At 37.6% G+C, this 144,179-nt stretch overlaps 11 protein-coding genes, 1 long non-coding RNA gene and 1 pseudogene across 13 annotated transcripts; 4 read left to right on the top strand and 9 right to left on the bottom strand.

Moving 5' to 3' along the window:
- LOC116137132 overlaps nucleotides 1-28,232 on the top strand; it is a 28,234-nt pseudogene extending 2 nt beyond the window's left edge.
- Nucleotides 28,233-28,375: 143 nt separating this feature from the next.
- Nucleotides 28,376-32,380, bottom strand: LOC116137131 (probable disease resistance protein At1g61310). Its single transcript, XM_031422819.1, is given in 10 exon segments — nucleotides 28,376-28,522; nucleotides 28,612-28,670; nucleotides 28,673-28,682; nucleotides 28,776-28,910; nucleotides 28,997-29,233; nucleotides 29,423-29,517; nucleotides 29,724-30,447; nucleotides 31,064-31,676; nucleotides 31,800-31,879; nucleotides 32,079-32,380. Coding segments are annotated over 7 exon segments (1,365 nt in total). The 5' UTR covers nucleotides 30,406-30,447; nucleotides 31,064-31,676; nucleotides 31,800-31,879; nucleotides 32,079-32,380.
- Nucleotides 32,381-33,350: 970 nt separating this feature from the next.
- Nucleotides 33,351-34,001, bottom strand: LOC116137130. Its single transcript, XR_004129112.1, has 3 exons — nucleotides 33,855-34,001; nucleotides 33,642-33,717; nucleotides 33,351-33,514 (listed from the first exon to the last, which is right to left on the bottom strand). It is a non-coding gene; the product is annotated as an uncharacterized LOC116137130 (long non-coding RNA).
- Nucleotides 34,002-34,623: 622 nt separating this feature from the next.
- LOC116137129 (probable disease resistance protein At4g27220) lies at nucleotides 34,624-41,849 on the bottom strand. The gene is made up of 6 exons (XM_031422818.1): nucleotides 41,522-41,849; nucleotides 40,448-41,396; nucleotides 38,419-40,352; nucleotides 36,989-37,462; nucleotides 35,985-36,803; nucleotides 34,624-34,638 (listed from the first exon to the last, which is right to left on the bottom strand). The coding sequence occupies exons 2-6, from the start codon at nucleotides 41,385-41,387 to the stop codon at nucleotides 34,624-34,626; spliced, it is 4,182 nt and encodes a 1,393-aa protein (XP_031278678.1). The 5' UTR covers nucleotides 41,388-41,396; nucleotides 41,522-41,849.
- A 28,223-nt stretch (nucleotides 41,850-70,072) lies between these two features.
- LOC116137128 (probable disease resistance protein At1g51480) lies at nucleotides 70,073-72,170 on the bottom strand. The gene is made up of 3 exons (XM_031422817.1): nucleotides 71,893-72,170; nucleotides 70,803-71,783; nucleotides 70,073-70,422 (listed from the first exon to the last, which is right to left on the bottom strand). Exons 2-3 carry the CDS (start codon nucleotides 71,740-71,742, stop codon nucleotides 70,073-70,075), a joined length of 1,290 nt encoding a protein of 429 aa, XP_031278677.1. The 5' UTR covers nucleotides 71,743-71,783; nucleotides 71,893-72,170.
- A 15,618-nt stretch (nucleotides 72,171-87,788) lies between these two features.
- On the top strand, nucleotides 87,789-89,467 carry LOC116137113 (universal stress protein Slr1101-like). 2 transcript variants are annotated; one of them, XM_031422804.1, is made up of 5 exons: nucleotides 87,789-88,187; nucleotides 88,284-88,363; nucleotides 89,038-89,156; nucleotides 89,252-89,329; nucleotides 89,425-89,467. In XM_031422804.1, exons 1-5 carry the CDS (start codon nucleotides 87,953-87,955, stop codon nucleotides 89,432-89,434), a joined length of 522 nt encoding a protein of 173 aa, XP_031278664.1. In that variant the 5' UTR covers nucleotides 87,789-87,952; the 3' UTR covers nucleotides 89,435-89,467. The 2 variants fall into 2 exon arrangements, with proteins under 2 accessions (XP_031278664.1, XP_031278663.1); XM_031422803.1 differs by having other exon boundaries at nucleotides 89,252-89,443.
- A 3,901-nt stretch (nucleotides 89,468-93,368) lies between these two features.
- On the bottom strand, nucleotides 93,369-95,102 carry LOC116137127 (transcription factor bHLH63-like). Its single transcript, XM_031422815.1, is given in 6 exon segments — nucleotides 93,369-93,418; nucleotides 93,421-93,469; nucleotides 93,547-93,618; nucleotides 93,713-93,847; nucleotides 93,936-94,172; nucleotides 94,295-95,102. Coding segments are annotated over 6 exon segments (1,041 nt in total). The 5' UTR covers nucleotides 94,793-95,102.
- A 16,105-nt stretch (nucleotides 95,103-111,207) lies between these two features.
- On the top strand, nucleotides 111,208-112,368 carry LOC116137097 (protein RADIALIS-like 4). Its single transcript, XM_031422786.1, has 2 exons — nucleotides 111,208-111,685; nucleotides 112,178-112,368. The coding sequence occupies exons 1-2, from the start codon at nucleotides 111,420-111,422 to the stop codon at nucleotides 112,203-112,205; spliced, it is 294 nt and encodes a 97-aa protein (XP_031278646.1). The 5' UTR covers nucleotides 111,208-111,419; the 3' UTR covers nucleotides 112,206-112,368.
- A 1,020-nt stretch (nucleotides 112,369-113,388) lies between these two features.
- Nucleotides 113,389-115,543, bottom strand: LOC116137126 (epoxide hydrolase 4-like). The gene is made up of 6 exons (XM_031422814.1): nucleotides 114,917-115,543; nucleotides 114,735-114,824; nucleotides 114,090-114,202; nucleotides 113,850-113,862; nucleotides 113,622-113,689; nucleotides 113,389-113,527 (listed from the first exon to the last, which is right to left on the bottom strand). The coding sequence occupies exons 1-6, from the start codon at nucleotides 115,541-115,543 to the stop codon at nucleotides 113,389-113,391; spliced, it is 1,050 nt and encodes a 349-aa protein (XP_031278674.1).
- A 3,619-nt stretch (nucleotides 115,544-119,162) lies between these two features.
- Nucleotides 119,163-121,425, bottom strand: LOC116136886 (epoxide hydrolase 4-like). The gene is made up of 4 exons (XM_031422547.1): nucleotides 120,817-121,425; nucleotides 119,813-119,902; nucleotides 119,494-119,561; nucleotides 119,163-119,346 (listed from the first exon to the last, which is right to left on the bottom strand). Exons 1-4 carry the CDS (start codon nucleotides 121,423-121,425, stop codon nucleotides 119,223-119,225), a joined length of 891 nt encoding a protein of 296 aa, XP_031278407.1. The 3' UTR covers nucleotides 119,163-119,222.
- A 1,548-nt stretch (nucleotides 121,426-122,973) lies between these two features.
- Nucleotides 122,974-126,495, bottom strand: LOC116137178 (epoxide hydrolase 4-like). Its single transcript, XM_031422866.1, has 4 exons — nucleotides 125,783-126,495; nucleotides 125,559-125,648; nucleotides 124,120-124,187; nucleotides 122,974-123,131 (listed from the first exon to the last, which is right to left on the bottom strand). Exons 1-4 carry the CDS (start codon nucleotides 126,389-126,391, stop codon nucleotides 123,008-123,010), a joined length of 891 nt encoding a protein of 296 aa, XP_031278726.1. The 5' UTR covers nucleotides 126,392-126,495; the 3' UTR covers nucleotides 122,974-123,007.
- Nucleotides 126,496-136,868: 10,373 nt separating this feature from the next.
- Nucleotides 136,869-138,932, top strand: LOC116137123. Its single transcript, XM_031422812.1, has 4 exons — nucleotides 136,869-137,403; nucleotides 137,501-137,694; nucleotides 138,314-138,430; nucleotides 138,882-138,932. The coding sequence occupies exons 1-4, from the start codon at nucleotides 136,869-136,871 to the stop codon at nucleotides 138,930-138,932; spliced, it is 897 nt and encodes a 298-aa protein (XP_031278672.1).
- A 553-nt stretch (nucleotides 138,933-139,485) lies between these two features.
- Nucleotides 139,486-141,293, bottom strand: LOC116137181 (epoxide hydrolase 4-like). The gene is made up of 4 exons (XM_031422868.1): nucleotides 140,570-141,293; nucleotides 140,380-140,470; nucleotides 140,232-140,299; nucleotides 139,486-139,971 (listed from the first exon to the last, which is right to left on the bottom strand). The coding sequence occupies exons 1-4, from the start codon at nucleotides 141,193-141,195 to the stop codon at nucleotides 139,809-139,811; spliced, it is 948 nt and encodes a 315-aa protein (XP_031278728.1). The 5' UTR covers nucleotides 141,196-141,293; the 3' UTR covers nucleotides 139,486-139,808.
- Nucleotides 141,294-144,179: the final 2,886 nt, after the last annotated feature.

Below are 144,179 nucleotides of genomic sequence, written 5' to 3'. Positions count from 1 at the left end.
GGAACCGGTGAAGGAAGATGAAGTGTATAGCTAGAGAAAGACATGAAGTTACCGCCTTTAAACCCAAATGTGCCAGTAGCAGAGCTCGAGAAAGAAGGAGAGGCAGAGGCCTTACTAATCGAAGATCAAGGAGCCCAGAGTTGGTAATTCTACTTCTGCAATCACAGGAAGTAGCACTTCTAGTGGCACATCGTCTTCAGCAATTGGCTTAGGCAGTAGCATTATTGGTGCTGTAACTCCACCTATTGCAAGCATAGGAAGTAGTACTTTTGGCTGTACATCTTCTGCAATCCCAAGCACTGGAAGTGGCATCTTTGGATTCAGTGTCAGAGCTCCTTCTTCAACTTCTTCCAACCAGGCTCATGTTTCTAACCCTTTTAGTGTTGGAAGTGCTCAGGCATCTATTAATGCAACTGGTCTTTCAACTTAACTCAGAACATGCCAAATCAATTTGGATCAACTTCGTCATCTACGTCATTTGAGCTGGTAATTCTACCAACTTTGGTAATCCTACCATCATGATTTTTTTGGGGGTGGGAGGGGCGACATCAACTTTTGCAAGCACAGTAAGTAGCACTTCTAGTGGCATATCGTCTGCAGCAATTGGCTCAGGATGTAGCATTTTTGGCAGTATGCCTACGCCATCGGCAAGCACTGGATGCAGCATTTTTGGCAGTACGCAATCGGCAAGCACTGGAAGTAGCATTTTTGGCAGTATGCCTACGCCATCGGCAAGCACTGGATGTAGCATTTTTGGCAGTATGCCATCGGCAAGAACAGGAAGTAGCATTTTTGGTGTTGTAACTCCACCTATTACAAGCACAAGAAGTAGTACTTTTGGCGGCACATCTTCTGCAATCCCAAGCACTGGAAGTGGCATCTTTGGATTCAGTTTCGGAGCTTCTTCTTCAGCTTTTACCCACGAGGTTTCTAACCCTTTTAGTGTTGGAAGTGCTCAGGCATGTGTTAATTCAATTGGTCTTACAACTTCAACTCAGAGCATGCCTAATCAGTTTGGATCAATTTCGTCATCTAAGTCATTTGGGTTGGTTGGGAATCCCGCCTTTTCCTCTGGCAGTTCATTATTTGGCTCCTCAACTTCTGTGGCTAAACCTTTTGGTTCAACTCCTACATTTGGATCATGTCCTTCCTTTACAACTTTCTTCTGGGCAAAAATTTTATAGTTGCACTGCCAGGTATGAGTTGTCACAATTTTGTAAGAGACTTAGTAGCAAAATCTAAGAACATTTATGGTGTATTTTAGTTGATACGGGTTTCAGGTTGTGTAGTTGTACCTCGGATCCTTTTCTGTACTTTGTACTCTGTTATATGTAATTATGTATCATAAAAGAAATGGATATGAATCTTATCCTCTGTCTTCACTTGAGTTTTAACTCTCTTTTCCTTTCCCAATTTTCCTTTCCTTTGTTTCAGATTCTTGTATGGTTTTAATATTTTTTTTTTCCTAGGCAATATATTATATGGTAGGAAGTGATGCTTTTTTTAAAGTTTTTGGTAGAATCTTATTTATAATGTGTTTTGATGAGGTTTTATTATATTAGTAATTTTATCCGATATGAGATCACAACATTTCGGATGCCTCGCTCTTCTGTGCTTTGATGAGTAGCCGTAGGTAGCGCATGTAATTTCTCTATTACTTGTGTCTTTGTGAAGAAGAATTATGGACCCAACGGCAAGAATGCATTTTGATTGGGCCGCCCTGACGGTCCACCTGTGCTGGGTAGCTGACACCATCCATCTTGTTCATGCTGTCTCAAGTATGAAGCCGAACTTGTTTTCTCATTTGTTTGGTCGTGTAGTTTGTTGTTTTTTATGAAAGATTGAATTTTTTTTTTGTGGTTTTTGGTGGCTTATTTCTGTCATTGTGAATAACGAGATTTGTTTATGAGGCCAGTTAGGGGCTCATACAGTGCAGGGGCTTGCTCGGGAGGATGTTGAAGTTTTTCTCTTTTTTAATTTAAATCTTTTGTGATCTTTTATCTTTTGGGAATGGACAACCCAATTATACCAACTTTTTCACACAACCCTGACTTAGTGACTCGCAATTGATTAGCTTGCAAATAAGGTAGAATTCATATTGAGCAAACAGAACTTATTTATGAACTGATCAATTGCGAAGTACCACGTTAAGGTCGTGAGAGAAAATTGCTGAGATTGGGTTAGTGTGATAAATTAGGAAGTATTTAAAGCTGTTGAATATAATTAGTCTGGAACGCATAGTTAGGCAGAATTTGGTGCATCTTAATGATCACTGACGGGTGTTGTATTGCATATGGTGCTTCTGAAAGAAAACGAGCTCTGAGTGGGAACATTCTGCGAAGAAATTGGGAAAGATAAGGTGTTGAAAGGACTCTAGGAAGCTTTCGTTAAATTCTTTGTTCAGGTATCAAATGTGATTTATGTTTTATGCAAATAAAGAGTGAAACATCTGCATGCTGAGTTCATCTCCATATTGTGGCTGTTTAAAACGGTAAAGGCTCTTTGTAAAGTAATGGAATCAAAATTTGTTGTCAGAAAACTGACCACCAACCCTTCATGGATGGGCCCATTTCGGCCCATCTGCAGAACATTCTAATTTCCATCCCCAACCTTTTTTGACTACACGTGTTGAATTTCAGCTTTGCAACCTGCTTTTTTCTCGGCTGGCTGGCTGGCACAACCGCACAAGACTCTTCTTTCATACTACAGGAATGCCTTATATCAAGAGACCATATGATTAAAAAATAAAAACAAGATTCTTTTTTTTCTTTTTGAAATTTCGTAAAATAATTTGCTTTCAAACTGAACAATGGAACCGGTGAAGGAAGATGAACAAGTTTACAGCTGGAGAGAGAGATGATAAGAGCTTGAAAGTATACATTTTATTAGTGATTCAATTGGTTTTTTTGGAAAAAGGTATTTAATTGTTGGAATTTGAATTATTATTTCATAAATACGTTTTACGGGATCACGGGTGTATTTGAGTATTTCACGGCTCAAACAGGTTGTTGAAGGAAAAGAAGTGATCGATAGGATTCACGACGCATAGGAACAAACGGCACAAGAATCAGGGTTGAAATGAGGGAGTTGTGGTACGTCGAAGTTACGAAAAATCTGGAAATTCTTCATCATGAGTATGCCTCGATGTTTATTATAACTTGAGCTGTAGAAGTCGGAATTTGACGATTCTGGTGGCGTTGGAAGTTATTCAAAGAGCTACAATGTGTGTGTGTACTTCAATCGAAGTTTAGTTATTTTGAGGATTGAAGGACGATCGCCCGGCGATCATTTTCTGTACCGCGCGGGTGGTGCGGGTGTGTTAACGTAACTAGACCAGATGGGCTGAATTTTTCAATATATATTCCAGGACACCAGCCCTAGATATATAAAGAGATTCTTGAAGAAGTTGAGAGGGGATTTGAAGAAGGAAAAAGGTCGGCCACTACTTTGGAGATCGAAATTCTTGCGACTTCGTTCACAAATTGAGAGGTGTTCTATTTTCCGTTCTTGAACTCATGTTATTCAAATAATGGTGTTTTCATACTGTCTTTATGAACTAATTCTCTTTCTAGGGCTAAAGAGTAGCCCAATTTATGAATATGTGTTGACTTTATTGTTGTTAATTCTTATTGAGCATTAATTCAAGGTTATTGTGTGTAATGCTTTTGATTCTTAGGATCCGAGAGTTGAATGATATCATGGGTTGGGTTGAGATCGAGAGATGAAACCTAATGTCTAAGGTAATAAAACCCTAGATGAGCGACACATAGAGAAGGTTACCGCGATCTATGAGGCTCCGGGAAATTCCATAGTCTTAATGATCTCTTAGCTCTTAAATCCATTTTAGAGAAACTTAGGTTGTTGCTTAAGGGTTAATTTGCTAATGCTCGAGAGAGAGTTAGTGAAATATTAGGGGATTTGGCTTTTAGAATAGGCTAAATTAGGTTAACTACAAATATCAATACATAGGATTAAATTGGTGGAAATCTATGCCCTAGGTTTAGTCATATTGATTTTTACTTCAAAGCGTTTACAAGTTCTACTTTTATTCAGTACAATTTTAGTTGTTTGTTATTTACTTTTTCATTAAATTCATTCTTAAACTTCAGTTTAATCAAATAGCAAATAATATAATAGTTTGGTACTTGGTAGGTAGTTCCCTGGTGGGATTCGACACTCGTTTACTCGAGTTTTACTACTGCACGATTTCGTCACTTGCGAATAGCCTGTTAAGTTTTTGGCGCCGTTGCCGGGGAACTATTTTATTTTACCAATATCAAACGAAATATTTAGTTGCTAATTTGATTTGTTTATTTCTTTTTACTGATTAATTGTTATTTTTGTTTGTCTTATTTGTGGTTTTCAAATAGAATCTGGAGAGTTTACGTTCTAGAGGTCGTGGTATCTTAATCCACTTGATTTTGAGATCGAGAGAACCGCAAAATAGTTGAGAAGAGAAAGAGGCAAGGAGAATCTGAACAAGCAATGGCTAACAGAGGAGTTGTCAATCTAATATGCAAAATCAAGAGAATGAGAATGAGGATAATTTGGGAGAAAATGCAATGGGTGGAGTAGCAGTGGTTCAGAGAGCATTGAAGGACTATTCTAGTCCTACTATTGATGGTTGTATTCAAGTATCAGGAGACCACCGTTCAAGCGAACAATTCGAGATTAAGCCAGCAATATGGAATGATTCAGCAGTCAACCAATTCGCTGGTTACCAAACGAGATCCCAACCTGCATATCGCAAATTTCCTCGAGTTGTGTGACACATCAAACATAATGGGGTATCCGAGGATGCAATCAGACTAAGGCTTTTCCCATTCTCTTACGGGATAAAGTAAGGCTTGGTTGATTTTTATTGCCACGGGAGATCACGACATGGAATGAGTTGGCCAAGCGTTCCTCACAAGTACTTTCCACTGCCAAGCGGCCAAATTGAGGAGTGAGATTACCAACTTTTAAACAGGATTTAGAGTCATTGTTGAAGCATGGGAAAGGTTTAAGTATCTTCTAGGAGGTGCCCACATCATGGTAACCAATTGGTCACAAGTGCAAACGTTCTACAGGTTGCTACCAAACATTCAAGCATGATTGATGCTGCAAGTGGGGGAGCATTGAACACCAAAACACCAGAAGAGGCATACAATCTGATCGAGGTAATGGCGAACAACAATTATATGAGGACTCCAGAAAGAAATTCAGCAAGGAGATCAGCGGGAGTGACGAAGTCGACAGTTACACTGCATTGGCTGCTCAACTTGAAACATCCAGAAGCAATTAGGTAATGTTTTGAAAATCAATGCAATTGAATCGTCATCTCTAACATGTGACCTTTGTGCTAGAAATCATGCGTCAAGCGATTGCCAAGAGGGAAACCAGTTTGCTCAACATGAACAAGCCAACTACGTCAACAATTTCCAAAGAGGGCAAGGGAATCCGTATTAATACGTATAATCAGCATGGAGGAAACACCAAATTTTTCATGGAGCAATAACAATGAGCAAAAACAAGCACCTGTTTTTCAACCTCAAGAGCACAAATCAAACTTGGAAACCTGATTAACCAAGTTCTGGTCGCCATACAAATGAGCAGAAAACTCCTTCGAGCCAGGCAACTTGCCGTACCCACAACGGTTGAAGAATCAGAACCTCGACAAGCAATTCGGTAAGTCATTGACATGTTGTAGTTTACATTAATATTCCTTTTGTTGATATGTTGAACAGATGCCGAAGTATGTGAAAATTTTGAAGGAGATCCTCAGGCACAAGAGAAAAGCAGGAACACGAGAAAGTCTGCTAACAGAGGAATGCAGCGCGTTGATTCAAAAGAAACTACCACATAACTACGAGATCCAAGGAGTTTACATCCCTGTATTTATGGTAGTTGTTATTTTGATAAAGTGTATGCGATTAGGGGCTAGTATTAACTTAATGCCGTTTTTCATTTACAGGAAACTTGGATTGGGAGAAGTAAAGCCAACCACCGTGTCTCTCCAATTAGTGATAGATCGATCACATATCCTAAGGGGGTAGTCGAAGACGTCCTGATTAGGTAGATAAACTGATATTCCCCGTAGATTTCATAGTGCTAGGATGGAGGAAGATAGGGAAATACCTTTATTTTAGGGAGACCTTTTCTGGCCACGGGTAGAACATGATAGATGTCCACCAAGGAAAATTGATCTAAGGGTAGAGGATGAGCAAGTAGAATTTGATGTTTCAAATCTATGAAGCGTCGTCTGAGTTAGATTTATGCTTTAAGATTGATGTTCTCGACACCGTAGTGGAGCAGAATTTTGAAGAGAACCACCCAATCTTGCCTTTAGAGAAGTTGTTGATGAATTCTAGAGACCAAGAGGATGAGGTTGTTAGTGAAGAGTTAAGTGAGTGTCTAAGATACTTAAGAGCTTTACCACCTTCGTGTTCCGAGAGTAAATTGATCAGAGAAATTGGAGCTGTGGAGTCTCAGTCAACTTACCAATCACGAAGGACCTACACTTGAGTTCAAGCAATACCATCTCATTAAGGTATGCATTTTTAGAAGAGGATAAATTCTTTTCAGTCATTATAATGTTCTTTGAGTGTTGTAGAGGAAGAAAAGTTGCTGCGCATTTTGAGAAGTACAAGAAGGCCTTGGATGGACAATTGCGGATATCAAAGGTATCATTCTTCAATCTGCCAGCCCAAGATCTTAATGGAGGAAAGTTTCAAGCGTACTGTCCAGCCACAGCGAAGATTGAATCCATCGATGCAAGAAGTGGTCAAGAAGGAGGTGTTAAAGCTTTTAGATGCAGGAATAATCTATCCAATTTCAGATAGTGCATGGGTGAGTTCAGTCCAAGTGGTAACGAAGAAGGGGAGAATGACAGTGGTCCGGAATAACAACAATGAGCTGATTCCGACACGAACAGTCACGGATGGAGAGATGCATTGATTCTCGCAAGCTGAATTTCGCGACTCGTAAAGATCATTTTCCATTGCCATTCATCGATCAATGTGAGAGAGGTAGCAGGCCATGAGTTCTACTGCTTCTTAGATGGATATCAGGCTACAACCAAATTGCAATAGCGCCGGAAGATCAAGAGAAGACGACTTTCACGTGCCCATACAGAACATTCACCTATCGAAGAATGCCTTTGGCCTATGAACGCTCCTGCAACTTTTCAACGTTGCATGATCTCGATTTTTCCGATGGTTGAGAAGTCCATTGAAGTTTTCATGGACGATTTTTCTGTTTTTGGAAATTCTTTCGATGATTGTTTAACTAACTTGCAAATGTTTTGCAGAGATGTGTTGACACTAACTTGGTGCTCAATTGGAAAAATGCCATTTCATGGTACGAGATGGGATCATGTTGGGTCATGGATATCAGCGAACGATTGAGGTGGATCGAGCGAAGATTGAAGTTATGAGAAACTACCACCTCCAAATTCAGTGAGGCTGTCAGAAGCTTCCTTGGGCATGCAGGCTTTTATAGGAGATTTGTTAGACCGATCGTCACAGTCTAAAAAATTAAACCTAAATACCGTAGTAGCGGTAAGCAGGATCGAATACATGGAGACAAGCTAACGACTAACGATTTTAAGTAGCGAAAATGAAATTGACAATGGATTAATGAAACTAAATAGACTAAATGCAAATAATGAAATAGTGCAATTAAAACTAATAAAGATTTATAATAAAAATGTGCCGTTACGGTTTTGGTTCGACACGAGACCGACTCACACATTCTTCTCTACCCTCTACGATCCCTAACACTACAAGGTAAGGTAAATAATGAAATGGTTTCCTGACACTCTAGGTATAATATATCATGTCTCACCGATCACTCAAGTTCGATTGGTAAAGACTATCATTTAACGTCGATAAACATACAGGCAATACCACTAGTTGGTCGACCATTAACAAATACAATCTGTCAACACGTAATACCAATCAACCAAATTCACAATAAACGCAACAATAGTAGAAATTAAATAAATCCAACACAACTCCATTACAATCGAGCGAAGTAATGTAAGCAATATTTCATTTAATTATTCCCAACCAACGTTTATCATACAGCAAGTCTATGTAAACATTAAATCGTATGGACAACATATTCATCACAAGTTAGCCCAAATCATATTAAGTATCGAAAATCACTATGAAACGAAAACAAATATAATCCGAGCACAATACTACAAATGTCCTAATATCGGCTCATCCAACTGTCGAGAGCTGATGAGAAGGTCGGGAGTCAATCCCGATCTCGCCTATGCCGTAACAGACAACCGGGAGCTTAGCCGCTCATGGTGGTGATGACGGAGGGCCGAAATGGTGGAAACGGAGCCCATGGCGGAGAGGAGGTAGACACGCGCATATGGTGAGAAAAGGGCGAAAACGACCACGACAGCCGGAAGAACCCGACACAGCGGGTTCGCCGTAAAACGTTAATTTTCCGGCGGTCTCGGAAAACGGTGTGCGGAAATGGAGAACGGTACCGATGGAAAGCTCGGGTGGGGGGAGTGACGACACGGTCCGGGGAGGTGAGAGTCGCCACGGCCAAATGGCCAAAATGGCCGGGAAGACGAAGAGTCGCGGGGGAAGACGAAGCGGCGCGGCGGTGGTGTCGGTGGGGGTTGCGTGGTGGTTGCCCTGGCTTTGACGGGATATGATCTGGGGTCGAGGAAGAGAAGCGGCGCCGGAGGGTCACGGAAATGGAGATGAAGGGTCGCCGGAAAAATGGAAGATGAACAGTCCCCCGCGGCGGATCTGCGTTTTTTTTTTCTTTTAGCACTATTGCAAAATTTCAGTTTGTCCCTCCTAATAAACAGTGACAAAATTAGCCCCTTAAAACATGACATTTTACCCCTAAACAGCATAATGGACCAACCCCTCACCTAATCCCTAAAACCACAACCTAATATCAACTATATATCCCATCATTCCAACATTGATTCATAGAAAAAATTGGAAGCGATTTTCGTGAATAATCATTCTTTAATTGTCTCAATCTCTTCATTTCATCACATGGGGTATTTTTATCCCCCATAGAGTCCTTTCATGACTCTTCACACATCCCCAACTTACTCTTTGCGTCCTGGTAAGTTAAAGGAACTCTTTCCACTTCTCACCACACCCCAACCCCTTCTCACACCCGAATTCATCACAGCGTTTCAAGTGCCGACTTTGACATCCAAGTCCCATCCCCCACCATCCAACTCCCGCCCTACCGTTTTGTCCGATTTGCGGTCTCCACTTCGCTCCTCTACACAACATTAGCCCAGCAACACTCTCACTGGTGTCAATGTCTGCCCCCTCCCCTTATGTAATGCCTTCCTGTCATTTCCACCACCCTCATAGTGCCGATCCTTCTTTTTAAGTCACTTTTTTTTTCGTTATTTTTTTTTTGTTTTTTAACATGCGCTTGTTTTCCCTCCTTAACACACCGTCTCTTTGCGGTCCGGTCAAGGGCTTTCGGTTCCCCCCCCCGCCTCCCCCCAGCGGGTCTCGGCCCAAAGTGACTCGCATCCGTGCCCATGACTCCGCCTCTACGCCCCCCCCCTCGGTCCTCCGACTTTCTTTTTTCTTCGCCTAACGGTCCTTCCTTCTCCCGCTCTGCACCTTCACATTACGTTTGCCGGGCTGTCAGCGGCCTTTCGGCCCCCGCCTCCCGCTAGACGCCGCTTCTAGGGCGCGAGGTGACGCTGCCCTAGGGCTACGAGCCCACACGTCGCACACCCACCCGACCGCTGCCTTGGCTAGTCACCACAATACACCCCCCCCACCCCCATCGACACAAGCACCGCCTTTTCCCCCGCGCTCCTCCCTGCCCCTTTGCTCTGGGCCTTCCAACCACGTAACATGTGGAAGCGAAACCCACTGCCCTCAACCCCCAACGCCTTCCCCCAAGTGTTACCCCCACACTTCTGCCCCACCTCGCCCCCCGCCCCTGGCTCCAGTTTTCCAAACCACCATGGCCACCACCCACCTTTCCCCACCACTCACCACCCCCCCTTTCACATACAACCGTGAGCCTGAATAGCTCCCCCTGGTATATGCACGCCTTCCATGACCAACAACTTTACCGCCCCCAGAACATTTTCGCGTCAACTTTCCCCCTTTGGCACCACCTACACAGACCATAAGACCAGCAACCCCATCAAACCACAATAACAGATTTCCCCCAAAAACACCATAAATCAATGCCACCCCCCCCTTTCCGCACACTCTCACACAACAGCACACATCCTCGACTCAACCTCTCTACACACCCATCTCACCCATTCACCCACAAGTCCCTCCATAACACACTTCCAACTAGTTTACCGCACCATCCAACCCCAACTCACAATCTAAGTTACCTTGTTCGCCCAGACCCCCCCTACCCTATCCTCCCCAACTCAGCATACACGATCTCAAATGGCCTCTGATCAATGCCCTGTACAATCCATCCTCCAAATAGTTGAGACACACGACACTCTCCAATTCTAGCCATGTCAGAGTGGAGAGAAAACTGCGGACCACTGGTGGGGCTGTATCCACAGTTTGTGGAGCCGCCTCGGCGTCGACTGGGACTAGTTACCACCGCGCGTCTCCACCCATGACCACACACCAGACACCACGCAAGCCCACACCACCCACACATACCACAGACATAAAACATATAGTACAAGTGGGTTGCTCCCCAAGCGCTACGTTTCCCGATTTCCGCACAGAACCTCAATGCCGTCCCAACGGGCTACAATGCAGCGGCTTTACCACGACCAAGACCAACATCCCTCAATACCGCTCCATCATTACGCCATCGACATAACGGGTGACCTAGTCTGACGTGGCCATCACCTTAAAAACACTTGTCCCGTTTTTGGGTTATCGGATGTCCAGACAGCCTCGTGAGGGAAAACATCTACCGAAACACTCCAGGGCCCAGCACCGTGACGCGCTGGTACCCCCGGAAAGGGGACCAGTTAGAGTTAAAGATCCACACTTTGATAGGAGAGCACTGACCCTCTAACAGAGTGTTATCGACCTTTGAAAAGCTTAGTTTTATTTTAGAGATGTCGACCGTTGTATTTTAAGCTTCGGGCTTAGATCATCTAACTACGAAGTTGGAGTTTCCCTTGGGTTCACCGGACGTGGTCCTATCAAAATTGAAATTTCCTTGTTGGCCAATACGCTCTAGGCTCAGTTCCCACAGTAAATGGCATGCTTTCCCCAAACTAACCGACTAAGGGACTGCCAATAGGGGTACGAAGCGGTTCGATGGCCCAAAGTGCCTCATAAGAGCCTGACATCCAGTACGAACGTCTAGCGGCAACCCCGTACCAATTCTCTAAGATAGTTCCTAAATTGCCACTATTCGCACGTTTCACATTGGCCACTAGGTTGGGGTGATGAAGGTGTGGCAAACGGATGGGATTGAGTACTTTTCCTAAGCGACGCCAAAAGTGTTCCCACTTACCTATCACCCTCCCCCCCCCCCCTTCACACACCCCATAACCTATCTGGTGTGAAATGTGAGCCACTCAATGAGGATGGCCCTGCGCGGATGACACGAGGGCTAACAGATGTGCGATGAAAAAGTTAACCCGAACCTTATGTCACTTGTCCTAGTGGCAATGGCTGTACCCATTTCGCACCATAATCCACTGCACGCAAGATATATTCCCCCAAGGAAAGATGACCCCGGGAGACAAGGCACCTGCTGAATCACTACCCACACACCAAACTTCACAATCACCATCGGATTCAGGGGCATCACTATCTCGCTTACAATTTCCTCTTTTGAATGCAGTACAGACGGACATAAAAGCAGCATCCCAGAAAGAGCGGGCCCTAGACCCAGCGGCGGACCCTTTAATACAAGCGGTCCTTCTTGCCCTATATGACACCCCAGCTAAGCCTGCACCATGAGCCTCCCCCCTGGTGGGCCCTATTGCCCTTGGTTGCACACCCCTCTGAAAGGTGGGTGCTCCAAACATCAGCTTGCTGGTGCCCCCGCCCTGATCTTGAGTTTGGCCCCCTCCTGGTCCTTGTCCTCTTTTTTTTTTTTGCCCTCCTTGCTCTATGGGCATCAAGGTGTGGCTGGGATACGCCCCCACTTGCTCCTCGGGACGCTTCCTTCACCATGCTAGGCCACTTGTACGAGTCTCGTACACTGTGGTCGGCGCCACTTCTCCTCTTTGTTCTCATTTTGCATTCCACTACGATTCCACGTTGATATAGTGCCACCACACCACCATATCCACGATACAGTCCTAGGTTAGGCTGCATTTTAGTGGCTACAACCTCCCTGCCCGGCACTGGGCTGTCCCGCACACCCATTACCGACCGCAAGATGCTACGCCGGACCATCGAGGTCTTAGCGGGCCACACTAACCGCCACTCGGTCGTCCCGTTGTGGTGTATACTTACCTTGAGCATCGGACGCGGGGTTTAGGACTTGCTAGTGATGATCATCACACCGGGCTATTTTATTCCCCGATTGGCCCCCGGAGCACCCCTGGCATCGTCCGGACGCCTTTGACAATCCTTCACCAGGTATGGCTTCTATAGGACCCCGGTGTCCACGGTCGGGTGCCCACCACCACCTACAACCCAATGTGGTCAAGTTTTCCCCTGGTTAAATGTGGCCCATTCCTACCAGTAGGTCATTCCCCACATGGCCCTTCTTATAGTCCGCACCCTCCCAGGTTGGAGCTCTGCTCACCTCTGGATTTGACCGCCTCCTCCCGCCTATGGGCCCTCTGGCACGCTTCCACTTTGTCCCTTGCGCGAAGGCACGGCAAGAGAGATTCGTTGGCCCCCTTCCCACCACTTTGCATTCGTCAACTGCACTTATTCCATCTTGGCCTATTTTCTACCTGCCCCCCGGCCCATTCCGCTGCTATGCATGGTTTTTCCGCCCCTCGCCCCGATTGTTCTCGGTTTTAGCCCAGACCTTCCGTTCGCACCCGAGCCAGCCCCTTGGCGCGGACCACTGCTCAGACCCACCCTGTCCCACCCCCGCACAAACTTCTCCTGCCGACTTCCAGGGCATTTGATATCCCCGTCCGACCCTCTCCACGTCACAACACACATTGCCCCGTTGCCCCGGGTGCATAGACCCCGCAGGGCCTGCGCCACCCGACAGGCCCCCCGTGCCCCCAAGGACCTGCTACTCTAACGTGTCTTTTCCCTGGTCTTGGCCGGCACACTGGTCCCTGGTTATCTGCCTAGCATCCCAGACAAACAATAGGAAAGCTTGCTGCGAGTTTTTTAGGCTTGGTCCACTCACATGGGAGACGAAATCCGTGAACTGCTATTCAGTGGTCGGGTGAGTGGGTTCATGATCGTCCAACTGAACCCCTTGTGGGCGTAACGGGTTCGGCTATTAGCCCCTCACAATCACTAGCACATTGTCAAACCCACAACCGTTGGGCATTTATAGTCCCCCAACGAATGGGGATACGGACCTCCCCTTGGCTGTCGCATAAGAGGTACACTGCTAACACACAGTCCCGCATCAGCATCCGTGAGACCCTCTTTTTACCCTTTCTTGCTCTTCAAGGGTTATCCCCCACTCTCTTTGGCCTTCGTGCCCCACCGGTTTCGCTTTTCACACAATCCTGCCACCCCGCTGGATGCACACGCAGGGCCTATCCTCCCGCCACATGCCGCCGACCCCCACGCATGCCTACCTTATGTGTTCTCACCTAGACCCTCCCTCTTTTTCGTGCTCCCTACCTAGTTGACCGGCCATGCACTGGATCCGGGTATCGGTTTGTTGGGTCGGAAAACCATCTTTAGGTGATTAGGCCCACGGTAGAACAACTTCGACGGTGGAGCTCCCATGGCCTCGGTTGCCGAGCCGTCTAAGCCCCCCAGGTAGTTAAGGTTTCTGCGTTCCTCACGGGCGACGACCTGTCTTATAGTGGCCGGCCACAACTAAGCTACTACGCACCTCCCCTGACTTCCGACTAACTCCCCCGTGCTATCTCTAAACAAATGGCTACTCTAGAGAGTACAAATTGCCATCCCATCATTAGTGGGGTGAGCTCACCGAATCCTACCGATGCCAACGAACTGCCCCCCCCACCCTCTGAAACTCGCTCGATAAAGACTAAATCAGCCACGCCGACGATCCCGAAACGCCATTACACCCATCCGTCTCACTTCTATTCCCCCCAGCCCATTCCCTCTATCCCGATTACAGTTACTGAAGCATTGGTTGCTCGAAAGGTCTCCCTACCATAATCCGGTGGCATCTTCCTTGCTCGTCTACTCCTGTGAGTAAGCCCCCAGCCTCACGGCAATATAGTTCACTTACTTACCTACCACGTCCTCTAAGTGGACCCCCTAGGCAGTTTGCATGTTTGTTTGTTCCATCACTAGCCCCGGCACGGCCACCGTGTCTGCCAGACGCCTCTGCGCTTATCACTCCAGTTATATTTTAACCCTGTCTACCCGGAAGTATGGTACTAAATCATGCTGCCTAAGTTCGAGTGTTCTCTCATCGTGACATTACTTCTCCCCCAAGCCATATCGCGACGTCAGCTATACCTTCATTCGGGAATGACGGTTTGGAACCCGACTTACCTTTTCGGTAACAATGTACCAGTCGCCGAGCGTGGGTGAGATTTCATTTCTGCTTTTGCCTGCACGTCTTTGCGGACCATTGGGCATCGCGGGTCTCTTGCTTGACTGGCTCCGAGTGGCATGCTTAATCTGCCCTGCTATAACCACATATTAATTTCACACCTCGCCCTTTCCTCGTCGTGGGCATTCGGGGGGACCTGCTACGTTGAGTGGAAAGGGTGCTCCGGTCTGCGTACAAGGCAGGTGCCTCCCGTGGTTCCTTTTCCAACCAACTTTTCTCGTACCGGTCTCTGAAACCTGACCCTCTCCACACGCGCTTAATTATCTCTTCTGGTGAGAGCAACCTTACTCAGATTGACCTCACCTTATCTCTACCTGGGAATGTTTCCATCAGATCCTCTCCGGCCTAATTAGTCCGGAGCTCCGGCGGAGTCAAAATCACGGCTTAGCTGTTCCGGAAAAACACCATCCTTGATGAGCCAAGAAACCCACCTAAGGGTCTACAAGATGACTCTCGCCATAGCACAGTGGCCTTGTTCCCTCCCCTCTGACCTGCTCGGTATCTTGACCCATATGGGTTCCGGCTTACGACTGGTTGGGATGGCCTGTAGCAGTGCGCCAGTACTTTGTCTAAATCTGGAACTAGAATCACCTGCGTACGGCTTTTGGTGCCTGGACTTGCCGTTGGAGCCCTGTGAGCCATACATGATTCTAGTAGACCAACTAGACAACTGGAGTAGGACTGACCCTGGAACGGAGAGGTGCGACAACCTAGGGTTGGACCCCACCTGGGTGGTTGGATTGAACGGCTTGTTGCTCCTACATTGCACTTGCTGCTCTGGCAAGCTTGTTATGTATGGGAGATGCTCACTCGGGACACTTCCTTGGAAGGGTGGTTGTGGCTTCACATAAAACATTAGGGTGGTTCCGCCATCCAGTCGTTATTCTGATCGTGTTCGAGTCGGAGCTCCGGTCTCTGACAGCTGGGCAACGTGCATTGCTCCTCCCTCCCTACGGGTCCGGCAGCGTCCTCACCGGAAATAGCCGTCAAAGAGTGGGTGCATGTGCAAAACACCTCTGATCATTCGCCTTTGCGGGCTTGCTCAGTAGGGGGTTTGCCCTGATCATAGATACCAATGCGTCCAACACGCGGGGGGCCAACCACCTCTCCTTAGACACTAATATTACCACGTGGACTCATTCCGCCCCCCTCTGGGAACTGGGTGCTCTTGCGCTCGGTCCCTAGCGGACCTGCACACGCCACAGACGTCATCCCGCCCACAATCGGCCCCCTGCCTTCAGGTCTGCACCACACTGGCCACCACCACTCATTCTCGCCGTGCTACTGTCTCCACCCTGAACGGGCTCTCCCCCTCAATTCCAGCCCTCTCGGCTAAGTTCGGTCATAAGATCACTCCGCCCTATTGGCAACCCCCTCGGGGATGCCCTGCTGACGGGCCCCCGTCTCCCCGCTCCCTCTTCCTTCCCACATCCCCAACTCTCATCAATTCCTGCTCCCCGTTGAGCCGAATCGTCATGGCAGTCTGTCTGCTGTCGGCGTGTTTCCCCCTTGGGCTCTTCCTTTTTCGGAACCCTTGTGTGCTTTGGGCCCCCGCGGGACATGGCCCCCTGCTACCACAGCCTTGCGCCCTGTTTGCTGCGACTCCTCCGTGCCCCAACCTGGGCCCCCCCTTCCAGCGCCCCGCCTCTCTTCCCCCCTGTTGCCGTCCGGTGGCGCCCTCCCATCTCGCAGGTTGTATGGCTCTCTTTACCCTTCCCTCCACTTTGGAAGCTGGCTGCCTCGTTTCTCTGTGTTGTGGACGTGAGTCTTTTTGCGGTCTGAATCTGCCATACCGCGGCTGCCGTGGATTCGGTGGGGTGGTGTGCGACCGTTGTCCGGGGCCCTCTCCGAGGGTTCCCATGACGTGCACCCTCTCGTTCCCTGTTCTTTCTTCTTTTTCCCCGTGCGTGACACACCCCCTTCTCCCGATGCCCCGGGCGCCTCTCCTTCACGTTTCCCCGACCTTTCTCGTTTCCAGACCCTTTACCCCCCTACCTCCCAAGCCACCCACCGGTAGACAGCCCCGTTTTTCGCCCTGTCAACCGCTACACTCTCCTCCTATGCCACTAACTACCACGGCCACAAACCAAGTCCCTCACGCACCCACAAACACCCACCCTCCAACATATACTATCCCCGTTCCTGTTCCCGCTCCCTGCGCGGCATCGCTTTCCCCCCCCCCGTGTAGCCACCCACACCATCCAGTTTCCTCCCTGCCCCATTACATCACGGCCTGACCTACCGACTCCGGAGCAACCCGAAAGCATCCTCATTCGGAATCCAAGCACAACTCCCCAGGTTTCCGGGACCTATCCCCTCGCGAGTGCCGGCTCTTCCTGTCCCGACACGTGCCGCGTTTTCTGATTTCGTCCCCCCCCCCCCACCACTGCCCTCTTGCCCTGAATATAACCCCGCCACGCCCCGCCCAATTTGGAAATTACGACCCTACCCCCGCACATCCTTCCTCCCCCGCCCACGCGCCCTCCCGGGCCGCCTCTTACCCCTTTCCCCCCACCCTCCTCACCCCCCCGCCCTTCCCCCCCCCCCCCCCAACCCCACCCGGACTCCCTCACACCAAGAATCCCCCTCATCACACCCAACCCGTCCAGAACGGCTCGTGCTCCGGCCCACCAGGTCGCCACCTTTGGTCTGCGTACAACCCGCTACATCCCCGTCCGACACCCTCCCCGGGTCATCGGATTGTTTAACTATGGACCTAGCGTGACTCCCCGGAAGAGCCCGCTACGACCACCCTCCGTCTTTTACGTCGGCCATGAAACGGACCGATCCTGACCTCCTCGAATCCATGCACCTAATGCATCGTGCCCGTACACTACTACAGACTTTCTCTACATTGGTGGTTCCCGGTTTGGTTTCGACCGAGGCCGACACTCACATTTTCTCTACCCCTCTCGACTTAACCCCACGGCCGTCTCCTGCCCGTTTGCCCCTCGGTTAATTTGTCCGTTCGTTCGCAGTTGGGCTACGGGCTTCCGCGTGTATCCCGGTTTCATACCCTACGGTTGGTCGCGCTTCCCCTGTCACCGTCAGTCCTCAATCCCTCCCCGACCCATGTGCCCTGTACCATTACATCACCAATACTCACACGCGCCACAAGCGACGCCTCGTCGCCCCATATCTCTTTCCTTCTTCAACCCCGTTTCTCGCCCGTTCCTTGCCCCTCCTCGCCCCTGGCCCTCTTCTCGCGTTATGCCTCTTACGTCTCGCTCCTCCGCCGCCCCGCGCCGCCTATCCGTCTCCTGGGTTCCCGCGCGCGAAGATTAAACCCGCGGGGGCGCTCACACGCGCTCTCGCTCGCCTGACGACCACGGTCCGCGAGCGTGTCCACTAATTGTGGTCGAAGCACGGGGGGGGTAAAACAAGCAGACAGTGAACTAAATGTTCTTGGTTGGAACACGCGACGAGGTTCCAGAGCGCATTATTTCGAGTTTCCGCCATTAAACAGGTCGCGCGCACCCGTCCCTTTACGCGTCCTGAATCCAGCAAGAACAACCATCACGCTTGGTTTGCACCACAGTCTTTTGGCAGTTTTACCCAGCCACACCGTTCTGCGATCCTTTCTCCCCCAAACGACCATACACTCACAACCCGCCCAACAGTTCGCCTGTCCCATCTCTTAATTTTGTTTCCTTTACATTTCACCACTACCCGTTCTCCTCATTCTCCCCTTCCCTTTCACCCCAATTTCCCTTTAGTTGTCACTTTCGCCCTTCCGTCGCTACTTCTCTCTGCACTTTATTTTGTTCCCCCTTGTTTTTTTTCGTTGCACTGACGTGTATTCTCGTCTATGGTGCGATGTCTACCACTGCCAACGTTTCCGCTGTGCTGTTACTTCCTTGTGCGGTTGCCGCGCCACTGGCACGCTGACGCCTCCCCCCCCAACCGTCTCGACAGCGCATAGCCCCCAGCCTTCCTATCCTCCTGACGCACACCTGTGCACAACACACACTTTCACCCAAAGTAGCAAACCCCTCATATACCACAAAACCTAAACAAGGCACCACCACTACTCCTACAAACATGCCATACTCCACACCATACACACGCACCACCTGTACACCCCCACCCCCCACCTCTTCACCTCTCTCCCCCCCCCATACCCCCCCGCACCTACCCCCGGCTCTACTATCTCTCCCCCTCCCCTCCTTCCCCCTTTTTCCCCCACCTGCTTCCCTTCATAACTCCCCTTCCCCCCCCCCCCTTCCTCTATTTTCCCCTCCACTTTTTCTACCAGATCTCCATCATTTATTCTCCACGCCCACCCTTCTTTATTTTCCACTTATAACAACTCTCTCCCTTGTTTTTTAAGGGTGGTCTTTATTTTGACTTTTGCTACTTTTCTTCGAACCCTAGTATTATTTCTTCTCAGCCCTTCGACATCGACGTTTTTCATCACAGGTACCTTGCCTACCCTCGACTTGTCTTCATACATTCGCCACACATCCAACCTGCTCTATACCCTTCTCCCTATTATTTTTTTTCTTCCTGATTGTTCGTTTTTGCTCGTCGACCAGCCTCGACATAACTTGTCAGGCCCACCATTTGTCGTTGCTATTTTCTTTAGCCAAAAATATTCCTAACCAGCCTTCCACATCCGCTAGATCCTACTCAATACCCCCCCCCTTTCGTCTCCCCCCTCCTATCTCTTGATCACTGGGGGGACACTCTTGTTATCCCTTCACAATCAGAACCCCATCCAGCGAGGACATACCTTCACACTCCCGATCTACGGTGAGAGAGTCTCACTCTTAGTTGTGCCCTGTGACAACACAACCGTTAATGGTAATATTTAACTATTATCCTTCTGCCTCATCAGGTGGGAGGAGTGGGTCCTCTCAGGGGACCCTCGAGTGGAGTTGTACTTACGCACGGATGTAGTTTTACACCATCGAGTCCCACCTATTGTTTTCAATAACATCTCGTGATCATAGGGTATCGGTAAACAAGAGCATGAGGTAATGGAGAAACCAGGACTACAACCCTATGGACAAGACGTGGCTGGCTTCTTTCTGTGTGGGACCAGAACCGCACCGGGCCAAAAGAAACCATTTTCCACCGATCTAACGAGAACTACCTCCACTGGGCGTCTCCACTTTCCGTCCCAGCATTGTGCTCCAAGACGGCCCAGCGAGCCGCGTCTGTTACTAAGAGACGATGCCAGGCACTGCCGACTCTGGCTGCGCACATATCCAATATCGGAAAACAACAACGTGTCACAACTCTATTTGGGCCGGTTGGGGGTCTTTCTGGTTCGCCCTCCGACCGTGCCCCCAGTGTCTTCAATCACGGCGTTTTCTGGGCCTCCCTTTTTTTTACCGCTGCTTTGCCCCACCCATCGTGCTGAGTTGTGCTGCGCCAGGGCGGTGGGATATTCTAGGAGCCCTGCAGCTTACCTACTCTCTCGAAGTCTACTGTTGCTGTGGGGGATGTTTTTAGGGCCCCTTTCCATTCTTCGTTTTTCCCCGTCCAAACTTTGCTCCGCCACCGGGAAAGAGCCCTAGTAGAGGTAGCCCAGTGTCGAGTGCGGTGGAAGCATGCAGCCGTTAGCCGAAACCCACGGCTTTGTGTGTCTCCCGTCGTCACAGGGCCTCTATTCCCGGTTGGATGCCAAGGCTTTCGTGATGGTCTTCTTTTGCCTCGCTATGTCCTGTTCAGCCCGTCTGGCAGTTCCCCATACATGTTTGGTTTCCCCCCTGTCTGTTTTCGACGCCCGGTGCCTAATTCACACCGTTTGAAAAGGTAGCGACCGCACCCGAAGCCGCCCCGAATCCTGTGAACATGAGATGCCAGTGGAGAGTAACGGGGGGGATTGTGGCGACCTCTTCGCATCACCGACGCACACACTTACCCGTCCCGTGCCCGAGAATGTCCTCTGCCTGTGGTTCGTTCGGTCGGAGAAACTCTGTATCTCTAACTAGGTGGTCCGGGACCCGTGATGCACGCGGCGTAGAGCCCAGGGCTTGCGCCCCTTCTGCGTTTGGTTATTCAGGAGGTGTCTTGGTTGGACGGACCCAGTTGCCCTCCTTCTTACCTGTTCGCCCACTGACGCCCTGCTCCACCCGCACATATTCATAGATACTCGCCCAGTCTATAACTAGGCCTGTAGGGTCGGTACTGAGTCGTCCGCCTCTGCTCTTGGGATGACCCCTCACCTTCCCCCGGCGGGCGCCCCTATTCCCCGATTTGCTTTCCAAGGGAATCCCCCTCGCTCCCCCTGACTTGTCCGGCCCTCCCCCTCTCTTGTACAAGAGTGTTTCCCCGCTTCCCCTCCGCCACTGCACTTCACGCCCGTTCCCTCTTCCTCTTCTCTTCCTCTCTCTATTCCCCTTTCATACGCCATCCCTCCTCCTCCCCCCTCTCTTTTTCTTCCCCCCTCCTTCTTCCTCCACCTGTTCCCTCCTTCCCCTTTCCTGCTCTTCGCAACATCCGCCTTCTACCTTCGTTTCACCACAACACTGGAGATGTGGATTTCTGTTTCTCTCAACCACGCCGCATGTGACTCAACCGTCTATCTGGTCTTGTGGCTGGTTTACTTTGCCACCGGTTTATCCGCATCGGTCTGATTCTTTGTCTGATCTTGGTTTGTCCGTTGTGTGGGAGGTGTTGTCTTGTGGGTTTGGTTTCGGTGGTTTAGGAATTTTGTGTTTCTCTTTGTTCCCCGGCCTTTCCTAAGCCCGGTACTACCCCCCCGGCGCTTTCAGAGGCAGCTAATCGGTCCTCTCCCTCTATCCTTCCCCTCCCCCCCCCTAGGCCCCCCACCACTACTAAAACGTTTTGGTTTTAAACCTCCCGCTGCGGAGCACCTTCTCCCCGCTTCTCTCCCCGTCCTTTACACTTTTCTCCTGTACGGTCTGTGTGTCAGAGTTTCTGTGTCAGACACTCCTGCCCTATCGTTGTAGTGCCGTGGGTTTTAGTGCTGGGGAGTATTTTTTCGCCTTTTTTACTCCCCTGGCACGGTTGTGTGGGGGTTACAAGGCCAGGTATTTTAATTTTTTGTCCCCTCCTTCTTTTGTTAGACCTTCTTTGCTCCCAAAGTTGAGGCCCTTCCCGCTTCAATCCCCCTTATCTCTTACCTCCCCCTACACCGCGTTTTCTTTACCACCGCCGCAAACCTTCACTTTTAATTTTTCCCCTCGCTTTTTATTTTTCCCTCCCCTTTCCTCTCCTCCCCCTTCCTTTTCCTTTTTTTGACTCCGGGTCAATGTGTTTGAATTTTATTTTTCCAATCACAGTTATGTGTGACCCGATTGTTTTGACCGCACAAACTTTTCGTTTGTAACTTTTTCCATTGATCCTTTATTGTGTCGTGTGTCGAGAACAAATAGACCACAGAGAGGCAACCCCAGCATGGAGAAAAGATTACTGTTGTACGTACTCTCGTTGACACAGTCGTTGCAAGCCAAGAGAAGGAGACTACTGTCGCGTCGCATTGCTTAATATCGCAGTACTGGTTGTGTACTTCCATGGAAAACGTTTCACAGTTCTTAGTGTGGGTCATAGTCATGCCTTCTAGATTGCGGCTTCGTGTGTCGTAGCTTCACGCAGCAATATTGGACAGCACAGCCGCGGTACGGTCAACAAACACTACGTGCTGTGCACGGGCGACCTCACCACGTCAAAGCTAACACTCGAGTCTGAGATGTAGAGCCAACCACAAGACGAGTACCAAGAGAGCAGAAAGCGTATTTACGAGAGGTGAGGGGTGGAAGGGACACGTCGAGGTTGAAATACATAAGAGGTATGAACAAAAACAACCGAGGCGATTTATAGAAGAACGAGGGCTGGTGTTTACAGAAGCTTTGGAGGGAATAACTGATGTGATTAAGCGCTGGGTTGGGTGAAATTTGCAAAGAGCCTCGGCGCCTGCTGTCTCCTCTGGGTAAAAAGTTTTATGCCAACGCTCCGGTGAGCACTGATGGGAGAACCTTAGTAAGAGGCAAAGAGACAGTTTAATGCCGCTGCAATCAATGAATTTTATGAGCTGCCGCAAGTGGGGTCGATGATGGTGCCTATGCCACATTCAAGCAGCAAGTGGATTTTGATGCAGTAATTACCACTCTGACTGAGGGGAGAGCTACATGGTTATTGCAGCTGGGGAACACATCCGCTTTGAAAGTAGTTCTTGAGATCAATTTCCCGAATGGTGGTTTACTTGTATCCTCCGATTAATGCCATCCAAGCACATGAGTACTGTGAGTAAAGCTAGGGCAATCTAATGTATGCTATCCGCCAAAAATGAGGAGAATGTGGGTGAAATTATCTTTCAAGAGATTTCTCATTCGGCAAAGCGTTCCAAGACGGGCTTTATTTTCCCCACCTGATTACTGCATTGTGTACGAAAGGGAAGTACCATTGAATGCTGAAGAAGTTTTTATCCGCAAGGAGTGAGCCTAACTGAGCAGTTTATGCAAAATTTAACCAGTGGGGGCAGATGAGAGGTACCCAGGACCAAATCATCTTATCGTCAAAGCTTTCCCAAAAAGATCAATTGTTGAAGTTGCATGAAGACATCGAAAAAGTGAAACAGCAACAGAATCGTCAAGAGGCTGGATGTCATGGATGAGTGGGCAAATGCGGGTACACATGAGAGCAGAGATTGCAACTTGCACATGCTGGGATAGTAGCACCAGGGTGTGAATGGACTGATTTGTGTACCCAGCGGATGAGGAGCAGGGTGATGTTCCGATGAGGATTCTGAGGAGAGTATGGAGGAGTAAACTTTGTTAATGTTGTTAGTGCAGTTTATGTCGGTCATTGTTTATTTTTCTGTTTTGATGTACTAACCGTTGTCTACTGTGCTTCTTTTGACATTTGTGAACTATTAGTCTGTTTATTTGTTTTTGTTCCTGCTCTTTTTATCCATTTTTATTTGCATAACCTGATGGCGACAAAGTCTATTTAGCGGTTTCTCTGTGTTGTATAGAAAGAGGTGTATATGACTGGACGGCTTATTTTGTTGAGGATGCGGTAACGTTTTCTTTCTTTTACTCTCGCTTAACATGGGGACAATGTTGATTTTTTTCGTTGGGGGTAGGAATTTAAGAATTTAAATTGGCAGAGCATTTGTTTTTGTCTCTTGGATAAAGTCAATGCATGATAAGAATGTGATTGAATAAACATAAATGAATGGAGGAAATTAATTTTTACCTTTGTATGGATGTGTGTGAATATAATGACATGGAGTGACACCCTAGTGAACTGTGGTGAAAGTGGTTCAGTCACCTATTAGGACGTGTTATGTATGAAGTTTTCATGATTTTATTGTGATTTCAACAAACTCTAGAACTCATTTGATAATCACCAAGGCGAAATCCTAGAATTCACATCACTTAGGAAATGATTTAGGCTGTTTTTGGACCGATTGAGCCTTTCAAGCCAACCTTGTTTTGTCATCGCTAGTTAGCCCGTGAGCCTTCTTAAACACAATTTTGCCTTGTTTCTTTCGTTCTTTGAACTTAATGTTTACCCTATCCTGATTCTGAGCCTAAAACACAATCCTACCCGTTTTATATTAAGAGACTTTATTGTTCTCAGGCTTTTTACGAGTTTTGGTAAGAAAGTGTGGTTGTCACAAACCATGCGTGCGAAGAAATTGATTGGGGGTTGCGAAGTGTTTGTAAAATCAGTGGGATGTGCATGTGTGCATGTTTCAGCCTTCTTTATGTGTTTATTAAAAAAAAAAAAAAAAAAAAAGAACATTCTGACTAGTTTAAGGGTATTTCGGTGGAAACTAGAACCCGCCTTAACAACTCTAGCAGTACTTGGCAACCTCTGGTATAACAACGCCACGTACACCTTAGACGCATCTCCCTGCTCTTATGGTATCAAAAAAAAAAAAAAAAAAAAGATACAAGTTTGAGGGGGTAAATTAGTGGACACCTGGTGGGTGTGAGAAGAAGAGTGGAGTTCGATTTGATTTTAGAGTTGCATGAGGAAAATTGAGTCTCTTACTTTGTTTATATCATTTCCTTGGACCCATACCCTGGCCTAAAGTTACAACCTTTACAAAGACCTATTGATCCCAAGTGATGTGAAATTCTCATTAGTGGGAGTGGTTTGAAAAGTGAGGGTATGGAGTTTGATCCATGATCACAATTAAGTCATAACCCGAATAGAGATCTAAATTTTGTTCATGAATGTGTGCATAAACATCCTCGAGTTTGTAGACTAATGGTTTGTGGGTGTTATGGATGTTCTAAGGTCGATAACGAAAATGAATTGATGGTTGCATTGTCTGGGGTTTTAGGTGATTTTAATAATCTATTTATTTTGTGTATATGCAATTTTGAGACATCTATGAATTGATCCAAGACTTTTTTTAGTGTGTTCTTCTTATGTTTATGTTTTTTATACTTTTACAGTTTAGGATACGTTTAGTGTGGGTTTGGGGTATCATCGCTGGAAAACCTCACGAGAATACAACTCGTCCAACTAGGGCCGCTAGGGGTTTAAAGGCTTGTTGCATACGCTAAATGCAATCGTATCAATCTACGAAAGTGGTTTAGGTAGTTTAGATATAGGTTTTAATTGGTTGTTTTATTTTCAAGCTTAGAGACTTATTTATCGCTTAGTTTGCTAGGGACTAGCAAAAAGCTGGTTGGAGGTTGTGATAAGAGCTTGAAAGTATACATTTTATTAGTGATCAATGGTTTATTTGTGGAAAAAAAGTGTTTAATTGTTGGAATTTGAATTTATATTTCATAAATACGTTTTACGGGATCACGGGTTATTTGAGTATTTTCAGGCTCAAACAGGGTGTTGAAGGGAAAAGGATGTATCAATAGGATTCCCGATGCGTAGGAACAAACGGCCACCAAGAATCAGGGTCGAAATGAGGGAGTTGTGGTACGTCGAAGATGTTACGGAAAATCTGGAAATTCTTCATCATGAGTATGCCTCGATGTTTCTATCATAACTTGAGCTGTAGAAGTCGGAATTTGACGATTCTGGTGGCGTTGGAAAGCTTATTCAAAGAGCTACAATGTTTGTGTTGATTACTTCATCTAATTCTGAAGTTTACAGATTCTTTGGATAGAAGGAACGATCGCCACGGCGATCATTCTTACCGCCGCGGTGATGGGTCGCGGGTTTGTGTTAATTCAGTATCCTAATCCGAATCTGAATGGGCTAAGTTTTCTAATATTTTTCCTAAGCACGACCAGAACCCTAAGGATATAAAAGAGAGTCTTGAAGAAGTTAGAGGGGGATTTGAAGAAGGAAAAAGGTCGGCCACTACTTTGGAGATCGAAATTCTTGCGATTCTCGTTCACAAATTAGAGAAGTGTTCTATTTTCCGTTCTTGAACTCATGTTATTCAATATAATGGTTGTTTTCATTACTGTCTTTATGAACTAATTCTCTTTCTAGGGCTAAAGATGTAGCCCAATTTATGAATATGTGTTGACTTTATTGTTGTTAATTCTTATTGAGCATTAATTCTAAGTTTTATTATTGTGTGTAATGCTTTTGATTCTTAAGGATCCGAGAGTTGAATGATATCATGGGTTGGGTTGAGATCGAGAGATGAAACCTAATTTGTCTAAGGTAATAAAACCATAGATTGAGCGAACGCTAGAGATAGGTTACCGCGATCTGTGAGGCTCCGGGAAATTCCATAGATCTTAATGATCTCTTAGCTCCTAAATCCATTTTAGAGATAACTTGGGTTGTTGCTTAAGGGTTAATTTGCTAATTGCTCGAGAGAGAGTTAGTGGAATATTAGGGGATTTGGCTTTTAGAATAGGCTTAATTAGGTTAACAACAAATATCAATACATAGGATTAAATTGGTGCGAAATCTATGCCCTAGGTTTAGTCATATTGATTTTTACTTCAAAGCGTTTACAAGTTCTACTTTTATTCAGTACTTAATTTTTAGTTGTTAGTTTATTTACTTTTTCATTAAATTCATTCTTAAACTTCAGTTTAATCAAATAGCAATATAATATAATAGTTTGGTACTTGGTAGGTAGTTCCCTTGGGATTCGACACTCGTTTACTCAAGTTTTACTACTTGCACGATTTCGTACACTTGCGAATAGCCTGTCAAGAGACGGGCGAGAGAAGGAGAGGCAGAGACTGAGAGACATATTAATAGCCGTTGATCATGGTCCTAACAGCAAGCATGCTTTTTATTGGGCCCTCATTCATCTCTGCAGGCTTGCTGACACCATCCATCTTGTTCATGCAGTTTCAAGTATGAAACCATAACTTTTTTTCTTATTTGTTTGGTCGTGTAGTTTGTGGATTTTGATGAAAGATTGAATTTTGCTATATGGGTTTTGGTGGGTTTGTTCTTGTAGGTGTGAATAACGAGATTGTTTATGAGGCCAGCCGGGGGCTCATGCAGAAGCTTGCTCCAGAGGCTCTTGAAGTTGCTATGGTCAGTCAGTGATTGATTTGCTTTTCTTTTTTAGTAGTCTTTTGTGAACTTCATCCGTTGTCGTTTGAGAGATGTTAAAAAAGAAAATCTGCTAGAATTTGTTTGATTTCTAAAATTAGTTGGAGTTTCTGTTTATGTTAGTTTAATGAAGTGGATCAACTGATGATATCCTTTATAGGTCAAATGAAAAAAAACATCAAATAGCAGTACTAGGCTTGATCCAAAATTACTTGATTTGAAGCCTGCATCAATGCTAACAATGAGCTGCTGAAAGACTTCTGGGTCCTTGTTCTTAGTTTTGTATATATGTTACAACTCCATATTTGTAAAGTTTGCTTCTTCATTGATATACAGTACAGTTACAGGATTATAATTCCCTCGATCATGCACTTCAATATAAATTTTAAATTAGTATATGATTAGCTGTTAAAGAACTTAGTAACATGAATCGACAAACTTTGTACATAAATTGATGTGTCACAAAATGAATGGAAAGAGTGAAAATAAAAATGTGAATTCAATAAATGAGAGTGAAAGATGTTGTAGTTTATATTGAAACCTTCATATGGTTGCTGTGTAGTATTGTAACTTTGAGAATCAATGCAAGGTGTTATGAGAAGAGTTAGCATTACATTATTGTAAGGTAATTTGCAAGGAAGCTGAAAGGATAAAGCCTGAGGCTGTGGTTATGGGTACCCGAGGCAGAAGCTTAATGCAAAGGTTCTTTCTGTGTGGCAGTGTGTTTTATTTTTACTATTGTAATGCCTTATCTTACAGTGGTAATGCTTCTCTTGTATGTTGTTGGATTTTTGTAGAGTGTATCGCAGGGAAGTGTGAGTGAGTATTGCTTCCACAATTGCAAATCTGCTCCTGTCGTAATTGTTCCTGGAAAAGGTACTACCATCGAAAAACTGAAATTTTCAAAGTTACATTGCTGGGGTTAGTCACACAGAGTTCATTATTGTTTGGATTGGAAGAAGCTGGTGATGAATCACTGATATGACGGAACTTGGAACACGTAAGAAATTGAAGTCATGAACGCTGTGTATTCTGTAATATTTTGATTGGTCATATTGTTAGCAGGACTGCAAATGTCTATTAATTGTAGTATTGGCGTGTCATTGATTCTTTTGGGTTTTGGCCTATTAAATGCCAAAATGAAGTTTTCTTTTACTACCGATTTAGTTTATATGGTCTCTGTTTGATCAATCAAGATCATCCCAGATTAGACATCCTAATTTTCAATTAAGAAAGAGAAAAGGCAATATCATGTTTCACTATCCACAGAAAACAAAGAGAATCAAAGAGATCTTGCCTGTGGATGAGGCCAGGTCCACCTCTTTCACTGTTACTTATGGCTTGAAAATGAAGGAAAGCTGAGGCTATTGTGACTCCAAAAAGAAGAATAAACAGGATTAAACTGAAGATAAGCAGGATTATTCATATCTGACGACATTCCAATCGGTGGAAAATTGGGTGGACAAGCAGGAAACACCTATTAAGTCAGCCAGTAACAATTAGACAGCCATTAAAGTCCAACATCAAAGTCTGCTTAATTTAGATTTTGTGAAATATTTCCTCTACCTCTTTGGCAAATAAGTTGTCACTGTTGAAGTCAAGCCTGGGATTGACAGCAGCTAGTTCATTGATAGGAACTGTTGATTGTGATGATCACAAAGGAGAAGATCCAGTTGATTAACAATATGAAGTACTAACTCCTGAAACTGATAAGCATGTTAAATTATTACCTCTACTTGTCGTTGAAGAGATTGAACATAGTTGATGATTTGGTCAAGCATTAAAGCTTTTCCAGTGATCTTGTTGCACCCCGGTACTAAATCTTGCAAACACTTCATTCTCTCGCTGATTTTTTCCCTTCTAGCCTGAATAATTACAGCATAATCTGATTAAACTTTGTTCATAACATCTACCGATAACAAAGCCAGAAAACACTGAAACTGCAACTCACTCTTTCAGCTAAGCTATGACTATCAGTGGCTTGACCGCGGCGTGCTCGGACATGGATGTAATCAGGTTTTTGAACCTCAGAAACTTTTGAATTCTCTTTAGAAGTATCACCAGATGTTTCTCTGTTGTTATTGCTGTTACTTTTGTTGTTGTTGTTGTTTTGCTCTGTGATCTTTGAATCTCCCTCTTCAGCACAACCTTTCATCCGTTTGTCTTTGGCCTCATCTTCTGCTCCAACCTACCCATACCCAAAACAGAACTTTCATTAATGATCTAATTTATCTTTTAAGATCTTGTCCTTCTCTTTAATTTAACCAAATGTATCACACAAATAAGACACTTGTCTACTCAAAGCAGTAAATGAGTACATAAAAGAACAAACTTTGGCTTGAAAATTAGAACTTTTTAACACAAATTCCATACATACGTCGTTCGGCAGATAATCCCGCTTGATAATTGTTTGATCAACAACATCACCTGCAGGGGGAGTTGGATTGCTGGTCAAAGGGGCAAAAATATATACTGAATATGTTATAAATGTTTCAAAATTACTTTTGAATTTGCTACGCTAACTTTTGATAGTACATTATGTGCTTAGATAATAAATAATTGTTATATTCATTTATCAAATTGATAGATACAGTATATAACAAAGTATAAAGTGAAATCGCGGAACGAAGTTTGGCGCATTTATTTATTTATTTTCCATGTAAAACCATAAAACTTACTTGCTCTATCTGCCTCCGTCTCAAATTTCAGAAGTAACTGATTTGCTAGTTCATCTTGAATCTTTTTAGTGTCTGCTTTATCAGATACCTCATCCAAGAGCTGTTTTTTCTTGGCTTGCTGACCAACTTCTTTGACCAGCGTGGTTTTGCCAATGCCACCCATTCCGAAAACTCCAATAATGCCCACCTTAGTATCTGCTAAAGCGTTCAACACACCATTCAAAGTTGAGAGTCTTGATTCAAATTCCTCGTAATCTTTGTTCTTAAGCCGAATGTCTTCATGAGTGGTAGGAAGGGAAACTTCACTGCATGTTTCTTTTTCCTGCAGGAATTCAGTTACAGCCTCCACCTTTCTCGATGCTTTCCTGCTATTTTTGTAACAGGTGATCAAGTTGAAACATCGGCTGTTTGTTTTCTCTTGAATCAACTTGTCTGCTTCATCAATGATGGAATCCACGTCCCTCTGCCAGTCTTTAACCTGCTGTTTGATATTTTTCATGTTCTTTTCAGCTGCAACAACCTTATCCTTCGCCTCATCTCTCGCATCCTTCAGCTTTCCAATTTCTTTTTCGAGATCGCTAAAGTTGCTTTTGTAGTTGTACAAGTACATAAATGGACGCCCTATAGGAGCAGCTAAGCACTTTCCAACTTCTAAAACAGCATTCCCTGCAGTTTCTTCCATTCTCAACCCCTTTTCCTTTATCCTTCCTCAGAAAAAATAGAGCTGAACCAAAAAAAAAAAAAAATAATAATAATAATAAAACAAAACAGAGAAAACAACGGGACAACCAGGGAACAAAACCACAATAACAGAAAAATAGTGACAAGGAAATTATTCCAGCGAAATTTAGATGCAAAAAGTGGATAGAATCGGATTACAAGTTAAAATATGAAGTGATTTGGATATTAGTGCTTACTAAAAGAGAAGCAGGGGATCCAGATCCAGAAGAAGGGGAAGGAGTGAAAAATCTAGTGATCAACAAGTGAGTAAAAGTGTTTTCAAGCAAATACAAGGAAAGGTCTGGTTTTGGACTTTGTATGGAGAGAATTAGTAGAAGAAAATGAAAAAGGAAAGCGTACTCAGAGATGTCTATAGCAGAGGGTTGAAGTGATACAGGACAGTTCTGAATTTGAATGGTTTAATAAAATTATTTTGAAAGGCTAAAAATGTTTTGTTAGTCAACAAAAAGACAGCAAAGAAAGAAACATGCCAACAAACTTTTTTTTTTCTGCTTTATTCAACAAACTATTAAATTACTAAATCTATAAAAATGCACCAAAAAATACGACAGATCAAATCTTATTAAGTGTACAGCTGGAGAGCGAGATGAAGTTACCACCTTTAAAACCAAAGGTTCCAGTAGCAGACCTCGAGAGAGGAGGAGAGGCAGAGGCCCTACTAACCGAAGATCAAGGAGCCCAGCTTTGGTCATTCTACCACCGTGCTTTTTGGGGGAACATCAACTTTTGCAAGCAAGGGAAGTAGCACTTCTAGTGCACAACGTCAGTAGCAACTGGTGTTGGGTTGGGCTTACCTCATTCTCTCCCATATGGAGATCGGAGGTCAGTAGTCCAACAAATTAGGCCCAAAACAACTCCATCTTATCTTCATCTTCTTCATTGTCCAGCAGCCAAAAACGTGAGAGAGTGAGTGTTCTCCTCCAGTGGCTGTCCTTTCTAGCCAGCCATCATCCAGAGAGTGAGGCAAAAACAAACAGAAACGGAGAAGAAATATGAGTTTTTGAGTCTGTGAACAGTGTATCATCAAATCGTGATCTGGAGTTTGTTTGCCGCCCGATCGTTCTGATTTTTGAATATATTGTTCATGAGACACAACTCTACATTCTGAATGGTGGAGATCGGAATCCAAGCATTGCAAGGCAGTCAATTGTGGGTAAACCCGAAACTGCAGTTTTTATGTCTTTTGGGATTATTCTCTCCATAACTTAACCCCTGCATAATTTCCACAAGTATCAACACAAAATTTTGTTAGGGTTTTGGATACCACCAAATTACGAAGCAACAGGATACTTTCTTTGTCCATAAGGTATAAAATGCATTAACTAAAAACTCAACTTCTTTGTGTTTTGGACAGGAGGACACATTTCTGTTGTTCAAGCACTATTGGAAGAGCTGCCTGGAAATTTCTGACCAACCTGCCATGTGCAGATACCAAAACACTCCATGTTTAAGCAGTCCGAACAAATCTTAAAACAATTTAAATATCACAAAATAATTTAACATATATTTCAAAATAAGTTAAAATATGTTAGCATTACAAAATAATTTAACATATAGTTCAAGTGTTTACGGGAATAAGAAAATCCGGATAAAAGTAATTGACTAAATACTTACAACTTTCTTGTGAATATGTTGTATGGTAGTATTAACGTCACCCTCCCAACACTCCACAAAGTCATACCAAATCCGCTCTCCTTTGTCTAAGTTTGGTGTGCTTAAAACTCCTCCAGAGAATGTGTTCATATTGGGGCATCCAACCACACCTAAGTCTTCCAAAAGTGGGAATTTGAGTGTGTAATTCGCAGAGCAGAAACTTGTGAGACTCTTTAAACACCAAAGTGACAATTACTTCAATTTGTCGAAAACAATTTCATCATTTTCTGTATCTCCCTCATTTGATACTACTTCTGTCATCATTCCACAGTCATTTATTATCATTTTTTCGAGTCGCACTAGACTTTTGACTGTTGAAGATGATACCAACTATTACCAAGTTTATCAATCCATTACACCGCCATACGTTTAGACTTGTTAGACTTTCATAGGTTGCTGAAGATGGCAGTAGATTAATCAAAGTGTGGCAATCATAGACATCTAGCATTTCAAGATTTTGAATAATTGAGTCCGGATGAGAGTCTTGTTTCCAAATGTCCTTCAAATTAAAAAGTCCCCATAGCTCCAATTGTTTTATCTGTGTGAGCATCCCAGCACATTTCTCGTCTTCTCCACATGAAAAAATCTCTTTGTATGGACAAACTCTTAATATCAGTTTTTCAAGATTGTTAAACCCCTCAAGGATTTCAATTGGAAAGTGTGCGGAATCATCCTTGATGATCTCAAGAACTTTCACTTTGGAAAACTGATGTTCTGGAAATTGGTCTTGCCATATAGACGCAATGTTCTCTCCACTTAGTGTGATCAATTCCAAATTGGAGTTAACCTAAAAATCAACCGTATAAATCATATCAAAATTAATATTCTCTTTAACATTTCACATGGTATTTAATAATTTTGTGTATATATATATATTTTAAATCGGAAGCAAGCAGAAAAAAAATCTATCAACGATGTTGCTATCAAAATTAATATTCTCTTTAACATTTCACATGGTATTTAATAATTTTGTGTTGGATTGGGCTTACCTCTTCTCTCCCATATGGAGGTGAGTAGTCCAACAAATTAGGCCCAAAACAACTCCATCTTATCTTCATCTTCTTCATTGTCCAGCAGCCAAAAACGTGAGAGAGTGAGTGTTCTCTTCCAGTGGCTGTCCTTTCTAGCCAGCCATCATCCAGAGAGTGAGTCAAAAACAAAGAGAAACGGAGAAGAAATATGAGATTTGAGTCTGTGAACAGTGCATCATCAAATCGTGATTTGAAACTCGTTTGCCGTCCGATCGTTCTGATTTTTGGATATGTTGTTCATGAGACACAACTCTACATTCTGAACGGTAGAGATTGGAACCAAGCATTGCAAGGCATTCAATTGTGGGTAAACCCGAAACTGCAGTTTTTATGTCTTTTGGGATTATTCTCTCCATAACTTAACCCCTGCATAATTTCCACAAGTATTAACACAAAATTTTGTTAGGATTTTGCATAAGACCACCAAATTACGAAGCAGCAGGATACTTTCTTTGTCCATAAGGTATAAATTGCATTTAACTAAAAACTCAACTTCTTTGTGTTTTGGGCAGACACACTTCTGTTGTTCAAGCACTATTGGAAGAGCTGCCTGGAAATTTCTGACCAACCTGCCATGTACAGATATCAAACCACTTAATGTTTAAGCAGTCCAAACAAATCTTAAAACAATTTAAATATCACCAATACACAAGTGTTAACGGGAATAAGAAAATCCATATAAAAGTAATTGTTCACTGAATACTACCATTTTCCTGTGAAGATGTTGTATAGTAGTGTTAAGGTCACCCTCCCCAATTTTTCAGTCATACATAATATGCTCTCTTTGTCTAATTTGGTGTGCTTAAAACTCCTCCAGAGAATGTGTTCATATTGGGGCATCCAACCACACAAGTCTTCCAAAAGGGGAATTTGAGTGTAACTCCGAAGCAAAAACTTGTGAGACTTTTTAAATTTCCAGTGACAACAACTGCAATTTGTCGAAAACATTTCATCATTTTCTGTATCTCTTCATTTGATACTACTTCTGTCATCATTTCACAGTCAATATTCTCATTCGTTCGAGTCGCACAGACTTTTGGCTGTTGAAGAGATACCAAGTTTATCAATCCATCGCAGGCCACACGTCTAGACTTGTTAGACTTTCATAGGTCGCTGAAGATGGCAGTAGATTAATCAAAGTGGGGCAATAATTGACATCTAGCATTTCAAGATTTTGAATATTGAGTCCGAGAGAGTCTGTTTCCAAATGTCCTTCAAATAAAAAGTCCCCCTACTCCAATGTTTATCTGTGTGAGCATCCCAGCAATTTCTCGTCTTCTCCACATGAAAAAATCTCTTTGTATGGACAAACTCTTAATATCAGTTTTTCAAGATTGTTAAACCCCTCAAGGACTTCAATTGGAAAGTGTGCTGAATCATCCTTAATGATCTCAAGAAATTTCACTTTGGAAACTGATGTTCTGGAAATTGGTCTTGCCCTATAGACGTATGTTCTCTCCACTTAGTGTGATCATTCAATTGGAGTTAACCTAAAAATAACCGTATAAATCATATCAAAATTATATTCTCTTAACATTTCACATGGTATTTAATAATTTTGTATATATATATTTTAAATCGGAAGCAAGCAGAAAAAAATATTTATTTTGACGTAGACAAACTAGGAGTCATGCAAATAGCAATTGTACTATATAACTTTATTATGTCAAACTAATTTATTTATGTCTAGTAAGCATGAGCAAAGGCAATGGCAAGGCAATTAAGGAAATTGCCATAGGTTTCCTCCGAATTAGGATAGACAAAGTTAATAGTAATACAATGAATTTTACTATTATTATCTTCAATAAATTTTTAAACTATAAGATAAATATTACACCAAATAATTTTGGATTATGTAACTCATTATATTATCATGATACGAATAAAAATAACATTTCAACTTATTATTATCTAGAGCTGATAACTTCTTGTAATTCTCTATGTAATCCTGAATATACAATTCTAAGCATTTTTGTCCCACTCAAAGTGGAAAAATTCCACATGCACTCATATATGCCACCATTCGCCTTAAAACGCGCGTGTTCATTCCAAATGACACAGCCATTTAGAAAATTGTTGAGGGCACCTAAGTAATTTAAGAGACAACATCCCTCTTCTCTCTAAATAAAGGCGAAAGCTCACTCAAATCCCCAACCAGCAGCCTATTAAGGTGAAATGAATCTGCTTTTCCTCAAAATCTGTTGGTAGACAAGAGAGAGAGAAGGTAATCTGAGATTAACATGAAGTAATCTCTCTATCATATCTAAATATACTGAGCACCTTCTCCCCTCTTCGCAAACTCTTTCATCCATTTTTTTTTTTTTTTTCAACATTGAACCTCAAATTAAATATCAATTTTTCTATTGAATTGATGGTAGGTCATATCGTTGATGATGCAGCATTCACAGAGTAGAGAATGAATTACCTTTCATTTTTTGGGTTTTCAATTTTTTTTATTTCCAAATTTTTATAATTTCTTTACTTTCGGTTTTTTATTTTAATAAATGGTATTTCAAAATATAAATTTTAATGTAGACAAACTAGGGATCATGCAAATAGCTGTACTTTAATTTATGTCAAAATCTAATTTGTTTAGCATGAAATGGTCAGGACAAATTTTTCGGTAATACAAAGAAATTATTATTATTTACAATATATATTTATTATTTATTATCTTTTACAAGTTTTTAAACTCTAAGTTTTCAATATTTATGAATTTATTTACATTTAAATTTTAAATTTTAATATTAATAAACTTTAATTATATTGTCAACTATTCAAGTTTGAAGGGGAATAAGAAAATCAAAGAAAAAATACTTGTTAAAAGAATGCATACCTCTTCTTTGTACATATGTTGTATAGTTGTATTAAGGTCACCTTCCCAACACCATTCGTCTTTATCCTGCTCATTTTGTTGAACTTTCAGTAAACTTGGTGTGTTTAAGATTCCTCCAGAGAAAGACTTCATCTTGGGACAATGCTGGATAATTAATTCTTTCAAAGATGGGAAGTTCAATGTGTATTTCCTAGGGCAGAAGCATGTGAGACTGCTTAAATAGTTTAGTGACAACTTCTTCAATTTGCTGAAAACAATTTCATCTTCTACTGCCATATCTTTCTCATTCGATACTATTTCTACCATCATTTCGCAATATTCTATTTCCATTTCTCTCAACTGTACCAAATGTTTTGCCACCGATGGCATGACTATGTTTATCCATCCGTCGCAGAAACTTACTTTCAAAACTGTTAAATTTTTGAAAGATGTCGAGGATGGTAGCACATTTATCATTCTGTTACAGAAACTTACTTCTAAAACTTCAAGATTTTGAAGAACAGCGTCCAGTTTGAAGTCATTCCTCCACAAGTATTTCACATCAGAAAGACTCCTCAATTCCAAACTTTTTATTTGTATCAATGTCTCCGTACGTTTCTCATCCTCTCCACATGTGAATATTTCTTTGTACGAACCTTCTCTCAGTACAAGTTTTTCCAGATTATTCAATCTTTGAAGGATGCCAACCGGAATATTTGTAGATCTATCACCTTTGATCTCAACTGTACATCTGTTGAAGAAGTTTTCTGGAACTTGATGTTGCAATGTTACCATGTCGTCCACTCTGCTTAATGTTAATTCCTCCAAATTGGAGTTAATCTACAGATCAATTTGACAAAATCAAGTTGAAGTTGAAACTCTCTCAAACAATTCAACACATAAATATCAAGCAATCTTTATATAAAATAGGAATATAGAGAGATATATTTATTTAACAAGATATGTTTATTTTTTATGTTAGTTTATTTAGAAAAAGTTAAAGAAAGAAAAAAAACGACACTTACCTTTTGGACCAAGAAGAGGGATTGTTGCTCCCAAATATCAAGTTGACCCTTATTGTTTTCATGGAAGCTCATATTTTCTGAGGTGAATATTTTTATTTTGTCACAATTACACACTACCAACTTCTTTAATTGTGGCCATTCAGAAGTATGAACTCCAGGATAGAATGTTGCGAGTTCTGGTAAGTCTTCGAGTTGTAGGAAGGTTACTCGTGGAAAGATAAATGTAGGAGTTGCTTCTGCTCCTTTCTGAATAATCTCCTTTAAAACCCTACAATTGCGTACCTCAAGGTGTTCAAGCCGGTCAAAGCTTTTGACCATAGAAGATGAAAATACAAATTTTAGTTTTTCACATCCAACCACAATCAAGCGTGCCAAGTTTTGATAGCAATGAGATATTGTAGCTAGTTGACTATCCCAGATCATTTCAGAATTAACTGAATACAGTTCTAAGGCCTCCAAATTGGGGACAACAACCTGCACATAAACTATTTTTTGGTAAAATGATACAAAAAACATTCGTAAATCTTAAAAATATATATAGTACTAGGTTTATTTATTATATTTTTTTTTCTTTATTCATTGTCAAAAAGATTTTCAAAAGATTTTTTAAATAAATGAAAAACAGAATTATGGTTTTGTATATTAATGCGCTCTTGTAAGACAAAAATTATTATTTTTTTCTTATTATTATTAAGATAGAAAAAAGATCGTACCTTATATTCTGAAGTGAATATGTGCAGTCTGTGACAATTACGCACCTTCATCTTCTTTAACATTGGCCATTCTAAAGTGTGTTTACCAAGGTAGAAAGTTGTAAGTTCTGGCAAGTCTTCAAGTTTTAGAAAGGCTACTCGGGGAAAGATAAATGTATCAGTTGCTTCTGCTCCCTCTTCTTTGACAATAATCTCCTTTAATTCCTTACAATGCCTTATCTCAAGGTGTTGGAGTTGCTCAAAGCTTTTGATTATCAGAGATGGAAATAAATATTTTAATTTTTGACAGCCATGCACAATCAAGCTTTTCAAATTTTGATAGCCACAAGATATTGTCGGAAGTTGGCTGTCCCAGATCTTTTCAGAATTGATTGCTCTAAGTTCTAAGGCCTCCAAACTAGGGAAAATAACCTGCTCAAAAGTGTTGATTTTTGTTTCAGTATTTTGCCATATGAAGCCGAGAAACAATAGTATATGACATGCCATTAATGTTATAAAGCTCTCTTTTGTGTATCAATCATGGAAATATTTATCACAATATGCCATCTGATAAGACAGCATACTATATAGGCACACAAATTGTATCTCCAAAGTTAGTTTTAAACGTCTAAACATTGACAACAAATATTTAGTAAAGATATTTAACTGAAATTTTAAATCACTATAAGGATTGAGCAAAAGGATAAGAATAATATAAAGAAAATATAGACAAATTACCTTTTTGTTGAAAATTGGTGTGACAGTATCAAGTAGCTCATCCTCGGAATAGATTTCATTGGACTGCAAATTAATTGATGATTCCACCTGTCTGGTTTGCAATGTTGAAGGTGTATTTGGTTTTGAGTAGAAGCTTGCAATTCTTGGAAGATTAATCAAAGTCAAGAAGCGTAATTGAAAGAATTCAATCTTATTAATCACTTCATTCTTTTTTACTCTGTCTTCTCTTTCAACAGCAAAAATCTCATTCATATTCTCACAGTCTTCCACCCTAATTCTTTGAAGATGTGGAAGGCTTCTACTAGCATTGGAGAATGAGAAGATATTTTCCAATTTAGCACAACTTTGAACTTCTATAACCTTTAAGTTGTAGAAAGACTTTGTTGTGGGTTGACCATAACATATCTTTTTCAAGTTAGTCAAATTGAAAAGAATCAGAGACTCCAAGAGGGGGAAGGCAACAAAAGGTATGCACTTTGTTGAGTCAACAATGCACATGATGTTAGGATTATTATGGACATGGAGATATTTCAATTGTGAAAAACCCTCCTTGTCTAATTCATAAACATCATTCTTGATACCCTCCAATTTGTCTAAGCATAAGAATTCAACATTCTTGAAGCACTGAAATTGCTCTGGCCAAATTTTTATGACAGAACTGAATTTCAGTTTCAGCGTTCGTAATGAGGCCTGATCATCATACGAAAAGCTCTCAATATACATCCACTTCCCATCATCACCATCTATGAACCCCGGACCATATCTAGACAACTCATCTCCTATCGATATTTTGTATCTTTCCAACTTTTTGGAAAACAAGTCTTTTGGCAAAATCTTATCATCGGAAATGTTTATTTCTAAAGCTGTCAGTTGAGACAAATGCTTCAACTCCTCAAGTGCTTCAACCTTCCATACTATAGAGCATCCAGTCATATACAATTCTTCTAATCGCAATAAGCATGATATAATATTTGGTGCGATAACTTGTAGATTTCGACAATTACTTAAATCTAACAACCTTAGTTGACTCAAGTTACCTATTTCTCCTGTCAATTTCTTAATCTTACAGTGTCGCAAGCTAAGAATTTTTAGGTTTCTCAACTCTCCAATAATTGTTATATCTGCAAAATTGCCATAATTCAAACATAATGTTTGAAGATTTATTAGAAGACTAAGAGACGACGGCAAGGACAACACCTTCATGTGAAGTAAACTTAGAACTTTGAGGTTACCCATCCCTACAAAAAATTCCTCAGGGATTTTGAAAGAAGAACCCTTCATCCTCATACTGAAAAATTCAAGTTTCGGGCAATCCAAACCTTCAGGCCAAAGCTCACTAATCACACTAGTATCAGCTAGCGAGATTTTTGAGCACTTTTTCAATTCATCTTTATTACTCCATTCCCTCTCCATGTTGTTTCGCTCAGTAAATACATGTTGATCTTTATATGCAATTGTTATGACAACTGCACGAACAACGTCATGCATAGAAAAATGTTCATTGTTTTGCCCATCAAGTAACAAACAGGCGTCCTTCAGTTCACAGACAAGACTTTCTAGTCTATCTCGTGCTTGTTCCAGCGTACAAATAACTCCTTCAAGAATATCCAAGCCCATAATGTATTTGAACACGTCTGAAATGGTAGTATCATTTACCATTAGACTACAAATTAAAAAAGTTCTCTTGAGTTCATCACCTTTTAGATAATTGTAACTCAATGCTATCTTTGAGTATTCCTTTTCCAGTATCCCTGCAAACTTTGTTGGGGAAGGCATCTTCAATTCCCGTAACGCATCCTTCCATTGAGATCGAAGTCTCTTGTTCCTTAACGCTCTTGCTATTGTAGTAATGACGATCGGCAAGCCTCTGCATTCCTTACATACGTCGTTTGGCAGATAATCCCGCTTAATAATTGTTTGATCAACAACATCACCTGCAGGGGGAGTTGGATTGCTGGTCAAAGGGGCAAAAATTGTGACAAATAATAAAATATGTAAGAAAATGTGAAAATTCTGTAACTTTGATTACCCGCCATCTTTTTAAACAGGCTCCAAGCTTCTTCTTCAGTTAAAAAACCCACCTGGAAATTCTTTACAGAATCCATACTCTGTAACACATTAAGGTCTCTTGCTGTCAACAATACTTTACATCCCCCACGATCATTTCCACAAGGAATTGCGAGAGCCTCCAAATTTAATTCTTCCCAGATATTATCTAAAATTACAAGGATTTTCTTATCTGTCTTCAATCTTGCATACAACTTGCTTGCTCTTTCTGCCTCCGTCTCAAATTTCAGACTTAACTGATTTGCTAGTTCATCTTGAATCTTTTTAGTGTCTGGTTTGTCAGATACCTCTACGAAAATCACCTCATCCAAGAGCTGTTTTTTCTTGGCTTGCTGACCAACTTCTTTGACCAGCGTGGTTTTACCAATGCCACCCATTCCGTAAACCCCAATAATGCCCGCCTCAGCATCTTCTACAGCGTTCAACACACCATTCAAAGTTGAGAGTCTGGATTCAAATTCCTCGTAATCTTTGTTCGTAAGCCTAAGCCGAATGTCTTCACGAGTGGTAGGAAGGGAAACTTCACTGAATGTTTCTTTTTCCTGCAGGAATTCAGTTACAGCCTCCACCTTTTTCGATGCTTTCCTGCTATTTTTGTAACAGGTGATCAAGTTGAAACATCGGCTGTTTGTTTTCTCCTGAATCAACTGCTCTGCTTCATCAATGATGGAATCCACTTTCCTCTGCCAGTCTTTAACCTGCTGTTTGATCTTTTCTACGTTGTTTTCAGCCGCAACAACCTTATCCTTCACCTCGTCTCTTGCATCCTTCAGCTTTCCAATTTCTTTTTCGAGATTGTCAAAGTTGCTTTTGTAGTTGTACAAGTACATAAATTGACGCCCTATAGGAGCAGCTAAGCACTTTCCAACTTCTAAAACAGTATTCCCTGCAGCTTCTTCCATTCTCAACCCCTTACAGAAAAAATAGATCTGAACCCAAAAAAAAAAAATAATAAATAAAACAAAACAGAGAAAACAACGGGATAACTAGGGAACAAAACCACAATAACAGAAAAATAGTGACAAGGAAAATATACCAGCGAAATTTAGATGCAAAAAGTGGATAGAATCGGATTACAAGTTAAAATATGAAGTGATATGGATATTACTGCTTACTGAAAGAGAAGCAGGGGATCCAGAAGAAGGGGAAGGAGTGAAAAATCTAGTGATCAACAATCACAGTAAAAGTATGTTCAAGCAAATACAAGGAAAGATCTGGTTTTGGACTTTGTTTGGGGCGACTTAGTAGAAGAAAATGCAAAAGAAAAGCATACTCAGAGATGTCTATAACAGAGGGTTGAAGTGATACAGGAAATTTGTGAATTGTGAATTTGTGATCTCATGTGCTCACTAGTAACATTAACATGTGTGTTAAATGGTTCAAAACCAAAGATAATTTTATTAAAATTATTTTGAAAGACTCAAAATGTTTTGTTAGTCAACAAAAAGACAACAAAGAAAGCGACATTCCAATGAACTTTCTGCATTATTCAGCAGATACCATTAAATCACTAAACCTATAAAAGTACAGTAAAGCAAAGAAATTCACCAAAAAATATCAAATATTAATTGAACTGTTTCTTGCTTTTCTTTGGTAAATATCAAAAGTAAAAGTCTTCTTAAGTAAGCTGAAAAAACAAAATGTTGAAAGCAACAGGGCACTAATCATGAACATTGAGCCAAAAGTAGAAGGTGTAAATTCCACAATGAATAAAGTAAAAATGGACTTTGCCAAACTTTATAATAAAGTAATAATACATTAAAGTGGTAGTCTTTATCTTTCATCATCAATAATTGAAGAGGGCACACTGTTTAAGATTCCCTAACAGATACATCACATCTTCACTGTATGGTAGAAGCAAATTGATGCATGCGACCAAAGTTAATTTAGGGCATGTTTAGCTTATTATTTCTAAGTATATTCATAATTATATTCTCTAAATAATGTTTGGGATATTATTCTAGAAATATTATCCTATTTTTTTAATTATTTTTAAACCCTATAAAGTTATTAATTACATTAAATATCTCCTAAAAAAAGGTTTAAAAATTAGGAAAAACACTCCCAAGACCAATACTTGCCAGATTCCGACAACCACCATCGGTGGTAGCCAGAATCTGTACAACGGCCTACCTGTCGATCAGAAATGATCTGAAGTTCACCGATCTGGCCTTTTTCGGCTAGATCCACCATGGATTTAGCCGTAACGACGGCCAAATCTTGGCCATTATTGACCGAAAACGACGGCCATATTTTTGGCAATCATTTTGGTTTTTTTTTGCCGTCGCGGCCACAGCAGGCCGTGGATCTGGCCTTTTTCGACCAGATCCGTGGTGGATCTAGTCGGAAAATGCCATAACGACGCATTACGACACAGATATGACCGGTCTGTGTCGTAACGCGATTTCTCGGCCAGATTCCGACGGTGGTGGGGGTGTTTTTGTTATTTTATACATTAGGACGTTTAATTAAATTAGCAAACCTAAGGGTTTTTTCATACGTTTTTAAATTTTACCTCGTAATACTCCCTTATCCAACTACTCAATATTATTCCCAAAATCCTATCCAAAATAATAAACCAAACGCACCTTTAATGTTTTAGTTGGTTTCGTCTCTATCCACATTCATTACTTCCATTTCCATCGTTCCATGGAAGGTAAATTAAGCATGGTCCTGATGAAATTAATATTAGAACGTCTTGATATAGAATAATTAATACATTATTATTCTCTTCTCTAGTCAAGATGTCTTGATATTAATTTTATAAAAAATCATACTCATCCATAATAATATTTTATAATTTAGATTTAATTATTTTATAGTTTAGATTTAGTAGTATAAGTCAAACTTTATTATGTGATTACTTTTATATATAAAAAGAAAAAAAAAATTTGGTATCTGTCATTGTAATAATAATTATATATAGTTATATATTAATATATATATATATATATATATATATATATATATATATATATATATAATTATATATATAATATACAATTAAAGCAAAAATTGTGAGTCTTTAAGTTAGCTTAAAAAACAAAATATTGAAAGCAACAGGCACAATCAATGAACATTACAAATTTAGATAATATCATCATTTATCTTTCATTTACATTTACATTTTAATTGAATATTTTATAATTTCAATTATTTATTTTAAATTCAGAATAAACATAATAATAAAAATAAGATTATAATTATTCTTAGCAAGGATGATGAATGATTAAATTTATGCTCATCAATGATATTTAATTTTCTATGTAAATATGTCCTCTTAGAAACTAATTGAAAATAAACAACCAGCCTAGGGAGCAAAATCAGGTCAATTTTGGCCATATCTCACCAATGCTAGCGTTGGATTCTAAATCAGATCTTACCAATATCTGTATTGGTCTTAGGTTAGATCTCACCAATACAATGTCGAAAACCCTCCACATCACTTCGAAAATCTCCTCTTTTCTCTAGACCAAAATTCCAAGATTGTGAGTTTTTCTTTTTTTTTTTAAAGAAAAAAAGAAGTTAATCAATTTAGAGATAATTAAATTTTAAGGGTTTAATGCCATTTTCCTCAGGTTTTATTGAATAAAATTCCCCTTCAAATAATATTTACCCCTACCATCAAATTTATTATTAAATTTTTATCGTCACCCTTGATTTATTAATTTTACTTCCATATGCTTTTGTTATACATGCTATTGCAGTAATGTGTGTTTCTTTATGGTTAACTTAAAGTTGTAGATGTAAAAAGTGGATGGTATTGGCTACAAGTTAAAATGTTTCATTTGTCAAATTTTATTCTGTATATATTTTAGGATATGATTATAAGAATGTTTTTGGTATATTTTCTAAAAATAATTAGAGTATTCTTAAACCCCTAAGTTTGTTAATTTAACTAAACACCCTCTATAATAAAAGTTTAAAAACTGACAAAAACACCCATATCCACCCAACTATTGCCGATAGCTAGCCACCACCGTCGGACGGTGGTCGTAAGACCCTGAGATGGTGCATGACCGGCTAGATCTAGTCGATCGTGCACCAGTCTAACCTTTTTCGATCATATCTATGTGGATTTAGCCGAAAATAACTAGATCTACAACCACAAATCTGGTTGTTGACAATTGTCATATCTTGGCCGTCAACAACTAGATCTTTTACTTAACAAAAAAAAAAACCAGATCCTTAGTCGTAGATCTAGTCAAATCTATTGTAGATCTGACCAAAAAAGGACAAATTGATACATGAACGGTTAGATCCAATCAATCGTCCATCCTTACAATGTTGGTGGCCAATGGTGGCCACTGACAAGTGATAGTGGCTTGGGTGAATGAATATGTTTTTGTTAATTTTAAAACTTTTATTGAAAAAGGTAATTGTTAATGTTTTGATTTGAATAAAATATAATTGAATTTTAACTAAAATTGTGAATATTAAAATAAGCGTGCATTTGGATAGGATAATGGAAAAAAAAAAAAATGAAACAAATGGGCCGATTGGATATTAGTGCTTACCGGAAGAGAAGCAGGGTAGAAGAAGGGGAAGGGGTGAAAAATCTGTAAAATTACAGTAAAGGAAAGAAATGCACCAAAAAAATATGTTAGATCAAATATTAATTAAACTGTTTCTTGCTTTATTTTTTTTTTACTTTTTTTTTTGAAGAAGAAAGATTTGGTAAATATCAAGTTTAAGTCTCCTTAAGTAAGCTGAAAAAACAAAACGTTGAAAGTAACAAGGCACTATCATGAACATTGTGCCAAAAGTAGGTGTAAATTCCACAATCAACAAAGTAAAAATGGACTTTGCCAAACTTTATAATAAAGTAATAATACATTGAAGTGGTAGTCTTTATCTTCCATCATCAATAATTGAAGAGAGCACACTGTTTAAGATTCCCCCAACAGATATACATGTCTATCATCATCTTTCACTGTATGGCAGAAGCAAATTGATGCATGCGACCAAAGTTAAAGTGATGACCACAAAAATAATTTACTGTTTTAGTTGGTTTCGTCTCTATCCACGTTTCCCAAACAGCAAAAGACAATAAAAATTAGTGGGCTCCATTAGTTATTCTTCACTTTCCCATACTGTCCTTTGAAAATTAATAATCAAGGTGGCTGGTACATCCAACGGTCAGATATTGTCTACTACAATAGGCCCACTTGATAATGATTCATCTAATATAAGACCCACTTGCTGTAGCCCAAACCAGGACTTTGATTATAGTGGGTCCACTTGAGGGGGCGAAACACGATGACAACTTGCAGTCAAGTCCAGGACCCGAGAATGACCCAACAGCTCACGGATCAATTGAAGTCGGTTCCACACATCAAGTGGTTAATATCAGTCCAAATTAATCTAACAGAATAAAGGACCCTTCCATTAACCTCTCTTTCTTTTTGTAACAAACCAGCAATACGCTCTCTCTCAATAAACAAAATAAAGGAGACTAAACTTCACAGCATCAATCATTAATTTAGTACTCTAAATTACTTAATAACCTATCACTAAGATCCCTCACTTAAAATGCAGATACTCAGATAAAAAATCAAACTTAAAACTATGCATTTATCCGCACCTCCTAACCCTTCTTAGAGATATAGAACAAAACTTGTATTATATACTATATTTTTTGCGGGGTGATTGATTTCATAATTAGATATAACATTATATCTTAGAAGAAAACATTTTAATAAAAGATATTAGAAAATTCAAAGGAGTTATTTTTCTAACCTTATTACTCTGTAAACATTAAGTTTCTGTTTGGTATGATTTATTCAAATATAGCTTATATGTTTTGATACATAACAAGAAATCAAGTCAAATTTATAAAATAAAATAAGAATACTTTTGAAAAAAGATCTTATAGGATTTTTTAAGCTTCTCTCACAAGCTGTAAAATAGCTTATTTAAAATTTATAAGCATATTTGAAATACAATCAACCAGTCTAAAAAATTTTAAAAGTATTTATAACTTTAAATAAACTCTTTTAATTAATAAATAAACCCAATCAAATAGGTTCTAAAATAAAGACTGCTGGTATAACCCAAATCGTCCCTATCTCAAATACATAATCCAACCACTGGCGGACCCAAGTCGAAGAGAAAAGACACTCGGGCCCCCCTAAAATTTGAAACTTTTGTTAGGCCTAAGTGTTTTAGTTTATTACATTTGTACCCCCTTAAGAAATTAATTTCGTTCCTTTTTTTTCTTTTCCTAGCTCCTTAAATTTTGTAATCTCAATAAGTATTTAAATATTCATGCAAATACAAGGAAAGATCTGGTTTCGGACTTTGTTTGGAGAGACTCAGTAGAAGAAAATGAAAAAGAAAAGAGACAAAACATTAAAAGCAATAAGGCAATATCATGAAAATTGTGCTAAAATTGATGAGGGCAAACTGTTTACGGATATATATCACCATCTTGACAGCTCATATGCTGGACAACAATAATTTCAGTCATTTATCGCCAACATTAATTATTACAGCTAGGTTGGTTTTAATAGGGGTTCTGGCAGAGAGCCAGTACGTAATTGTAATAATGAGAAACAGCTATATCCGTCAATTCTCGCTGGAAAGCCTCAACGTTCTTGGATTGACATTTTCTTTCTTTTTTTTTTTTACAGAAATATTGTTGTACCTAAAATATTATTTTTATCTAGAGAGAAAAACAAAAAAATGTTTTAGCTGGCTTCATCTTTAGTCAAAATTATATCAGAACGTCTTAATTAAAATAGGCCTCGATTATTTTGAGATTTTTAGTTTTGCAGTTAAAATTGGTAACTATCATTGACTTGGTAGTCTTCTAAGTTAGCTAAAAAAATAAAATATTAAAAGCAATAGACACAATCAGTGAACCTTACAAATTTCAGATATATATCTTCATCTTATCTTTCACTTATTTTTAATATTGAATATTTTATATATTTAATATAAAATAATTATTAATCCCATTTATATATTGCCAACATATGCTCATCAAACAATGACGTTTAATTTTCCATGCATTTATGTTTAAGTTAAGGGAGGGAAAACCATGGATATCAAATTGTATATCGTATCATGTGTGAAGAATTTTAATTTTTTTAAATCTTGTTTCACATATTGTATCGTATTATAAGATACGTTTTTTTTTTAAATAAATAAAATAATCAAAATTTTCTAAAAATTAATATTATCTCTAAAATTAATTAAAGAATTTTATGGTATTATTAACTTTAAATTATGGTATTACATAATCAAAATTGATCACAAATTTAAGAATTTATATTATTTTCTCTCAACCATTTATATCATTTTCAAGATCAATGTCAATATCTATAGGTGCGTTTGGTGTAGTATTTTAGATAGAATTTTGGGGATAGTATTGGGTTGTTGGATAGGGGAGTATTACGAGGTAAATTTTAAAAATTTATGAAAAAGCCCTTATGTTTACTAATTTAATTAAAGACCCTAACATATAAAATGATAAAAACACCCCCACCACCTGCAGTGCCAGATTTTGGCCACCACCGCCGGAATCTGGCCGAAAAATTTTGTTACGGCACAGACCGGTCGGATCTATGCCGTAACGCGTCATTATGGCTTTTTCCGGCCAGATCCACCACAGATCTGGCCGAAAAAGGCCAGATCTACGGCCTGTTATGGCTGTTGACGGCCAGAAAGGCCAAAACAATGGCCATCTTTGGTTGTCAGTGACGGCCAAAGATGTGGACATCATTTTTGGTCAACGACGGCTATTTCTTTGGCCGTCAGATCGGTGAAATTTCTGCCATTTATGGTCGGAATTTAGGCCGTTGTACAAATTCCGGCTATCACCGACGGTGATTGTCGGAATCTGACAAGTAGGGTTGATGGGGGTGTTTTTGTTAATTTTTAAACTTTTTTAGGGGGTATTTAGTAAAATTAATAACCTTATGGGGTCTAAAAGTAATTAAGAAAAATAGGGTAATATTTCTGGAATAATGTGCTAAACATTATTTGGAGAATAGGATTGAGAATATGGATAAAAATAGGGAGCCAAACGCACCCTATATCTCCATTTGTATTATTATTATCATGTAAAATGGGCAACATATGTTCCTCTTCACTTTCTCAATGCAAAATAGGTGAATTTAGACAGGTTTTAATAAATCGGGTTGAGTGACCCAGTTCTGACCCTAAATTTTTTGGGTCTTAGGGTCAAATTAATAAAATTGTATTNGTTAAGGGAGGGAAAACCATGGATATCAAATTGTATATCGTATCATGTGTGAAGAATTTTAATTTTTTTAAATCTTGTTTCACATATTGTATCGTATTATAGGATACGCTTTTTTTTAAAATTAAATAAAATAATCAAAATTTTCTAAAAATAATAGCATCCCTAAAATTAATTAAAGAATTTTATGGTATTATTGACTTTAAATTATAGTATTACATAATCAAAATTGATCACAAATTTAAGAATTTATATTATTTTCTCTCAACCATTTATATCATTTTCAAGATCAATGTCAATATCTATGAGTGCGTTTGGTGTAGTATTTTGGATAGGATTTTGGGGATAGTATTGAGTTGTTGGATAGGGGAGTATTACGAGGTAAATTTTAAAAATTTATGAAAAAGCCCTTAGGTTTACTAATTTAATTAAAGACCCTAACATAAAAAATGATAAAAACACCCCCACCACCTGCAGTGCCAGATTCCGGCCACCACTGCCGGAATCTGGCCGAAAAATTTTGTTACGGCACAGACCGGTCGGATCTATGCCGTAACGCGTCATTATGGGTTTTTCCGGCCAGATCCACCACAGATTTGGCCGAAAAAGGCCAGATCTACGGTCTGTTATGGCTGTTGACGGCCAGAAAGGCCAAAACAATGGCCATCTTTCGTTGTCAGTGACGGCCAAAGATGTGGACATCATTTTTGGTCAACGACGGCTATTTCTTTGGCCGTCAGATCGGTGAAATTTCTGCCATCTATGGTCGGAATTTGGGCCGTTGTACAAATTCCGGCTATCACCGACGGTGGTTGTCGGAATCTGACAAGTAGGGTTGATGGGGGTATTTTTGTTAATTTTTAAACCTTTTTAGGGGGTATTTAGTAAAATTAATAACCTTATGGGGTCTAAAAATAATTAAGAAAAATAGGGTAATATTTCTGGAATAATGTGCTAAACATTATTTGGAGAATAGGATTGAGAATATGGATAAAAATAGGGAGCCAAACGCACCCTATATCTCCATTTGTATTATTATTATCATGTAAAATGGGCAACATATGTTCCTCTTCACTTTCTCAATGCAAAATAGGTGAATTTAGACAGGTTTTAGTAAATCGGGTTGGGTGACCCAATTCTGACCCTAAATTTTTTGGGTCTTAGGGCTAAATTAATAAAATTGTATTAATTTATATCGATATTTTTAAGAATATGTATCGTATTGTAGGATATATATCAACGTATCAAAAGATTTAGGATATACTCTCTGATATATATCGTTAACAACCTATATTAAATTATATCGTATAATATGTATCGAGTATCGTAACTTGTAATCATGGAGAAAACTACTCAATAAAATATATTTTTCCCTTATCCTCTAGCCTGCGAAAGAAACGAATTGAAAATTAAACTACCAGTCCATTTAGGAAATCTAGAATTAATAGTGATGAAATATCTGATTGACTGATGCGGAAAAATAGAATTAAAAAAAAAAATTAAGTAATATATCTAATCTCTGATTGGTTAGTTTCTTGACTTTTCGAACACGTGGAATCCGTTGACTCGTGGAATAACACGCTTCAGAAGAGAGGAAAGCAAACAAGAGTTTTTTGTTTATTGGTGGCGGGGGCCACTCGTGGAAAGGAGAGACGAATGTTCGTTGTGTAGAGTTAGTGAGGAGGGAGTAAAGGTCCACTAGGCCAATGTATTTTAGCAAAAGTCCAAACCCAGTGGTGGTTGTGTAGATGTAACGTTGAAATCAGTGACTTGGATTGAACTATCATATTATATATTTTATGGTCTATGAATTGTGGCTTTTTTTTTAGGTTTTTATGTTTTATTAAAAAATTTGAAAATTATTTGGCTTGTTAAGTATAAATTTGATAAATTGGGTCATATTTAAGTTGTTAAAGACTTATATTAAATAGTAATTTCTGGACTTAATATAATTCTTTTAGAAATCTAACGAAAATGATTATTAGGGTTTTTTTTTATAGGAACGGATGATTTTTTTATTATTATGCCAAAAATCTGGAAGTCAACTGTAATAACGTTTAGACAATACGAAGATGAAGGTACAAAAATATTATATCATAGAGGATTAGAATAGAAAGTCAACATTTTGAAGACAATAAAATGCTAAACAAACTTACTAAAGTGAAGATAATAGTTGAAAGAAAGATGGTAGCTACATGACCAAGGCGGGATTCTGAAATGTAAACCACAGCAATTCCCAAACACTTTGAGAGTCCATCCTGAATCCTGAATGTTCACTAGTGCTCATTAAGAGACTAAACTTAACAAAATATCTAGTATAGTTAACAACATCAGTCATCAATTTTGTATAGTTAACTTAACAGCATAAATATTTATGTTGTGTAAATTTACAGATTTTGAAACAAGCAATAACTGAATCAATCCACTCATTAAGAGAAACTACAACAAGCATTGGAATACAAGCTTCAGTCTTGCAAAATCCATTGAGTGCTCTATCTCATCTCAATATTGGCCTTGTAAATTACTTAATAAATAGATATTGAGTACTTTATTAGAAGGCAAATTGAATTATTTATAAAGTCATAGATTAACTACTGTGAATATCAAAATATAATTAAGAACTTCTACTAGACTCAAATGTTATTTATGCCAAACCTAAGGGATGAACTTGTAACTATCCCATTGAACTTACACCTTTCATTTTATAATTGGATTTATATCTCTTTATTATAAGTGTATTTTCAAATCATTGACATGTCAACCGGAGTTGGGTAGTATGGTTTCAGTTTGTTTTAAATAATTCTTTTCAGTAGTACTACGCATATACCATTTGCATTAAAATGCCTCGATATCACGTAATACAGTGTTACTCTTCAAATAAAAAATATTTATTGGTAGGATGTCTTTTTTTTATTATTTTTTTTAACCAAGATATTCAGACTAGTTTATGCGTACATCAATTAATCATCGGAGGAGACTAGTGCAACAATCTACCATTAAGGTCTCCCACTTAAATCGTAAATACACAAATAAAGAATCACACTTAAGACTATATGCCTATCCACATCTCTTAACCCCTCTTAGAGATATAGGACAAACATATGTTATATACTATATTTTTAGCGAGATGGTTGGTCTCATAATTAGATGTAACATTATATCTTGGAAGAAAACATTTAATAAAAGATATTAGAAAATTCAATCCCCTATTTTTCTAACCTTATTACTATCTAAATATTAAGTTTCAATTTGGTAAGGTTAATTCAAATATAGCTTATATGTTTTAATACATAATAATAAATCAAGTCAAATTTATAAAATTTCTAGAATGAAAATACTTTTTATTATGCTTAAAAAATCAAGGATGACGTGAGCTTACATCAGCAGGAACCAATAAGAGTTCATAAAGATTTTGCATCGTCTAGGAGCTGCCACATCACCCTAAAACAAAGATGATATGGCTATCATCAACCAGTAGATTCAGATTTTTGTCTATGAGTGAATAGGGACCGCACACCTGTCTAAGCCCTGTATAATTTAAGGATATTTCATAAGTTATCAACCAATAAGACGTAAGAAACGACTTGCATGACACCTACCCACTTGCAGACTTGTAACCATTATCTTGAATTCAACAGTTATAAATAGAGGACTCCCCCTCTCAAATTCAAGATCTCTAATTTTCATAACAATCAATAGCAAAGCTGAACGAATAGAGAAGCAACAGGAACAAAATAATAATAGTTAACAAAAACAAACAGTAAACAAAGAATGTAATACGCGCGATTTATCCTGATTCACCCAATGTAGGTACGTCAGCTGAGTCAATATATTGCAATAGCCTCACCTCTCTCGTTTACAATGAATGTTCTCACACCCATAACAAGAGAAAAGAATGTTTATATACAGGTTTAAGGGAGTAAACCTAGTTTTACAAGAATTCCTATTCCTAAGCCCAACCCAAAAAGGAATTAATAACTTAAAAGGAATCCTACAGCGGTTATACATGGAAAAGCCCAAAACCGCCTACGGGCTCGGGGGCGCTGCCCCTGCGATCCCCGCCCGCTCACCGGGGAGCGGGGCACCCGCCTGCTGTCCGGGCAGCGGGACCCCCGAGTGCATCTCCGTTACCCATTAATGCTGAAGTAGTCGACAACTCCAACAAAGATAACCTAATAAAAAGAGACTGAATTAGCATTCTCTTTGAATATACAATCATTATACCTGTGTTCGCTATTCACTGTACGCGACCTCTTGTAATGTATTTATATAAAAGAAATAATGGATATAAGAATCACTTTAAGTATCCAAATCACTATAAAATTCTCCCTACCTTATTTATTATTAGGTATTTGCATTCAATTGTGTTTATAACCTTGTTCTAGCTCTCATAATTAATCATGTGTAATTTCTAAGATCTACTTAATATTTTACATGTGTGAGATCGTTAGTGTCAAAATCAAACATCAATGTTTTTAAAGAAAAAAATATCTTATAGGATTTTGAGCTTCTCTCGCAAGCTAACTAGCTTATTAAAAATTTATAAGCATATCTGAAATGCAAGCAAATAGTGTAAAAAAATTTTTTATCACTTTAAATAAGCTCTTTTGATTAATAAATAAATCCAATGAAATAGGCTCTAAAATAAAGAGTAAAGCAAAGAAGAAGAAAGATTAATTGAGCCCTTTTTTTTATTTTTTATTTTTTTTGGGGGGAAGAAGAAGAAAGTTTTTGTAAATATCAAAGGCCTAAGTCTTCTTAAGTCAGCTGAAGAGACAAAACATTAAAAGCAACAAGGCAGTATCATGTGCCAAAACTTTCTATTAATACATTGAAGTGTTTACAGATACATATATCACCATCTTGACAGCTCATGCTGGGCAATAATTTCATTCATGTATCGTCACGATTTCAAACATTAATTATTACAGCTAGGTTGGTTTTAACACTGGTTCTGGCAGAGAGCCAGTACATAATTGTAATAAGGAGAAACAGCTGTATCCGCCAATGCTTTCATCATTTTCTTTGCTCTTGGTGGAAAACCTTCGAACTTCGAAGTTCTTCAATTGACTTTTTCTTCTTCTTTTTTTTTTTTTTTCCAAAAATATTGTTGTACCTAAATATTATTTTTATCCAAAGAGAAAAACTAAAAATGTTTTAGTTGGTTTCGTCTCTATCGACATTCATTGCTTCCATTTCCATTGCATAACATATTGCTACCAAGCTGCACCCAAATTCAATGCCAACGGAAAATAGTCAAACCTTGCTGCTGAAAAGTTCCAGCTCACAGTCAAAATTTGCTGCTAAGTTCTGAGAAAGTAAATAGTAAAGATCCTACGATCAGCATCTTTCGTGGTGTGTTTGTTCTTATACAAAAAAACGGTTGAGATAAACAATCACAGGGTTGCCGATTGTAACCATAAAAGGAGTTGATTGATGAATAAAAAAAAAAAAAAAAAAAAAAAAATTCCTCAAAACTTTAGCTGCGTTCTTGCTTTCTCTGTGTTCTTGGAAGTTAATTTCATTGTTCTTGGATTATTGTTACAGACCCTCGACCGCTAAAATTATCATTTATTGGAATGGCTACTTGTGGGGACAATTTCCTCATTCGAATCAAATTAATAGCGACTTTATAAGGATACTTATATAACTTCCGCTTCACTTTTTAATAAAAGCATCCATTAATAGCCATATGTAAGGACAAGATAGACATTTACATTTCTTTATAAGGGTATTTTGGTCCATAAATTTCTAATTTCAATTACTATAGTTTTTATGTTTTGGGGTTACCAGTTTTGTGGGTTACAGGGTATTTGCTATTAAACCAAGAAAGCGCTAGTAGAAAAAAAGCAGATTAAAAAAACTCAAATTAATTTAAAAAAAAAAAAAGGAGATCAAATAACTTTACCCACTCTAGGTTTGGCAGAACTCCATTGGTACCCTTGATTTAAAAAACCATCAACATCCCACCTATTCTCCAATTTTAAACATTAAACTTAACGGTCAAAGGGATTTATGTCTTTATTTTCAATATATATAACCTTTAAAAAGTTTAACCTAATCTATCAAATTAAGAAAAAAAAAATTGTTTAAAAATGGCCAAATTGACTATCACGACATTAGCATGGCCAAATCATGGGCATGTTGCTTGCTCAAGGTCAAGTTGTGGCCATCGGAACAGACGAAAAGGCTCGCCATGGAGAACTCGCTATCCTCAAGACCAAATCATGGCCATTGTAGCGTCGCATACAGTTCAAGTGCAACAAAACGAGAGTGTACTTGTTGGATTTAGGGAGAAGTGAAAGCTTCTTTTAGTGAACCCCTCACCACCGTTTGATCGGATTTAGGAAGAAGAAGAAACATTTTGTAAATATCAGAGGCCTAAGTCTTGTTAAGTCAGCTGAAGAGACAAAACATTAAAAGCAGCAAGGCAGTATCATGAAAATTGTGCCAAAACTTTCTATTGATACAATGAAGTGTTTACAGATATGTATATATCACCATCTTGACAGCCCATATGCTGGGCAATAATAATTTCATTCATGTATCGCCAAGATTTCAAACTTCAATTATTACAGATTTACAGCTAGGTTGGTTTAAACAGTAGTTCTGGCAGAGAGCCAGTACATAATTGTAATAGTGAGAAACTGCTGTGTCCGCCAATGCCTTCATCTTTTTCTTTGCTCTTGCTGGAAAAGCTTCGGACTTCGAAATGATTAAATTTATGCTCATCAATGATATTTAATTTTCCATGTATATATGTTTAGGGAAAGAAAACTACTCAATAAATATAGCAAAAGAACCAAAAGAACAAGGGGATTTCAAAGTTTCTATAAAACCACCTTGGGTGGCCAAGTTTTGATCGAATAGCTAGAAGTTCAGTAATATGTGTTTCTTTCATCAACTCCTCATTGATCAGAAAGAAATAGTGCTAATAGTGCCTCCAATCTAGCATTACACACTGCTAATAATAACATTCCAATAATCACCAGTGGGTCAGAGTAGTTAATTGCCTAGTTAGTAAATACGGGTATGACAAAAAAAAAGGTATGAGAATTTTACAGGTATGATACAACAATTGGTAAAACATACGTTTGTAAAAATTTAGCCATAAAATTTAGATACGAAAAAAACATGGTACGGGTATATACGAGTTTAATAAGCATATTGTCAATAATACGTTTTGAAAAATACGACAGTATCAATCCTAGTTTTATCACTTTTCATGGACCACTTGGTTAACATCTATATAGCATTTCAAGTATACGGATATGACAAAAAAAAGGTACGGGAATTTTATGGGTATGATATGATAAATGGTGAAAAATATGTTTATAAAATTCAGCAAAAATTTAACAAAAATTCAGATACGAAAAAAATACAGGAATAATTTACGAATAATACAACTGGACTGATAAAATATGACTGTTCGAGAATAATATGCTAATTATATGGTTGGGCATATAATTCAAGAATTTACTAATATGGTCCATTAGATCTGATATATAGCATATTTATATCTATATAGTATTATATATATATATACTATATCTATAAGGGACACAATCCCTGCAACAACCATTGGCTTACTTAGTCCATGCACGTTAGCATATGACATGCCATGTGTATTATATATCCAATATATAATACACATATGGGTTTATATAAATAATCCACGTGAGGTATAATCAAATAACAGAAATTTCACTGCCGTTAAGTTTTTAACGTTAAAATAAACTGAAAAGGGGTAGCATGATTGTTAATATTAAGCCATAGAGTAAAAAGACTGAAAAATTCCTAATATAAATTGGTATGTTATGTTACTATAGAGTCAACTTTTGGTCCCCAAAGTCTAGTCTAAAATTTAGGTCCTATAAAATCTGAAAGTGTCAATAGGTCATTATTGGTAATTTAGTCAACAATTATTTAAAAGTATTTTTGACTTTACAGAAATTATTCATTTAACAATTAAGAATTTAGAACAATTCGGTTAATTATAAGAAAATAAAAATTAACAAATTAAAATATTTTTGACTTTACAAAAATTCTTCAACCAACTTGTCATTTTTCTCCTCCCCCACCATTTTTATTATCAGATTTGGCCACTCACAGCTGCGAGCTTGTGACCAGGCCAGATCAGGCTTCTCACAACTACAATGAGGCTTGGATAAGCCTCGCCGCGGCTGTACGAAGCCTAAAAAACTGTCACAAAGCCATTTCCAACCTCTAGCAATAGTTGCAAGGCCATTTCTTGCTTCGTGCAGTTGCTGTCGGGCCATCGTCGACCTTGTAGTGGTCAAGGGAGGCCATCCCAGCCTCAAAGCAACTGTCATGAGGTAGAATTTATGGTTTATGAATTTTTATTTTTTATTTTTTTTAGTCAAGGTGTTCAGACTAGTTTACATGCATCTCGACTAACTTTCAAGAGAGATTAATGTATAACCCACCGTTAAGATCTCTCACTTAAATTGTAGATGCTCAGATAGGGAATCAGACCTAAGTCTATACGCCCATCCTCACCTCCTATCCCCTCTTAGAGATATAGGACAAATGTGTGTTATATACTATATTTTTAGCAAGGTGGTTGGTTTCATAATTAGATATAACATTATATTTTGGAAGAAAACATTTTAATAAAAGATAATAGAAAATTCAAAGGAGCTTCCTCTATTTTTCTAACCTTGTTACTGTCTAACTATCAAGTTTTAATTTGGTATGGTTAATTCAAATATAGCTTATATGTTTTAGTAAATAATAATAAATCAAGTCAAATTTATAAAATAAAATAAAAATACTTTTGAGAAAAGATCTAATAGGATTTTGAGCTTCTCTCATAAACCATAAAATAGTTTATTAACAATTTTATAAGCATAATTGGCCAAAAAGCCTAAAAAGATTTTAAGAGTGTTTATAACTTTAAATAAACTCTTTTGACTAATAGATAAGTCCAATTAAATAGGTTTTAAAATAAAAACTTTATGATAATTCAATGTAACCCAAATCGAAAATAAGACCTCTCCTCCTCGTCTTAAATATATTATATCATATCAACAAATTATTTAGAAAATCATATCATAGGGTATAATATATGATTCAATCGGTGGCGGACCCACGTCGAAGAGAAACAACACTGGCGCCCCCCTAAAATTTGAAACCTCATCCTAGTCCTACGTGTTTTAGTTTGTTACATTTGTGCCCCCTTAAGAAATTAATTTCCTTCCTTTTTTTCTTTTCCTAGCTCCTTAAGTTTTGTCATCTCAATAGGCATTTAAATACCATGTGAGTTTATCTTTGACATAAAATTACTATCAATCTTTAGATTATTTTTTAGCTCTAATACATTTAATTTGACAGAAATTGTAAATAATGAACTTTAACCTAGTCATAATTCTGATAAAATTTTCTCTCCATATATATTTTTAACAGAAATCAAGCTTTTGTTTTCGAAGCATGAACATGTTTTCCAATTAATGACTCAAATTTCCACCACCAACCTTAACACCTTAGGGCATCTCCAACCCACGCCAAAATGGTGCAAAAATCACCAAAAGTGCCAACCCACGCTAAACACTGCACCAAAATGGTGCGGTACTGTAGCAAAAAAATATTTTTTTTAATTTTGGTTTTTTTTTTAATTTTGTTAAGTTAATTTGGGTATTAAATTTTAAACCAAAAATCACACCGAATTTGAGTATTTGTATTTAATTTAATTTGATTATTATTTATAATAATGATATAATTTAAAAAATGATGAAAAACTAAAAATATAACTTTATTCAATGCAAATATTAAACTACAATAACTCAAAATAAAAATTAACACTAATTTAAAAACACTAAAATTAAAAGAAAATACAACATAAACTAAAATAACAATTTAGTATTCCGACAGATTAGTTCCGGATCCAGTAAGATNTTTTTTTTTTTTTAGATATAACAAACATAGGGATTAGGTGTAAGCTTCTTTATACCAACGGTGGTTTTTAATTTTGTCAAACATATGGAGCTTAACTATGATAACGCTTAGACAATATGAAGATGAAATACAAAAATGCAATATCATAAAGGATTAGAGGGGAAATTAAGCCATATTTTCGTAGTTAACAAAACGCTAAATTGACAAACTTACCAAAGTGAAGGAAATACAGAGTCAAGGTCCTTGAACAGGCCCAAGGAAGCTAGCAAAACAAAACAAGAGGAAAGGCACGGATTTACAATCCAAAAGGAGCCACCTAACAAGCCTCAAAGAGGTCTATACAAAATGACCAGCAAAACAAAATGCTGGACTTGCTCAATCTGTACAAAGAAAACAGCCACCAAAAAGCCAAAACCTAACATCACACCACAACTGCAAGAATCCAATCCACCAAAATGCATAAGCATAAAGTCCAGAAAAAAAAAAAAAAAAAGGACTCATGATGGAGGCATCCATAACCTGAACCGAAAAAACTATGTAAACGCAAAGAAACCAAGAGACTACTGTGCAAAAAGGAACTCTTCAGCTGAGAAAAAGGCAACCCCACCAACAAAAAAGCCAGACCAGCCAACAAGCAGAGCAAAGCAGCACCAAAAAGTCCAGACAGGCAACCAACCGAACTGAACAAACCACCAAACCAACAAAGGCAAAGGACCAAGCACCCAACCAAAAGAGGAAGTCCAAACCAGATCAGAAGAAAACCCAGAATCTGCAAAAACCAAGTAGAGCAGTCTCCTGGACAATTCCTCCAACAAGATTGCACAAATATAAGCCAAGGTAACTAATCCTCCTCCATCAGCATAAAAAAAACACCCAACAAAAACCAAATAAGCACCATCTTGGGACAGCCAAAAACCCAAACAGGAGCAAACAAAAAGCTATCAACCAACACATCAAGTCAAGGGGATCGAGACTTGATACAACTCACCGGTAACTCCCATTCAACTGCCAATACACTTTCTACTACAACAAATATAATTAAGCTTTAGTGTATCAACTAGGCGTTGGATAAATCAAATGGTGTGAAGCTCAGTTCTTAGGATCCCACATCGGGATTTCACAACCACCAAGTGTGATACTTAAGCCTAGGATCCCACAACAGGATACTAAACAAACTTACCAAAGTGAAGGTAAGAGTTGAAAGGAAGATAGTAGCTATATGACGAAGGCGGGACTCTGAAATGTAAACCACGGTAGTTCCCAGACACTATGAGAGTCAATCCTGAATCCTGAATGTTCACTAGTACTGCAGCTTTCCTGATATCATATTCGCTTTTATTGGTGAAGTATGTGATCATAAGACGCACTACAGCCAAATCTACCAATGTGTGCCGAACAAGAGAACGGGAAACTAAAATAACTATTAGAGCCTTACGTAGTGGGTGTCTAATCAAATTAATCTGCCAATACAAATGTAAGTTTTAGTGTATCAACGGTAAAAGGTTCGTGAAAAGGCGTTGTATAAAGCTTTATAAAATTTTTTGCATCATTCCAGTCAAAATTTAAAAGCATCTTGACACTTATTAATTTAGTGGTTTGAAGAAAATCCAGTCTGAACAGGACTCTTCAATCCCTCCATTAATCTCTCCTTCTTTTTGTGTAACAAATTTGCAATACGCTTTCTTTCACGATAAACAAATCCACTCGTTAAGAGAAACTACAAGAAGGATTGGAATACGAGCTTCAGTCTTGCAAAATCCATTGAGTATTCTATCTGATCTCAGTATTGGCCTTCTAAAACATAACAAACAAAAGTAAATAAAAACAAGAAATTTCGTAAAATAGTTTGCTTTCAAATTGAACAATGGAACCGGTGAAGGAAGATTGAAGAAGTACAACTGGAAAGCGAGATGAAGTTACCACCTTTAAAATCAAAGGTGCCAGTAGCAGAGCTCGAGAGAGAAGGAGAGGCAGAGGCCCTACTAACCGAAGATTAAGGAGCCCAGCTTTGGTGATTCTAAACAACTCCATCTTATCTTCATCTTCTTCATTGTCCAGCAGCCAAAAACGTGAGAGAGTGAGTGTTCTCCTCCAGTGGCTGTCCTTTCTAGCCAGCCATCATCCAGAGAGTGAGGCAAAGACAAAGAGAAACGGAGAAGAAATATGAGATTTGAGTCTGTGAACAGTGTATCATCAAATCGTGAACTGGAGTTCGTTTGCCGTCCGATCGTTCTGATTTTTGGATATGTTGTTCATGAGACACAACTCTGCATTCTGAACGGTGGAGATTGGAATCAAAGCATTGCAAGGTAATCAATTGTGGGTAAACATGAAACTGCAGTTTTTGTGTCTTTTGGGATTATTCTCTCCATAACTTAACCCCTGCATAATTTCCACAAGTATTAACACAAAATTTTGTTAGGATTCTGGATAAGACCACCAAATTACGAAGCAGCAGGATACTTCCTTTGTCCATAAAGTATAAAATGCATTAACTAAAAACTCAACTTCTTTGTGTTTTGGACAGGAGGACACATTTCTGTTGTTCAAGCACTATTGGAAGAGCTNCTGAAAGAGAAGCAGGGGATCCAGAAGAAGGGGAAGGAGTGAAAAATCTAGTGATCAACAATCACAGTAAAAGTATGTTCAAGCAAATACAAGGAAAGATCTGGTTTTGAACTTTGTTTGGGGCGACTTAGTAGAAGAAAATGCAAAAGAAAAGCATACTCAGAGATATCTATAACAGAGGGTTGAAGTGATACAGGAAATTTGTGAATTGTGAATTTGTGATCTCATGTGCTCGCTAGTAACATTAACATGTGTGTTAAATGGTTCAAAACCAAAGATAATTTTATTAAAATTATTTTGAAAGACTCAAAATGTTTTGTTAGTCAACAAAAAGACAACAAAGAAAGCGACATTCCAATGAACTTTCTGCATTATTCAGCAGATACCATTAAATCACTAAACCTATAAAAGTACAGTAAAGCAAAGAAATTCACCAAAAAATATCAAATATTAATTGAACTGTTTCTTGCTTTTCTTTGGTAAATATCAAAAGTAAAAGTCTTCTTAAGCCAGCTGAAAAAACAAAATGTTGAAAGTAACAAGGCACTAATCATGAACATTGAGCCAAAAGTAGAAGGTGTAAATTCCACAATCAATAAAGTAAAAATGGACTTTGCCGAACTTTATAATAAAGTAATAATACATTGAAGTGATAGTCTTTATCTTTCATCGTCAATAATTGAAGAGAGCACACTGTTTAAGATTCCCTAACAGATATACATCACATCTTCACTGTATGGTAGAAGTAAATTGATGCATGCGACCAAAGTTAAAGTGATGACCACAAAAATAATTTAGGGTATTTTTATCTTATTATTTTTGCCCATATTCCTAATCTTATTCTCTAAATAATGTTTGGTATATTATTCTAGAAATACTATCCTATTTTTTTAATTATTTTTAGACCCCATAAGGTTGTTAATTTCATTAAATACTCCCTTGAAAAAGTTTAAAAATTAGTAAAAACACCCCCACGACCAATACTTGCCAGATTCCAGCAACCACCATCGGTGGTAGCCGGAATCTGTACAACGACCTACCTACCGATCAGAAATGACCGGAAGTTCATCAATCTGGCCTTTTCCAACTAGATCCACCACAGATTTGGCCGTAACGACGGCCAAATCTTGGCCACCGTTGACTGAAAACGACAGCCATATCTTTGGCCGTCGTTTTGGCCTTTTTTGGCCGTCGCGGCCACAGCAGGCCGTGGATCTGGCCTTTTCCGGTCAGATCCGTGGTGGATCTGGTCGAAAAAGGCTATAACGACGTGTTACGACACAATTCTGACTGGTCTGTGTCGTAATGCGATTACCCGGCCAGATTCTGACGGTGGTGGCCGGAATCTGGCACTGCAGGTGGTGGGGGTGTTTTTATCATTTTATACATTAGGGCGTTTAATTAAATTAGCAAACCTAAGGTCTTTTTCATACATTTTTAAATTTTACCTCGCAATACTCCCTTATCCAACTACCCAATATTATTCCTAAAATTCTATCCAAAATAATAAACCAAACGCATCCTTAATGTTTTAGTTGGTTTCGTCTCTATCCACGTTCATTACTTCCATTTCCATCGTTCCATGGAAGGTAAATTAAGCATGGTCCTGAAGAAATTAATATTAGAACGTCTTGATATAGAATGATTAATACATTATTATTCTCTTCTCTAGTCAAGATGTCTTGATATTAATTTTATAAAAAATCATACTCATCCATAATAATATTTTATAATTTAGATTTAATTATTTTATAGTTTAGATTTAATAGTATAAGTCAAACATTATTATGTGATTACTTTTATATAAAAAAAAATAAAAAATAAAAGATTTGGTATTTGTCGTTGTAATAATATTTATATTTATGTATCAATATCAATTAAAGCAAAATTTGCAGTCTTCTAAGTTAGTTTAAAAAACAAAATATTGAAAGCAACAGACACTATCAATGAACATTACAAATTCAGATATATATTGTTGATGCTGGTTTTCGGCACCAACCAATTGTCACGTGGGTTTTGCTCTTTGATTGATTAATGCACGTGATAATGGATATGTGAAATGAAATAAATGCGTGGAGAACTTTTAAAGTGGTTCGGATGCTAAAGTAGCATATCCTACGTCCACTGAGTTGTATTGATATTAGTGTGGGTCAGGTCGCTGAAGCGGACTGACGTACACAAATTTATGAAAAGTAAGTGTTTCCTCTTACAAGAGAGAGAGTTATTTTTTGTGAAGAATGGCCGAATCCCCTTAATGGAGGGGTCTTCTTTATTTTATATCAAAGGGAAGTGTGTAATCATCATTAAATCTACGGGTTGGTATGATTGTCAGGATATCATCTATCTTCACGTCCCGTTTTCCCTTTTTCCAAGCTGACTTTGCATGACTTGCTGCAGAGAAACGGACGCGTGTGAGCTCCATGTTTATTTGCAGGTCTGACGTGCGCACATTGTCCTGACGGGGGCAGGTTACTCCTGACGCGACTCCTTCCACGTCAGCTCTTCATTTTCCCGTGCATAACAGAAGCCCCCTAGTTTTTAAGGTTCGAGGAACGAGCCTTGGAAACTAAGTCACACTGAAGGTTCTAGTCGTTCCGACCTGGATGGGGCGAGCTCGCCTCAAGACTCGCAGCGAACACGATCTCGCGCGATCTCGCGCGATCCCTTGCCTAAGCGACCTAACAATCTTCACCCTAGCGACCTGAGCTTGACGGGCGCTCTTTTCTGCACAGAGGTTCAATGAACCTGGTTCTGCGCTGTCAGGCTGTCTGCATGCGTTACAGCGCTTGTCAGACACATTAAATGCGTGGTATGATGACCCGACGCCGTTTTGACAGTATTGACCGTTTAACGCGTTTGAAACCGACAGCCCTTATTACTGCATTTAATGCGATGTGGGTTTGAAATGGCGCCTCTTTTCACGGCATTTAACGCGACGTGGGGCGCATTAAATGCGGGGAGAGGGGGAAAACTTCCGTTTCGGTTCCGAGGGGTGGTAACCGTTGATTCGCAATCCATATAAAAACCTTGTATTTTTCAGATGAGGCCACCAGAATCTCTTTCGCTTCGAGTGACACACTTTTGCAAACCAAGAATCATTCCCTCCCAATCGGCGTTTTTTAAGCAACCAGGACGAGTTTCGGCCCCAGCTTCATATTCCACAGAGTAAGGTTTTTTCCCTTTTTCTTTTTTCTTTCTTTTTGTATGGGTTTGGTTGAACCACGGCGTTGGGCTTTTCGGTGTTCCACCGGAGTTGCGACGCCGTTGTTGGATTCGAGCCGTGGATGGCGGCTTGAATCTCCACTAGGTTTTAAGTATTTGTCCCTTGCTGCTGCTCGGGACGAACACGAAGGCCTGAATGACCGTGTCTGTCGATGTTGCAGACTGGAATGGAACCGTCAACATCCAGGCCCGAGGAAGGAGCCAGCTCGTCCTCGCGGGGAGCTCCCGAGGATGCAGCTCTTGATGTCTACTCGGTTCTCACCTCCGAGGAATATGCTAGAGTAAAAAGGCAGTTCGACATCAGCTCGGAGGTGTTCCTCGACTACACTAGGCCGTCTCGGCGCCCGGCTGACGGCCTTGCCGCGATCTCCGAAGAGATCTTCAAGGGTGGAGGGAGGATTCCCTTCCATCCTTTCATCAGGTCGGTCCTGGATCATTTCGGGATCGCACCGATGCAGTTGACACCTAACGCGTATGTCATCGATGTCGCGATGTACATCGCGTGCCGCGAAAACGGCCTGGGAGAGCCGTCAGCATTGGAGCTCGGCGTTGCCTACTACCTGAAGAAAAGTAGGGACAAAGATTCGTACTACCTATCTCGGCGACCTACCATTGCCGCGGGGATACACAGCTATCCCAGCAATGCGGGGGCCTACGAGAAAAAGTTTTTCTTTTTCGTTTATAACGGCCACTGCCACTTTCAAGATCCAAGTAGGCTTTCTTTCACTGGGTTGGCTATCTGCTCGCTTGATCCATGATAACGACCTATTTTCTTTTGCAGTAAATAGAACGACCGAGGAGAAGCTGCTCAGCGACCCAGACAGACTTGTATCTTTTGGGGTACTCGACGACGAGAAACGGGACGCAAGGAAGCTCGTAACAACCGCGAACCTACGGAAGTACGATTTCTTTTCCGACAAAGCGTCGCTAGAACCCCTGGACGGTAAGTTATACCGGTAGCTTTCTGGTTGTAGAGTAAATTTCCATACTGACGAGCTTAAATGCAGAGACCATGCCCCCAAAGGAGTCCGGGCAGTCCCGACGGGCACCATTCGTTTTCCCTCGATCGAGGAGCCAGAGGGAGAGGGAGAGGGAGAGGGAGAGGGCGGCCGAAGCTGCTCGTGCCATTCCAGCACAACCGCTGTGGACTTCTGCGCCTTTGCAGCCTCGTCCTGCACAAGAAGCGACCAGAACAGAACAGGTCGCTCTGGCACCCGCTCGCCCCAGACGAAAGGCTCCGGCCTAAAGGTCCAAAAAGAGGAAACAGGTCCAGGTCGAAGAGTCCGAGACCGAATCCGAGGAGGAGCCTCTGAAAACGCGTCAGGAATCCAGGAGGTCGGGCAAGGAGCCCGCAAGCGAGGCGTTGACTGGCGACAAGGCGAAGGATGCGCCTGTTCTGGACTCGTTGGGGAGTCTGCCCGAGCACCTGCAGCCAATCGTCTATGGCCTGCTCGAGTGCGACCTGTCGGAGTCATACAGCGAGTTTGCAGACACGGGCGACGACCTGATGGCTACGTCGTTCCAGCATCTGAGCAAGGTAAACCAGCCATACTTGGAAATTTCGTTTTGAAATAATTCTTACTTGGAAATTTCGTTTTGAAATAATTCTAACTCATATCCTACTCGCAGGGGTTGCTTGCGATGAGGATGTCAATGGAGAAGACGCGGCTGGGGGTCGCAAAGGGGACGAACGACCTGTAGGAAGAGGTCGCAAGGCTGAAGCAAAACTTGGAGTCCGTTGAAGCCGAAAGGACCCAAACGTTCGATGCAGTGAATAGGTATCTAAACCAAAAGAACGCTGCTCAGCGAACAGTGGACTTCCAGAGGGTGGAGCTCGATCGGCGTGCCGAGGAAATCGGGGAACTCCAGAGGACAACCGCCAGGCTCTCTAAGGAGGTCGGGGAAAAGGACCGGGAGCTCCAGGCGACCTTCGCACGAGCTCAGCGGGCTGAAGAAGATAGGCAGGCCTCCGAGCAGGAAAGGCTAGCTCTTGAGGCCGAGCTCCAAGAGAGTCGGGCGAGAGTCGCCTCTCTGACTGAGGAAATGCAAAATCAGTCAGAGGAGACGGAGGAGAAAGCTGCGGACTGGGCAATCGGGTCCATCTACACCCTGCGAGCGAGGAACCCGAATTTGGACATGTCCGACCTCCCGGAGGTTTGGCAGGTAACCTTACGGATGATGGCCGACGAGGACGACCAAGCTGCAGCGGCCGCCCAGGGACCCGACCAGGCAGGTGGCTCTGGCTCGAAGGATCTCCCCGACCAGCCTTAGGCTTAATGAGCTGTCTTTGTTGTAATCGGTTTTTTTTTTTTTTTTTTGGACTTTGCAAATGAATGAAATTATCTTTTCAATTTGCTGTTCGCTTTTTTCATATATTGTGTGTAATTTACAATTTGCGATTTACATAACTGTTCACTAATGCGAACAGAATATATACGAACTGTCTTAAGCGAACAAGGCGATATTTAAGAAAAAAAAGAACTAACAAAAACGATGAGAGTTATAGTTCAGGATTACTGATAGTACGGCCGGAGGTGCTCGGCATTCCAAGCTCGGGGTACTTTGGATCCGTTCAATCTTTTGAGGTGGTAGGTCCCCGGTCTGATTACCTTGTCGACCCGGTATGGACCTTCCCAGTTAGGTCCTAGTACCCCCGCGCTTGGCTCTCTGGCTCCGAGGAGAACTTCCTTTAACACAAGGTCTCCGACCTGGAAGTCTCTTCGCTTGACCTTTGAGTCGAAGAATCTTTTTGCTCGCTGCTGGTAGGCCGCCATCCTTAGCGAAGCCTTGCTACGATGTTCTTCGACCAGATCCAAACTTGCTCTCATTAGTGCTTCGTTTTCTTCCTCATTGTACAAGTCCCTCCGAAGAGACCTATCTTTATCTTTCATCGTCAATAATTGAGAGAGCACACTGTTTAAGATTCCCTAACAGATATACATCACATCTCACTGTATGGTAGAAGTAAATTATGCATGCGACCAAAGTTAAAGTGATGACCACAAAAATATTAGGGTATTTTATCTTATTTTTTGCCCATATTCCTAATCTTATTCTCTAAATAATGTTTGGTATATTATTCTAGAAATACTATCCTATTTTTTAATTATTTTTAGACCCCATAGGTTGTTAATTTCATTAATACTCCCATTGAAAAGTTAAAAATATAAAAACACCCCCCACCAATACTTGCCAGATTCCAGCAACCACACATCGTGTGTAGCCGGAATCTGTACAACGACCTACCTACCGATCAGAAATGACCGGAAGTTCATCATCTGGCCTTTTCCAACTAGATCCACCACAGATTTGGCCGTAACGACGCCAAATCTGGCCACCGTTGACTGAAAACGACAGCCATATCTTGTGCCGTCGTTTTGGCCTTTTTTGGCCGTCGCGGCACAGCAGGCCGTGAATCTGGCCTTTTCCGGTCAGATCTGGTGGATCTGGTCAAAAAGGCTATAACCACGTTTTACGACACAATTCTGACTGGTCTTGTCGTAATGCGATTACCCGCCAATTCTGACGGTGGTCCGAATCTGGCACTGCAGGTGGTGGGTGTTTTTATCATTTTATACATTAGGCTTTTAATTAATTAGCAAACCTAAGGTCTTTTCATACATTTTTAAATTTTACCTCGCAATACTCCCTTATCCAACACCCAATATTATTCCTAAAATTCTATCCAAAATATAAACCAAACGCATCCTTAATGTTTAGTTGGTTTCGTCTCTATCCAGTTCATTACTTCCATTTCCATCGTTCCATGGAAGGTAAATTAAGCATGGTCCTGAGAAATAATATAGAACTTCTTGATATAGAATGATTAATACATTTTATTCTCTTCTCTAGTCAAGATGTCTGATATTAATTATAAAAATCATACTCATCCATAATAATTTTTATAATTTAGATTTAATTATTATAGTTAGATTTAATAAAATCAAACATTATTATGTGATTACTTTTAATATAAAAAAAATAAAAAATAAATTGGTATTTGTCGTTGTATAATATTTTATTTATGTATCAATATCAATTAAAGCAAAATTTGCAGTCTTCTAAGTTAGTTTAAAAAACAATATTGAAAGCAACAGACACTATCAATGAACATTACAAATTCAGATATATATTGTTGATGCTGGTTTTCGGCACCAACCAATTGTCACGTGGGTTTGCTCTTTGATTGATTAATGCACGTGATAATGGATATGTGAATGAAATAAATGCGTGGAGAACTTTTAAAGTGGTTCGGTGCTAAGGTAGCATATCCTACGTCCACTGAGTTGTATTGATATTAGTGTGGGTCAGGTCGCTGAAGCGGACTGACGTACACAAATTTATGAAAAGTAAGTGTTTCCTCTTACAAGAGAGAGAGTTATTTTTTGTGAAAATGGCCGAATCCCCTTAATGGAGGGGTCTTCTTTATTTATATCAAAGGGAAGTGTGTAATCATCATTAAATCTCGGGTTGGTATGATTGTCAGGATATCATCTATCTTCACGTCCCGTTTTCCCTTTTTTCCAAGCTGACTTTGCATGACTTGCTGCAGAGAAACGGACGCGTGTGACTCCATGTTTATTTGCAGGTCTGACGTGCGCACATTGTCCTGACGGGGCAGGTTACTCCGGACGCTACCCTTCCACGTCGCTCTTCATTTTCCCGTGCATAACAGAGCCCCCTAGTTTTTAAGGTTTGTGGAACGAGCCTTGGAAACTAAGTCACACTGAAGGTTCTAGTCTTTCCGACCTGGATGGGGCGAGCTCCGCTCAAGACTCGCAGCGACCACGATCTCGCGCGATCTCGCGCGATCCCTTGCCTAAGCGACCTAACAATCTTCACCCTGCGACCTGAGCTTGACGGCGCTCTTTTCTGCACAGAGGTCAATGAACCTGGTTCTGCGCTGTCAGGCTGTCTGATGCGTTACAGCGCTTGTCAGACACATTAATGCGTGTTATGATGACCCACGCCGTTTTGACAGTATTGACCGTTTAAACGCGTTTGAAACCGACAGCCCTTATTACTGCATTTAATGCGATGTGGTTTGAAATGGCGCCTCTTTTCACGGCATTTAACGCGACGTGGCGCATTAAATGCGGGGAGAGGGGGAAACTCTTCGTTTCGGTTCCGAGGGTGGTAACCGTTGATTCGCAATCCATAAAAAACCTTGTATTTTTCAGATGAGGCCACCAAATCTCTTTCGCTTCGAGTGACACACTTTTGCAACCAAGATCATCCCTCCCAATCGGCGTTTTTTAAGCAACCAGGACGAGTTTCGGCCCCAGCTTCATATTCCACAGAGTAAGGTTTTTTCCTCTTTTTCTTTTTCTTTCTTTTTGTATGGGTTTGGTTGAACCACGGCGTTGGGCTTTTCGGTGTTCCACCGGAGTTGCACGCCGTTGTTGGATTCGAGCCGTGGATGGCGGCTTGAATCTCCACTAGGTTTTAAGTATTTGTCCCTTGCTGCTGCTCGGGACAACACGAAGGCCCGAATGACCGTGTCTGTCGATGTTGCAGACTGGAATGGAACCGTCAACATCCAGGCCCGAGGAAGGAGCCAGCTCGTCCTCGCGGGAGCTCCCGAGGATGCACTCTGATGTCTACTCGGTTCTCACCTCCGAGGAATATGCTAGAGTAAAAAGGCAGTTCGACATCAGCTCGGAGGTGTTTCCTCGACTACACTAGGCCGTCTCGGCGCCCGGCTGACGGCCTTGCCGCGATCATCGAAGAAATGGTAGTATCATTTACCATTAGACTACAAATTAAAAAAGTTCTCTTGAGTTCATCACCTTTTAGATAATTGTAACTCAATGCTATCTTTGAGTATTCCTTTTCCAGTAACCCTGCAAACTTTGTCGGGGAAGGCATCTTCAATTCCCGCAACGCATCTTTCCATTGAGATCGAAGTCTCTTGTTCCTTAACGCTCTTGCTATTGTAGTAATGACGATTGGCAAGCCTCTGCATTCCTTACATACGTCATTTGGCAGATCATCCCGCTTAATAATTGTTTGATCAACAATATCACCTGCAGGGGGGGAGTTGGATTGCTAGTCAAAGGGGCAAAAATATATACTGCATATGTTATAAATGTTTCAAAATTACTTTTGAATTTGCCATGCTAACTTTAATAGTACATTATGTGCTTAGATAAAAAAAATAATTGTTATATTCATTTATCATATTGATAGATATACAAAAAAGTATAAAGCGAAATCGAGCAACGAAGTTTGACACATTTATTTATTTATTTTCCATGTAAAACCATAAAATTTATATGTTCATAAATCCAAATTAATCAAACTTTTTGTACAGATCTGGAGGGGCCAAGACTATGATGTAAGTATTAAAATTGTGAAAAATAATAAAATATGTAAGAAAATGTTAAAATTCTGTAACTTTAATTACCCGCCATCTTTTTAAACAGGCTCCAAGCTTCTTCTTCGGTTAAAAAACCCACTTGGAAATACTTCACAGAATCCATACTCGGTAACACATTAAGATCTCTTGCTGTCAGCAATACTTTACAACCCCCACGATCATCTCCACAAGGAATTCCTAGAGCCTCCAAATTTAATTGTTCCCAGATATTATCTAAAATTACAAGGATTTTCTTATCTGTCTTCAATCTTGCATACAACTTATTTGCTCTTTCTCCCTCCGGCTCAAATTTCAGACTTAACTGATTTGCTAGTTCATCTTGAATCTTTTTAGTGTCTGGTTTATCAGATACCTCTACGAAAACCAACTCATCCAAGAGCTGTTTTTTCTTGGCTTGCTGACCAACTTCTTTGACCAGCGTGGTTTTGCCAATGCCACCCATTCCGTAAACCCCGATAATGCCTACCTCGGCATCTTCTACAGCGTTCAACACACCTTTCAAAGTTGAGAGTCTTGATTCAAATTCCTCGTAATCTTTGTTCTTAAGCCGAATATTGTCTTCACGAGTGGTAGGAAAAGAAACTTTATGAATGAATGTTTCTTTTTCCTGCAGGAATTCAGTTACAGCCTCCACCTTTTTCGATGCTTTCCTGCTATTTTTGTAACAGGTGATCAAGTTGAAACATCGGCTGTTTGTTTTCTCTTGAATCAACTGCTCTGCTTCAACAATGATGGAATCCACATCCCTCTGCCAGTCTTCAACCTGCTGTTTGATCGTTTCCACGTTGTTTTGAGCCGCAACAACCTTACGCTTCACCTCCTCTCTTGCATCCTTGAGCTTTCCAATTTCTTTTTTGAGATCGTCAAAGTTGCTCTTGTAGTTGTACAAGTACATAAATTGACGCCTTACAGGAGCAGATAAGCCCTTTCCAACTTCTAAAACAGCATTCCCTGCAGTTTCTTCCATTCTCAACCCCTTTTCCTTTTCCTTCCTTAGAGAAAATAGAGCTGAACAAAAATAAAATAAAATAAAATAATTCAAACAAAACAGAGAAAACAACGGGACAACCAGGGAACAAAACCACAATTACAGAAAAATAGTAACAAGGAAATATACCAGCGAAATTTAGATGCAAAAATTGGATAGAATCGGATTACAAGTTAAAATATGAAGTGATTTGGATATTGCTGCTTACTGAAAGAGAAGCAGGGGATCCAGAAGAAGGGGAAGGAGTGAAAAATCTAGTGATCAACAATTACAGTAAAAGTACGTTCAAGCAAATACAAGGAAAGATCTGGTTTTGGACTTTGTTTGGGGCGACTTAGTAGAAGAAAATGCAAAAGAAAAGCATACTCTGAGATGTCTATAACAGAGGGTTGAAGTGATACAGGAAATTTGTGAATTGTGAATTTGTGATCTCATTTGCTCACTAGTAACATTAACATGTGTGTTAAATGGTTCAAAACCAAAGATAATTTTATTAAAATTATTTTGAAAGACTCAAAATGTTTTGTTAGTCAACAAAAAGACAACAAAGAAAGCGACATTCCAATGAACTTTCTGCATTATTCAGCAGATACCATTAAATCACTAAACCTATAAAAGTACAGTAAAGCAAAGAAATTCACCAAAAAATATCAAATATTAATTGAACTGTTTCTTGCTTTTCTTTGGTAAATATCAAAAGTAAAAGTCTTGTTAAGCCAGCTGAAAAAAACAAAACATTGAAAGTAACAAGGCACTAATCATGAACATTGAGCCAAAAGTAGAAGGTGTAAATTCCACAATGAATAAAGTAAAAATGGACCTTGCCAAACTTTCTAATAAAGTAATAATACATTGAAGTGGTAGTCTTTATCTTTCATCATCAATAATTGAAGAGAGCACACTGTTTAAGATTCCCTAACAGATATACATCACATCTTTATGGTAGAAGCAAATTGATGCATGCGACCAAAGTTAAAGTGATGACCACAAAAATAATTTAATTCTATTCTCTAAATAATATTTGGTATATTATTCTAGAAATATTATTCTATTTTTTTATTTATTTTTAGACCCTATAAAGTTATTAATTTTATTAAATACCCCCTAAAAATAGTTTAAAAATTAGCAAAAATACCCCCATGACCAAAACTTGCCAGATTCCGACAACCACCATCGGTGGTAGCCGAAATCTGTACAACGGCCTACCTGCCAACCATAAATGGTCAGAAGTTCACCGATCTGGTCTTTTCCAACTAGATCCACCATGGATCTGGCCGTAATGACGGTCAAATCTTGACCATCGTTGACTGAAAACGACAGCCATATCTTTGGCCTCGTTTTGGCCTTTTTTGGCCATCACGGCCATGGCAGGCCGTGGATCTGGCTTTTTTCGGCCAGATCCTTGGTGGATCTGGTCAGAAAATGCCAAATCCAAGGCCTACTGTGGCCGGAAAAGGCCATAACGACACGTTACAACACAGATCTGACCGGTCTGTGTCATAACGAGATTTCCCGGCTAGATTCTGACGGTGGTGGCCGGAATTTGGCACTGCAGGTGGTGGGGGTGTTTTTGTCATTTTATACATTATGGAGTTTAATTAAATTAGCAAACCTAAGGGCTTTTTCATACATTTTTAAATTTTACCTCGTAATATTCCTCTATCCAATTACCCAATATTATTCTCAAAATCCTATCCAAAATAATAAACCAAATGCACCCTTAATGTTTTAGTTGGTTTCGTCTCTATCCACGTTCATTACTTCTATTTCCATCGTTCCATGGAAGTTAAATTAAGTATGGTCCTGATGAAAATATTAGAACGTCTTGATATAGAATGATTAATACATTATTATTCTCTTCTCTAGTCAAGATGTCTTGATATTAATTTTATAAAAAATTATATTTTTTAATTTAGATTTAATAGTATACATCAAACATTGTTATGTGATTACTTTTATATAAAAAAATAAAAAATAAAAAAGATTTGGTATCTGTCATTGTAATAATATTTATATATATATATCAATATCAATTAAAGCAAAATTTGCAGTCTTCTAAGTTAGTTTAAAAAACAAAATATTGAAAGTAACAGGCACTATCAATGAACATTACAAATTCAGATATATATCATCATCTTATCTTTCACTTATATTTTCATATTGAATATTTTATAATTTCAATTATTTATTTCAAATTCAGAATAAACATAATAATAAAAATAAAATTATAATTATTCTTAGCAAGGATGATGAAATGATTAAATTTATGCTCATCAATGATATTTAATTTTCTATGTAAATATGTTCCTGTTAGAAACTAATTGAAAATAAACAACCAGCCCAGGGATAAAAATCTAGAATAGAATTACAGAACAGAACAACAGTAATGATGCATGTGATTGACTGATTCAGAAAAATAAAATTAAATAACTTTAAATAAATATATCTAATCTCTGATTGGTAGTTTCTGACTTTGTGAACACATGGGCTCGGTTGATTCCTGGAATACACGCCTCATAAAGAGAGAAAGCAAAGAAGAGTTTTTTTTTTTTTTTTTTTTTATTGGTGCCGGGGGCCACTCGTGGCCGTGGGACTGGGAGACGAATCTTCGTTGTAACAGGCATACCGTAGAGAGAAGGGCGGAAGTGCAGATGTATTTTTGTCAATGTTTAAAAATCAACCAAGGTGAAACCGAGTAAGTGTTGGTCTTAGATGATTGCTTTAAGCGCTTTGACTGGCGGTCAAACAAGTGACAAAATTTTGAAATTTAGTAAATATATCTCTAAATATAATTAAGTTTTATAAGTTTAAAATTTAACAATACACTCAAAATACAAATCAATTGGCAATTGATTGACGACGGGAACACTCCAAAGCAATCACAAGTTCATTTAGCCCCTTCTCCATAAAATCTATCTAAGATCAAACCAAAATCAGGTCAATTTTGGCCAGATCTCACCAATGCCAGCGCGGTATTCTAAGTCAGATCTTACCATGTTTGTATTGGTATTCTAGGTTAGATCTCACGTCGCCAGCATCGAAAACGCTCACCATCACCTCAAAAATACTCTCTTCTTCCTTTTGACCAAAATTCCAAGATTGTGAGGTTTTTTCCTTTTTTTTTTTTTTTAAGAAAAAAAGAAGTTAATCAATTTAGAGATAATTTTAAATTTTAAGGGTTTAATGCCATTTCCCCAGGTTTTATTGAATAAAATTCCCTACAAATAATATTTACCCTCTACCATCAATATTTATATTTCATTAAGATTTGACCGTCGCCCTTGATTTTAATTTTACTTCCATGCTATTTTATGTGCATGCTATTGCGGTAATGTGTGTTTCTTTATGGTTAACTGAAAGGTATAGATGTAAAAAGTGGATGGAATTGGACTACAATTTAAAATGTTTCATTTGTCAAATTTTATTCTTAATACATTTTAGGATATGATTCTAAGAATGTTTTTGGTAATTTTCTAAAAATAATTAGAGTATTTTTAGCCTCCTAAGTTTGTTAATTTAATTAAACACCCTCTACAATGAAAGTTTAAAAATTGATAAAAACACTCATATCCACCCAACTATTGCCGGTAGCCGGCCACCACCATCGGATGGTGGTCGTAAGCCCTCGAGATGGTGCACAACGGTTAGATCTAAACGGTCGTGCACTGGTTTAACCTTTTTGGTCATTATACTGTGGATTTGGCCGGAAATAAACTAGATCTACAACCACAAATCTGGTTGTTGAGAATTGTCATATCTTGGCCATTAACAAACAGATCTTAGTCATAGATCTAGCCGTTTAACCAGATCTATAGTGGATCTGAACGAAAAAGGACAAATCAATGCATGATCGGTGTAGATCCAATTAATCATCAATCCTACAACGTCGGTGGCTAGTGGTGGCTATTGACGGGTGATAGTGGCTTGGGTGAGTGAGGATGTTTTGTTAATTTTAAAACTTTATTAAGAAAGGTAATTGTTAATATTTAAGTTGATAAAATATAATTGAATTTTAACAAGAATTGTGAATATTAAAACAAACGTGTATTTGGATAGGATAGTGGGAAAAAAAATGAAACAAATGGGCCAACTGGATATTAGTGTACTGAAAGAGAGCAGGGTAGAAGAAGGGGGAGGAGTGAAAAATCCGTAAAAGTACAGTAAAGCAAAGAAATGCACCACAAAAAATCGATAGTACAATATTAATTAAACTGTTTCTTGCTTTATTTATTTTTATTTTTATTTTTATAAGAAAGATTTGGTAAATATCAAAGGTTTAAGTCTTCTTAAGTGAGCTGAAAAAAACAAACGTTGAAAGCAACAAAACACATCTTGAATATTGTGCGAAAAGTAGAAGGTTGAAATTCCACAATCAATAATATAAAAATGGACACTTGCCAAACTTATAATAAAGTATATCCATTGAAGTGGTGTCTTGTCTTTCATCATCAATAATTGAACAGAGCGCACAGTTTAAGATTCTCTAACAGATATATATCATCATCTTTCATTGCGTGGTGGAAAGCAAATTGATGCATGCGACCAAAGTTAAAGTGATGACCACAAAAATAATTAATGTTTTAGTTGGTTTCGTCTCCAGTCAACACCATGAATATAAGATATATATAATGGATTCAAATTATAAATACCATTTGAGTCAATAAGATGAACCAACAGTAAATTAAGTATGATCCTAAAAAAATTAATATCAAAGGTCTTGATATAGAATGATATATATCATTATTCTTCTCTAGTTAAAATGTTGATATTAATTTTATCAAATCATACTCATCTACTATTAAATTTAATTTACATAATTAAGATGATATTTTATAATTAGATTGAATAGTATAATATATACCGTCAAACATAATATATCAAATTGGATTATTTTTATATAAAAAACAAAAAAAAAAAGATTGTAATATTATATATATTTGACAACATCAAAGCTTGATAGTCTTCTAAGTAAAAATTAAAGCAACAGGCACAACCAATAAAAATTAAAAATTTAGATATATATATCATCTATCCTTCACTCACCTTTTATATTGAATATTTATATCTTATTGATTGACTGATTCAGAAAAAAATATATCTAATATCTGATGGGTTACTTTCTTGCCTTTGCGAACACGTGGGCTGCTTGACTCGTGGAAATACACGCCTCAGAAAGAGAGGAAAGCAAAAAGAGTTTTTTCTTTTATTGGTGGCGGGGGCCACTTGTGGGAAAGGGAGACGAATCTTCGTTGTTTAGAGTTAGAAAGAAGGGGGTAACGGCCAGTATAGTTTAGCAAACTCTAAAGTCCAAACCCCACTCTTTGTTTTTTCTTTTACTTTCTTTTTTTTAATAAACGGGTGGATCAGTTCAGTCTAACTCATAATATTTTTGGAGGTTAAAACTATCGATAGGTACAAGTTTGGTAATAACCCTATTATAGTACAGAAACTCAAACTCGAAAAATATATAAATTTATAGTATTTTTATTTTTTTTACCACAAATCACTTAATGAAAGTTATCCGAACCCTACTCTCTCACCACCACTTTCCATTTTTTTATGATTAGTTTGTGTTGAGCACTTTGTGAAGATGGACTTGCATATAAAAGTTTAAAACCCATTTTGTAATGAGTAATACTAATAATTATTATAAAAAAATTTATAAAGATTTTTATACAAAATAACATGACAAAAATATATAGAAAAATAAATATAATAAATTTGACTTTTTATAATCTACTCTTCATTCATTTTTACACGTCACTTTGTAAGATTTCTCGTGCATGTAGTGATGTTGTTTTCTAATACCCTAAAATTCCAAGATTGTGAGTTTTTTTTAAAAAAAGAAGAAAAAGAAGTAAATCAATTTGGAGATAATTTTAATTTAGGGTTTAGTGCAATCCCTCAGATTTTATTGATAAAATTCCCTTCAAATAATATTTACCCTCTATCATCAATATTTTATTTCATTAAGATTTTTTCATCACCCTTGATTATTAAGAGGTAAATATTATTCGAAATCTCTATAATTAATGTATTTAATAGTTAGTTTAATTTGGTTTCACTGTAAAATCATTTTGTGGGCTCTTGTACAGAGAGCTGCCATGTAATTAATCTTTTCACAATGTCCATTTATTACCATAAACTAGAATAATTAAGCTGTTAAAAATATTTTACTTCCATATGCTATTCTATATACAGTACATGCTATTGTTGTATATAATAATATGTGTGTGTGTGTGTGAAGGTTAACTTGTGCACATCCAATTAATCCCTGAGGTCATAGAACATAGAGTTAGGTAAGAGTCATAGTGACCATCCTATTAGTGCCTCGGAGAGACTCAAACTCGAAAGGCAAGAAATCCGCCTGTGCCTTTTACTATTAGGCTACCCCATGGTGGTTGTGTAGATGTAATGTTGAAATCAGTCACTTGGATTACCAAGTAAATTTATGATTGTAAGTATATAAACAATTGGAAGCATTCAGATATAATACGAGGAAAAATACGAGAGGAAGAGAAAGGTCCAGTTTTTCAGTTGTCTTTCAATTGATTGATTCTAGGTCATCTAATTGATAATTTCTCAAGGTGAACTCTTTTCTTGCTAGATCTATTAAAAAAGAAAAGGAACTTTGCACAAGTCTTTTATGCTGCATGGTCTCGCCTTCCTATTTCACATTCATTGTTAAAGTTTGGGTGGGAAAATATTATTCAGCCTCGTAAAAAATTGTAAAGTCAAATAATAAAAGATATTATAGGGTGCGTTTAGTTTATTATTTTGGATAGGATTTGAAAATAATATTGGGTAGTTGAATAGGAGAGTATTACGAGGTAAAATTTAAAAATTTTAAAAAGCCTCTAGGTTTACTAATTTAATTAAACACTCCAATATATAAAATGACAAAAATACCCCCACCACCTGTAGTGCCAGATTCCGACCACCACCGCTGGAATCTTGTTGAAAAATCGTATTACGACATAGACCAGTCGGATCTGTGTCGTAATGCGTCGTTATGGCATTTTCTAGCCAAATCCACCATGGATCTAGCCAAAAAAGGCCAGATCTACGGCCTGCTATGGCCACGACGGTCGAAAAAGGCCAAAACAACGGCAATCTTCGGCCATCAGCGATAGCCAAAGATATGGCCATCGTTTTCGGTCAACGATGGCCAAGATTTGGTCGTCGTTGACCGTCAACGACATCTATTTCTTTGGCCATCATTGACGATCAAATTTGGCCTTTTCCGACCAGATCGGTGAATTACCGGCCAATTTCGGTCGGTAATTCACCTTTGTGGTTCAGATGCTCAAAAGTGAATCCTACGTCCACTACTATTGTATTAATAAGAGAATAAAAATCAGGTCACGTTTAACGGCTGAGTTACAGTTTAGAAAGAATACAAAAGAGAGAGACAGGGAGATCTATTTCAGAGTAAAATTAGTCAATCCCTGCAAATGAGAAGGAAGACCTTTATTTATAGTGGGAGAACTCAAGGTAATGATTACTAAATCTGCAAGTGGGTAGGTGTCAGGCAAATTAGGTGTCAGGCAAATCCTTATTTGCATCCCATTGGTCACCTGCCTGAGGGATTTCCTCGACTTGTGTAGGGTTTGAACACGTGGGCGATCTCCAGCCGCTTGCTAGCCTAGCACTCACCTACTGCAATAACAAGAGCCACACCACTTGTGCCATTACATAACGTGGCTGCATCTGGACAACACAAAACCTTCTTGAGCTCTGATAGTCCCATGCTGATGAGGCTCTATGTCAGCCCTACCTTTTTAGTAATAACAACAAGTTTCTTTTATTTTCCTGACCTTATGACCTTGCAAATGTCTAGGGTAAGTTTGGTATGGTTATTCAAATAGAGCTTATGAAAAATGAAAATACAGATTTTATGAAAAATTTATTGTTTGTAAAAGGGCTTTGTAGTATTAATTTACCAAAAAGACCTTTAATATATAAGAATAGATCAAGTCAAATTAATTTATTAAATTGAATAATGATATTTTAAAAATTTCAACACTTTAAATAAGTTTAAAAATAGCTAAAAAGATTTTGAGCTTCTTCATAAGTTATAAAATGTTAGAGCCAAAAAATGTCATTGGCCTTAATGGGCCGAAAAACAAAATACCATCAACAGGGCTCAGAGCCATGGCCCAATTTCAGTTGGGCCCATAATAGAATTCACATAATGGGCTAGCCCATTGCACCCACTGGACTGCTTATAGATTGAACTCAATCACTAAAGCCTTGATTCACTTAGGCCTCACCATCAGTTTATCCAGGCCCAGGCCTAGGCCCATTGATCCAAGATCAACTACAGAACCGAAGGTTTACTTAGACCCTAAAGCCTTCTATTTCTTATTTCAATATTACTCGGATTCTCTCGAAGAGATCCGCCTACATCTTAATTCATCTAAGATCCGAATCTTAAACTAAATAGAACTCCTTCCCCTACTAAAGCAAGTGAATTGAAGACTTTCCTATTCACCAAACCTCAATCATTATGGATTGATAGTCCTACTAGGATTCGAAAATCCTATGACTACCATATAAACAAAGGTTTGCCCTCTCATAATTTGTTCAAACATTACACCTTCAAACCCCCTAGTTCTCACCTTTGAGAGCTATACACCACCGCTGTAGTTCTAGTCTCCGACTAAACTTTCGGTAACTCTTTCTTTCCCTTACCCTCACTAAATTAGCCTCATTCAGCCTTGCTAACTTTAGCATCAAAGTGCCTACAGCAAACACCACCCTGGTGTTTCCTGTTCGCTTCACGCTTGTTTGTTTGTGTGTGCAGGTGCAACGGATTGCTAGTGGCCTTAACCTCACGGGATCAGACCCACCTTTCCGTAACTGTCTACATAAAATAGCTTTTTTTTTTTTCTTTTTTTAATTTTACAAATGTTTTTGAATTACAACTAAACAACCTAAAATAATTTTTAAAATGCTTATGACTTTAAACAAGCTCTTTTGATCTGTAAACTAAGTTCAATCAAGTATAGACTCTAGAATAAACACTTTTAATAACTCAATGCAACCCAAACTGGAAACAGAACCTCTCGTCCCTCTATCAAATATATCATATAAACAAATATATGAAAATCATATCACAAGGTCTTAGACCCACGATAAGAATATAATCCAACAACAAAGTCTCATTCAAAATTCTATAAGCAAGCTTTTAATATATATATTTCATATTTTATGAAGAAATTGGGAAAGATGAAAATCTGAAAACATGCCAAAAGCATCCTAGGAATCTTAATTGGTTAAACTATTTGTTGAAGAATGTATCAAATGCGATTCATGTTTTATGGAAACAAAGTTGGCAGAAAGAGTCTGTGGCTGCTTTTAACAAACAGAACTTTAAAGGCTCTTTGTAAAAGAAAGAGCTAGTAAAGATATATTCCTATCCGAGGTTTAGTGAAATCCCAAATTAATACCCTTGGTTGCATTTATTCCAAATTCTCACCCTTAAACTAACATTGTTAGTGACTGTTTGTGGTAGTCGAAAACAGTGAGTGAGGTCGACAAGGGAAGGTATGGGTTTTGTAGGGGAGATTGTGAGGAGTCCAACAATGGTGTCGAAAGTGATTTTGAGCTTTGGAATCGACCAAAAAAAGCAAAAAATTGTCGGCTTGGATGCTGCTAACGTGAGCCGCTTTTTGATAATACGAGCTCATCTTCTATCAATAAAAGCGTCAATGCACTTTAGCGTGCTAATGTGCGCCATGCTACAAGGAAAAATAGAGAATCTGTTACAATAAAGAAAACATCGTTACTTTAAGGGTGGAAATCTAGAATAAATGTAATCAAAGGTATCAAATTGGGATTTTGGTAAATCTCGAGTGGGAATATGTCATTTTCTCAAGAAAGAAATCAAACTTTTTCTTTTGGATTCATGACTCAAATTTCCACCACAAACCATTCATAAATCGGCCCATCCGCATACCATTCCAATATCCATCAACAAATCATAAGAAAACAAAGGGAAGTGATTTTCAGCACTATCTAATTGATCAGTATCCTTCATTACTAATAATTAAAAGTTAAAATTAAAACAAAATGATAAACTATAAATTATTATATTATTTCTAGTAATTTTCATTAAGGTTAAAATTATCATAACAAAAGAATATTTAAAAGTGGGGCACACTGATCAATTTGACGGGGGCTAAAAACACTTCCCGAAAACAAAACATAACAAAAATAAATTAATAGCCGTTGACCATATTAATCCTAGGTGTTTAGTTCTATTGCGTTTGTGCCCCCTTAAAACTACTATCAATCTTTAGGTTTTTTAACTCTAATACTTTTTTATTTAACAGAAATTGTAAATAATCAACTTTAACATAGTCATAATTGTGATAAAATTCTCTCTCTCTCTCTCTATTTATATATATATATATATATTTGTTTGTTTATTAGTTTTGCTCTCCATAAAACTTATTAATTGACATCTTTATTTTTATAGAAAAAAACAAATTCAAAGAATTTTTCAATAGAATGTAATAATTATTATCGCTTTATATGAACTTTTGGTTATCATATATTATTCTAAATTTTAAACTATGTTTTTTTTATTATATTTAGATATAAGACTTACCGAAAATTCTGAGTCAACCACTTAATCCAACTAACAAAGTCTTATTAAAAAGTTATACACACATGACAAGCAAGTATGCATAACTGATCGTGGCATGCCACATCAGCACCACATGGCATGTGAGCTTAAATGACACTTATATAATATTAAATATTGTGAATCGTATGTCATGTGCCACATAGTTTGTAAAACCCAGGTGATGATAAAAAATAATATATACTAATGGAAATAGCATGTGATAAAACTATAATGACTATGGATTGGCTTCTTATGTTCCACCCCGAGACAGAAAAATTGGACTCCATGACGAACTATGGAGCTACATGGAAGTGGGGGAAAATGTGGGGAAAAGACCGAGCATATAAATCTTAGAGAGTGGCTTCTAAGAGGAGGGTAAATCACTTTTCGTTGGCCCCCACAGTTTTAATAAATGTGTTTGTGGGGGAACTATGTAGATTTTGTGCAAATGCCCCCCATAGTTTCAGAAATGCATCAGACGAGGACGTAAACCGTGACGCCATCTGAAGGGTCAACTCGGTGAAGAAGAAGAAAAAGAAAAAGAAAAAGAAGAGATAAAGAAAAGAAGAAGGGGGTGGTGAAGAAAAAATAAAGGAAAGAAAAAGAAGAAGAGATAATGAACTCTAAAGGGTCTTTGTAAAGAAAGAAATCAAGCTTTTGTCTTTGAAACATGAACATGTTTTCCAATTCATGACTCAAATTTCCACCACCAACCTTAACACTTTACATCAACAAAGTATCAGAAATCTAAACATACCAAAAATAAATAAAAACAAGAAATTTCGTAAAATAGTTTGCTTTCATATTGAACAATGGAACCGCTGAAGGAAGATGAAGAAGTGTACCGCTAGAGAGAGAGATGAAGTTACCGCGTTTAAAACCAAAGGTGCCAGTAGCAGAGCTCGAGAGAGAAGGAGAGGCAGAGGCCTTACTAACCGGAGATCAAGGAGCCCAACTGTGGTAATTCTACCACCATGCTTTTTGTGGGGGAGATCAACTTTTGTAGGCACAGGAAGTAGCACTACTGGGGGCACATCGTCGGCAGCAATTGGCTCAGGAAGTTGCATTTTTGGCAGTATGCCTACGCCATCGCCCAGCACTGGATGTAGCATTTTTGGCAGTACGCCATCGGCAAGTACTGGAAGTGGCATTTTTGGCAGTATGCCTACTCCGTCGGCAAGCACTGGATGCAGCATTTTTGGCAGTACGCCATCGGCAAGCACTGGAAGTAGCATTTTTGGCAGTACGCCTATGCCATCGGCAAGCACTCGATGTAGCATTTTTGGCAGTATGCCTACGCCATCGGCAAGCACTAGAAGTAGCATTTTTGGCAGTATGCCTACGCCATCGGCAAGCACTGGATGTAGCATTTTTGGCAGTACGCTATCGGCAAGCACTGGTAGTACCATTTTTGGTGCTGTAACTCCACCTATTGCTAGCACAAGAAGTAGTATTCTTGGCGGTACATCTTCTGCAATCCCAAGCACTGGAAGTAGCATCTCTGGATTCAGTGTCGGAGCTACTTCTTCAGCTTCTACCAACCAGGCTCAAGTTTCTAACCCTTTTAGTGTTGGAAGTGCTCAGGCATCTGTTAATGCAACTGTTCTTGCAACTTCAACTCAGAGCACGCCTAATCAGTTTGGATCAATTTCGTCATCTACGTCATTTGGGTTGGCTGTTAATCCCGCCTTTTCCTCTGGCAGTTCTTTATATGGCTCCTCAACTTATGTGGCTAAACCTTTTGATTGCACTTCTTCATCAGAGGCCAACTCAATCAGCTCCACCAGTGGCTCTACTAACGATGTCTTTGGTTCCAGTTGGCAGGCCCCTAAGACTCCCTCATTTGCTTCAACATTCAACTCTTCGTCTCCCTCAACTAGGTTTCTGTTTGGAACAACATCTTCGTCTGCTGCTACTATCAGTGCTCCTTTGTTTGGGTCATCCACGAATATCACATCAAGTGCCATTTTTCCGTTTCCTTCAGCTGCAGCAGCCACCTCATCACAACCTGCCTTTGGTAATGCGGGTTCTGTGTTTGCATTTGGTTCTACTCCCTCAAATAATAATAATGATCAAGTTGGTATGGAAGACAGCATGGCTGAGGACACTGTTCAGGCATCCACACCTGCAGTTTCTGTGTTTGGTCAACAGCCCATGACACCTTCGACTGGCTTTGTCTTTCAGGCTTCTGGTAGTTTAGACTTCAATGCTGGAGGTGGCTTCAAATTGGGCAGCGGCAGTGTTGACAAGTCTCGAAGAAAAATCATGAAACTCAAGGGCAGGCACAGGAAGAAGTAAGTGTTAGAGATATATCAGCTACAGAGGATTCTGCAGTTATAACTGATCAACAATGTTTGAATTCTAAACATGAGAAGATCTCGGAAGTTGATAATGCAGCATCATAACAAGCTATTATTTAAATATATTATAGCTGTGTTCTTATCTTCTCAGTAACCACTTTGTAAATTCAAATAATGTATTACCTCTATAAATATAATGCAATACACGACTGGTAATTTTAAGAAAACCAGCCTTCAATTTCTACTTCTGACTTGGTATCAGAGCATTCATTAGCTCACTCTTTTCTCCCTTCGATCCGTTATGGCCTCAGCTTCCAATAATCCGTCTTTTATCATTCCTAATATCACATCTTTGGTTTCTGTTAAACTTGAGGGACCAAACTATCTGAACTGGACTACTCAGTTTATTCCAGTTCTGAGAAGTCATGACCTCCTCAGCATTGTTGATGGCTCAGAGGTGTGTCCTGCTCAGTACCTCGTTGACTCAGATATCAACCCCACCTACCTGGTGTGGCAGAAGAAGGATCAATTCATCCTGGCATGGTTAAATGCTACCCTTAGTGAGAAGGTTTTGTCCATCGTTTATGGCCTCACTACTTCCAAACAAGTTTGGAATACACTGTCAACAAGATTTGCTTCTCAGTCTCGCTCCAGAATTTCTCAACTCAAAAGACAACTCCAAACTCTTCAACAAGGTACTAAGACCTGTTCTGATTACTTGCTTACAGCAAAAAGTTGGGCTGATCAACTATCTGCCGCTGGTAAGTCTGACTGGTAATTTGGTTTCCTTTTAGGAGGCCGTGGTTATTTCCAATGCTGAAAAAAAAAAAACTCAAGGACAAAGATTAACAGCATGAGCTTTGCTGTTGGGTTAGTCACCGGAATTGTTTGGTACTGGTAAATATAAGGCAGATGGCGCAGGGTTTTCAAATGCGTCGATCATGTCCTTCCTTCACAACTTTCTTCTGGGCAAAAATTTTACGGTTGCACAGTCAGTTATGAGTTGTCACAATTTTGTAACAATCTTGCTGGCATAATCCAAGAACATTTATGGTGTATTTTAGTTGATAGGGGTTTCAGGTTGGGCAGTTGTACCTTGGATCCTTTTCTGTACTCTGTCATATGTATCATAAAAGAAATGGATATGAATTTTGTCCTCTGTCCTCACTTGAATTTTAACTCTCTTCTTCGTTCCCAATTTTCCTTTTCTTTATTTCAGATTCTTGTATGGTTTTAATATTTTTTTCCCAGGCAATCAATTATATGGTAGAAATTGATGCTTTTTGTAAGTTTTTTGTAGAATCCTATTTATAATGTGTTTTGATGAGGTTTTATTGTACTAGTAATTTTATCAGATATGGGATCACAACATTAGTGTACCTCTTCCCTTGTGGCCGATGATAGATTCTTTAGTCAGTAGAGTTAGTTATACCCAGAAGGCCTTCTCTTGGAGTCACAGAAGAGAACTTTTGGATGCCTCGCTCTTCTGCGCTTTGATGAACAGCTAGCGCATGTAATTTCTCTATTACTTGTGTCTTTGTAAAGAAGAATCATGGAACCAACGGCAAGAATGCATTTTGACTGGGCCGCCCTGATCCACCATGTGCAGGCTAGCTGACACCATCCCTTTTGTTCATGCTGTCTCAAGTATGAAGCCGTACCTGTTTTCTCATTTGTGGTTTTTGATGAAAGATTGAATTTTGCTTGTCGTCTTTTGGTGGGTTTGTTTCAGTCATTGTGAATAACGACATTTGTTTATGAGGCCAGTTAGGGGCTTATGCAGTGCAGAGTCTTTCTCTGTAGGATGTTGAAGTTTTTCTCTGTTATAATTTAAATATTTTGTTTACTAGTTTGATTAGTGTGATATATTAAGAATGATTTAAAGCTGCTGAATATAATTAGCCTGAAATGCATAGTTAGGCAGAATTTGGTGCAGCGCTTTTTTTTTTTTTTTTTTTTTCCGTATTCGGGGGTGTCCGGACTAGCCTTAACTAGTCCTTCAGGACCCTAAAGTTCACAGCCAAATAAGTCTTTAGTAACTACCTCTTATTAGGGGATTCGAACTCAAGACCTATTAAGTAATATGCAAAAGAGTCTCAAACAAACTGTCAAGGTAGAGAGAGTTAATTTGGTGCATCTTAATGATCACTAATGGGTGTTGTATTGCATATATTAACCAAGCTTTAATATAAAATGATATAAAATCGACCGACTACAAGTATGGTGCTTTTGAATGAAAAAGAGCTCTGAGTGGGAATATTCTGCGAAGAAATTGGGGAAGATAAGATGTTGAAAGCACTCTAGGAAGCTTTTGTTCAAGTATCAAATGTGATTCATGTTTTATGCAAATAAAGAGTGAAACATCTGCATGCTGAGTTCATCTCCATATTGTGGCTGTTTTTAAATGGTAAAGGCTCGCTCTTTGTAAAGTAATGGAATCAAACTTTACTGTCAGAAAACTTGCTCATGCTTTCGAAGAGTAAACGACATTTTCCCACCCAAGGTTTGCCTTAATAACACTTTTCCAATAAAGATGTTTCAAAATACTACTCTCTCACCCAAAATTTATATTCCATTTATTATCCAGAATAAACTTTTCGATTTGACGGCCAACGGAGAGCAAACTTGATCTAGGTTATTGAAGTTTTTAAAAAGGGGATGCCAATAAGTCTTTTGATGGTGACAAGTTAGATTTTGGTGGTTAGAATTGGTCGGAATCTGACTTATGAGGGGTGGTTGCACGTTTCACAAATGACTCAATTGCTAGCGATTTACGGGGTAGGTGGGAGCAAAGTTTGAGGGGTTTGATAAGTAATGATCGAGGAAAAAAATGATGGTGGTTTAGGGTCGTAAAGATGTTAAACCGGGCAGTGATTGGTCAAAATATAAACTTTGGGTGAAAAAGTGTCATTTTCAAACTTTTTGGATTAAAAGGTTATTAAGGCAAAGGTGGGAGTGGGAAAAAGTCTTTTACTCTGCTTCGTAATACGTGACTCAAAATCGCACCACCAACCCTTCATCGATGGGCCCCGTTCGGCCCATCTGCATAACATTCCAATTTCCATCCCCAACCTTTTTGACTACGTGTAGAATTTCAACTTTGCAACCTGCTTTCTCGGCTGGCTGGCTGGCTGGCACAAGACTCTTCTTTCATACCACAGGAATGCCTTATATCAAGAGACCATCTGATTGAAGAATAAAAATAAGATTCTTTTTTTCTGAAATTTCGTAAAATAGTTTGCTTTCAAACTGAACAATGGAACCGGTGAAGGAAGATGAAGAAGTTTACAGCTGGAGAGAGATGGAGCTACCAGCTTTGAAACCAAAGGTGCCAGAAGCAGAGCTAGAGAGGGAGACAGGAGAGAGAAGGAGAGGCAGAGACATATTGATAGCCGTTGATCATGGTCCCAACAGTAAGCATGCTTTTGATTGGGCCCTCATTCACCTCTGCAGGCTTGCTGACACCATCCATCTTGTTCATGCAGTTTCAAGTATGAAACCGTGCTAGTTGTTTCATCAATTTGGCCGCGTAGTTTGTGGATTTTTGATGAAAGATTGAATTTTGTTTTGTGGGTTTGTTTCTGTAGGTGTGAATAACGAGATTGTTTATGAGGCCAGCCAGGGGCTCATGCAGAAGCTTGCTTTGGAGGCTGTTGAAGTTGCTATGGTCAGTCAGTAATTGATTTGCTTTTCTTTGATTTGCTTTTCTTTTCTAATAGTCTTTTGTGAACTTCATCTGTTGTTGTTTGAGAGATATTAGAAAAGAAAATCTGTTAGAATTAGTTTGATTTCTAAAATTAGTTGGAGTTTCAGTTTATGTTAGTTTAATGAAGTGGATCAACTGATGATATCCTTTATAGGTCATATTAAAAAAAATCAAATAGCAGTACTAGGCTTTATCCAAAATTACTTGATTTGAAGCCTGCATCAATGCTAACAATGAGCTGCTGAAAGTCTTCTGGGTCCTTGTTCTTAGCTTTATGTATATGTTACAATTCCATATTTGTAAAGTTTGCTTCTTCATTGATATAAAGTATAGTTACAGGATTATAATTCCCTCAATCATGCACTTCAATGTAGCATATGATTAGCTGAAAAATAACTTCACTTGATGTTAAACAACTTAGTAACATGAATGGACAAACTTTATACATAAATTGTTGTGTCACAAAATGAATGGAAAGAGTGAAAATAAAAATATGGTTTCAATAAATGAGACAGATGGATGTTGTAGTTTATATTTATACCTTCATATGATTGTTGTAGTATTATAACTTCAGGATCAATGAAAGGTGTTATGAGAAGAGTTAGCATTAAATTATTGTAATTGACATGGACCAGGTGATGACTGAGGCTCGGATTGTGCAAGGTGAAGCGGGCAAGGTAATTTGCAAGGAAGCTGAAAGGATAAAGCCTGCAGCTGTGGTTATGGGTACCAGAGGCAGAAGCTTAATGCAAAGGTTCTTTCTGTGTTAGTATGTTTTATTTTTACTGTGGTAATGCCTTATCTTACTGTGGTAATGCTTCTCTTGTATGTTGTTGGATTTTTGTGCAGTGTACTGCAGGGAAGTGTCAGTGAGTATTGCTTCCACAATTGTAAATCTGCCCCTGTCGTAATTGTTCCTGTGAAAAGGTACTACCATCGAAAAACTGAAATTTTCATTGAGTAATTCAAAGTTACATTGCTGGGGTTAGTTACACAGAGTTCATTATTGTTTGGATTGGCAGAAGCTGGTGATGAATCATTGTATGATGGAACTAGGAACACGTAGAAATTGCAAGTCATGAACGCGTGTAGTCTGAATATTTTGATTGGTCATATAGTTAGACAGACTGCAAAATGTGTATTATTTTGTAGTATGTGTGTGTCATGATTCTTTTGGCTTGATGGTATGTTAGTCTCCTCTGTTGGCATTGGCACTGATAAGATTGATGTTGTAATTTTTTTGAATGATCCTGACTCATGTGACTGAAATTAATGTCTGATTGCCTTGGTGCAAAATTTAAGAAATCATGACAGTAAGCGCTTTAGATCCTGGATCCTAGTCTTCAAAAGCATCAAGCATGGAAATGTTAGTCATTTTGTATTGTTTGATGCAGCTAGGCTGCATCCTGTAATCTCTATGCCACCTTAGCCCTATCAACAAACAACATCTCAGCTCTCTGGTTTTAGAGTATCATATTGAACTTGAATCAATCATTGTCGGTGGCATCTGCTTGTGGATAATTAGAGCGGTGAGAATCACAAGTTCATCAAAGTAAGTTACAAATGCAGAAATTCTTTGAACATCATCTATATATAAGCTCAAAATGAAATTTTCTTTTACTACATATTAGTTTATATGGTCTCTGTTTGATCAATCAGATCATCCCAGATTAGACATTAATTTTCAATTAAGTAGACCAATTGCTAACATAATGCAGATATCAACAAAATGGTTGATGGTGGAAATTCACCCACTCCATTAGCTACCTTTATGAAGAATTATTTGTCTTAGGGATATAAATCTTTTCATGGACATAAATGACTAATCTTTCATCCCCATGTTGCTACTGCACCTAGATAGGCCTGATACTAGGTCCATGGGATTAAGTTGGTCTGATAATTTACAAACAGTGTGTTGGGTGGCATGTTTGGGCCCTCTCTTTGCCAGCCTTTGCTCTGGCCACAACCACAAGAACAAAAAACCTTGAGCTGTATTGTTGGAAATTCCATTTAAAATTTGGATGAGAGAAAGAAAATCAACAACCCTATATTGTTGTTCTCATAGATAACACTGATGCTGTTTTTTTAACAGAAACCTTGCAGATATTGAGTCTGAGGGTTTCATAGGCTTTTATTTTAGGTTCTTGTGTGAAGGTAAAGACATAAGTTGAGAGCTTGCAGTTTGTCCAAATAAATGTTCAGTGTTGCAATAAAGTACACCAACACATAGTCAAGAGAACTTTGTAGGTTTTACTTTTTATCTTGGAATTGCACAAAGAGAAAAGGTGGTGGAGAGAGAAACCTCAAAAGATAGATGAAAAAAAAAAAATATATATAATTCAATATGTACATTTTTCACAGAAAGCTGAAATGGGCCCAAGAAAGAGAAAAGGCAATATCATGTTTCACTATCCACAGAAAACAAGAGAATCAAAGAGATCTTGCCTGTGGATGAGGCCAGGTCCACCTCTTTCACTGTTACTTATGGCTTGAAAAAGAGGAAAGTGAGGCTATTGTGACTCCAAAAAGAAGAATATACAATGTCATTAGTAGGCACACCTTTCTTGGTCCCCCACCCGCCGCAACCAACACCCAATGCTCCTCTTTATTCATTATTGTACCAAAGATTTTAGGATTGCGGGGTGTCTGTCAAAATTATTGCAGATTTGCATAAACTTTCATCTTTAAAGTCATTAAACCATTCCAATGCATTCAAGATTATCAACATTACTCATTAGGAGTTGTTTACTTTGTAATGTATATGGTATGTATTTGTTTATGGTCTTATAGTATTCCCCAACGGCACACATGTGATGAACACTCATGTGGAGTTCCACACCGACTAACACGCTCAAGCCTACAGGTTATAAGATGGGGTAATCCTCCCATTCAATAAGGTCTTATTGAATGAGTAATCAGACCCTACTTAAATTTTATCATGGTATCAGAGTTGGCTTAGTTGAGTGAGTGTTTGGCCAGCAAATAAAGAATTAGGTTAACAACTACCTTCATCACAGGCATGATCTAACATATGGCTTGACTGTGAGGGAGAGTGTTAGAGTCTCACACCGGTTAGACAAGCTCAAGCCTGCCTGGAGTCTATGCAGAACATTCTTGTTTGATCTTTTGTAGCTATGCCTGCCTGGAGTCTTATACCGAAAGAAGAAGGATCAGAATAAGTAAGAACATCTTCTGTGTAATATCTATAATGAATCTAATTTAATGAAATATGCAAGTGCCCATAAGGAGGGGATGTCCTTGCTCTTTCTTCTCTCTCTCTCTCAATCTCTTTCTGCATATAATTGATGCCCTATATCCTGTAAATATTTTTCTAATTATCAATGTCCCAATCAGAAATATTGATTCTATCCCAAAAGGTGGCTGAGACGGGCCACCATTGGCTCAGTCCTCTGTCCTCATAGGAGAGCTTCAAGTTTTCATCAGCTTCACCCAACAAAGGGACAACTTGTGCCAATGGCCATGGGGTTACCCTGATGCATACCCTTCGCATTAAATTAATATAATTTTGTGGAGTTTTAGCTCACCAATCACATTCCCTCTTCATATAATTTTTAATTCTTTGTCCTCAATCAAGATATGGGATCTCTCAATCACACAATGTCAATAATTATGCATATAGTAATCACTCAAAAAGGTAAATAAAATTTTAAAAAGAAAAAAAAATGCAGTTGTGAGATGTAAACTGAACAGTTCTCATTTTTCTTGCATTGTCTATCTCAACTTTCTTCCCCACCAATCTTTAAACTTTGGTCCCCTGCTACATCTCTCTTTTTTTTTTTTTTTTTTACGGGATGTCCAAGCCAGTTATTAATAACGTTGTTATTCGAACCTAAAACCAGGAGAGGCAAACCCCTTGGCCCCAAGCTTTTACCACTCGGCCAACCCATTGTTTGTTTCCTCTGGTCCATCTCTTCTCCTCAAGATTTTATTAATTCAACTTAAAAATCAAGATGGTGTGATCAGAATGCAATAAACAGATAAAGCTGAAGTTAATAGGTATAGTCTTATTCAATACTGTGTCTCAAGTATACATACAAATATTTATACGCTATGTACTTAGCCAACAAAAAAAGAATCTGGATCAATAGGCATCAAAAAACATAGTCATTGAAGGAATTGTATCAGACTCTTCTCTGTTTCACATCTCCATCTTTAAATTGCTAGCTTCAATGGAACCTGCAATATCAGTTTATGAACTTTCAGATACAATATTGTAATAAATGGGTTGATGGGAGTTTGTGGTTGTGGGCAGTGATCATCTTCTTTCTTTTTATTGAAAAATGTTTGATAATCTAAAGGATAAAAAATGGGGACCCAGTTTTGCTTTTATAGGTTGCAGTAGATGGCTATGGTGTCATATGGGGAGCCGAAATGCGTTACAACTTCAATTATGTCTTCTTTTGAAGAAAAAAACTGTCGTGGGAATACTGTGATCATGGGAAAAATCCATAGTTTTTAATCATTTTAGAATGAAAAGGATAGAAAGTTTGCATAGGACCCCAGTTTTTCCAAAGTGAAATCATTAACATTTGTGGGGCTCTATGAGGTCTCTATCACTGGTTGTTTAACCCACTTTGCTATTCATTTTCTGCCTTAAACTTGAAAAATATCTAAACAAGAAGCACAAGTTTGACTAGACATATTTAGCTTTCTGTACCTGTAAATGGTTGAGATGGGAAGGTGTAGTTGTTATGTTGATCTTCCTTGATCGAAGGCCAAATTGTAAAAATTTTGTAAATCAGCATCCCAGATTGAAGAGGGCGTAGCTGCAATGTCAGTAATATTATATCTATGTGAGTAAGACAGCTAAGAATGTAATACAAACTGTAGAAAGGATAATTCTACATGAAGCAAGATGAATCAAGAAAGTTTCCGGGGAGCACTGATGGTTCTCCGTAGCCCCATATCAGAAGGATTGATTCCATTTCCAATCCAGAACATGAAACTACTTGTTGTTGTTGTCAGGATTAAACTGAAGATAAGCAGGATTATTCTATCTGATGACATTCCAATTGGTGGAAAATTGGGGGGACAAGCAGGAAACACCTATCAAGTCAGCCAGTAACAATTAGACAGCATTAAAGTCAACAATCAAAGTCTGCTTAATTTAGACAATGTTGCACCTCTTTGGCAAAGAAGTTGTCAATGTTGAAGTCAAGCCTGGGATTGACAGCAGCTAGTTTCATTGATAGGAACTGTTCATTGTGATGATCACAAAGGAGAAGATCCAGTAATTAAACAATATGAAGAACTAACTCCTGAAACTGATAAACCATGTTAAATTATTACCTCTACTTGTCGTTGAAGAGATTGAACATAGTTGATGATTTCGTCAAGCATTCCAGCTTTTCCAGTGATCTTGTTGCACCCCGGTACTAAATCTTGCAAATACTTCATTCTCTCACTGATTTTTTCCCTTCTAACCTGCATAATTACAGTATAATCTGATTAAACTTTTGTTCATAACATCTACTGATAAAAAAAGCCAGAAATTACTGAAACTGCAACTCACTCTTTCAGCTAAGCTATGACTATCAGTGGCTTGACCGCGGCGTGCTCGGACATGGATGTAATCAGGTTTTTGAACCTCAGAAACTTTTGAATTCTCTTTAGAAGTATCACCAGATGTTTCTCTGTTGTTATTGCTGTTGCTTTTGTTGTTTTTGTTGTTTTGTTCTGTGATCTTTGAATCTCCCTCTTCAGCACATCCTTTCATCCTTTTGTCTTTGGCCTCATCTTCTGCTCCAACCTACACATACCCAAAACAGAACTTTCATTAATGATCTTATGCATCATTTAAGAACAAACTTTGGCTTAAAAATTAGAACTTTTTTAACACAAATTTCTTTTGGACAATGATCAAACACACACCTTAGTGTTATGGACCTTATCGGCTTTCCTCTTCTTGAAGCTTTCTCTTCCAATTGCTGCACTCATCTTATGATTCACAATACTTGACTCCTTAACCTTAGCCTCGGCGGCCACCGCCGGCGGGCAGCTAGTGGTTCTTGAAATGGCATAATTGGCATCAAAAGCTGGCCCACAAGGCCCAAAACCATAACCAGGCACCACAACCTTCCCCAAGTCTGGCCACCCATTTTCCAATGCCGGGTCAGGCTTCACCGGCCCCAACACCAAGTCACCACCACCACCCAACAAACCACCTTCAAAACTCTGCACATGACTCACCTGACTCGGCACAGAAAACACACCACTCAACTCACTAAAATAACTCTCCTGCTGCTGCTGCTGCTGTTGAACTACATGAAACTGCTCCTGCTGCCACTTCATACGAGCACGTTGCCTCTCCAGCACCGTCAGGTCCGTACAGTGCAACATCTCACCCGCCGGCACCACTCCTCTATTCATCACTTCACACGAAACTAACTAGCTATGAAGTGAGACTGAACTCGAAAACAGACTTGAACCAAAACAAAGTAGCAAAGCGCAGTACTAGTAGTGGTTGAGACTGTTAAAGAGTTAGGCAGGTGGGTTTCATAAGCAGTCTGGTGAACACGATTTCGTAGTGAAGAGATGGTACAATTTGGATACGTGGGGCGTTTGGTGTTAAAAGTTCCGAGTTGGGAAAATATACACGTATATATGTATATAAAGAGAAAAAAGAAAAAGTGGCCGGAAAATGAGACAAGTTATCGGAATTATTAAGAGTGAGTTTGAACATGAACTCTATATTTATATATAAATAAACAGAGAGAGAGAGAGGGGTATTGGGGCAGGGAGCCACGGAATGTAGCCATAACCAGAGGCCGTGGGTGATGGGACCCACTGACATGACTGCCACGTGGGATTGTCTGAAGTTTGGATCAGAAAAGTGGGGTTCTCTCTTCGGATTGACCAAGGTTAACATTCAACCCGTAAAATTTATACTGTAAATTTATCCAAATTTACATAATCTAATTAAGATTCATGATTCCCGAAACTGAGAGCAGATTTTTTTCTGAGAATTAAAAAACAAAGTGTTGAATTTGCATAGGAACTCACAAATACCAAATACAAAAAAATAATAATAATAATAATAATAATAAAGAAGATCATCCCTTTCATTACTGCGAGTCTGCGAGCCTGCGACTGTGGGATTCTGGGCCGAGAAGGAGGGCGGGAAACCAGGCCACCTCTGTTACTTCGTCACCCACATGGGATCTTCCACGTGGAACTTTCTCGTGCTTTTGATCTGATAAATCAGACTGATTACGTGGCACATGACACTTCCCCCCGAACGGGTCTAATTTGTGTGATTGGCAGTTTAGTACCTGGCCCTGCGGGACGTTGTAAGAGATTAGCAGTTGAAAAGTTCTTTACGGAAATCTACTGTTATCGAGTGGAAGGCACCGAAGTTTTCTATTGGTTAGGTGATTGTCACGCGCATTGAGGAGGAGGTGGAGAACAATCATATGATTGCTGGAGATTCTGCGGGTATTACGGGGTTGTCAGGGCCTTCTAAAAATAGATATTGGCTCTTGTTTTTAAAAATAAAATTATTTTATTTATATTCCTGTATATAATTAGTAATTGTTTTCTAACTAACTTTCTAATTCTATCTTTAATTTATTTATTTCATTTTATGGAATATTAAATTAAACACGAGATTTTAAAATTCAATTCAATTCACTTGGAACTCGGTTAGGTTGAATTTATTCATATTTTTTATTTATAAATCTAGATATAATTATATAAAATTATAAACCCACCATCAATCCCCAAATTGGATTGACAAATTGGATTTTTGAAAAAAAAAATTGGGAAATGAGATTAAAAGTTTTGATTTTGAATTGTAAAAAAAAAAAAATGATTTTTTTTTTTTTTAGTGATCATGGGTGATCGAATCAGTTTATACACACCTCAATTAATCCCTTAAAACCCTAAAGTGAACAATCTGGTAAATCTCTTCAATGATCACCCCTATTAATGTCTGTAGAGACTCGAACTCGGAAACTCATATTGGATTCTTTTTCGCTTTTACCATTAGAGCACTCAATGGTAGTTAAAAATTCAATTATTCGTTGATTATCATTTCTTACTATTTGCATTTGAAAAATGAAAACATAAAAGACAATTATATTTTAACCAAGGTGTCTGGGCCAACTTAAGCACACCTCGACTAATATTCAGGAGAGATTAGTGTAACAACCCATTACCACAACGACTCATTTAAATTATAGATACTCATATGAGGAATTTAACCTGATGAGACAGTGTACGTATCCACACTACCCACGAAAAAAGAAAGTAGTACACAATTTAATTACTAGATAAACAAAATAAGAAAGGGTACAAACAAACCAATCAAATCTAATTCTACAAATAGATTTGAAAGCATGGTAGACTCCATATTAGGAAGTTTCATATCATAGTTTGTCAGTTAATGGGGATTAGGAGTCTATTTCATTAACTTATGTGTATTAATTTGGAATGGTGCTAAATTTTTTGGTTTCAATATAGGATTACGCCCATGAAAGGGATGGATGGAATTGGAATATGAAAAACACTTATATATATTATTTGTCAACAACTCCGTTGAAGAGACATAACCAAAGTTATAGGGAATTGACAGAAATTTCCACTACCAATAGCCAAACCAAGATATTATAGGGGTTTTGTTATTTGTCACCTCAAGTTTAATGAGGTTTCAATGTCCTTAAAAACCAATCGTTATCATAAAATAGATGTTTAGTGATAGATTATGAGACAAGTAAACCAAAAGATATTGTCATGAAAAGACATCAAACTTCATGTTTAGGCACTAAATTAATGTCACCATCACATAGTTAAGAAACTTTTCTCCAATAATTAATATTTCACTAAACTTTATAGCTAGATCATCCAATAATTGGCTCGTTGGCAAAAGATCATCCAACTAGCTTACTGTTCCAACTAGTTTACGCGTACTCGACTAATTTTGGAAGAGACTAGCGTAGCAATCCATCGTCACAATTCCTCACTCATATCGCAAAAGCTCAGATGGGGAATCAAACCTTAGACTGTACACCTATCCACACAATCCTCGATTTACCCTAACTATTTAGACTACCCATAGATGGGTATAGTATCTCTATTACAGTGGATATTTCATAATATTAGAGAGTTTTTGATAATTTAGAATAGATTTTTAATAATTAAAAAAAAAAAAAAAAAACAAACAAACGTTTAATAGTAATCGATATCATTAGAGATAAATCAAATAAACCCTAATAATGGAATCCCACTTGTAGATTAACATTATCGAGTCTAAATCAGGCTTTTAACTTGCATATTTATGAACCCTTTTGAATCTTGGAGGCAATATATATTGGAAGGTAAGAAGTAGGGGATATAATTTGGATTGATTGTGGGAACAATNCAAAAGCTCAGATGGGGAATCAAACCTTAGACTGTACACCTATCCACACAATCCTCGATTTACCCTAACTATTTAGATTACCCATAGATGGGTATAGTATCTCTATTACAGTGGATATTTCATAATATTAGAGAGTTTTTGATAATTTAGAATAGATTTTTAATAATTAAAAAAAAAAAAAAAAACAAACAAACGTTTAATAGTAATCGATATCATTAGAGATAAATCAAATAAACCCTGATAATGGAATCCCACTTGTAGATTAACATTATCGAGTCTAAATCAGGCTTTTAACTTGCATATTTATTAACCCTATTGAATCTTAGAGGCAATATATATTGGAAGGTAAGAAGTAGGGGATATAATTTGGATTGATTGTGGGAACAATTCCAGAGAGGATGAAGGCTACATCCATTATCATCATCTGGGGTCCTCTCTCTCTCTCTCTCTCTCTCTCTCTCTCTCTCTCTCTCCATCTTCTTCAGTTCTTCTACTTTAATATTATTAGTATGTCTCTCTTTCTTTCTTTCTCTTTCTCTAGTTGCAATACAATCACACATGACCTTGTACCACAACTAAAGGCAAAATGGGGCCTGGTTTTTCTCTACCCCTCTTTCTTCTATCACTTTCTATTGTGGTCTTCATGAACAGAAAACCACCCAGTTGTCCCTCATTGTTTTGTGCATTTCATTTTCATCATCACTCTCCAATGCTTTATTCTTCCCATCTTTTATATTGGATTTTTAACTAATACTTCCCCCAAGTACGTACAGTGCTTCGTCCCTAATGCTTTCCTTTTAGATATTGTTTTATCACATTTTCTTTCTCCAGGCACCAATTGTTTTAAAAGCCAATTATTCAAGTGGGATAATCAACTAGTTGAAATTTATGAATTTTTGGAAGCACCAAAAACACTTCCTATATTTATTATTATTTTTTGTTATGAATTATTATTCCAATGTGGTCCATTGAAATCTATGGTGACCAAACTTTAGATCCCTTGTGGGGGATACCCATCCATCAAAATATATGTGACCTTTCGAGATGTGAATGTGCAAAATTTTCCATGCATATGATTAGTTTAATAATCGATATCCTAGAAATACAAAATTAAGTATTTGGAAAAATAAAATAATGAAATTGAATTGATATGATCTTATCTTTGATGGATAAATAATAGAGGGGAGAGATGGGATGAGGAGGCAATGAGAGATCGCAGCAGATACGATGTAAATGGAATCCTAGTTCTAGCAGGCCCTTCAAATTATTATTAATAATAATAATAATTAAACAAGCTTATTTTAAAGAGTCGAAGAATGCGAGATAGAGATAGAGAGACATGAATGAATTATAGTGTTGAGTATTTGGTAACTCTTCTGTCTCTTGCTCCATCCTTTATAGCTACCTAGCTTTTCATATACAGACGAATTCTATGGGCTACCAGCTTCTCTACTTTAATCCACCATTTCCCACAGTTTTCTTTTTTTTATTTCATATAATAATGTTCGGTTGATCAATCAATGAAGTTCGATCAAGTTTCTAATTAAAGGTCTAAGTCCAATCAAGTTCATTAATGTTGGTCCAAGTTAAGGTAAATCCAATCAGCTAGGAAGCTGACAAACTGATTCCTACACACCAAAAAATCTGGAGGGAGATGCTTTCAAAAATACAAAATTATGGCGACAATGAAATGATCTAGAGAGTATTTGGAACACGTGTGTTTTATTCTTATTCACCCAAAATTTGTTACTTTCAACATAGTTAATATTATTACAATATTTTGTCATCTCTCTCGATACAATGAATACATTTACTATGAATTGCTATCACACTCATGCAAGAAAATAATGCACCTCTATACTAGGATTATTAGGAGAAACCCTAAGTAATAGGATTTTTATTCCTAAAACATACCCTATTAGGAGTTTTATTTCTTAGACCCCGTGTGTGTCGCCCCTTATAGACGAACCCCTTATTGTTGAATTGGTTGTCAATTCTAATTCCTTTACCAAGTGAATTAATCCTAAGTGGAATGGGTTGTTAAGTTGATTTTAATGTTCATTCTTCATCATTGCAAAACAACCAACCATGAAACAAAATAAAAAACACCAAATTTTTACATGGTTTGGCAACATGCCTACATCTATGGGATCAAGTTCAGATGAAGTCAATCCACTATGGTATACATTTATAATTCAATTACAAAGTTAAAATTAAGCATCAATTGCAAGAACATTCTCTGTTTTGCAACGCTTCAAACTCCATTCTTTGGTCGAACTTCGAACTACTACAGCAAGCTCCACGTTCACAAGACCACATGGTCAACCTTGAGCTCCTCTCAAGGTACAGCAATGATGATGCACTTCAACTCCAAAAGCTTGAAATCCCCATCAAGCAACCAATGGAAACCCACGTTCCAACCATGAACAAATAAACAAAGTTTATGCAAGGTATTTGTAAGCCTACCTAAGGCATATGAAACCTGATTCAAAACAGAAAAAACCTCAAGGAATTTTCAAAGTAATATCAGAGGAATAATCAGGCTTGAAAAGAATTGCATTGGATGATACGAATATATAGAAAACTTGGGCTCCAATGCAAGGGGACAGGTGGCAAGGAATAACTTTATTGAATTCATCTTTATTAAAGTTTATTCCAATATCAAGATGTCACCTATCAAAGAGAATAAAATTTTCCAACACATTGGATATAAAATTGACGAGTGTTATGGACCACACAAATATCTCATAAGAGAATAAAATAATTCTTGCATTCTAGAAGCATAACACGTGTTACCCAAATAAATCTATCAGATACGTTGTGATCACTCTGACTCAGAGGTGCTCACCCAATACAACAGATGACCAACATAAACAGAGGGTCACACTAGAAATTTAAAAAAAAATAACTGTACAATATTTAAAGTAAAGTGTTCATACCATGACTAGTGTTACACCACTAGAATCATAAGTTTGACAAAATAACTTACGGAACTTAAAACCAACAATAATGTTTTACACGTTTTATGACATTGGATATCGAAATGTGGACATGTTTAAGAAGCAATACATGTGTGAGGATAAGAAAGAACCCTATTGAGTCCCGCACGCCAACAATTCTTCCCCTAAATTTCTTCGAAACATACATATGAAGGCAATTTTACAAACAAAATCACGTGAGTGAAGCTTTGGTGAAGCAAACAAGACCCGTGAAACAAGGGTAGCATTTCATCCCCTGGTTGAGGGATTGACATAGCAAAATGTTATCTAAAATTGAAAGCTAATAGGAACAAACCTAACAAGAGAGTTTTTTATGTTTTTTATGTTTACATCATATTTTTGTATTTTATAATAAAGTAATAAACTCGAAACTTTGTCGGAACCTCACCCTAAAATTTGTGCCAAACCAACTTCACCTTTATCACTTTATCCTTATATATAAACAAATACAAAAAAAAAAAAATACGTACTTTTTTATCAAACTTTTGTTGTGTATTTTATCAATAGTTTTAGTATAATATTATGTAAAATATATGAAATTATTATAAAATTATCAGGTATGAACGTCTTAAATTTTTTAACGTACAAATCAATAAATTTGTTGATAATTTTAAGTAAAAATGTTCACAGTTTTAAGGGTTTATAGTCATTGACGTCGGTTTTTGGGTTGCCTCGATCAACTGTAATTAAGTTATAATGGAAGTGCTCAAACTGTGTGTTAAGGTTGAGTGAGAAAATATACATGAGCCTAAGAAAAAGGATTTATGTACCCTTAACAAGACGTTTGTAATTCATATCATTATCAAAATAGTATTTATATAGCCATTAAAATTTCACAATATATATATTATCAAGATATTATGTTCACTGAATTCATATATTAAATAACATATATTGGAATGCAAAATCTTGGTTTAATAATGAAAATAAAATAAAATAAAACTAGTAATATCCAATATAAAATTAGGAAATATAGTAGTATGAAAATATGTGAATTGATAACATTGAATAATAGATGGTGACCATTACTCAACATTCTTTCCATTTATTTATATCAAGATTTTTACATGTGGATAGGTGAACCCATAAACATGATGTAATTAATGATAGGATTCTCTATATTTATGCATTTGAATTTTTAATTAATATATGCGATGTCACGTAGCAGTGTCATTTAATAATATCATTAAATATTATCATATGATATGATTTTATATGAAATGAAATGTTGTGCTTGATAAATTGCTCTCGACATGGCCCAATGTGTCATGTTGATGCCAGATGGCAAGCTAAATTATTGACACCTAATACCAATTTCTCACTAGTGTTACAGATTTTAAGTTTCACACCTAAAAGTGCGGCTCATTAGGTGTAGGGACTTCCTCCTATAAGTTGAAGACATCTGTAATGTGCTTTTGATGTGAGATATGTGAAGTTTTCTTTGATATCTTTATCACGGATTGTGAATTTTATACCCAAAATGCTAACCAATTAGGTGGAAGGACTCTCCCACAATTTTTATTTTAATTTTTAAATATTTAGTGGACGTTCTAGTGATTTTAACGTGTAAATTAAAGGTTAATTAGCAACTAATTATTAATTTTAATTTATATTTTATGCCTAAAAAAATTAGATATCCACACTACAAGTTGACTAATTAATTAAATGTTAAATGATTATAATCATGTATTTGTATAATATTTTTCTTTCATAAGTCTGAGTAAGATATTATAATCATCTCACCGGAAAGTTTGAGTAAAGAATCGATCATTGAATACACATCGACGAGAAATAATTTGAAATTAAGGTGATTAATAACTAAGTGTGAGATCAGACATCGAAGATTAAAATGATTGATAAACAAGCGATAAGTGAGGGATTCAAGTGTGAGATCTTTGGTTCTCATACTCTGTTAAACGTAAAGGTCGGGTGATTATTTTAAAAGAAAATTACAAGTGTATCCTCCTGGTTGATATTCAAATGTATTTGGTGTGGAGTTGGGCAGAGAGTTGGAAAGTGGGACTCACCAAACTTAACAGGGTGCAATGGTGAGGGCCCAAACCAGAAGAGGAGGGTTCGTATGTTAGCAGCTATTATTTTAATGGTAGAAGACGACTATATGAATTCATTGATATGTAGAAAGCTACTGAAAGCAACGTCTCTTTGCTTCCCCTAACTTCTTGTTGAAAATTTCTATGGAAATTTGGACCCATTCAATGGAACAATGTCAGATACCGCTTTGATGAAATTAACCAGTGAGTCCAGTAAATCCTTGTATGAATAGTGTAAGGATAAGGAGAGAGAAAGGATCTTGCTTTATTTTAATTGCAGGGGCTCTGCATGGGAGCATGCATGAATGGAGACTGAATGAGTCAAAGACGCAAAAGGAGTGGAGCGGTCAAACACAGACAATATTTGCCAGCTGCAGTATTATTATTATTCAGCATGCAAGACATCAGTAAAGACAACTCCCACATCCACAACACCTACTATTTCTATCCCCGTCTAATTTCCATGTCCATTAATTGATTCCAATATCCTCCCGTCGATTCATTAATTACTGTCTCTAAGTACAGTAATTAAGCTTAATTAGTTTGATCTCTTAATTTGATTCTTTCAGAACAAGAATAATAAGATATATGCTTCCAGGACAGCTGGGGGAACCGATCTTTTACAGACTGTAGATTGATCATATCTATCTGTGTATACTGAGAATTATATTCAGATGAATATTTGACTTTCAAAAGCAAAAAGTGTCAAGAAATCCTTTGAGATGTCAGCTTCAAGCAAGTTAATTAACAGGTGCTCCCAGAACGAAAGACAGAAAGAGAAGGGAACCCATTTTGTTAAAGAGAACAGTTAGGATACAAATATGTTTATATTATATTTATATGTATTAGGCAATTGGAGATAGAGACATTATCACATGAAGAATATTGGAATAAGCATTAAGAACAAAGACAAAGGAGTGTCTTGGTTCATATTTTTATATGATTTGCAGAGTGATTTTTGTAATGAAGATATTGAGGCAACATTCAAATATATTAGGATTAGGAAAGATAAGTGATCGGGGGTGAGGAGACCACATAGTCTAAAGGATTGCTTATAGGATCTTTGCCATTCTCACAATGCCATATGGGCTTGTTCCTGCAGATTCTCTTCATTAATTTTTGCCACCAACTCATTCTCTCTTAAATTAAGTGCCAAGTTCAATTCTCTGCATATTATGGAGGTAACTTTAGCGTTAATGAGAAAGAATATAATTAAGGTGACACGCTTCGTCAAGTTGTCTAATGCCAGCCACTAGAAGCACACATATCAGCGACACCTAATAATGTCCACCAGATCACGACTCCAAACTGTCTTCCATACATTTATGTTGAAGGCCATTTCTTCAGTAGCGTTGATACAGATTATGTCCCATGTATGTATGGCTTCAACATGGGATCAACAGTCGACCATCATCACTCTTAAGACTTGGAGAAATGAAGCCTCAAAATTTGTCCTATAAACAAGTTGATTCTTTAGTTGAACATTCATGAAATCACCAAATAAATTTTACACAGGAAAGTGAAATAGTGCAGTACAGATTTAGTTAGGTAGAGAGCTGTGATGACAACTAAGACTAAATTGATGTGGCCCATGAAGCAATGAACAGGAAGGTTATAGTCTAATCGTATCACTTGGTTAGTCATTGAAAAATGATGGTGCGAATGAGACCCCAGAAAAAGGGTAGCATTCATTCATTTGCTAGGGATTTGATTTGATTGTACAAATTAAAAGCTTGAGCATAGATTGGGGCAAATACAAGATGTGGGTTCCTCAAGCTGGAAGGCTATAGCTTGGTGGTGGGGAAGAAGAGTCTTTCAGGATTATGATGGTGCTGGGTTGGTCTGGAAACAAAGTCAATACTATTATGAAAGAGCCAGCTGTGTGCTGTGCCAGTGCTGTACTCACACTTATTATTATACTATGATGATAAGTTTACAGAAAAGAGAAGAGTATATATTGTTTGCTTTATGCTTTACAGTGTAGCAGTAGCAATCGTGTATGAGGAAGAGAGAAAGTACACTTTAGTTAATGGTCTTGGGTTGCATTATGATTTTCAAAAGACACAGAGAAAGATTTTGGAGGATTGAAAATTTGAAAGTGGGATTCCTTCAGGAAATATCTGCGTTAATTTTCAAGGAGGAAATGAGGGGATTTTTGACTTTGTTTGATATATTGAACATCTTCAAGATTTTTGTCTTTTTTTTTTTTTTTTTTTAATGAGTAAATGAACTTTTTTCTACCCAAATAATAGTTTCACAACACTTTTTCACTTATAAACTTTTAAAATATTATTTTATTATCCAAATTTATATTTCATTTCAGATTTCAACATCGTCGTGACTCCACACCATCACTATTCGCTTCCCCAATCATCACTCACCAAAACTCCTCAAACCCAATTTATATCGATCATGTCGATCGTCAATAATCGAGCGATTAAGATTTTTGTAACTATTCCTCCCAATTCAAATTCTGACCAATCTCAACCACCAAAAGACTCATTGATCTCATTTCTTCAAAAGCTTTAACAGTCTACACCAAATTTGCTTTCTGTTCGCTCGTTGGAATATAAATTTAGATAATAAAATAGTATTTTAAAAACCTTTAGTGAGGAAATATTATTAAATTATTATTTAAGTGGGAAAAAATCGTTAACCTTGGATATGAGTAGCTATCAACTATCTAAGTAGAAAACAGAAACTAGGTCTAGCTAGTCAACGTGAATCCCAAGCCCAATTGATAAAGCTTTAAGCTTTTATGGTGTGTTTTGTTAATCCGGATCCAGAGAGGCAGAGGGCATTGTATTGGATTGGACTTTGAGAATAATGACCCATTTGAAGCCCAAATAGAAGGCCTGGATGCAATTCTCGAGCCATGTTGCCAGATGCAAAGCAAACCACCCAATGCTATGAGATGGGTTGTCTTTGAAACGAACAGGATTCTTGCAGCAATTCTCTCATTTGGGAACTGGGCCTGCTAATACCTTGGAACCATTTGGGCTTAATCATATATATATATATATATATATGGTAATGCTATGGTTTATCACTTTTTTACATTATTTTTATTATATCATGATGTCGCATATTTCACAATCACACAAATTTTTAATTATTTTGAACTGTTAATATTATAATAGAATTTGTATGATTGTGGCATATGTCATATCATGATATAATGAATATGGTGTAAAAGAGTGGTATAAATGTACCATTACTCATATATATATATATATGCATGGCAACTCTTGTATATGGCATTTTTTTTTTTTTTTTTTTAATCAGGTTGTTCGGGCTAGCTTGTAGGCATCACAATTAATCTTTGAGGTTCATTGAACATCCTACAGGCCTAAAGGTCTACATAGCCACAATTTTATTGTGGTAGATAATTATAATATTTGAACGCAAAAAGTCAAGGAATAGAATAAACCTTCTTAACCGTCAGCCACCAGGCCAACATTTTTTTTTATCCTTCTTATTTTTGTGCATTTCTAATATTGACTTTTTATATTAATTCGTCCATTCATTTTGTATATTTTATTTTATCGTAAGAGCATCTCCAAAGAACTCTTTATATGATCCAAACTCTTTATTATAAAGAGTCTATCCATAAAAATAAGAATCTAATAGACTCTTTATCTTTAAAATATAAATTAGAGAGTGAGTTTGACTCTCTATATTTAGAGAGTCAAACTTCACTCTCTATCCTAATTTTAATTAATAAATTACAAGTTTTTATGCATTTTATTTATTAATTCTCTCTCCTATTAAGTTTATTTCTTAAAAATAAAGAGCATTTTCATTAAATTTAAAGAGTCTATTGGATTTGAATAAAAATTATATTCTTTATATTTAAAAATTAATGAAGATACTCTTTATTTATATGAAAGATGTTCTTCAAAATAAAAAGCATCATTGGAGATGCTCTAAGACTTACTCTATGTTATTTATCTTATATTTAGACTGCAATAACATAAAACTTAAAATTTCATGACCTCTAAAAATACATGACAGCTCAAATTGGATGTTTGAAATTTCTATGAACCATATAGAGAGATATTTGAGCATATCCTGAAAGATTTGCTACATTATAGGGCATTGCCTAGTGCCATAACCCCCTGTACTCAACAGTCAATTCTTTTATACCATATCTTTGAAAAATGCTTGGATCATCTTTAATGAAACCATCTTCAATATCCCTTCTGAAGAAAAAAAAAAATAAGAATAATAATGGAACTCAACTCAGGCCACAAGTTCATTATCAATCCAAAGTACTTTTTTCTCTTTCTCACCACTCATAATTCAACAAAACTTCTGTCAACTTGCACATGGACTGATATCTAATCTTCAAAGCTTGATTCCCTTTGGTTGGTAACCAGAACTTGTACGTTTATCTGCTTATTCTCATTCAAAGTTTGTTCCATGCCCGAAGAACAATTCAATCTCCATTTCCCAATTTTCATATTCCCTCTCTATGCAAAGATTATATGCTTTCTTCTATATTTGTTACTTCTTACTTTCTTAGGGTCCTGAAAAGTCACAGTTGGTCTTTCACGACCCAAAGGCGAAAACCGCCAAAGTTTAGGGACTTGATTCTTGACAGGGAAGCCAAATTTAGAGCTTTTTAATGCTTTCCAACTTGTTAGGAAGGACCACATTAATTATATGGAAAAGGGTCCTGGAGAAAAAGGGCACAAGGCCAATTATATATTGAATTCAACATACCTGTACATTCTAAGGTTAAATATCAACGTTGTATTGTATATATTAGGACCACGTTGAAGACTGGTACCAAATTCTGATCACCTCTTCTTCAATAATGTTAAGTTGAAGATGGCAACTTGTTTCAGTTGTTGGTTCTTGATGTTCATGGACAAATTGTTAGCTTATAACACAGGCATTTGAGATCTTCCTAATGTGCGGTGTTGGTAAAAAACTTGAGGGATATTAAAAGTTCGAGATAGAGGAAACACCTTTTGAGTCTCACTATAGGAGGTGAATAAGAGATGAAATTGATAGAATTTGAAGCGGACCTAACTCCTCACCCAATAAGATGAAGGATTATCCCTTCTTATAAATTAGTAGGCTTGAGTGTGCCTAGTCGGTGTGTAATTTCAATACTCACCCTCACGGTCAAACTTATATATTGGGTCATGCTTGTTGATGAAGATAGTTCTTGCACTTAAACATGCCTAGTCGGTGTGGGACTCCAACACTTACTCTCACAGTCAATCCTATATGTTAGGTCATGTCTGTTGATGAAGGTAGTTCTAGCTCTAACTCCTCACCCGCTGATCAAGCACTCAGCTCAACTAAAATGGGATAGAATTTGAGGTGGGTCTAACTCCTCACTCAATAAGGCCTCGATGATTGGAAAGATTACCCTCTTTATAATCCAATAGGCTTGAGCGTGCCTAGTCGGTGTAGGATTCCAACAAAACTTAAGCCTGACTAATAAGATGGCCAAGACAATAGTTGATACAGTAGAATCTCTCTATAATCATAATGTTGGGACCAATTAAATTTATTACTATAAGGAGGTTATAATTTAATAGAGGTGTAGTTACAAGAATTATTGTTTTGATTTCTTATTTTATAATTTATGTTTTAGTAGTATTAGGATTTCAATTCATTGTTTTAATCTCATTAGGATAGTACGAAAATGGATATTAAAGAGTCAATGTAAAATTAAGTAATCAGATTCGACAACTTCACTACACTAATCAAATGGATATTAATGTCTTCCTCAATAATTCAAACGAGCAACAAGTCGTGTATGTTTTAACTGAAAAATAAATCTTTACTGGAATTAGACAAGAAGAGGAAGGAGATAATCTTGAGAATGATAGTACGGAAATACCCAAAATTTCATGCCAAAAAGCTCTAAACATGCTTGAGAGTTAGAAATATTTTGGCTTCAACAAAAAAGTGTTCATATTGGTGCCTTATTATATACCTGCAAGACAAAAGATGTGGTAATAATTCTAAAACATAAATCAATGTCTCAAACAATTTTAGATAAATATTTTATTTCATCTTAAACCTTTAATATAACATAACATATAGTTTTTACAATATGCATATAATTATTACTATATAGATGTAAGTTTCTTAAGACGGGACCTAAAAAAATTATAATTTATTACAATATAAAATTTATTCTTATTTATAACTGACCCAAGTTAGGATAGAAAGTTCTTATAACTACATTAGGATTATTTCTATATAAAATATTACTATAGAGAGATTCTACTGTAATTGGATCTCTCGGAATCTCGTTGGATAAGAGATGTTACAACTCTCTTGTGGTTACCTACATCTTAAGGGAATAGCAAACATTAAAATTATACAATGAGAAATTGGGGCCCAGCCTGTTGTACCTTGTAGGCTATTCCACCATGAAATTTCTCTATCATATCATAAGCAAATATTGGAGGACCAATGCATCCTTGAGCCATGGACCTTCGGAAGATGACCTAACAGTTAATACATTTACATAAAGAAAACATGATTTTCCTTTCTGCACATCATCCACACCACTCAACTAAATCACATCAATAATTTTGATAACAACAGTGCCATTTTGCAAAAGGTAACATTTTACTGCTTAATTGTTTGATGCAGGCTACACAAAAGTTTTTCATTGCACTGTCTTGATCACCTTTTCTTCCAATTAATTTTCTGCTTTTCCTTATCTTGTTCTCTCATTTTAAGTGCTTAGGAGACAAGTATGTTTTCTAATTTTAGTTTCCAAACAGACTACATCATGAGCAATGATTGTTTCTTATGCATTAAGGTTATTCTAGATCCACAAGTGTCTTTCTTTTGCATATTGTTGTAATACAATCAATTAACGAAAGTATATCGTATCAACGCAAGTGGTTTGTTAACAGGTTATATTACAACAAAATACGTGAATAGAACAAATTTACTTTCTTATTGACCAATCGTATTGCGACAGGATACACTCTTCTAGATTAACACAACATGAACAAGCCAGGTTCAATGTCCATTAAAAAATTAGCTCAAGGTTCAGTGTATGTATTTGCAAGAAGTATACTTTACAGGATTGTTTGTGCTAAATAAAATCAACTGTGATGAAGATATTTAGTGTCTTGGCACTGATGAGTTCTTAGAGGACATGTATAAAGACTTCAACTTTATCTGATTAGTCATCGCAAGGGAAAGCAACCCACCAATCAAACTGACACAAAATCCCTATACTTATCCAGTGTAGAAGCAGCAGCTAGCACCTGTTGACTCTACAGAACATTGATTGAAACGCATACATGTAGCAACCAACCAGACCATCCAATGTGATTGCGTATATCATGGTACGGTTTCAGGTAGCCAGCTACAGCCTTTTGGAACTTTGTTCAGAGCAAACATCCGAAAATCCAATTCCAAAGATCTGAAACGAATCAAATCAATTATCAAAACTGCTTTGATGCATTGCTGCCCTCTTCTTCTTCAGTCCAAAGATTATTGTCGGTTCTCTGCCTATACGGAAGCCAATGGTTTTGAGTCTGACATCTTAAAGATTCTTTTATTTCATCTTCTTGATGCACACTTCAATATAATTTGGAATATAATACCATCATTAGAAGCTAAAGCTGGGGAACAATAACTTAAAAAGAAGGTTGAAGTTTATGCATAATTTGTTGAGTGAGTTAAGTAAATCAAGTATAAAACTAGCTTTTGCTGTTACTACTGATATAGATAGGCTAAGTAAAGGGAACCATTACTGGGACAAACATGCCAGTCCAATGGAAAAGATTAGACCAATAAGGACCTGATATCTTTTATCTTTTCCTGCTGTGTTGTACAAGGGTCATTGCTTGGCTTAGCATATGTGGTGACTGTTACCCTCAGTGGTTCACAGTTTGTTTCCTAAGTTCTCTTCCTTTTAGTCTTCCAAGATCCAGATTTGGTAAAGACAAACTAAACCCCACTTTAATCACTTTGGATTACTAAAATAACTTTACTTTAATACCCAAATTTGATGATTTTTAATTAGATAATGACACAAATAAGAGCTAGATATTTACTTGGATTTGAAGTGACAACTAGATGTATACATTACAGTAACTGTCATTCAATTATTTCAGTTCTATGAGCTTTAACAAGTCAAAACTACATTTTCAAACTGTAACTTAAGATGGAACCTAACAACTCTTTCTTATAATAACATTTCAACTAACTTCATATATTATGCTTAATTCAACAAATCTAAGAAAAGGGTTACTGATTTTATTAAGAAAATTATACTCAGGACACACTTGCTTTGTAATTTTGATTCCTCTCCCCTTCTCTTTGTACATTGTTCTGCTTCATCTTGTGGCTCTAAAGAAGACGGGTCACACCTTATGGCTTATGGTAACCTTTTTCGCAATACAGATTCTCCAACTGGCTCCACAACACCACCTTTCTTTACTGTATATAAGCAGCTTAACCATAACAATATCCAGCACAAGCCATCATCACTTAAACTAAATCTATCCCTTCTCTTTTTTCTCTTCTTCTTAACTTTCCTATAGTCCATTTATAAACAGTCTCAGATCTCTTTCAGTGTCTTTTCAGAGTGAATTATGGCCTCAAGAAACTCAGGCAATTCCTCTTGGACACCGAAGCAAAACAAGCTGTTTGAAAAGGCTTTAGCTTTGTATGATAAGGACACCCCAGACCGGTGGCAAAACATTGCCAAGGCTGTTGGTGGTGGAAAATCTGTTGATGAAGTTAAGAGACACTATGAAATCCTCATTGAAGATCTCAAGCATATCGAATCCGGAAGGATTCCAATTCCCAACTACAAGTCCACCAGAAGTAGCAACTGCAATGCTGCTGATGAAGAGAGGTAATCCTTTAACTTGTAATCAAGTCTTTGAACTAGTTCAATCTGCTTTAGTTTAGTTTACTTCTCAATCACTATAAAACTGATCAACCGACTCTGGGAAAAATATATGGTTGTACACTAAAGTTAAAGGATTGCATGTCTTAATCACCAGATTGTGCCAAAGATATTTCAGAGCCCAGAAGTGGTCCATGGAGTGAAGGAAAAAAAGTGTATAACTTTGAAATGAAATTAAGAATTATAAAGTTAAGGTGGTCCATTTGATGCACATGTATATGGTCATATTCTTAGAGCATTGAACCATATCTCTGAACTACATCAAACAAAACGTTGTACTTCTACAGCCAACCCAATTCTCTCAAAAATAAATAAAAATCCTGACTGTCCTAATATCACTCTGCTTTTCTTTCAAAATTTGCTTCTTAAAGTGAGTGTTTTTAGCATTTCTAATGGCATAAGCTAAGACAATTAATGATGTAATTCTTTGTTTTGCAGGTTTCTAAAGAATCTGAAGCTACAGTGAAGTCCGAATCTATATATAAAAATGTTAAGATTAGATATGTGTGACTGTGAAAGATAGTTGTATGTATCAACATGTGAACAACTCTTTCCTTCCCTCTCTCTCTTCTTCCCCTTTGTCTCATCTTAAGCCATGCATCATCTAAGTAATGAAAATCTCCATGTTTAGAAACATTTTTTTTCTCCTTTTCCAGTTCAGACTCAGGACTACTTCCATATAATTCATAAGAAAAAAGAATCCTAATTGTGTTCATCTCGGAAAGAAAAAAGGTTTTCTCAAGTTTCCATCACAAGTGGATGATGAGATGATATAATGAATTTAAAATGTCCATAACTGATGGATGTTACATAATATTACTTGGATATTGGTTAATAAATTTTATAGGTAACTCTGAAATGAAGTGACATTATCTCATAGTCAAGAGAAGAGGTCTTGCCCGCTTAATGGTGGAATTAACCCATGAATATATTGCTTACCAAGTTCTCAAACTAGAAATATACAGTTCTCACAAGATCAACTTCAGCATTGTGTACGGGCAGGGAGTTTCAAACCCAAAAGGCTAACCGATTGGGTAGAGGGACTCCCCGCCTTATAAACCCAAGGGCCAAGACCCCCCCATTTTCCTTCCAATGTGAGATCCATGACATTCTCTCCCACCCAATCCTATGACGCCCCTATCACAGGTGAGGCCCCTTGCCTACCCGTCCATCTTACCCTCAAGTGGACCCATAATCACACATGGACGGCCCTTTGCATGGGCGCTTGGCAGGACACCGAAAGACGGATTGTGATTGGCTCTAATACCACTTGTCACAAGCTCGGAGTTTCACACCTAAAATGCTAACCTATTAGGTGGAGAGACCCTCCTTTATAAACTCAAGAACCCTCCATTTCCCTTCCCATGTGTAATCCATGACAATTGGCTGGGCTGATTATTTTTATTTGTCAGATTCTCGGCCCATGATGATGAGCCTGCCCAGCTCCCACTCAGCTTGATCAAATATTTACATCACACAAATCACTAGAGCCCACTTGCTAGAGCTCATAATCAAAATTAACCTTCAACAGCCATGGATTCAACCAGTAGAAATTAAAGAAACACATAAACAAATCATTTACTATTAATGTTATAATAAACAAAAAGGCCAAGTAAATCCATCAAAGCTTCAAGAATTTTAAGTAATGGCTAGCTGTGTTGAGCATTTTCTTGTGTGAAAGAGCCAAGAATTCTCTTGAGGTTCCTGTTGTAGACGCATTGTCTCTCCAGGTTAACAATGTGACCTGCCTTCTTAATTGCCTTCAATGTTGCTTTCTCTCCCAACTGTCTGTCAATTAAGTTAACGTCTTGTCATTAATCCAATACTCATCCTCATCAATTCTAACAACAAAATACATGTATATAATATAACATGAACTTACTCTTTCAGGCTCCGGGCTGTTTCTATATCGAAGATCAAATCATTTTCACCCCACAAGAGATACATCTTCTGCAATAATTTGCGACATTAGTTAGAAAGAAAAGAAAATGGCACATTACTAGTTTTGATTCCTATAGAGAGAACTTTTTTTTTTTTTTTTTTTGGTAATTAAATTTCATTAGAAAAAAAGAAAGAATATATGAAGGCCATGGAAACTCAGTCAACCTACCTCAGGGCATGCCCTGGATTAGGTGCAAAGAATCAAGTAATCTAAAAGACTACCATCAAAAGGCTAACTAGTGTTATGACACGAGAGTTTCTCACCCAAAAAGCTAACATATTAGATAGACGGACTTCGCCCATTTATAAGCCCAAGACCTCCCCAATACGCTTTCGATATAAGATTGGTTACATTCTTCCCCACCCAATCATATGACACCCTCATTATAGGAGGGGTCCTCTTGCCTACCTGTCCACCTCACTCTCGTGTGGACCCACAATCACACATGGACGTCTCTGCGTGAATGCTTGGTGGGACATCGACGGACGAACTGGGTCCACTCTGATGCCACTTGTCACTGACTAAGAGTTTTATACCCAAAAAGATAACCTATTAGATAGAGAGATTTCTCATATTTATAAGCTCAAGACCTCTCTAATACGCTTTCGATGTGAGATTGATTACACTAGGCAAGAGCCTATACAAAACCAAAAGCCCACTCTCCTCTTGTTATGCAATCTTAATACCCAGAATGTGAACAAGAAGAGCACAAACGAACTAGCCCACACATAGCAACTAACCGTAGACAAAAATCAAAAACAAAGATACGGCTCCTCCTACAGGACAAGCCCTTGGGCAGGGCGAATCTAGCCTAGTTTTGGGTGGGCTATGACCCACCCTCAAATTTTTTTTTTTTTTTAAATACTATGTACAATTTCTATATTTTGGTCACCATGACAAAAATATTAATGTGTGATTAGTTTTTATTTTAGCATACCCTAATAGAAATTTTTGGATCCACTACTACCCTTCGGTGAGGACCAGAAAACAAAACAAAGAAGACAACTCTGGAATTTCCATATAAGAGAACTTCATTTATGGATAGAATTATACCTGTGGGTAATGAGGGATAGTAAATCGCTCATCACTTATGACCAAAGCCTGTAGAAGTTCAGTCCTCTCCTTTCTGTGATTAAACATTGTCTGTCATCATACATATTACACTTCATAGTCAAAACTCTTCTAACTTTTCGTACAGTTAACCACCATTATTGATTTACAAAAATCATGCTTACCTCCAAAATTTCTCTGTAAAAGAAATTGTGAAATCTTAGGAACCTGTAACTGCATTTGTCAAGCAGAGTCTTCACACCCTCCGCCGTTTTCGGAAGCAAGTTCTCCGGCAAGCTAGAGAACCCAACTCTCCGAAGCGCAGCATTATTTAGAGACTCAGTCAACGCCATCACTGCGCAAGTCACTACCATAGACTCCACCAACTCAGGATACATTTCAGCCATTTTGAATCCAACAATCCCGCCATAGCTGAGCCCGACAAGAGTGCACTTCTCCACTCCAAGCTTCCTCAGTCCCCTAGCCGTACACTCACTTTGAAACTCCACCGTCCGCTCAGGTCGGTCAGTAAATGAGCCGCCAAAGAAGAGAAAATCGGGAACGTAGACTGCATATTTTTTTGCCAAGCCTAGCACCTGGAATTGCCAATTTAAAATACCATCGAACGCAAATCCATGAAGAAACACCACAGCCGGCTTGTTTGTTTTATTCTTCGTCTTGTTAGTTGTTTCAGTTGGAACCCAGAAGTTTAAAACCGTCCCCGGTTCGATCTCTACTGCTTGAGTTGTCATCCCCACGAGCTTCATTGCTCCATTTAAGATGGATTTGTATATCAAGAAACAGTTCACCATCTCTGTGGGTCAGCAGTGTGTGTTTTTGTTCTTCCAAGAACTGGAGAACTGAGATTTGATCTGTCATAGATAGAATCTCCGTAAAATCTTATAGAATTCGATTTCTAATATAATAATAGAAATATGCTTAAACCAACTAAAATATTTGAAAGGTTATCGATAAGTTCCCTCCATGGCTGTGGCGGCGGCCATGGAGGGTACTGCTAAAGTGAAACAAGAAAGATAAAAGATGATTAATCAATTAATTAAGGTTATTCTTTGAGTAATACTCAAGAAATGAACTAGACAAACTCGCTAATTGCCCTTGGAATTTGCTTTAGGAATCTTGCTTTACTTCATGCAAGTTAGATAATAGTCTGAGTAATCAACACCAAACCAGATCCTAATTGTGTCCAGCTTTGCTTTAAGGAATCTGTTTAATTTTCTGAATTTTCTAAGATTACTTGCTTTCAGAATCTTGTTTCATGTTATACAGGTAAAAAAGGAATGAAACTGTAAAATCAGAACAAAAATATATTGCAGATTTTATGAGATTCTTGTAGCCTATTATTACATATATATTTCACTATTTCCCTTCCCTATCTCTCCCTTCTTCTCTGTCCCTCTCCCATGCTAATTAATTGTGAGCACTACTTACACACCAAGTAATCTTCATTGTGTTCATGATCTGGGAAAGAAAACAGTTTAACTTCCATTGCCATGTGATGGCTGTTAACAGTTCGACATTGATTAACAACTGCTGCACTGCACAGGTAAATCTGAAAGAAAGAGGGATTAAATGGTAATGCTCAGAATTCAATGGTGGAATTAATGAGGGCATGAATATATTTGCATTGAACAGAACAAGCTCTCAAGTATTGGTTAATTTGAGTCGGTTGATACGATGTTGATAGTATGTAAATAGAACGGGCTGGGCTGACTTGGATTCAGAATTTAAGGGCCGATTTCATTTGTCATGTTTTCAACCCGACTGGGTTTATTAGCACCATAGGGGACAGGGACAGAGTATAAAAGCCCCATTTTTTTAATAAAATTTATAATAATAAATTAAATTATTAAAATTAACTTTATTTTTTATTTTTTATAAATACTTTTGAAACCCTATTGTTATCTTATAAATCCTAATTTTATTTTTTTACTATTCACATTATTCCAAAATTGTAAATTTTTTAATTATTTCATATATAAATTTTTTGTTAGTTTTTCTTCAAAGCATTGGTAGCTATTTTAATTTATATGTTTTTTATATTATTTAACCGTATTATGTTATTAGGATTATTTGTAACAAGGATTTTTTTTTTTTTTTTTTTTAACTTTAAATTTTTCTGAACTTTCAATCTAATTATCTAAAATTTTATTATAGAAATAAAGATAATGGGGGGTATATAACATAAGTGAATTGAATAAAATATTAATTGTTTTAATATATATATATAAAAATTAGAATGAAGGGCATTCATAGAATTTATTAGGGTGATATAAGAAAAAGATTTAATTTTACAACTTTGAAATGAGACTTCTTTAGTACATTAGCGGGGTGTCAATAGCACCACTCTTTCAAGTTTCAACCCACGATGAGCCTTCCGAGCTCCAACTCAACAGTCATATATAAAAAAAATCTATGCATGTCACAGCCCTTTGAATTACTGAGAAATTAAAGACTATAATACTCTCTTAATTTGAGATTTTACTTTATCGAAATTGAATATTTTAAGTTAATTTTGTTTCTTCTTGATTTGTTTTTTAAAAAAATGGTTGAAATTCAATTAATATTTCACTGTCACATTATTTTATTATACTGTATAATGATTATATATTTTTTTAATTAATATAAATATAAAATGTCACTAAATATAACACATAAAATATTTTTATAATAATTATTAATAGTAAATCAAAATTACAATAATTTATAAATATTAAAATTAAATATTTTTATAAGAGAAATGCTAGAGGTACAAAGACTCTTTGTATAAAGTGATATGGTAGTTGTCACACCACTAGTTTCACATCAATCTTCTCTTTCTTTTCATAAACTAGTGGTGTGGCAGCTGTCATATCACTTTATACAAAAACTTTTTGTAGAAGTATTTGTATATCTAGTATTTCTCTTTTTATAAAGCAAGCGGGCTAGCCCACAGCACGGCACGATATATAGCAAGTTGTGCCATGGCCCGTGAGCCTTCAAATTTGGTGGGTCGACGCGACACGACAGGACACGAATTTTTGTAGGCTTTGGCATGACATGATGTATCTTAAATTTTTAGGCACGACACGCCCACGTCAACTCTATCAAACACCAAGAGATAGAAATCTTTGCAAATTTAGTTTAGATTAAAATCCTTCATGGATAATCGAATTTCTTCAACAGCCATGGATTAACTCTACATTATTATAAAATTACCAGTTACCCAACAAAACAAACTCTACGTTTAAATGAACAAAGCACTACATGAAGAAATGAAATAATAGACATGTCTCACTGATTCCATCAGCTTTGTTGAGCATAGGGAAGAATTCTCTTGAGCTCCTTGTTATAGAGGCATGGTCGCTCCATATTAACAAGGTGACCTGCCTTCTCTATTGCCTTCAACGTTGCATTCTGTCNAATTGAATAAAATATTAATTGTTTTAATATATATATATAAAAATTAGAATGAAGGGCATTCATAGAATTTATAGGGTCATATAAGAAAAAGATTTAATTTTACGACTTTGAAATGAGACTTCTTTGGTACGTTAGCGGGGTGTCAATAGCACCATTGTTTCAAGTTTCAACCAATGATGAGCCTTCCGAGCTCCAACTCAACAGTCATATATAAATAAATCTATGCATGTCACAGCCCTTGGATTGCGAATTACTGAAAAATTAAAGACTATAATACTCTCTTAATTTGAGATTTTACTTCAACGAAATTGAATATTTAATTTTGTTTCTTCTGGATTTGTTTTTCTAAAAAATTATTGAAATTCAATTAATATTTCAATGTCACGTTATTTTATTATATTGTATAGTGATTATATATTTTTTTAATTAATATAAATACAAAATGTCATTAAATATAACACATAAAATATTTTTATATAATTATTAATAGTAAATCAAAATTACCATAATTTATAAATATTAAAATTAAATATTTTTATAAGAGAAATGCTAAAGGTACAAAGAGTCTTTGTACAAAGTGATGTGGCAGTTGTCACACTATTAATTTCACATCAATCTTCTCTTTCTTTTCACAAACTAGTGGTGTGACAGTTGCCACATCACTTTATACAAAGACTTTTTATAGGAGTCTTTGTACATCTGATATTTCTCTTTTTATAAAGCATGCGGGTCAGCCCACGGCATAGCACGATATATAGCGAGTTGTGCCGTGGCCCGTGAGCCTTCAAATTTGGTGGGCCAGCGTGGCACGACAAGGTATGAATTTTTGCAGGCCTTAGCACGACACGACGTGCCTTAAATTTTTAGGCACGGCAAACACTAAGAGATAGAAATCTTTGCAAATTTAGTTTAGATTAAAATCCTTCATGGATAATCGAATTTCTTCAACAACCATGGATTAACTCTACATTATTATAAAATTACCAGTTACCCAACAAAACAAACTCTACGTTTAAATGAACAAAGCACTACATGAAGAAATGAAATAATAGACATGTCTCACTGATTCCATCAGCTTTGTTGAGCATAGGCAAGAATTCTCTTGAGCTCCTTGTTATAGAGGCATGGTCGCTCCATATTAACAAGGTGACCTGCCTTCTCTATTGCCTTCAACGTTGCATTCTGTCCGACTTGTCTGTCAATTAATTAATTAAATAGATTATCGTCATTAATTATTTGGTCGATGTAGATTCGTTTTCAGTAGAATAATTCTAGCAACAAAACACAGGCAAAGAAAGAAATAAATGAACATCAATTCAGATGAAGTAATAAATAAACTTACTCTTTGAAGTTCCATGCAGTTTCCATATCGTAAATCAAATCATTTTCACCCCACAAGATATACACCTTCTGCAAAAATAAATTTAAATTTTATATATTACATGAATGTTAAGAGAACTTTATTAATTGATGAGTAATTAAGGACATAATAACTAAGATAATTGTTTAATTAATACTTATGGCTAATGCATACTGAAGTAGGGTTGCAATCGAGCCGAGCCAAACCGAACTGAGTATTGAGAAGCTCATGCTCGGCTCGGCTAGAATAGTCGAGTGTGCCGTGACAAAAACTACACCATTATAACAAAATAATTGCGTACCTGTTGGTAACGAGGGATAGTAAATTGCTCATCACTTATGACCAAAGCTTTTAGAAGTTCAGCTCTCTCCTTTCTGTGGTTAAACATTGTCTGCCATCATATATCCACTTAGTCAACACTCAAGAATTCAAATAAACACCGGTTATTAATATATATATCTTTCCAAGCAAATCCCTAAAGACTAGGGAGTGTTGATATATGCCGGATCCAGACACATCGTAGGTGGATTCTCATAGGTATTGTTCGCTTTGGGCCTAAGAGTCTACATGGTTTTATAGTAGGTGGGTCTCAGAGGTATCGTCCGTTTTGGGCCTTGAAGTCTGCACGGTTTTATCTTGAAAATGCACCTCTGGGTGGTGAAGTGTCATTGTGCTGTCTTGAAAAGATGCCTCTAGATTGAGGGTGCCCCTGTGCTATATAAGGGCACCAACACCGGTTTTGTCTTGAAAATGCACCTCTGGGTGGTAAGGGTAGCACAAGGACACCAACACTGGTTGTGTCTTGAAAAGGTGCTTCTAGGTGGTGAATATGCCCTTGTGCTATATAAGGGTAGCAACACATGCCCCTTGTGCTATATAAGGCAACTAACACAGACCTTCTTTTTAGTGTCAACTGTTGATGTATATTGGATCCAAACTATGTGGGTTCCCAAAGATATTGCCGCTTTGAGCCTTAGGATCTACACGGTTGTCCTAAAAAGGCATATCCGGGTGGTGAGATTGTCATTGTGCTATATAAATAACCAAGACACTAATCTCCTAACCGATATAGAACTTTGGCACCAACATGGAGTAATATTATTAAAAAAACGGAAAGATATGAAGACATTAAAATAAAATTCAATACAACATAACGAAAATCTGTATTTAGGATACTCCCAACCATCCTGAATAAGTATATTACGAATATCGGAGGCAGGTTCATCTCACCATTTCATAACAGAAGATCCCAAATAAGCACCAATTAGCTAAGGTACAACTTCACAATAAAACAGTGCCGCGTACCTCCAAAAGTTCTTTGTAAACGAATTCGGGCAATCGTGGGAAGCTGTAACTGGCGACGTCAAGGAGAGTCTTCACACCCTCAGCCGTTTCAGGAAGCAAGTAATCTGCCCAGGAAGAGAACCCAACTCTCTGAAGCGCGGCATTGCTGACAGACTCAGTCAACGCCATGACTGAACAAGTCACCACCACCGACTCAACCAAGTCAGGGTACATTTCAGCCACTTTTAACGCCACCGTCTCGCCATAGCTGAGCCCAACCAAGGTGCACCTCTCTACTCCGAGCTTCCTCAGCCCCTTACCCATACACTCACTTTGAAACTCCACTGTCCGCTCAGGTCGGTCCGTAATCGAGCCGCCAAAGAAGAGAAAATCCGGAACGTACACAGAATACGTTTTGGCAAAGGCTAGAACCTGGAATGGCCAAGTTAGAATACCATCGAAGCCAAATCCGTGAAGAAACACCACAGCTGGCTTGTTGTTAGTTGTTTGAGCTGGAAGCCAGAAGTTTAAGATCGTCCCTGGCTCGATCTCTACTTCCTGAGTTGTCATCCCAACTAGCTTCAGTGCCCCATGCAATAAGGATTTGTATATCGAGAAAAAGTTCACCATTTATGTGTATGTTTTTGTTCTTCTAACTTTCTATATGGAGAAAGAGAAAGATACGGTTGTGCTTTAGTAGCGTAAAGGAATGTGAACAAATTCTTGAAGAATTACTGATGTAAAGAGACCTGACTAGCCATAAATCACATATAAAAGTAACCAAATTGAAAACTGAATCATGATTTTGTTCACGAAGTAAGGTTTGACTACAAGATGTTACCTAACATGGGATGATACTGATTAACAACTATATATACAGCATTTATTAGACACTGATTGACAACTATATACAGGTCAGCATTTATTAGACACTGATTAACAACTTTACAAGTACCTCTGAAATGAATTCACATTAAATTGTACAGCTTCCATTTACATGGTGGAATGAGGCCATGAATATATTGCATAGCAAGTACTCTAACTGTCTAAATGGGAAATATACGATTCTCACAAGCTAAGCTTTGGTTAATCTGAGTCTGATGTTGTGATGTTGATAGTATGTAAATCGAACGGCTTGAGCTAACTGGAACTCAAAATTGAAAGGTTGATTTTCATTTGTCAGGTTTTTGGCCCATGATGAGCCTGCGGGGCTCCAATTCAGCCTAAGGGAAGAATGTTAAGGGGTGTTTGTCTGAGCTTATGAAAATTAGCTTATAAACAACAATTGCTTATAGGCTAAAATTAACTTATAAGCATTTGAAATTTTAAGCAATTACGTGTTTGATTAAAATTAACTTATAAGCATTTGAAATTTTAAGCAATTACGTGTTTGATTAAAATACTTATAAGTGACTGATAAGTAATTAACGTGTTTGGTAAAATGTGACTTATAAGTACATTTTATTATAAAATTACTAAAAAATGTATTACATTAAACAAGAGTATACTATGGAATTTTAAAATTAAACAAGGATAATGTATTAATATACTTGGTCAAACTAGCTTATAAGTAAAGTGCTTATAAGCCAAAAGTATCTCCCCCCCAACTTATTTTTTTTAGCTTATAAGCTCAAAAAAATTATAAACAAACAGGTCAGCTTAATTTTAAAGCTTATAAGCAAGTTTAACCAGCTTATAAGCTTAGACAAACACCCCCTAATAGAACCACTCTCTTCCTCATTCTCTTTCATACTCTATGACGTTGCTTTCTGTATATTATGCCTTTAACATTGCTCTCTGTATATTTTAAGTTTGATTTTTTGGGTTAGATTTTTCTTTTATTAGATCTATTTATACAAGTAGTATAAAACTAATGTGATTTATAACGTTATTATCAACATATCATTCATGGACATGTAATATAACCGCATATTACATATAACACAGTATGCCACATTTGTGCATTATATCAGTTTACTAGTTGCACTGTTGTACAAGATTCTTCAAGCACTTTGAGAGAGAGAGAGAGAAATCTCAGCAAATTCTGTGAGGGCTGAGAGAAAAATTCAGTTCAGGTCAAAACCCTCATCAATAATCCAATTCCTTCAACAGATAGCCATGGATTAACTCCATATTAAGAAGTACAAATGAACAGATCCAATAAAGAAAAGCTTCAATTCATCGATCAACACCAGAAATGCAAGAATTTCCACTAGCTTTGTTGAGCAGAGGCAAGAATTCTCTTGAGCTCCCTGTTGTAAACGCATGGTCGTTCCAGGTTAACAAGATGACCTGCCTTCTCTATTGCCTTCAATGTTGCTTTCTGTCCAACTTGTCTGTCAAATAAATTAAATTATTGTCATTAATTATTTGGTTGATGCTGATTCTTTTTCATATTCATATGGTCCCTCTATTTATTACAAGTCCACTGCTCAACTATCTCACTGCCAACTGATCAATACTTCCATTTTTTTTTTTTTTTAAGAATAATGCGTACTCTTTTCAAATGAAATTCTAATTTATTTATTTTTTATGAGCAAGGTAATCCGGGCTAGCTTACGCGTGCTTCACTAATCCCGTGAGATCCGGGAACTATAACCGAGTAAGAATTGCTATGGCTATCCCTATTAACAACTGAGAAAGAAACTCGAACTCAAAATATTTTGAGTAATATATTTAAGAGTCCTTATTGAACCAGTCGATCAGAGGTCAACATTTGGGACTCTGTCTAAAAACCCGGCCCAAAAACCCAATCCTAGGAGGCCTGGTCCCAAAACGGAACCAGGCCTAAAGAGGAAGGCCAGGTCCCTCCACTGGGCCCGAATTTTTTTACATATTTTTGTTTTAATCCTTTGTACAATTACATAAAACCGCTTATAAATTTTGAAATAAACATAAATTATAAGGGTTAAAAGGGAATTTTACAAAATTTACTTAAAACCAAAATTTCCAAGTCCCAAAAAATTTATTAAATTTTACCCTAAAAATACTAAAAACCCCCTACAAAATTCCGTTCGCCCTTAAAATATAAAAAAAGATCAAGGGAGAAAAAAAAAATTCAGGCCCATAGGACCGGTCCAAGTCCTAGAATTACTCATGGGCCTGAGACCGATCCCAAACCCAGCCCGGCCTGCTTGGGACTGATCCTTGACCAGCTCTACACTCAACTACTCAAAAATTCTAAATTTTCCATTCCAAATAATATGTTGACTCATATGGCGTTTATATATCATTTAACATATCAACTACTTCTCATTTACACAACAAAAAACCACCTAAGAGAACACAGGTAATTAAATAGATTAAACATTAAAGTAAACTTACTCTTTCAAATTCCGGGCAGTTTCCATATCGAAAATCAAATCATTTTCACCCCACAAGAGATATACCTTCTGCGATTAATCATTAAATATATGAGAACTTCATTGATGAATAATTGACTAATCGTTTAATTATTATTTTTATTTCCAAACCTGGGTCCCTGAATATCTTCACCTGATTGCTTTAAAGATTACGTCTATCGTTCTACTATACTATTAATATCTCGGCTTCAAATAAAATATTACTCCCTTCGATTCTTATATAAAAGTCGTTTTAAGCTTGTATTCAAATTTTAATAAAGAAAATTTTATCTCTTCTACCCAACTTTTTCCCCTGATTTTGCAGGTGGGAAAAGATTTTACAGGTGAGAAACTTTCCCATTACATATTTAAATAATTTACATTTGTCTTATTCCATTTCTTTTATTCTGTTCCTTCGTCTCTTTCTTTTCTTTTGCAGGACAAGACAGGGAGTGACTTTTAATTTGAAAAAATAAAACACCCTTAAAATAACTTTTATATAAAAACAGATGGAGTATCTTATAACAAAATAAATGGTTCGTTTTATTATTATTTTAAAATTAAATCGATATTCAAAGTGGGAACCATATGTTATCTTTCAAGTCTTATCGAAGTATGAAATCGATAAAATATAGGTGACATTTCAGCTAAGTTATTTACATTATTTAGATTCATCTCAATCATAGAATTTAAATATATTTTTTCCCATAGTGGCTTTAGGTATTTTGTCTTGGTTAGACTTAAAATGTCGGGATTGATATATAAAATACATCAATGATGAAATCCCTATGCCAAAATTGATCAAAACCTAGCACCAAATTCCAAATGATATGGCTAAAAGATAAATAATTAATATTAAGAGTAAAAGACTTTTTCCTATCCAGGGTTTCCCTTAAATAACACTTTCCCACCTAAAAAGCTTCAAAATACCATTTTCTCACTCAAAGTTTATATTCCGTTAATACCTAAAATACATTTCACTTTCTTAGCCGATGTTCGATGAATTATCAGGAGCCAAGATAAGAGTGATTTTGTATAATGAAGGTCAATGGATCGAATGGTGGTGACCGATTAAATGTTTACCGTCGGAATTAGCCAAAAATCAACTGAGAATATTAAACCTTAGTTTCTCGATGACCGATAATTGTCGAGAAATCAAGTGTCGAAGTAATAGAGGTTTTATAGAGAAGAGACTGAAGGTTTAAATTGTGGTGATAGAGAAAATTTTTGCTACTGGAATCAACCAGAATAGACTTTAGGTAGTATAGAATATTAACTTTACGTCAGAATAGACTTTAGGTAGTATAGAATATTAACTTTACGTGGGAAAGTGAGTTTTTGAACTTTTCTGGTGAAAAAGTGCCATTAAGGCATACCCGGGGTGGGAAAAAGTTGTTTACTCTTAATATTATTATTGGTTACCTGTGGATAACGAGGGATAGTAAATTCCCTATCACTTATGACCAGAGCCTCTAGAAGTTCAGTTTTCTCCTTTCTGTAGATAGAAATCATCTGCCATTTCATAGTCAACACTCAAACATTCAAATAACCACCATATTAGCTAAGCTACAACTTCACAGTATGTAAACTGGAGATATCATCATATTTCGTAACAATGGATGTTTGTATTAAAGAAAAAAGAGTACCTCCAAAATTTCTTTGTAAATGAATTGGGGAAGTCTTGGCAGATTGTAAGTGGCGATGTCAAGGAGAGTCTTCGTACCGTCGGCCGTTTTAGGAAGCAAGTAATCCGGCCAGCTAGAGAAACCGATTCTCTGAAGCGCAGCATTGCTGACAGACTCTGTTAACGCCATGACTGAGCAAGTCACCACCATCGATTCAACCAAGTCAGGGTACATCTCAGCCATTTTGAACGCCACCATCCCGCCATAGCTGAGCCCAACCAAGGTGCACTTCTCCACGCCGAGTTTCCTCAGTCCCCTAGCCATACACTCACTTTGAAACTCCACTGTCCGCTCAGGTCGGTCCGTGAACGAGCCGCCAAAGAAGAGAAAATCCGGAACGTAGACTGCATACGTTTTGACCAAGGCTAGCACCTGAAATTGCCAAGTTAGAATACCATCGAATCCAAACCCGTGAAGAAACACCAGAGTTGGCTTGTTGTTAGTTGTATCTGTTGGAAGCCAGAAGTTCAAGACCGTCCCTGGCTCGATCTCGACTGCTTGAGTCGTCATCCCGACTAGTTTCAGTGCGCCACGCAAGAAGGTTTTGTATATCGATAAAAACCTTACCATTTTTCTATATAGAGTTAAAGAAAGATACGATAGTACTTTAATGGAGTAAAGGAATGTTAACGGTTCCCTGAAAAACTTGATGTAGTGTGTCTTTAAGAATTCAAGAACTGGAGAGCTGACATTTGACTAGCCATGAGTAGAATCTCCATAAAATCTTTTGACACAAGCAATCCAAGTCGATTTCTAATATAATAAGAGAAATGCTAGGTGTAATCCCCATACCCCAATAAATAATTCATCTCGGTTCAAAATATCTAACTTGAAGGACTTTATAAACGTGTTAAATAATATTTTAATTTTTTTAATAATAAGTGTTAGTTCAAAATTTATTAGTTTATGTCACTTAAGACAAATATATCTATTAAAATTAAGATTAAAAAATTTTCTAGGTCGTCTTAGTTGCCCTCTGATCTTGACATTTTATACTTGCCTTTTTACATTAGTTTAAGTCTCTTAATTCATGTTGTGAGTGAATGCTGAAACGGCGTCATACTGAGTATTAGTGGAACGGTGTCGTTGTGAGACAGCTCCAAGATGATCCTGACCGCTGATTCAGAGAAAAATCTAACGACTGAAATCAAGCCTCCAGTCAACACTATAAAAGGATTAAGTCTTCGCATAAACTGTAGATCAAACACAAGAGAGAGAGCCAATTTTTCGTATTCTTCGATCTGTTAGGGTTCTTAATTTTCTGGGGTCTGATTTCAGTTGTAATCTGTGGGTATCTTGAGTGGTTTGGGTTAATTAGTCAAGGGAAGAACTTCTGTGCTCTTGTTATAAGAATTTTCAGGTTAGAGTATTCCTATGGCAGATTATGGGTTAGAATCAGAGTTGTTTGATCTAGGGTTTTGGGCGTATTCTTGTAATCATGACTGTAAGTGATTGTTCAATAATCATAGTGCAGCGAACTCCTTTCTCCGGAGTTCAACGTAGATGTAGCTTGCTCAAATAGGGCAAGTGAACCACGGTAAAATCCGGTGTTGATTGTTTGTGTGTTTTCTTGTTTCTTGATTGTTTGTGGTTGTTTCTTGGTTGATTGCATAACAATGGTATCAGAGCCGACGTTCTAGGGTGTATCTAGGTTTAGAAATCGATTAATTTTTTTGATGAATTCAAAAATTAGGGTTTGTTAGATTTTAGGGGTTTTTCGATCTAAATGTTCCTAGAGCTTTAGGACTTCGAATCTTGCTGAGTCTTGGGGTTAATTCGTGAGAATAGATCACAAATACGAGTCAGTGAGAGAAATCTTGGTTATTGCCTAGAGGCTGTACCAGTACTGTTCATTTTCGTTTTATCTATCAAGTTTAAGGGTATATCGGCTGGAAACCAGTAACCGCCTTAAAAACTGCCTGGCAGTACTTGGCGACCTTTGGTCTAACAATGCCACTTACACTTTAGACTGTCCTACCCTGCCTTTATAGTACGATGAGCACTACCCGTATGGAGATCTCCCAATACGATGGGAAGATTGATTTCGGGAGTTGGAAGAAGAAAATGAAAGCTCTGTTTTCACATAATAAAGTCGGTCTTGCACTGGAGAAGGATCCAAAGAAATGGCCCAAGGAGAAATTGAAGGAGAAGGAGGAGATTGACGAAGCAGCTTACAATCTGATCGTGATGAACCTCTCAGACAACGTACTGAGGAAGGTTGATGGAATCGAAACTCCTCTGGGGTTATGGGGTAAACTGGAAACTTTGTATGCTCTGCAATCTGCACCAAATTTAGCATTTCTCAAGGGTGCTCTGTTTTCATATAAAATGGATAGTAACAAGACAATAGAGGAAAACCTAGATGAATTCCTAAAAATGACCTTAATTTTAAAGGGCACAGATCAGGAATTATGAGAAACTAGTCTAGCCATGATACTGCTAAACTCCATTACCAAGGATTATCTTGTAGTTAAGAATGTACTTCAGTATTCCGGTACTGTCCCTAGTGTTGACTTGATTGTGTCTGGTCTTAAGGCTAGAGAACTTGAGTTAAAGGTCCAAAAACGAAATGGGAGCAACCTGTTAGTTAGGGGAAAACCAGACACCTTTCAATCTGGTAAAGGAAGTCAACCTAGCCAGGGGTCCAAAAATAAGAAACGGGGTAAATGGAACAATAAGCATAAGGCAGAGTCTAGAAAATGCTTCTTCTGTAATAAAACTGGTCATCTGAGGAAGAATTGCTTTGAATGGCTTAAGAAACAAAAGCAGGGAAACACAGAGAGTAACCTAGCCTCATCCAAACTCTTAGTTGAAGAAACAGAAGTGCTTACTATCTCTATTTCTGACAATACAAAAGAGTGGATGTTAGATTCTGGGTGCTCATTCCACATGAGCCCCAATAGGGATTGTTTTCAAGACTTTGAGGAATATGATAGGGAAACTATTTTCATGGGGAATAACAATGCCTGTAGGGTTAAAGGTAAAGGTAGCATAACCCCTAGACTCTGTAGTGGGAAACTAATAAAACTTACCCATGTTAGGTACATTCTAGAACTCAAAAGGAACCTCATATCCTTAGGAACCCTATATGAGGAAGGGTGTTGTTGCAGACCCAAAAATGGGTGGCTGAATGTGTATAGAAACAAGAATCTTATCCTGAAAGGAGAAAAAAGGAATGGGTTATACATCCTATGTGGAGAATATTATTCTGATTGTCTAAGTTTAGCCCTAGTCACCTCAAATATGTTAGTAACTAAAAGATGGCACCTTAGGATGGGACATATGAGCCAGAGGGGATTAGATATCCTAAGTAACCAGGGCATCTTAGGAAAGGATACTATATCAACCCTAGAGTTCTGTGAGAACTACATATTAGGAAAACGGCACAGAGGCAGTTTCCCAAAGGGCATACACCTGGCCAAAGGATCCTTAGACTACATACATTCAGACTTATGGGGGCCTGAGAGAGTGAGGTCTCATAGGGGCAGTAGTTACTTTATGTCCATTGTAGATGATTTTAGCAGGAAAGTGTGGATTTACACCCTTAGAACTAAGGACCAGGCACTGTCTAAATTTCAAGAGTGGAAAGCCCTAGTGGAGAACCAGCTAGACAGAAGGTAAAAATTATAAGGACTGACAACGGATTAGAGTACTATAACACTGAATTTGATAAGTTTTGTAGTGAGCAAGGAATCCTAAGACATAGAACAGTGAGAAAAACCCCTCAGCAGAATGGAGTAGCTGAGAGGATGAGTAAGACCCTCCTGGAAAAAGTTAGATGCTTGCTGTTCACTTCAGGTTTACCTAATACCTTTTGGGGAGAGGCCTTGTCCACTGCAGCCTATCTGATAAATAGGAGCCCCTCTACTGCCATAAACTTTAAATGTCCTGAAGAAGTGTGGTCTGGGAGAAAGTCTGGTTTAAGTCATTTGAAAATTTTTGGGTGTGCTGCCTATGCACATACTGTGGGAGGAAAGTTAGAGCCTACGTCCACCAAGTGTGTGTTCCTAGGATATCAAAATGGTACCAAAGGGTACAAACTCTGGGACAGAGATTCACCAGGGGTAAAAATCATTATTTCTAGGGATGTAGTCTTTAATGAAGGGGTGTTTCCTTGTAAAACCACTGGATAGAACACTGTTAACCACACCCCATCTGAACATACAAAGGATCCATCTGAGATTACAACTATTGAGGTGAAGCCTGTGGGTTAGTAGGATGAATTAGGGGCGTTCAAAAAAATGCAGAAACCGAACCGAACCGAAAAACTGGTTAACTGAAAAAAAGGTTCTGTTACGGTTCAAAAAATTCAAAAAACTGAATTTTCGATTCGGTTATCGGTTCAGAAGAAATTAGAAACAGTTAACCGAAAACTGGTTTTCTAAACCGGTTTTTCAAATATATAAAATATATATATATATATATATAATATATATATATATAATATTATATATATATATATATATATAAAATAAATAAATAATAACCTAAACTAAAATAAATCTCTAATTCACTTAATCTAAAATCCCAACCCAAATTTTTTTTCTTAGTTCCCAATGTATTGTCTATATTTACAATTAAATTTAGGACAAAATTAAAAAAAAAAAAGTTTTATTAAAAAAAAGGGAAAACCAGTTCAAAACTGGTTAACCGCTTTTTTTAAACCGGTTTTCCCTAAAACCGGTTTGGTTTCGATTCGGTTTAGAAAAGCGGTTAACTGGTCCGGTTAACCACTTTTGAACACCCCTAGGCTGAACCACCTCAACCTGATGAGGAACAAGCACCAGAAAACCAACCAGGACCAGAAGATCCTGGATCTGATAGTGAAGAAACTGGAGCAGATACCCCAGAGCCACAACATGCCCAACTAGAACACTATCAACTTCCCAGAGATAGGATAAGAAGGGAGGTAAGACCCCCTGCCAGATTTTCTTATGTTGAACTGATATATACTGCTTTGCTTGCAGGAACAAAGATTCAAAGAACAGAACCAGATTCATATGAAGAAGCAATGAACTCCTAGGAAAGGGAAAAATGGAGGCAAGCAATGGAAGAGGAAATGAGGTCTCTTGAGGTAAACAGAACCTGGTCCTTGGTTCCCAAACCCAAGGACCAGAAACTAATAAAATGTAGATGGTTGTATAAGATTAAAGAGGGAATTTTAGATACTGATCCTCCTAGGTACAAGGCTAGGCTAGGCTAGGCTAGTAGCTAAGGGTTACACCCAACGGGAGGGAATATACTTCAATGAAGTCTTTTCCCCTGTAATCAAGTATAAAACCATCAAGTTAATGCTCTCCATTGTTGCCCATTGTAACCTAGAGCTAGAACATATGGATGTTACCACTGCCTTCCTGCATGGTAACTTAGAAGAGGAGATTTACATGAGCCAACCTCTAGGTTTTATTGACCCTGAGAAACCTGACCAAGTATGCCTCCTGCACAAATCACTGTATGGACTGAAACAGTCCCCAAGACAGTGGTCTAAGAGGTTTAACAATTTCATTGTTAGCATAGGGTACACTAGGAGTAGATATGATAGCTCTTTCTATTTTAATTTGAATTATAATCTGCCTGTGTATCTCTTATTATATGTAGATGATATGTTGCTGGTGAGTGAGTCTAAGGCTAAAATTCATGAGTTAAAGGGACAGCTTAGGTCAGAATTTGACATGAAGGATCTAGGAAATGCAAAAAGAATCCTAGGAATGGACATTACCATGAACAAGAGTAAACATGAACTAATCATTAGGCAGAAATCATACTTAGAAAAATTAGTGTCTAAGTTTGGGATGGCTGATTCAAAACTAGTGTCAATGCCTCTTGCAAACCATGTTGTGTTAAACAAGAGCCAATGCCCTAAAACTGAATCTGATTTAATCAAAATGGAATCTGTTCCCTATGCAAATGTTGTTGGATCTGTGATGTATGGGATGATCAATACCAGACCAGACCTGTCCTATTCCATTTCCTTACTGAGCAGATTTATGGCAAATCTAGGCAGTGAGCACTGGACTGCCTTAAAGGGAGTGTTAAGATATATTAATGGTACCTTGAATGTTGGTTTAAATTTTTGTAAAAGGCATAATACACTTGACTTGGTGGGTTTTGTAGACTCTGACTTTGCATGTGACAAAGACACAAGGAAATTCACCACTTCATATTACTTTACCCTTGGAGGAAATTGCATTAGCTGGAAGTCACAGCTTCAGCCTATTGTTGCTCTCTCAAAAACTGAAGCACAGTACATTGCTATCGCTGATGTGTTTAAGGAAGCTGTGTGGCTATAAGGTTTGTTAGCCGAAGCAAAGCTGACTGATGGCAAGGTTACTGTATTCTCAGATAGTCAGAGTGCAATTCCTCTTAGCAAGAATCCAGTATACCATGAGCGAACCAAGCATGTGGATGTTCGCTTCCACTTCGTCAGGGACTTAGTAACACAAGGGGTAATTGATCTCAGAAAAGTATCCACTAAGGATAATCCAGCTGACATGGGAACCAAGGTTGTTTCACCTGTAAAGTTCAAGCACTGCTTGAACCTGCTGCATGTGAGATAACCTGTGAAGATTAGAACTATGAAGGAACTGGTTGGGTTTGCTGCATTGTAAATTTTAGTTGTTATATGTGAAGCCTTATGCAACACCGTTTTGACTTAAGCCAAGACTTCATCCTGATCGTTGGTTTGAGGACAGATCTGACGGTTGAGGACTTAAGTTGAGTCAAACCTATAAAAGCGGAGGACCTTTCAGTTTCACACTAACGCATTCTCTCTCTGTTTTATATCTGTCAAAGCTACTAGATTAGGGTTCAAGATTAGGGCTTTGTGAGGGTGTAAATCTGCGGATAATCTGTCCATTGAGTCGTGTTTCTTAGTGGGGTGGGAACCTAGTATAGAGTTCTTAGTTCAGATTGTAGGTTTATCTTTGTTATTCTAAAGCCTGTTTGATCTTGGTTGAAATCTTGCAAAGGGAAGAGAGTTTGAGGGTTATAACCGTTCTTGATCGTAATAGTAAGTGCAGTGAGCATCCATATTCTGGAGCTCAACGTGGATGTAGCTTGTTCAATATTGAACAAGTGAACCATGGTAAATACTGTGTGTTGAATCTATTTGGGTTGCGTTGATTGTGTGTTTTTGGTTGATGTTTGCTTGATTTGAGTAAAGAGGAATTACAACAGGCAGATTACGGGTTAGAATCAGAGTTGTTTGATCTAGGGTTTTGGGCATATTCTTGTAATCGTGACTGTAAGTGATTGTTCAATAATCATAGTGCAGCGAACTCCCTTTTTTAGAGTTCAACATGGATGTAGCTTGCTCAAATAGGGCAAGTGAACCATGGTAAAATCTGGTGTTGATTGTTTGTGTGTTTTCCTGTTTCTTGATTGTTTGTAGTTGTTTCTTGGTTGATTGCATAACAATTCATCAGCATCAGAAACGGATGGTGGCTACAAGGACTTGGAGTACTGTTTTTTTTTTTTTTTTTGGGGGCGCGGGGGGGTGGTTAATTGTGTTGTTGTTCAAGTCGGCTTGAGCGTATCTCAACTAATCCTTAAGAAAAACTATCCCACAAGTCACAAAAACCCACCATCGCAGTTCGCAGACTCTTAGGTAAATCATGAACAAAAGTATTACCTTCACACTTAACTGGGAATCGAACCTGGTAATGGGTGTTTTTTTTCTTTAATAATTTTTTCTATAAGACATAGATCTATTTCTATATCTGAAGAATAATCGAACTGTATGTATATAACATAATCTTATTAGAATTAATTAAATATAGTTAGTCTATGGATGATGCATAGTAGTCGCAAGCTAAGCTTGATATTAAATAGCTATGGTACCATTAATTTCTTAATAATAAAATGCTACTCCCATTTAGGATGAGAAAAAACAAATATAAATACATTCTCGAATCTCATAAAAACAAATAAAGTTAAGCAAACTCTTATAAATTCATACACAGAATCATATTCTTGGAAAACCCTCTAATTCACTACAACAAAAAGGACTTTTAGCTATGATTTTGTTAACGACGATTTTAAAATTCGTCGCCAAAGGTAATTATTAGCGACAAAATATGAAATTCGTCGCCAATAGTTTCGCGGACTTTCTAATCCTCGCACGAGATGGCGGGAAACAAATTAGCGACGGACTTAGCGATGACATAATTTGTCATATAATGTTTTTTATGACGAAAATACAAAAAGCGACGCCCAAGTTGTTTTCGCGACTTAACCATATGTCAACGTGGATACTTTTTAGAGACGAAAATAGTACAAAACGTAGCCAAAAGTATTTAGCAACACAAATGCACAGTGCCATAAAATGTGTTTGGCGACGAAAATATAGAAAGTGATGCCAAAGACGTTTAGCTATGCAACAAAATGCCCATCGTAACAGCTTTTTGGCGACGAAAATATAAAAAGCAATGCCAAAGACATTTAGCTACTGGACAAAAGGCCTGTCGTAACAGCTGTTTGGCAACGAAAATATAGAAAGCGACGTCAAAGACATTTAGCTACGCAACAAAAGGCCCGTTGTAACAGCGTTTTGGTGACAAAAATATAAAAAACGATGCAAAATCCATCTAGCTATGCAACAAATAGTTCGTCGGAAAACATTTGGCGACGCAAATATAAAATAAAGGCCAAAGACATTTAGCTACGGAACAAAAGGCCCGTCATAATAGCTTTTTGGTGACGAAAATATAGAAAGCGACGCAAAAGACATTTAGCTACGCAACAAAAGGCCCGTCGTAATAGCTTTTTGGTGACAAAAATATAAAAAACGATGCAAAATCCATTTGGCTACACAACAAATAGTTCGTCGGAAAATGTTTTTGGCGATGCAAATATAAAAAAGAAAAAGGTCAAAAACATATTGTGACACAATTTATGTTTCATTGTGAAAATGTTTTGGTATCGATTTTCTTAAAATCATTGCCATTAATATGTTAGAATTTAATTTTTAATGTAATTTTATATTTATATGACAATAATTAAAAGTGTAAAACCAATCAATAATAAAAGAAATCAAAATTAAAAACAGTGTTAACTGTCAATATAAAAAATAATATCTTAGAAGTTTGGCTCTTGAATTTGACATTCAAGCATGTACGTCAATTTAAGAATGTTGCTAGTAAAGAATTTATTGTTTCACTTAATAGATTGGGTTGGTTATTATTTAATACTCATTTAAAGCCTTGATTTATAAATATATATAAATATTTATTAAAAGCTAATGACAATGCTCTTATTATTATTATTATTATTATTATTTATTTTGTAAATACGAAAAGCACCATGGGGTAAATTGTTTTTCAGGTTTTCAATGTTGGTAGCTTATATTTGATACTTGTTTGTTGCTGTTTGGGATCATTATTATTTTTTTTACAATATATATTATAATAAATTTATAATATTATTTAATATTTATATTTAAATGTCAAATTTAGTACATTAAATAATATTTATTAATATTAAAGCAAACAAATCAAAATTAATGCACAAAGAAAAATCACATCACAATTATGCAAATTAAATTTGGATAACAATAATAAATATTATTAATTCTCAATATCATCTTCAACTTGTACATCTTCACTTTATATCATCGTCACTAACTCTACTACTTGGCTCCATAAATTGAACAACTTCTGGTTCCACATCCACCCTACGAAGTTCTTCTTGTTCATTAACTTCTGCATCAATATGAAAACTAAATTTATCTAAATTATTGGCTTGATATGCATCATGAGTTGTCAATTGATCTTCCTTAATTTTATTGGGAATGTCATACAAATGCCTATGTTGCACCTTCTGTATAACTTTCCAAACCGGGTTGATGTGTAATCTAGTTTTCAGAGAGAACCAGGCTGTTAAAGGTATCGGATTTCGGTCCGACAGACTGGTACGATCCGGTTCTTTAAGTAGTGGATTCAGGAATTCACATCATAAGAATGTGATACATGTAAAACTCGACACTACTAGAAAAATATCCTTCCTTGACATAATGAGTTGACAAATTTTCTTAACTGTTTTCAAAAAACTGTCAAGAATTGTAATTCTTGATTGATTGTTGACCATTTATGAACTGCCAAGAATTTAAAATAATCCTTGACCATTTTGGATGATTCTTGACAGTTATTAACTGTCAATGAATTGGTTAAATATAAATTTTTTAAATCTTGTTTTTGACTGTTGTAGTCTAAATCTTTGACAATTTTTAACTATCAAAGATTAAGTATATAAAAAACAAAAACAAAAAAATTTGCCTTTTTTTGCCACCAATTTTTCATTCACTATTCCCATAATTTTTTCCTTAAAACTTATGCTTACCCTCTATTTCACTCATTTTTGCAAACCCTCATAGTCAACCTATTTCTGGCACTGGAAAACAAGTTCTCGTTTCTACCTGTCCTGTTTAGTAGATGACGACTTACTCAGTGACTTTGGCGCTTACCCTGTGTCTATTCTGACGGAGTTTGTTAACTTCGATGAGTTCTTGTCGAGGCGTATCCCCAACACCCAAATGTAGGGGTATCAAAAACATGTAGAAACCGAACTGAACCGAGAACCGAAGTGGTTTTCCAGTTATCCAGGAAACAGGCTCGGTTTTGGTCCATAGAAATAGAGAAAACCGAATTTCCAATTTTATTTAAAAGAATTAAAAAGTAAACAATTTTTCATTAAAATTAAAAAGATTATAAATCTAAAATTAAAGAAAATCAAAACCCCAAACCCGGTTTTAAAAATAAATAAAATATAACAATTTTTCCCACCTCAAAATTTTCACCAAGGCAAATTCTCCCACCCATTTTTCAATAAGTCAAAGCTAGGGTTATAAACTATTAGAATAACCCATTTCTTCTACCCAAAATTCCGGCGCCCAAAATAACTCTCTCTTCTTTCACCGACCCACTTCGTCAATTTTCTTGTTTTTTCAATAAACCTTTTGAAATTTCAGATGCACTGTTCTGGAATTGAGGGTTTTCTTTCCTAGAATTTTGGGTTTTTCCTGTAAGTAGTCTATCTTATATATCTTATAGGAATGGGTTTGAATTTTCGTAATGATATTTGGGGTTCGTGGAGTTTCAGCAGTTTAGACAAGGAATCGGAGAAGAGTATTGGTGTGAGTTGCGATGACGTCTGGGGTTCATGGAGTTTTAGCAGTTTAAATAATGACTTTTTAGATAAGGAATCGAAGGATAGTTTTGACCAAGAATTGGGAGGCGTTGTGGATGAGTTGCCTGTGCCTACGTTCACGGCAATCATTCCATATTTTGAGACGGATATTGGAGATTTATGGGGGTGTGAGAGTGAGAAACACAATGGAGACCAAAAATCCTTTTCTGGTCTCAATTTGGTGAGGTTTCAACAAGGGAAGGGTAACTTGCAATTTGATAAAATATCAATTCCAATTAGTAGTTTTAGTCAAATTGGGATTGGTAATGGGGTTTCTTATGGTGATAATTTTGGTTGTAGTGGGAATGTGAATGTGAATGTGAATGTGAATGTGAATGTGAATGATGGGGTTGTTTGTAATAATGAGGTTGAGGAAGTTTGTTTCAACTGTGGTGGAGGAGGTGTTCCACATGATACCTTATTTTTTTGCTCTGGGTTATCTGGGAGTGAAAGACCTCCTTTCGGTTGAAAGAGTTTGTAGGTCATTGCGTGATGCAGTTAGGAATGATCCTTTGTTATGGAGGAGCATTCACATAGATCAACCTTTGAGTTCGAAGATCAGTGATGATGCTCTTGTGAAGTTAACTGGCAGGGCAGTTGGTACTCTTCAATGCTTGAGTCTTGTGAACTATTGTAGAATAACCGATATTGGTTTGAAGCGTGTGTTCGAAAGCAATCCAGGGCTGAAGAAGGTTAGTACTCGTGGCTTAATTAGATTTCTTAGTTAAATCTATTTCTTATGCATATTATTTGTAATAATAGCTTTATGGTTCTTTATTTTGCTTTCCTCTAGTAATGGTTTGATGATTTTGCTAATATATTTACACAAAAGACACTGTAATTTTATGATATATTATGTTGTATTTAGATTCCATATAGTTTAAGCAAACAATAATTGGAAAGGTGGAGAGTGTTGACGAATATTTTTGTGCCCTCATTTTGCAAAAAGCTTTCTCTTAGCCTTCTGGATTTCTACTGAAGGGAACATATGGTTCAAATCAATTTACAGAACAATCTTTATCCTTCTTCTTAGAATAATTTAATACTTCAAGCCCTTCACTTCAAAGTTACCTTAATAAACTCCCCTTTCTTATTGATGTAATTTTTCTTTCAAATTGTTACATGTACATTTTAGGTAGGTACTTAGTATGGTTTAGTACATAACTAACTCATTGTCTTGTTCTATGGCTTGATACATGTTCTCTTACCTTTTCTTATTCTTTCGGGCTCCTTTAATTGTGTCAATTATCCTGAACCTAGGACTCAGGTGGTTATGCTCTTAAAATTTACTTCTCATCTTTTAATTTGTAGATTCAAATGGAGACACCATCTGGCATTAAAGATTCCATACCTACTTGGATAAAGTTCTTTGTACAAGCTCTAGGTGAAATCCCATACAGTGGTATATACTATGATCCACTAGAAGAGGTATGGTTCTGCAATCTTTTATTTCTCTAGGTTTGCTAAAACATTTTTGAGAAATTTATGATTTAGGCATGTCTAAGAATCTTTAGTATAAAAGCAAGAGTGACTTCAAATTCAACAATAACATTGGGAAGGATTTATGTATTAAATTTTGTAATTTTGAGTATGCTTTATTACACGGAACTCTTACCATACCATAACATTGACACTTGTGGAGATGCACTTTGATAAACTTTGCACTCAACAAGTAAAGGAGCAAAACCTGGTTACCATCGTGGATTGGGTTATGGTCCAAAACCAATTGCACTTCTAAGACTTCAAGGTGAGCCAATCAATAAGTTTTAGAGGAACTCACACACTTACGTGAGGAGGTGCAAGAACTAAGAGGCATAAGGGAAGAATTTCGCCAATATAGGCAAATGATGGAGAAGATTCTTGTTCTACTGGCTCACAGACATTTCTGGGGCAATTTCCACCAGATCCTCCTCCACCTGCAACAATTTGAGTTTTTATGTCATTTTTTGTTGAATATTAACAATTTAGTCAATTTTATATATTTTTAACTTTTTATTTGAAAAGAAACATATATAGAATAATATATTTGGTTTGATATATTTGTGTGATTTCAATTAATTACATTTACAAATTAATATTTAAGTTTTAGAATTAATTTTAAAATGTCTTAAGATCAATTAAATATTATTTAATCATATATTATAAAATAGGCAATGATAATTATATTTCGACGTTGTAGACTTTTAGCTATGAAATACATTCATCATTGAAAAGTTTTGTTGATGACTTTTATGTTTCATCGCTAATAGTTTTAAGTGATGAAATATAAAGTACCGTCGTGCTATACCTTAAACAACACATACAAAGATTACATCGCTATTAACTTTAGGCGACAACAACTCATTTTTATTGCACGACATGTTAGGCGACAAAACGTCACATTTCGTCGTTATATATTTTACGCGACGCAAACAATTATGGTGTTGCTATTAACTTTATGCAACAAAAATGCACATTTCATCGCAGTATTTCATAGGCGAGCAAAATTCACATTTTGTCGCGGTATACGTTAGGCAACAAACATATATTTCATCATGGTATAGTGTCGACGACACAATAAAGAGTACATCGCTATTAACTTTAGGCGACAACAACTAACATTTCACCGATAAATAGTTTTAGCGACGAAAATGGTATAGACGACAATTTTTTGGTTTGTCGCCAGATTTAGCGACGAATTTTAACAAATCGTCACCTAAAATCAAGCGCGACATGCCTATCACGACGATCGTGGCTGCGATTTTCTTCCGTCACTAAACATATTCCGTGACGATTTCTAGGTTTTTAGCAACGAAAAAATTCGTAGCTAAAAGCCCTTTTTGTTGTAATGATTGTAGTGACATTTTTGTTCTTCTGTCAAAGTGGCGAGAATTCTCTTGAGGTGCTTGTTGTAGACGAAGGGTCGCTCCAGGTTAACCAGGTGACCAGCCTTCTCTATTGCCAGTAAGGTTGCTTTGTCTCCCACCTGCCTGCATTATTGTTATAGTACTTGTTGTCATTTATTGTTTAGTCGATAAAGGAAACTAAAATCTGAAATTATTTCCTAAGTTGTATACGTATATATTTTATGATGAGTTGAATGACTACTCAACCACCTTATGGTTATGGAATTTAATTTCGAAATATTAAATCAAGAAGACGTGCTTAAAAAAATACATTCAAATCAACGAAATCTTAAGCCAGCTAGGCCTTGATCAATAATTTATGTATTAAGATAAAGTTAACTCACTCTTTCAAGTTCCAGGCAGTTTCCATATCGAAAATCAGATCATTTTCACCACACAAGAGATATATCTTCTGCAAAAATTTAAACCAATATATAGTAATTAGATAACATATACAAGGAAATAGCCTGTAGAAGATGTAGAATTCATTACCTGTGGGTAATGAGGAATGGAGAATTTCTTATCACTTATCACCAACGCCTCTAGAAGTTCAGTTCTCTCCTTTCTGTGATCAAACATGACCGGCCCACGTAGTGGAAAATATAAATGGCAGTATTTAGATACCTCTTGAACCTCAATAGATCTTCATATTTCATGAATGAAACTAAACGATATATTTACCTCCAAAATGTCTTCGCTGATGAATTTAGGCACTCTCGGCAAGTTGTAGCTGCCGATGTCAAAGAGGGTCCTCAAACCCTCGACTGTATTTGGAAGCAAAAACTCTGCCCAAGAAGAGAACCCGATTCTCTGAAGCGCGGCATTGCTTACAGACTCAGTCAACGCCATGACTGAGCAACTCACCACCATCGACTCAACCAAGTCCGGATACATTTCAGCCATTTTGAACCCAACCATCCCACCGTAGCTGACTCCAACAAGAGTGCACTTCTTCACTCCGAGCTTCCTCAGCCCTTCAGCCATACACTCACTCTGAAACTCCACCGTCCGCTCAGGTCGGTCAGTAACTGAACCGCCGAAGAAGAGAAAATCCGGAACGTAGACTGCATAGTTTTTGGCCAAGGCGAACACCTGGAATTGCCAGTTTAAAATGCCGTCCATGCCAAATCCATGAAGAAACACCACGGCAGGCTTGTTTTTTTTGTTATTCGTCTTCTTAGTCGTTTCAGTTGGAACCCAGAAGTTCAAGACCGTCCCTGGTTCGATCTCGACGGCTTGGGTTGTCATCCCAACTAGCTTCAGTACCCCATGTAACAAGGGCTTGTAAATGGAGAAAAAGTTGACCATCTCTCTGTCTTCTTCGCACTTCTAATTAATTTCTAGAGAGGAGATTTATGAGAAAACTCAGATTCTATAATCTATATATATAGTGACGAAAAGGAATGTGAAACTCTGATAAAAATCTATGAAATATATGGAGCGTGAGAAAGGGTGTTAAAAATTGTATTTGACACAGTTGATGGTCATGCACGTCGACCGTGAGAAAGGTGTTGAATGACGGTGTAAGCGTTGACGAAATTTTTTATTCGTCAGAGAGTGGGAAAATATGATGCTGGTTTTGACTTACTTGATTAGTTGGGAGATCAATGGGCGGCCAAGCCAAACATGAATTACGTAAGAAGTAAGTCTCATTAACTTGTTAATTGGGAGACCCTTATAACAGGTCGCTAATTTGGTAAGGAGTTAGCTTTTCAGGTTATACTCTATCCAAAAACTCTATTATAATACCAAAGTCATTGGCGATCATAGTTTTAGAACATGATCATGCACGTCTAACGTGAGAAAGGGTGTTAAAAATTGTATTTGACTCACTTGATTTTGTTAACCATGGTCATGTTGCCTCCACATTAGAGTTAGCTTTTGAGAATAAGTTATATAAGAAGTAAGTCTCATTAACTTGGTCAATTGGGAGACCCTTATAACACGTCGCTAATTTGGTAANACCATCTCTCTGTCTTCTTCGCACTTCTAATTAATTTCTAGAGAGGAGATTTATGAGAAAACTCAGATTCTATAATCTATATATATAGTGACGAAAAGGAATGTGAAACTTTGATAAAAATCTATGAAATATATGGAGCGTGAGAAAGGGTGTTAAAAATTGTATTTGACACAGTTGATGGTCATGCACGTCGACCGTGAGAAAGGTGTTGAATGACGGTGTAAGGGTTGACGAAATTTTTTATTCGTCAGAGAGTGGGAAAATATGATGCTGGTTTTGACTTACTTGATTAGTTGGGAGCATGATTGTTAGTATCCTATGATACTCGATACGTATCATACAATATGATTCGATACAGGTCGCCAATGATATGTATCAGAGTGTGTATCCTAAACTATTCGATACGTTGATATGTATCCTACGATACGTTACGTATCCGTTCGTATCCTTAAAAATATCGATATAAATCGATACGACTTTATTAATTTGGGCTAAAGATCCAAAAAAAAATTCGGGTCGAAACCGGGTCACCCAACCTGATTCACTAAAACCTGTCCATATTTACCTATTTTGCATGAAGAAAGTGAAGAGGAATATGTATTGCCCATTTTACATGATAATAATAATATAAGTGGAGATATAGATATTGACATTGATCTTGGAATTTTGTGATTAATTTTGATAATATAATAACGTAATTTAAAGTCAATAATACCATAAAATTCTTTAATTAATCTTGGGGATTATATTAATTTTTAGAAAATTTTGATTATTTTATTAATTTTTTTGAAAAAGGCGTATCTTATGATACGATACGATACGCTATACACGATTCAAAAAATTAGGTTTTCGATACACGATACGATACATGATTTGATAACCATGGTTGGGAGATCAATGGGCGGCCAAGCCAAACATGAATTACGTAAGAAGTAAGTCTCATTAACTTGTTAATTGGGAGACCCTTATAACACGTCGCTAATTTGGTAAGGAGTTAGCTTTTCGGGTTAAATTCTATCTAAAAACTCTATTATAATACCAAAGTCATTGGCAATCATAGTTTTGGAACATGGTCATGCACGTCTAACGTGAGTAAGAGTGTTAAAAATTGTATTTGACTCACTTGATTTTGTTAACCATGGTCATGTTCCCTCCACATTAGAGTTAGCTTTTGAGAATAAGTTATATAAGAAGTAAGTCTCATTAACTTGGTCAATTGGGAGGCCCTTATAACATGTCGCTAATTTGGTAAGGAGTTAGCTTTTCGGGTTAAATTCTATCCAAAAACTCTATTATAATACCAAATTCATTGGTAATCATAGTTTTGGAACATGGTCATGCACGTCTAGCGTGAGTAAGGGTGTTAAAAATTATATTTGACTCACTTGATTTTGTTAACCATGGTCATGTTCCCTCCACATTGGAGTTAGCTTTTAAGAATAAGTTTGACCCGTTCACATCGTCAATTTAATAGATTATTATAGTTTGTGTATATATATATAATTGGGAGCTTGAGTTCTACCCAATCCATTTCATCAAATTACAAGAAAAAAAACAAAACATTATTAGTTGGTGGTTTAGGGCAGCTAGTTTTCATATGCTAAATCATTCCAAATTCCTTGGCTTAATCGATATTATTCTTAAAAAAACAAAAATTTAACGAATCTAAATTCAAAACTGAACTTCTCCAATCGTATTAAAAAAATGATATCTATAAGGGAATTTGATTATCATAAAGTTGAACATCTTAACTATGATTCAATTTATATAATAATTTTGCAATAGTTGTCTTGTATTAGATTATATAAATAAAACAAAACCATTAATGAGATTCGTTTAAATTAATTTCTACGTGGATTTTGTAGCTTGGGTTTTTTTATGACCAAAGTGTTTAAATCAGTTTGTACGTACTTCAACTAATCTTTGAGATACATTAAACATCTTGTAAACCCAATGTTCCAAACAAACGGAACTCATGGAACATCCTATAAACTCAATGTTTTAGGTAAGTTACAAATGTGGTTAGTGGCCTCAACGTGATTTAAATCCAAAAAATTAATGAAAAGAATAAGCTTTCCTGGATATTTAATTTGGTCTTATTCTTAACGCGGTTTTATAAATAGTATTAATTGTGATCCACTCCACATAAATATATAGAAAAATAAATAAATAAAAATCATATCGTTCAACTCTGAATTAAGAATCAGATATGGACGATTGGTAGATTGATAGAATGTTTAAGGGTATATATTTTTAATATCTTAAATTCTCAATTAATGATTATTTAAGTTTGATAATCGCTATGAAAACAAAAACACAGCTGGTGACT

The sequence above is a fragment of the Pistacia vera genome, unplaced genomic scaffold, assembly GCF_008641045.1.
Source record: "Pistacia vera cultivar Batoury unplaced genomic scaffold, PisVer_v2 Contig320, whole genome shotgun sequence".
Classification (NCBI taxonomy): domain Eukaryota; kingdom Viridiplantae; phylum Streptophyta; class Magnoliopsida; order Sapindales; family Anacardiaceae; genus Pistacia; species Pistacia vera.
Note: the sequence above shows the minus strand (reverse complement) of the source record. Positions and strands in the feature narration are given on the sequence as shown.

Coding starts and splice junctions, on each gene's coding strand:
- LOC116137113 (XM_031422803.1), top strand. CDS start 87,953: ATGGAACCGGTGAAGGAAGATGAAGAAGTTTACAGCTGGAGAGAGATG. Junction 88,364..89,037: donor AGGCTGTTGAAGTTGCTATG/GTCAGTCAGTAA, acceptor GACATGGACCAG/GTGATGACTGAGGCTCGGAT. Junction 89,157..89,251: donor GGCAGAAGCTTAATGCAAAG/GTTCTTTCTGTG, acceptor ATTTTTGTGCAG/TGTACTGCAGGGAAGTGTCA.
- LOC116137178 (XM_031422866.1), bottom strand. CDS start 126,391: ATGGTAAGGTTTTTATCGATATACAAAACCTTCTTGCGTGGCGCACTG. Junction 125,649..125,782: donor TTTACAAAGAAATTTTGGAG/GTACTCTTTTTT, acceptor ATGAAATGGCAG/ATGATTTCTATCTACAGAAA. Junction 124,188..125,558: donor CTATCCCTCGTTATCCACAG/GTAACCAATAAT, acceptor GATTAATCGCAG/AAGGTATATCTCTTGTGGGG.
- LOC116136886 (XM_031422547.1), bottom strand. CDS start 121,425: ATGGTGAACTTTTTCTCGATATACAAATCCTTATTGCATGGGGCACTG. Junction 119,903..120,816: donor TTTACAAAGAACTTTTGGAG/GTACGCGGCACT, acceptor ATATGATGGCAG/ACAATGTTTAACCACAGAAA. Junction 119,347..119,493: donor ACTGCATGGAACTTCAAAGA/GTAAGTTTATTT, acceptor ATTAATTGACAG/ACAAGTCGGACAGAATGCAA.
- LOC116137126 (XM_031422814.1), bottom strand. CDS start 115,543: ATGGTGAACTGTTTCTTGATATACAAATCCATCTTAAATGGAGCAATG. Junction 114,825..114,916: donor TTTACAGAGAAATTTTGGAG/GTAAGCATGATT, acceptor GTATGATGACAG/ACAATGTTTAATCACAGAAA. Junction 114,203..114,734: donor CTATCCCTCATTACCCACAG/GTATAATTCTAT, acceptor TAAAACTCTTAG/TCAGTGACAAGTGGCATCAG.
- LOC116137129 (XM_031422818.1), bottom strand. CDS start 41,387: ATGGAAGAAGCTGCAGGGAATACTGTTTTAGAAGTTGGAAAGTGCTTA. Junction 40,353..40,447: donor CCTGTTTAAAAAGATGGCGG/GTAATCAAAGTT, acceptor CTCCCCCTGCAG/GTGATGTTGTTGATCAAACA. Junction 36,804..36,988: donor CCCTCTTCTTGGTCCAAAAG/GTAAGTGTCGTT, acceptor ATTGATCTGTAG/ATTAACTCCAATTTGGAGGA.
- LOC116137123 (XM_031422812.1), top strand. CDS start 136,869: ATGGGTTTGAATTTTCGTAATGATATTTGGGGTTCGTGGAGTTTCAGC. Junction 137,404..137,500: donor TTTCAACTGTGGTGGAGGAG/GTGTTCCACATG, acceptor TGCGTGATGCAG/TTAGGAATGATCCTTTGTTA. Junction 138,431..138,881: donor ACTATGATCCACTAGAAGAG/GTATGGTTCTGC, acceptor ACTGGCTCACAG/ACATTTCTGGGGCAATTTCC.
- LOC116137097 (XM_031422786.1), top strand. CDS start 111,420: ATGGCCTCAAGAAACTCAGGCAATTCCTCTTGGACACCGAAGCAAAAC. Junction 111,686..112,177: donor AATGCTGCTGATGAAGAGAG/GTAATCCTTTAA, acceptor TTTGTTTTGCAG/GTTTCTAAAGAATCTGAAGC.
- LOC116137181 (XM_031422868.1), bottom strand. CDS start 141,195: ATGGTCAACTTTTTCTCCATTTACAAGCCCTTGTTACATGGGGTACTG. Junction 140,471..140,569: donor ATCAGCGAAGACATTTTGGA/GGTAAATATATC, acceptor ACTACGTGGGCC/GGTCATGTTTGATCACAGAA. Junction 140,300..140,379: donor CCATTCCTCATTACCCACAG/GTAATGAATTCT, acceptor AAATTTTTGCAG/AAGATATATCTCTTGTGTGG.
- LOC116137128 (XM_031422817.1), bottom strand. CDS start 71,742: ATGGAAGAAACTGCAGGGAATGCTGTTTTAGAAGTTGGAAAGGGCTTA. Junction 70,423..70,802: donor CCTGTTTAAAAAGATGGCGG/GTAATTAAAGTT, acceptor CCCCCCCTGCAG/GTGATATTGTTGATCAAACA.